Genomic DNA, 144,179 nt, shown 5'->3' with positions numbered 1-144,179 from the left:
CTGTTTTAAAGACTTTAAAAATGAATAATGATGATTGGAATAAGAGAGTCAGTGGATAGTGTTTGAACCTACTTCTTTTCTCATTTTTTTCAATATTTGGAGATTAAGTACATCGTTTCATACATATAGAAGGATACTTTTGGACACAGAAAAGTCATGTGAAGTGCATATTTTTAGGTTAAAATGTGTTTGTAAGACATTTCAAAAATGTAATGACTTTAGAATCTTTCCTATAAGCTGATTTGTATGACATGCTCAGGACTTGCCATTAAGCTACCAGGCTGGACCTAGAGTCCAACTGAATTTCAGTTTCGGTTATGGTGCTGAAACTGACCCCAAATCCTTTTTCTGCCCGGTTTTGGTTTCGGCCGAAAGGCTACAGCCATGGTTTTGGTCGAAACTGACTGTGTTTTTTGTTGGAAGACAAAAATTTGTGCTTTGTCTTGATTTTCTTCCTTCCTCCTCCTCCAGTCTGTGAACCTGTAGGTGCTCCTCTCAGACCTATCTTACAATCCCTGGTGGTCTAGGGCTGTAGTGCCAGCTCTGCTTTCAATGTAGCTGCCATAACCTCTAGGGGCAATCTCGTGAGAATGCTGCCAGAGGACAAAGCCAGCCATTTTGAGTGCAGAGCTGGCGTGGCCAGTCTTTGTATTCTTGTTTTTTTTTGTGTGTGTGTGTGTAATGCGCTTTTGCAAGTAATTTCCTGACGTTACTCCTAAGTCTACCACCCTGCAACCTCAGCTCATGTCCTCTAGTTTTACAGAACTGCCAAGCTACCCATTCCAGGAGGGAGACTTTTGGTCAGTCCTGGATTTCTACCTACCTCATCCTGGTGCATTATGGGACCTGCAGCACAGATGTCAATGGATAGAATCATGGACTACAAATACTACACTGCTTTGGGATGTAAGTTTAAACCAGGACCGGCCAAAATGTCTCCCTCCTGGAATGGGTAACTTGGCAGCTTTGAGTTTTATTATTACCCCTTCTCTGGAAGAGATTTGTTTCTATATTAATACCTTTCAAGTATGTAAAAGTCTTCCTGTAGTGGACTGTAACATGAATATTATGGTGGTTTACTTAATTTTGAGAACTGAATTGGTTCAGGATTTATTTGTATAGTGTACCTTTCTTTGCAAGTGATATGCTTGTTTAATTATTGTAATAATGAGAAATAAACAAAAAAAAAAGTATGTAAAACTAAAAGTCTGTTTCATATCTCCCCTGTCCCTTCCTTCCTCTAGGCTATACATATTCAGGTCTTCTAGTCTCTTCTCGTACGTATTATGACAGAAATTCCATTGTCCTACAGCAGCTTTAATTTTAAATGATCAAGCCTGATTCGCTCACACTGACTACTTACTTTGTAGCACTATAATTAAACCACTCTATAAATCATTTCTTTGTTATACAATCCAATGTACACAGATATCACTTATGACATCTTTAATTCAGGGCCCTTTCACACTTTAACAGCAAACATTAATGAGCAGTAAATGCAAAGGCTGTAGGGTAATTGTTAAGAGTGTCATGTCCATTGCAGTTACCGCACACGTTAAGGCTATTCACAATTAGCATGGATGCACTTGCCTCCTTTTAACGGAATAGCACATGGGAAGTCCAATGTGTTCTCTGCAGTGTTCAGTCCACACCCATTCTCTGCCCCTAACGCAGGCAGTTCCCATCCTCTAACACAACATGCAGGTAATAGTGGATTAGTGCGTGCTATCATGCCACTGTGGTGTTATCACACTCACATGGTAGCAGCATGGACTAATTTACATGCTAACTGCTTAACGTACTTTAGTACAGGGTTGTTAATAACTTAGCTTGTTCTCATACACAATACTTAACTCTTAGGTTTGCTCCTGGCCCCCCATACCCCTCCCTCATACAGAACTTCTAGAATAGCAATTAAGGGTGGGTACGCAACTACTAATTGGTGTCAGTTAACCCAATTTAAGCCACTAATTGGCTAATGCCAACTAACAGCCAGTTTTTAAATTGTGTGTGCAAATGATCTTATTCTACAAATTGCTTGTGCAAATTTGTGTGCTGGTCATAAATTTGAGCATGCAAGTTTATAGAATTATGGGGGCTGACTCCTATTTAGGAGGTGCTGAGGACTGCCACACGTTAAGCCAGCGTTATTCAGTTAGTTTGCGCTAAATGATGTTTTCCAAGCCCATTTTCCACCCCTGATATGCCCCTATATGGGGAACCTGGTTCAATTCCCACTGCTGCCTTAATGGTCAGTAGGTTGAGATCTTAGTGAACCGGGTTCAGTTCCCTCTGCAGCTCCCTGTGACCCTGGGCAAGTCACTTAGCCCTCCATTGTGAGCCCATTTTGGACAATTCCAGTACCTGTAAGAAATGTAAACCACTTAGATCTAGATGGTATATAATGACTAATAAATAATATTAGTCAATATTTCATAGTGTCTGCAATAAGACGCTGGCATTTCAGAGCAGCTTGAAACTTGCACTCTCGTACACATGAGTCTCCCAGCATTTTGTGCACAAGTGAAGCTCGGAGGAAATCCCAAGACATTTAGCAGGGGAATTCGGTATAGGTTGCCCAAAGTTAGGTGCTGGGATGGTCATTCCTTGTTCATAGCTCATCTGGTCTTTCCCATGTCAAGCCTTTGTTCTCAGGAGTTCCTTAAGGCATTATCTAATATATACTTTATCTCTTTATTTATTTACTTGTTACATTTGTATCCTACATGTTCCCACCTATTTGTAGGCTCAATGTGGCTTACATAGTACTGGAGAGGCGTTTGCAGACTCCGGTGTAAACAAATACAAAGTGATTCACTCTGCAGCTCCTCAGTACCTCTCCACTCTCATCTCTCCCTACATTTCTCCCCAGGAACTCTGTTCACTGGGTAAATCTCTCTTATCTGCACCCTTCTCCTCCACTGCTGATTCCAGACTCCGTTCCTTTTATCTTGCTGCACCATATGCCTGGAATAGACTTCCTGAGCCGGTACGTCAAGCTCCATCTCTGACCGTCTTCAAATCTAAGCTAAAAGCCCACCTTTTTGATGCTGCTTTTAACTCCTAACCCTTATTCACTTGTTCAGAACCCTTATTTTATCATCCTCACTTTAATATTCCCTTATCTCTTGTTTGTCCTGTTTGTCTGTCCTAATTAGATTGTAAGCTGTGTGGAGCAGGGACTGTCTCTTCATGTTCAAGTGTACAGCGTTGCGTACGTCTAGTAGCGCTATAGAAATTATAAGTAGTAGTAGTAGTGATGTTGTGGTAAGATAAAGTTCATGTGGCTCTTTAGCTGTTTTGGATCATTCCTTGGGGTTTAATTTTTTAATCTACACTGACAACATCCAAATTCTTGCTCCCTTGGATTCCGCTTGTTCCCATGTTATGGCTGACAATTTGACCAAATTAGATAAGCAGTGCTGACTGGCTTTTTGCAAATAAGTCTCATAAAATCCAGCGCTATAATATTTCCTTCTCTGTCCCCTGCTTCAGCGTTTTCTCCTCCCAGGATTTAGGGTATAGACATTCCACTCAGTGATTCTATTTAAATCCTGAGGGTTACGTTTGATTCCTCTTTATCTTTTTGCCCACAGATATCTACTGTTGTCAGTAGATGTGGTTTTACTTTACACAAAATTTGTTCTGTTCAATCAGTGGTTGAAATTTCCTCTTTTAGACTATTTATACTTGCTCTTGTTATTCCTCACATTGACTACTCTAACTGTACCATGGTGTCTTATTAGGAGTTTATAGCTGATTCAATACACAGCCCTTAAACTTCTGTTTAATAAAAGGAGACATGATGATGTAACCCCTTTTTTTTTCCGATTCTGAACACTGGGTTCCAGTCATATTCAAATTTCTTACAAGGATTTGATCAGTTTACAGCAGGGCACCATCTTTTTTTTTTTAAACTTCTCATCCCATATCAGCCGCAGTGTACTGTTCTAGCCAGCAACTCCTTACAACCCCTTTTCACTGTCACATTTGGCTCATTCCTGTTTTACTGCTGAAGCGCCTACGCTATGGAATAGTCTCCCATTTTCACTTAGATCTAAAACGTAGGTTTTCAGAGCACTTTTAAATTTCTGAAACAATCTTATCAAAGCATTTCTACAACCCTAATAATGCTCACTGTTGGCATTTTACTGTCTTTTTCAGTTATGTAATGCATTATCTCCTTTCCTTATTTTAACAGTACCATTGTAAATGCGTTCTTGATTTTTTTTTTGTTACATTTGTACCCCGCGCTTTCCCACTCATGGCAGGCTCAATGCGGCTTACATGGGGCAATGGAGGGTTAAGTGACTTGCCCAGAGTCACAAGGAGCTGCCTGTGCCTGAAGTGGGAATCAAACTCAGTTCCCCAGGACCAAAGTCCACCACCCTAACCACTAGGCCACTCCTCCACTTATTGTCTCTTATTTTTTTTTTTAGCTCCCCCCTATTTTTAACTATGTAAACTGCTTAGATATTACTTATGACTTTACAGTATATCAAAAATAAATTAACTATGATTACCCGTGCTATGCTAGTATTTTGTAATGTGCTGAAGGGAATGGCCTTTACGGAATACTAACTTAGGAGCCCTCTTACTAAGTTGTGGTAAAGGGGGAGCCCTGCTCTAGCGTCAGCGTGTGTTTATGATGCATGCTGGGGCCCCCTTTTACCGCAGCAGGTAAAAGGCTGGCCATTTTTTGGGGAAAAGAAAAGGTTGTGCGGTAATTGAACCACTTAACACATGGCCATTTCGGTTGGGAGCCCTTACCACTAGCCATTGAGATGACAGTAAGGACTCCAGCGGTAACCTGGAGGGTAACATTACTGCTGGTTAAGTTCCAGCGTTATAACAATCTAAAAATTACTGTACCACCGAAATGGTATTCGCTGGGGGGGGGGGGGGGGGGGTGTTGGGCCATTCCTTCAGAACTTTGTTGAAGAATAAACTTTGGTCACCCTGAACATTGTGGTTGACTTCCTTCACTTTTTTGGTTTGATTTGTGTGACTGTGGATTTTTATCAGTGCCTCTTAGAGTCTTGTCATATGCTAATGACAACATCAATGTATAAATCACTTGAATAAAGCTGAAATAATTGATCTCATTACAGGAGCAGAGAATATCATCATGATTTACAGACCGCTTCCCTGAAGAAGTTAGTGAAACCTGGCCGTCAGCAGTGGGTCTGTTTTTGAAGCTTAAAAGCTCAAATATACATAAAATATTTTTTTTCTGCAATGTAGAGTTGTTCTACACAGTATTGAGATTCATTTTACATCAAGTTTTATACAAAAGTGGACTGATTGAAGGCATTGGAAGGAGTAGTATAACTCCAAATGTGAGACATGCCGTTCTGATGGTGCTCCCCCAAAATATTTATAATTCTTATTTTTGTGTTATATGTGGTCAGCTGTCTAATAAGAAATTGTGATTCTACAGTTCTAAGTTTGCAGAGATACCATTATTGCTGGGAAATGATATAGTTTGAACCAGTGACGATCCTAGGTCGGCTGCCACCCGGGGCGGATTGCTGATGCGCAACCCCCCCCCCCCCCCGAGTGCATTCTTGGCTGCTGGGAGCAGCCGCGCGGCTCTCGGCTCCCTCTGCCCCGGAACAGGAAGTAACCTGTTCCGGGGCAGAGGGAGCAGGGAAACAGCGGAGCCGACAGGCGTGCGGCTGCTCTCTGCACCCGGCCAGCGGCGTGCACCCGGGGTGGACCGCCCCGCCGCTGGTTTGAACATCAATATAGAGCCATTAATACAAAAATTATCCATTTTACTGCTGTGCTAAAAATGGTCTTAGTCTGCGGGCAAGATCTGCGGTAAGGTCTAAGGTCACTTTTTTAGCACTGTTTTGTAAAAGGACCCTTCATGTTCAGTAACACCAAGCATAGCAAACTTTTCAAAGTCTTGTGATTTTATTGTTTGCTGGTAATTTATATATTTTTATAGAAATAAAAGTTAACAAGCAAAAACAAAAAAAACAGAGTACTATAGAAGGTGATATCTTTATTAAGTTTTTAACATTTCCACTCACATGTAAGCAGATGATAATAAAGAACTATCAATCCAAAAGTTAATAAAAATTCAAATTTAGCCCACAATATCCAGGGTTCAAGAGTAAGGATATAGGTTCTACCTTAAAACCCTTCTATTGGACCAACTTAATACATTCTTTGATTAACTTTTGTAGCTATAAAACCCCCTCAGTCTTTAAAAAAATCTATTGTTAGTCCAATAAAAGGTTTCACCTTATATTTTTTTCATTCATTTATTTTGCTTTTTAACCTTTGTTTCTGTACTTTCAAGTGGATTAATACAGCAACCATAGTAATTCAAACATTTAAAAAAATTATCACTATAGATCTAACTAAAATAAATTAAATATAAAACCAGTTCTTATATTATTACTTGTTCAAGTTGGGAAAAGCAAAAAAACACAATTTATAACCAATATAAAATAGTGATTAATAAATACAAAAATATAATTGATATTATAAAATATACTTTCTATTTTAATTTAAAAAATAACTTAGGTTGTCCTCTTTATAAAATATCAGGTGGACTCGTGGCTTGCTTGGAGGATCCTAGAACCTAATAAGATAAATGGAAACTAGTTAGTAAAGCAGCAGGCTTATATTCTAATTATCCTAAAGTTGGCTAATCTATTAAAAATCAAATTTGCTATAAATAAATTGGCAGCATAATAATAATAAAACTAAGGTATTTTTTATTAAATAAAAGTCTTCCCCAACCCTAAACAAGTGAATTGCCAGGTACCGCAGATCTGTAAACCTTGCATCAGTGTGAGTAGTTTAAAAATATCACCCTAAATCCTCCCCCCCCCCCCCCCCCCGTGAGCAGTCATGGTCCAGGGCCACAACCCAGTTGGGTTTTCATTATTTCCACAATAAATATGCCCGAGATTGGTTTGAAGTACTGCCTCCATTGTATGCAAACAGATCTCATGCATATTCATTGTGGACATTTTTTTGCTGTCCTAACTTTACCAGGGCAGTCACTCGGTTAGCAGCCTGAAAATTGCTGTTAACCAACCCAGGTTGTGCCGTCTGGATAGTGCCAAGGCTGTCTGTTTGGATTTTTGGTTGCATTATTCGGATAATGCTACTGAAAATCCAGGTATTAGCCGGGAAGAGCCATCCCTACCCGGATGGGCGCTGTTGAATACTGACCCATTCTTTATTTCCTGTACCCAGCATCAGCCCACATTTGCTCCTAAAGCCTTGGTCTTCATTCCCACTGCCAGAGGCTGCTGATGGGCCAGGTTTTCAGGATATCCCTAACGAATATGCCTCATAAACTAGGCTATACGGTCTTCACCTGTCCACACCATATATTTATCATAAACTACTACTTGTCGACTCTCACAGTTTCTATTTTGCAATCATTTTAGTACTTTGTTGGGGGGGGGGGGATATATATTACTTGGTTTGCTATTTGGATAAAACATGTAATAAATGATTGCAAGATAGAAACTGAAGAAGCAGTGGCGTAGGAATGGGGGGGGGGCGGTGGGGCGGTCCGCCCCGGGTGCACGCCGTTGAGGGGGTGTCGTCTCCATTGGTTCCTTGCTCCCTCTGCCCCTCCCGCCCGCCCCTCACTGCCAAAGTAAGGTACAAAGCGCTCCGGGGGGGGGGGGGGGGGGGGGGGGGGGAGGGTGCGCGCCAGAGGAGGGGGGCGCCGCGCTGCACCCGGGGGGGTGCGCGGCGGCAACCCGCCCCGGGTGCCAGCCACCCCCGCTACGGCACTGTGAAGAAGTAATTTATAATGAATATGCTTGAAAGAAATTTGCATTCTTACTACCTCTATTTATGCAACTCTCTCAGGCACATTCATTAGGGTTATTGGCAGCCCTCTGGGACTGGGAGTAAAGGCCACTGTCCTTAAGCATCATGATAGGTAAGAAAGAATCCAAGTTAAACTATCACCCGCTCCGCTGCCCACCGTTTCAGCAGTCAAGTGAGTATTGATAGGAAGTCTTTAGTTTTTACCTGTGTCTACAAATTACATTTCAGTTAAAATGTTGACTGCAGACATTAGCAGTAGCTTGGAAAGTAATTTTAAAATGGAAATACCTCTTTCAGGGCGATAGAGTGGGGGACTGCCGAAACACCTTTTGGAAGTAATGGTACAGACGCTTCAGGAAGTTCCCAAGCTCAATTTCCGTTGTGTTTTTTTCCAGTGGGCAATGTCTTTCCTATGGGAGAAGGTGAGATAGAGCCATGAAATATGGGATAGATCGTTGATGAAAAGTCAATTTGTCACTAACACAATAGCAAATACATTACAGCAATGAAAGGTCTTCAAATAGTTATATAGGAGGAAAAATCTCCACATTGCATCTGTTTTGATGCAGTGTAAAAAAAATGCATTGGGGTTCAATATCTGCTGGGATTTGACAACATATCTCAGGAATTCTACACAAGTAAGTGGTGGTGGTTGGGGGGGGGGGGGGGGGTCAAAGGACAAATATGGGGTGATTTCTGTAATTCCAAAGCTTTGGTTCGGATCCATTCTAAGATGATAGCCTAGTGCATTAGGCTGCTGCCCGGACGATTGTATCTCAACTTATAGATACCTTTCTGAATCTGTTGTCATGTACTATGCAGCAGGTTATTTTTGAAGCATCTTCATGTGAAAATAGAAGCATTTCTACATGTTGATCACACACATATGTAATTGGCAGTTTCATAAAGGTGCTATTTACGTGTGGAAATCTAGCCCATGCAGTGATTTCAAAGGGAGTATGGCTTGGACAGGCCAACTATCTGCAAGTGCTGTGCATCACCTATTTAACAATGCAGGGAAGTTTTCCCTGGTGGATTTTCCACCAGCTCAGAGGCATGCACAGATTTTTAGAAAGTGGTTGTTTGTCAGGGGATTACACAAGGGATTATGAGAGCAAGTCTCCTTTATCCCTTGTTCTTTATTTTTGACTCACAGCATACCCTGAAGAAAGCACTGCATGATGGCTGAAATGTCAGAGACCTGGACAACTGAAACAAAAAAAAAAAAATAAATAAATAAAAAAGCAGCCTCCTACAGTGGAGGAGTAGCCTGGCCCCTGCAGATTTTGCCCTGGACCCCCCTACCATCGACCCTCTCCACCTCCTCCTCCCTCCCGCACGCCCGCCACCAACCCGTCGCCGATCTTTGCTGGCAGGGGACCCCAAGCCCCCGCCAGCCGAAGTCCTCTCTTCCATGCAGGATGCAAGTTGCAACGCTTCCTGTTCTTCTGAGTCTGGCGTTGTACGTGCAGGACGTCAGACTCAGAAGAACAGGAAGCATTGCAACTTGCAGCCTGCATGGAAGAGAGGACTTCGGCTGGCGGGGGGTTGGGGTCCCCCGCCAGTAAAGATAAGTGACAGCAGCGGGGGAGGGTTGGCGGCGGCGGGAGGGGGTGGAGAGTGTCATGGGTGGCAAGGGGGGGGTCTGGCAGTGGTGGGGGGTCCGGAAATGAGGGGGGGGATCGGTGGCGCCGGGGGGGGGGGCTAAAATGTGCCCCCTCCCTCTGGCTCTGGCCCCCCCTACCGCCAGAGTCCAGATACGCCCCTGGTGGTTAGTGCAGTGGACTTTGATCCTGGGGAACTGAGTTCAATTCCCTCTGCAGCTCCTTGTGACTCTGGGTAAGTCACTTAACCCTCCATTGCCTCTGGTACAAAATAAGTACCTGAATATATGTAAACCGCTTTGAATGCAGTTGCAAAAACCTCAGAAAGGCGGTATATCAAGTCCCATTTCCCTATGTATTTGGTGGCACTTATATGTATAGGTTTGTAGTGGGATGGCTACACGTGGAAGCTGCCAGGGTTGTGCCACTAATTCTTTCCACGTATATACTTGTAAAATGACTGCTTCCACTGTGTGTGCTGCTAAAAACTCCTTCATGTCCTTATGTGTATTTTATATAAGGCCCCACATTCGATAGGGCCTTTAGTAAAATAGTGCTGGAACTGAACTGGGCATATCAGTTCTGATGTCAATGTTCTCTGTAAAATGGGCTTCAGAGGCTGAGAAGGGTGAAAACTTGACACTACCAATGTTTGAGATGAAGAGCTGATACAGAATTTGAGCAACTGTAAAATTCACTTATTTTGCCGTATCAGTCACTCTTTTTGGTATAAACCTTGTCATCTTTTGTGAAATCAGGTGCAAGAGAAAGTATTTTATTTTTCTTACAATGATAGGGGTGCAGCCTAATGGTTAGTGCAGTGGGCTGACAACCTGGGGAACTGGGTTAAATTCCCAAAATGTTCAGAGATATACCTAGATCAAAAAAATCCAAACCAAGAAGGTCTGAGAACCCAATAAGCTATTGCTATTGCTCTTGGGGAAAAGGACCTCGGTCAAACCAAGCAGACGTAAATTGCTCAATCTGCTTTCAAATGTGGTTTCCATATCTTTCACCGGTCCTAAAACCCCAATTTAATTGTCCTTGTATCATCTGTTCATCTCAAACTCTATTCACCACACCCTCAATGGGGCCTGTTTCATGATCATATTAGGCTTTTTCAGGCGTTTGACGTGGCTTAACAGAACAGTGGTGCTGTGCTTGCAGTGTGCTCAATATTAATACTTTTGTACGCACTGTGAGTCACTAGGGACAGAGAAAATACCTGTTTATAATAAACGTAAACAGCTTTGGTTGTACTACAGAAAGGTGATATATCAAATCCATGACCCTGACCCTTTACCTGCTACATAGTGGAGTGGCCTAAGCATTCGTGCAGCGGGCTTTGATCCTGGCGACCTGGCTTCGATTCTCACTGCAGCTCCTTGTGATCTTGGGTAAGTCACTTAACCCTCTAGTGCCCCAGGTACAAACACTTAAGAGCCCTGTGTACTAAGCTGTGTTAGCATTTTTAGCGTGCACTAAGCATTAGAGTATGCTAACCATGTAGATGCCTATAATATTCCTACGGGCGTCTACACAGTTAGCATGTGCTAATTTTTAGAATGCATTAAAAATGCTAGCGCAGCTTAGCAAACATGCATATACCCCTGGATTCTATATAATGCGCTTAGATTTAGGTGCCAAAATCAGTGCGGATTCTATAACACTGCGCATAACTTAATTGGCTTAACAAGCTAATGAGCGCTGATATCAGCACTTAACGAGCAATAATGAGCACTAATTGGCACTGATTAGAATTTAGGTGCACAACTCACTAAGCGTATTCTGTAATGATGTGCGCTGAACTTCTAATGCAGGCAAGGGAAGTGGGCTTTTTGTGGGTGTTCCAAAATTTAGGTGCCTAGTGGTAGAATATAGCCCAGTGCGCCTAAATCTATGCGCCAGGATTTACGCCATGTTTTAGCTGATGTAAGTGGATGTGCGCAGATTTAGGCACTGAAATATCAACTAAGCGTATTCAGGCGCCATATGTAGAATCTGATCCATAATGTGTACAGTGCTGTGTACTTCTAGTAGCGCTATAGAAATGATTAGTACCTTTACCACTTTGTTCTGGCAAATGCTTGTTGTATTAATAGGCAGAGATTGTCCTGTTCATTTGTATAGTCCTTGTAGCTTAACTTAAGTGTCATGTGCTTATCAGTGAGTCTCACAGCTCAGGAAGGGGAACAGTTGTTCTACTTGTTTTAAAAGACGATGATTCAGAGTAAATATGCAGATCTTTTGCAAATAAGCTGCTTTAGCTTATTTGAGTGGAGTGGAATGGGTAGATGTGAATCATTTTGTTTACTCTTTCAAAAAATACTAGGACTAGGGGGCATGTGATGAAGCTACAAAGTAGTAAATTTATTACGAATCGGAGAAAATATTTCTTCCCTTACATTGGAGCCGACTCTGTGGGTGCTGTGGGTGCTTGAGCACCCCCAATATTAAGAAAGTTCCTTGTATGTGTCCAGGGAGGGATTATTTTCATTGGGTTTAGCACCCCCAATAATTTTGAAAAGTTGGCTCCTATGTTCCCTTAACGTGTAATTAAACTCTGGAATTTGCTGCCAGAGAATGTGGTAAAGGTGGTTAGCTTAGCGGGGTTTAAAAAAGGTCTGGACTGCTTCCTAAAGGAAAAGTCCACAGACCATTATTGAATTGACTTGGGGAAACTCCACTGCTTATTTCTGGGATAAGCAGATTAAAATGTATTGAACTTTTTCGGGATCTTGCCAGGTAATCATGACCTGGATTGGCCATTGTTGGAAACAGGATGCTGGACTTGATGGACCTTTGGTCTGTCCTAGTGTGGCAATACTTATGTACTTATGAAACTGGACTCTATTTCGTGTGGTAGAGGTACTGACGGGTGTGGGCAGAAGAACTGAGAGTCACTGACAGAAGAAAAAGACCACAATGTGGAGTGGGGGAAGGGAGAATGAAAAGGAAGGGATGGGATGGAGGATGTCGGAGAGAGGGGAAAGGAGTTAAAAAAGAGAGTGGAGACAAGAGAGAAAAAAATGTATTGTGTTTGTGAGTCAGAGAGAGCAGACTGCACCTGCACTAGCACTGTGTACCATAACCAGAAACACCCTCAGTATTTATTAATTCAGACTAGACTCATGCCTATTTTAATTCTGTATTCTTACAAGTATTTACATTTGTCATATTTTAACTGGTCTTGTTTCCAAGCTGTACTTACAGTCTTGACATGTTTCTTCAATAAGAAATCATTGAATAAGTCCTTCAGTTTCTGCAGTTCATAGTCCTCAGTATCAGAAACATTCTTTAAAGCCTTCTGAGCTTTGCAGACGACTTGACTTAGAGATTGACCCTGCAAAAAGCACGAATAAAAGCAAAGTGTGAGAGCAGATTCGAGAGAGACTCCCCCAGACACAGTCTGCTCCTAGGAAGCAGTTTGATTTCTATAGTAAAGAGTTCCAAAGGAAACATTCCCAGAAGATCTAAATCCAACACCTATCCTACATCTGTCAATTTTCAGAACAGTATTTTATGAACCACATGCGTCTAGACTTTCTGCTTTGAAAAAAAAAAGATGGTGTTGGTTGTTGGTAGTGAAATTATGGGAGTCATCTTTAACCACAGTTATACAACAGTTGAGCAACACAGTTCGACTTCCTGCATGTAGGAATGGGATTGTCTTCCTTTACGGTTTATACTCCTTACTAATTTCTATTTAGGTTTACATTATTAAAATAGTAACTGCCAGCAGATAAAGACGTGTATGGTCAATCCAGTCTACCCAACAAGGTCTCCAGAGTTCGTATCTGGTATTCTGCGCAGGTTCCATTTCTTCATGAATAACCACTGGCATCAAAAATTGCACCTGACAGAATGTTATCTGGTTTTCTTGTTCTGTGCCATGTTTTAAAAGAAATAATATGGGAGAAAACCCTTGCTATGCCTATTAAATTTGCTTAAGGGGAAACTCTAATGCAATATTCAAATATTCCCCAATAAGCATAACACTCTGAGAGAGCAAATAATAAATAAATGAAAGTGGAAAGGCAGTTAGCTTAGCGGGGTTTAAAAAGGGTCTGGATGGCTTCCTAAAGGAAAAGTCCATAGACCATTATTAAATTGACTTGGAGAAAATCCATTGCTTATTTCTGGGATAAGCATCATAAAATGTATTGAGCTTTTCTGGGATCTTGCCAGGTATTTGTGACCTGGATTGGCCACTGTTGGAAACAGGATACTGGGCTTGATGGACCTTTGGTTTGTTCCAATGTGGCAATACTTATGTATTTATGAAGCCCTCAGTGTGTATGTTCACTCCAGTAAGGTAATAATAACATTGTACAGAGGCATTACTACAGCTGTTGAAACCAGGAAAACCCTGGTAAACCCCTGGTTTTCATGCCCAATCATCGGGACATCCAAATGTGCAGTAATGATGCGATAACCACAGTGAAATAATAAATGTGAAAAATCAATCTATAACTGCAATAATCAAGTTCAGAATATTCAAATTGCTACAATGACCATCCCATGCAAAAACTTAAATGGGGCTCTCTTGAACGAAAGGACTGCAGCTGAATTGTTTACCAGTTCAGACACCCTCATTTTGAGATAAGTGGCATCTTTTTGATTGTCTGATCCTTTGGGGTGTATTCACTGAACATTGATGAGTTCTTTCTTTAAGTTTTTGTAAGGGATGGACATTGGTTGTGTGAACTTTGAGACTGTAGCTATTTGAATACTCTGAACTTGATTATTGCAGTAATAGATTGATTTTTCACATTTATTATTTCAGTGTGGTTATCACACCATTACTGCACCTTTGGATGTCCCAATGATGGTGCATGAAAACCGGGGCTTTACTGGTTACAACAGTTGTTGTAATGCCTCTGTGCAGTGTTATTATCACCTTATCGGAGTGAACACATGCACTGAGTGCTTCCATTTTCATTTAATCATTATTTGCTCTCTCAGAAGGTATGCTTTTTCGGAATATTTGAGTATTGCATTAGTGTATATATATATATTTCCTATTTGAGTTCTTGCTAGTTTAAGGGGAAACTCTCTGACAAAACCTCTTTCTTATTTTACATACATTAGGCAATACCTAACACGGATCTGATTTTATCTTGGAAACTATTTGCAAGCTTGTGGTATGATAAGACCTGCTTTGATTGAGGGCCGGCAATTTTTAGGGGTCTTATCATGGTTGATGATCCATCCCATCCACAGGAAACCTCTGCATTATAAGCAGGGTTTGATTTATAATAATAATAATAATACATCTTTATTTATAACCCGCTATATCTTTAAAAGTCTAAGCGGGGAACAAATAACATACAAAATATTAAAAAAAAAACCCAAACAATAAAAAATATTTCTTTACACAACAAACTATACAAAAAAACCTCTATAATTCAAACATACAGCAGATTAAAATTGATATGGTATTAAAATAATTTATACATCAGAGGAACCAAAAGCCTGAAGAAATAAATGAGTTTTCAATGCTTTTTTTAAACTGGTCCATATCTCCTCTGGAATATGACTGTTATATCAGGCTCAAATACAGGAGTTCAAAAACTACAGCCCATGGGCCACCTCTGGCCCATGGAAAGTCTTTTATGGCCTGCCAAACTTTCCCACCCCAAACAGCAAGGTTTACTTTTTTGGCGGCCTGTGTGTGGAACGGCAACAATACTTCCGATTGTGCAGTGATAGTTTCTACAGCCATTGTCAGCAGAGGAAAACCATGAGGTGGGGGGTGGGGGGAGGAAAGGGAAGGAGAATGGAAAGGAAGAGAAGGGGGAAATCAGTGAGAGGAGAAGGGAGCAACTCCTCAGTACCTCTCCACTCTTATTTCTCCCTACACTCCTCCCCGGGAACTCCATTCATTACGTAAATCTCTCATATCTGTACCCTTCTCCTCCACTGCCAACTCCAGACTCCGTTCCTTTTCTCTTATGCACCATTTGTCTGGAATAGACTTCCTAAGCCAATACGTCAAGCTCCATCTCTGGCCATCTTCAAATCTAGGCTAAAAGCCCACCTTTTTGATGCTGCTTTTAACTCCTAACTCCTATTCAACTTGTTCAGTATCCATGTCTGTTTTATCATTCCCACCTTAGTAATTCCCTTATTTGTCCTGATTAAATTGTAAGCTCTGTCAAGCAGAGACTGTCTCTTCATGTTTAAGTGTACAATCTACTTCTTCTCCCTCCCCCCCCAAGGGTAGATGCCAGGGTGGGAGGCAAGTAGTAGGGTTTCTGCCAATGTGGCATGGTTTCTTTGTGCTATACCTCTGGGCACCTGGAACCTTGTCCCCTCCTCAGCACTTGAAAAATCAATGAAAGGGTCAAATTCCAACAAGGGACTCTTTTCTCTATTGGCCCTGTCAGTGATCTGAAATATCCTAAGTGGCCTGTTTTTTGAAAGATTTGGGGACCCCTGCACCCAGGTTCATCTCTTTTCTATGGCCATCTCACCCCATAGGCTACATAGGTGGAGGAGTAGCAAAACTGACAACAGAGTCTCATGGCATCTTTATAAACTAACCAACTCACTGAGGCAGGACATGCATCTGCTGAAGCTTGCATTTCGATTTACTGGTTACCTTAAGTAGAGAGGTATGGTAGCCGTGTTAGTCCAGTCTTAAGGTTATCAATAGAAATCAAACAAAATAAAACATGGAAAAGAAAATAAGATGATACCTTTTTTATTGGACATAATACATTTCTTGATTAGCTTTTGAAGGTTGCCCTTCTTCGTCAGATCGGAAATAAGCAAATGTGGTAGCAGATAGTATATATAAGTGAAACATCCAAGCATTACTTCCGATCTGACGAAGAAGGGCAACCTTCAAAAGCTAATCAAGAAATGTATTATGTCCAATAAAAAAGGTATCATCTTATTTTCTTTTCCATGTTTTATTTTGTTTGATTTCTATTGATAACCTTAAGACTGGACTAACACGGCTACCATACCTCTCTACTTAAGGTAACCAGTAAATCGAAATGCAAGCTTCAGCAGATGCATGTCCTGCCTCAGTAAGTTGGTTAGTTTATAAAGATGCCATGAGACTCTGTTGTCAGTTTTGCTACTCCTCCACCTCCCCAAAAACTCTCTTGGTTTTTGCTCTCTTGACTCATGATTTCAATTGTGGTGTTTTTCCTTTTTGTTAGATACAGTTTCATTCTGTTATTCTTTACCTGTTCATTGAAGATCTGTGGCACAAAATTGATGCTGCTGTGGTTTTCCTGAGGATAAAAAATGACTACATTAAGATTCTGATTTACAAATGAAACATGGAGATTGAATGTAGTGAATCCTGTAAACATTTACATGGGTAAGAGGCGAGCTGATGCTTATGGGGCATTACCAGTGACAGCATCAAAGAAAGATGCAACTCAGTCTGTAGCAAATGGCATGATTGCTGTTAGCACCTGGGCTCTCAACAATAAATTGAAATTGAATGCGCAAAAAACCAAGGTCCTGTGGTTCCAAAATCAGGGAGGCGAGGTCCCATCATCAATGTCTCTGTCCAATGGTCAAAGTTTTACAGTTGAGTCTGAAACCAGAGTACTAGGGGGTTTGCTTGATTCTTCACTCACCTTCTCTTCCCATATTAACCAACTATGGAAGGGGAAAGGGAAATGGGACTTGATATACCGCCTTTCTGAGGTTTTTGCAACTACATTCAAAGCAGTTTACATATATTCGGGTACTTATTTTGTACAAGGGGCAATGGAGGGTTAAGTGACGTGCCCAGCATCACAAGGAACTGCAGTGGGAATCGAACTCAGTTCCTCAGGATCAAAGTCCACTGCACTAACCACTAGGCTACTCCTCCACTCAAGAAAACACTATTCAAAATGAGACAGCTATGTCTAGTCAGATCATTCTTCGACCAAAAAGCCTTTGCACCACTAGTCCAAATGTTAGTTCTACCTCACTTGGATTACTGTAATGTTCTATTTCATGGCATTAAGTGTCAATATCAGAAAAAAACCTGCAAATTATACAGCTGCTAGACTTAATATACAGATTAAATACACATACTAGTTTTTCAACTCATCTTAACAAATTGCACTGACTTCCCATAGCAGAAAGACTCAAGTTCAAAGCTGCTTGTTTAGTTTTTCAAATCTTACAGGGTTTCACCTCTGAACTGCTAAGACCACTTCATTACGTTTGGTCCAGTCTAACAGACAAAGAACAACTGGTGCTAGCGTCACCATTTAAAAAGACAATTCAAAATTAGAAGATTTTCAGTTTTCTATTCCCTGTACTTGGAGTCAAAATATGGAACTCTCTACCTATTGCCATCAGAACAGAAAACAGCTACCTTAGCTTCAGGAAGAGGCTAAAAACCTTTCTCTTCCCAAAGACTGCTTCATAACAATCCATTGATTAATAGCTCCTAGTATCATCCATTATCCTTTCCTATGATGTTTTTGGTCTCATGCATTACACCAATGGTCTCTAATTGTTTTCATACCTCACAATAACATTATTGGTTTTTGTCTCACCTAGAATGTAAACTGCACTGAACCCTGGAAAGGGGATATTAGCAGTATAAAAGAATCGACTTGATTACTTATCAGGGTCTGTGTCTGCTTTCAGTTCCACCCTGCTAATTTTGAAACATTGTGGTAACTGCAGAAAACCTACAGAATAAACAATTTTTCTTGCTGTAAATTACTTTGTATATTTAAATTTCCAGTGACTACAAGTTATTATTATTAGGGATTTAGTTACCACCTTTTTGAAGAAATTTACTTGGACATAGGCAACAGACAGCTACAGTAGTAAAAATGTTCAAATAACAGTTCCCCTTAATTGTATAAAAGGTGTCACAAATTGTGTGCACAAGTTTGGGTGTGTGCAATGATTGGCACTAATTAGATTTAATTGGCATTTATGCACTTAAATTTGACGTGTCCCAAAAAGGCAGACTGCAAAGTTGTGTTATGTGCACTTACCTTGTAAATATATTTTTCAGTTAAATTGTTCAGCGTTTTTAGGACCTCTTCCAGCCATAACTCTTTCATAGTGTCCTTCAGCACAGCAGCATGCGAACACTGCAGGAAGCAGAAGATAACACACGTGATGCACAAAAGCTTCAGCATCCTTCTTTCTTTCTCTTTGTGACACTTGTTCAGGCCAAAGTGATAGAAGTGCCTTTCTCTCTTCCTTCATTTTATAGTAGTAGAACAGGAAGGCCAATTATGTACTGTCATGATACGTCAGACTTAGATTTCTGATAGGCAAAAATTATCTTGATCAAAAAATTTGACAGCCTTTAGGAAATGTCAGCAAGTAGTTACCATATTTGGAAGCACATAAATATTGCAGATGAGATGGTTTTTGTGTGTTGTTTATATAAGTATATACATAGTTGTTGTATTTTTTAATAAGAATATTTTAATGTGAAGAGTCTTTTGCTGACCCATGTTTGCTCCTGCTCTTTTGTATTTTTTTTTAAATTTTTTATTTACAACCATTTAAATTTTTACAAGCGATAAAACTTGCCGGAAATACAGAGAAAATAATATATAGGAATTATTTCAGTCAGGTAATTCTATTCTCTTCCTTAGACCACTAAATAGGGAAAGTGAAACTAGACAAGGAGATCAATTAAACAGTAAACAGAAAAAAAAACGTGGTATTAACCTGATTATCCCCAGATATTACTCGTCTAATTCATTATTCCACATTGATCATCTGGTTGGCTTCTTCAAGGCCAATACGGTGTATAGTCAAATCATTTCATTGAAAACATACTTATTGTCCAATATTAGTTAGAAATAATACATCTGATTACATTCTTTCTCTTTAAAAAACCAGAAGTTATTTAACAATATATATACTTAAGTCTCTAATTCAAATCCCACTGATTAAAGTAATCCCAGTTTTCACAGGCTTCACTCCTTTTAAAGTAATAATTGAGGAAATATTTCTGAGGAAAACTTTAGGAGTCATACCCGGAACTCTGGGAAAAAGCTCTTTTGTATTTTGAACTCAGTTGGAGCCAGGAGTTGGATCTGGTGCCACAAATCTCCATTTGCAGCTACCTGAGGAATGATTCCCCCTATTTTCTAAATCCCCTCCAACCTTTAGACCAGTCATTGCAGGAACAGTCCTCAGCTGAGTCACACAAGGGCTCCTTATGGCACTCTGCAATCATGGGCCCAAATCCAACCATTTATTTAATTTATTGTGACATACCCCACATTATACAATAATGAGTTGTTTCAATGTGGCTTACAATAGGGTTGTAGCGTTACGAGCAGGGGGTTAATAGGAACTGACAGTTTGGTTTATGGAGTATACGGTAGGAGCAATTACGATTAAATCCACATGGAGTGATATATAAAAATGACTTGTCTGAAATTATAGATAAAATTAATCTCAGCTTCCAAGTTATGAATTCATGGGCGGATGCATTCCAACTGAAACTCAACGCAGAAAAAACACAATGCCTTATATTATCATCGCAGTATAATAAAATCAACTATACCAATATAAATATACTAAACCACACTCTTCCTGTTGCGGACAACCTAAAACACTTAGGTGTAACAATCGATCATAACCTTAGTCTAGATAACCACGTGAAAAATGTTACAAAGAAAATGTTTTATGCAATGTGGAGGCTTAGAAGAATAAAACCTTTCTTCCCAAGAGAGACATTCCGCAAACTAATGCAATCACTGGTATTGAGCCATTTGGATTACTGAAATTCCTTATATGAGGGATGCAAAGCTCAAACCATTAAGAAACTCCAGACTGCCCAGAACACCGCAGCCAGACTGATATTCGGAAAGGCGAAATAATATAGTGCTAAACCCCTTCGAGAAAAATTACACTGGCTTCCACTAAAGGATCGAGTTACATTCAAAATATGCACCTTAGTTCATAAAATTATTTATGGAGATGCCCCATCTTACATGTCAGACCTTATAGATCTACCAGAGAGAAACAACAAAAGTTCATCACGTACTTTCTTAAACCTCCATTATCCCAATTACAGAGGACTTAAATACAAATCAATACATACATCTAGACACAATTTTATATTGAACTCTTTTATTTTGCCTATTTTATTTACACCCTAATTACTGATAATCATACCCTGTCCTGATATCATTATATTATGTTGTTATCCACTTACCCACTTAATCAACAATTTTCGTATGAACCTTAATAGCAATAACTCTGAAATTCTTCTCCGTTTATATGATTGCCATAATATTCCTATGCTTCTTATCTGTTATATATACTCTGATTCTCTATTCCATCAATGTGATTGTAGTTGTATTATATTGTAAGCCACATTGAGCCGGCAAATAGGTGGGAAAATGTGGGATATAAATGCAGCAAAATAAAATAAATATTCTAGGGAAGAGCGATATAGAGTAACTAGTAGTAGTGAGTGATTGCACTTTTGATCCCATGGAACACTGGTAGAGGTGGTCGGTTCAGTTTCTTGGTGAGGGGTCAGGGTTCATGGGTATGGCATCAGTTAATTTTGTTAGGAGTTGTGTGATACATGCTTTCTTCATGGAAGTGTTCTTTGAAGAAGGCCTTTAGATGTTTTCGGGACTTGGGGGTAATTGTGTCTGATGACCTTAAAGCTTCCAAACAGGTAGAAAAGGCGACAGTCAAAGCCAGAAGGATGCTTGGGTGCATAAAGAGAGGGATGACCAGCAGGAAAAAGGAGGTGATAGTGCCCTTGTATAAGTCTCTGGTGAGGCCCCATTTAGAGTACTGTATGTAGTTCTGGAGACCGCACCTACGGAAAGATATAAACAGGATGGAGTCTGTCCAGAGGACGGCTACAAAATTAGTAAGTGGTCTTGAACACAAAAAATATAGGGACAGACTTATGAACCTCAACATGTACATGCTGGGAGAAAGGAGACATGATAGAGACGTTTAAATACAGTGGGGGAAATAAGTATTTGATCCCTTGCTGATTTTGTAAGTTTGCCCACTGACAAAGACATGAGCAGCCCATAATTGAAGGGTAGGTTATTGGTAACAGTGAGAGATAGCACATCACAAATTAAATCCGGAAAATCACATTGTGGAAAGTATATGAATTTATTTGCATTCTGCAGAGGGAAATAAGTATTTAATCCCTCTGGCAAACAAGACCTAATACTTGGTGGCAAAACCCTTGTTGGCAAGCACAGCGGTCAGACGTCTTCTGTAGTTGATGATGAGGTTTGCACACATGTCAGGAGGAATTTTGGTCCACTCCTCTTTGCAGATCATCTCTAAATCATTAAGAGTTCTGGGCTGTCGCTTGGCAACTCGCAGCTTCAGCTCCCTCCATAAGTTTTCAATGGGATTAAGGTCTGGTGACTGGCTAGGCCACTCCATGACCCTAATGTGCTTCTTCCTGAGCCACTCCTTTGTTGCCTTGGCTGTATGTTTTGGGTCATTGTCGTGCTGGAAGACCCAGCCACGACCCATTTTTAAGGCCCTGGCGGAGGGAAGGAGGTTGTCACTCAGAATTGTACGGTACATGGCCCCATCCATTCTCCCATTGATGCGGTGAAGTAGTCCTGTGCCCTTAGCAGAGAAACACCCCCAAAACATAACATTTCCACCTCCATGCTTGACAGTGGGGACGGTGTTCTTTGGGTCATAGGCAGCATTTCTCTTCCTCCAAACACGGCGAGTTGAGTTCATGCCAAAGAGCTCAATTTTTGTCTCATCTGACCACAGCACCTTCTCCCAATCACTCTCGGCATCATCCAGGTGTTCACTGGCAAACTTCAGACGGGCCGTCACATGTGCCTTCCGGAGCAGGGGGACCTTGCGGGCACTGCAGGATTGCAATCCGTTATGTCGTAATGTGTTACCAATGGTTTTCGTGGTGACAGTGGTCCCAGCTGCCTTGAGATCATTGACAAGTTCCCCCCTTGTAGTTGTAGGCTGATTTCTAACCTTCCTCATGATCAAGGATACCCCACGAGGTGAGATTTTGCGTGGAGCCCCAGATCTTTGTCGATTGACAGTCATTTTGTACTTCTTCCATTTTCTTACTATGGCACCAACAGTTGTCTCCTTCTCGCCCAGCGTCTTACTGATGGTTTTGTAGCCCATTCCAGCCTTGTGCAGGTGTATGATCTTGTCCCTGACATCCTTAGACAGCTCCTTGCTCTTGGCCATTTTGTAGAGGTTAGAGTCTGACTGATTCACTGAGTCTGTGGACAGGTGTCTTTCATACAGGTGACCATTGCCGACAGCTGTCTGTCATGCAGGTAACGAGTTGATTTGGAGCATCTACCTGGTCTGTAGGGGCCAGATCTCTTACTGGTTGGTGGGGGATCAAATACTTATTTCCCTCTGCAGAATGCAAATAAATTCATATACTTTCCACAATGTGATTTTCCGGATTTAATTTGTGATGTGCTATCTCTCACTGTTACCAATAACCTACCCTTCAATTATGGGCTGCTCATGTCTTTGTCAGTGGGCAAACTTACAAAATCAGCAAGGGATCAAATACTTATTTCCCCCACTGTATCTCAAGGGCATTGATGTCAGGAAGTGAGCCTTTTTCAACTGAAGGACAGCTCTGGAATGAGGGGGCATAGGATGAAGGTAAGAGAGAACAGGCTTAGGAGGAATCTAAGAAAGTATTATTTCACAGAAAGGGTGGTGAAGGCATGGAATGGCCTCCCGGTGGAGGTTGTGGAGTTGAGAACTGTGTCAGAATTTAAAAAGGCATGGGATAAGCATGTGGGATCGCTTAGTAAAAGGAAGAGTCTTTTGCTGACCCATGTTTGCTCCTGCTCTTTTGTATTTTGAACTCAGATGGAGCCAGGAGTTGCATCTGGTGCCACAAATCTCCATTTGCAGCTACCTGAGGAATGGGGCAGACTAGATGGGCCATTTGGCCTTTATCTGCCGTCATATTTCTATGTTTCTAAGTGTAGATAGTTGGTTATGCTTCTTATGTCTTTTGCTAGTGAGTTCCAGAATTGTGTGTCCAAGTAGGTGAAGTTGCTGCGTGTATGACTGACTCCTATTCCCCTCCTCAATTAGATCAATTGTACGTTAGATGAAACCATGAAAAGAATATGAAGTAGGTAAAAAAAAAAAAAAAGCATCATGGTAGAAAAAATAAGTTGCCAAAATCTCAATTTATTAAAAAAGAAAAAAAGAAAGAGATTTGGCCTGATGGTTCAGGAACAGTGCTGAGGGGTCTGTATTCAGTCCCTGGACTGGGACCCTGATTAGAAAGCTGCTGAGATAGCTATCAGAGATCCCTGGGAGGAAGGAAGTCTTGGCATTATTTAGCAGGAGATGAGGAGTAGGTGCAAGAAACAAGGAAGCCGGGGATCAGACCCTACTTATCCCACTGATGTTCCATGAGACCATTTTGAGGCTGCTTATTTACCTGTTCAATACTCATGTTATTTTAATCATTCCCATGTTACCTAATGTTATTTGTCTATTTGTCCTGTTTGGCTATCTTGACTAGATTGTAAGCTCTGTCGAGCAGGACTGTCTTCTACAAGTGTTTGTGTACAGTGCTGCGTAAGTCTAGTAGCACTAGAGAAATAGGCGTTCCCAGAGGAGATGAACTACCTTTCTGGCAATTTGGGGTCCTTATTTGCAACACCTAAGTCCCAGAGCACGTAGCTTACTCCTTAATGACGGGTGAATTGTCCACCAGGATAATTATGGCTCCCTTTGGTTCCTGGGAAGGAGGGGAGGGGAGATAATGGGGGTAGGGAATGTTGGGGGGGGGGGGGGGGGGTTGGCCTGTTTAGGTAAGATCTTGGGGTTGAGTTAAATAGCCTATTGAACTGTTACTGAAGATAGTTTGTATTTGACAGTAAGGTGTTTTGTGGCAAATGCATATTTTGTTTGATTAGTTCTTTATAGAGAATATGTTGAAGTAACATGTGGGGGAGATAAAGGGGAGCTCGGGGATAGGGGAGAAATATTCAAAAGTTTGGGATGTTGTTCCGTAATGCGTGGGAGTTATGCAACTTGTTTTTGTCTGTGAAATTTGCTAAGTGGCACGTACTGTTATGGTTTAACATGCTGATTTCTCAATAAAATTGTTTAAACATAAACCCAGCCAGTTCTCAAGTTGAATAAAATAAGAGCATGTTTCAAAAATATTGAAGGGAAATTCAATCATACTTTATTAAATTCTTTATAGACTAATATGATAGACGTTCAAATATTTGAAAGGTATTAATCTGCAAACTAACCTTTTCTGTAGATGGGAAGGCGGTAGAACTAGAGGATATGAAATGAGATTGAAGGGAGGCAGACTCAAGTAAAATGTCAGGAAGTATTTTTTCACGGAGTGGTGGATACTTGGAATGCCCTCCCGCAGAGCCGGTGGTGGGAGGTGGGGCTAGTGGTTGGGAGGCAGGGCTAGTGCTGGGCAGACTTCTATGGTCTGTGCCCTGAAAATGGCAGATACAAATCAAGGTCAAGTATACACATAAAGTAGCACATATGAGTTTATCTTGTTGGGCAGACTGGATGGACCATGCAGGTCTTTCTCTGCCGTCATCTACTATGTTACTATATTTTACTAAGGGGACCAGAACCTTACATGGATTCCTGTGTTAAATTATACGTCAGACTTTTCCGCTTCCTTCCAATGGAAAACTTGTATTTAAAGTCTTGCAATAATGTTTGATATCTCATAAGTCTAGGCTGGTGCAAAAACCTCAACATTTATCCACATACCAGATCTTAGTAGAGATAGATGTATACTCATGAGTAAAGGAAGCAATCATATGTGATGACTGGAAATGCAAATACAGAAAGACCAAATGATAAAATTGTGTTCTTATCATAACCAGCATCGGACGCTTTCTAGTAAAGCAGACATTGGAGGTATTCAAATGAACGGCCAAAAAATTACGTTGTAAAACGGTAGCAAAAAGATTAAAAAAAAGAGAGGGGGAGGGTGGAAAGGCTTATGCACTAGGAAATAAAAAAAATTCTGACATCCCCAAGAAAACTGTTTGCCTCAAAATGAGGTAAACAGTTTTCTTGGGGATTGTCAGAATTTTTTTTCCTAGTGCATAAACAATCTCTAGGGACCGTACATCTAAGGTATATTGGGATATAAGAATGCATAAATAATTCTTGTATCCCAATATACCTTAGGTGTACGGTCCCTAGAGACTGCCAGTTGTAGCGGAGGAGCAGCCTAATGGTTAGTGCAGCGGACGTTGATCCTGGAAACCTGGGTTGTTCCCACTGCCAGCTTCTTGTGACCTTGGGCAAGTCACTTAACCCTCCATTGCCCCAGGTACAAAAACTTAAGGGGCATTTTACTAAGGTGTGAAAGTGTCCTATGTCGCTAACATTTAGCGCATGCTAAAAACATTAGCACGCCTTAGTAAAAGAGGCCCCTTAGATTGCAAGCCCTCTAGGGAGAGAAAAAGTACCTGCATATTTTTAATTTTGTATTTATTGGGATTTAACTGCCTTTATGAAGAGAGTCACTCAAGGCGGTGTACAGCAGATACAGTTTAGCATAAAACTTACAATTTTGTTAACAGCATAACAAAAGTAAAATAACCAAATATAAACATAAATGAGGTAAACTTGAAAACAGTAAATTGAAACCTAATAACAGAACTACAGTGAAACAGTATAAAAAATACACATTTAACAGCACTGGAATTCAAATACCAGAGATATAATACACTATTAGCATAATACTAATGATACACCTAATAAACATGCATTAGCACGTTCAACATAAATATGATGCTAATGATTTTCTACAATTCAGCTTACCATCTAGCTGAGGGACCAAGTACAGATATATGATGGCAACAAGATGCATGATGGTACAGTCAGTTGGGATAAAATTAGATGGCTAGCTAAACTCAAGGCAAGTGCTTTGTATATTTAAGCAAGAGATAAGGAACTGATCTAAGTTACAGTGTGTGTGGTAAGCAAGACTAGGTGCAGAATGAGTGTATAGTCAGTTACTCTATGTATTAAAGGCTTGGGAGAAGAGCCAGGCTTTCACCTGCTTTCTGAAGTAGAGGTAGTCTTGAGTTACATGTAGCCCCTCTCGGAGTAAATTCCAGAGCGTAGGGGCTATTCCTGAGAAGGCTTGCTGGTGGGAATCACATCATACAAATTCCTTTTATGAGATATAATGTATACAGGCTTCGTACGTCTAGTAGCGCTATAGAAATGATTAGTAGTTATGTTTTGAGAGAAAAAACACAGGAGCTAAAGCCTAACGTGGGCCTACCATGCAAAAGAGCACTACAACAGGATGCGCTGAAGCGTCCTGCGGCAGCGTTCCGCTTAGCGCGTGCTGCCATACTAGAAAATATTTTTTTCATTTTTCAGCGCGGGACACGTGCCTGTGCTAATCAGATCACGTGGGCTACCCGATTAGCGTGGGAGCCCTTCCCACCTCCTAAATAGGTGGCAGTAAGGGCTCCCGTGGAAATGGCCACGCACTAATGGAGAAATTAGCACATGGCTATTACAGAAAAATATGGCAAAACAGCCATTTCACCACTGTGTAAAAAGTGGCCACAGCATGTGGAAAACCCATGCACTGACAACAGTACCAGACACTTTTTATATTTAAACGATTTTTATTGATGACAAAACAATACAGTAACATTATATAACCATCTGGCAGTAGCAAAAATACATCCACAAAATACATCTGGAGTGCTCCTATAATTACATGATGTCATCAAATTATAATTCCCAACACTTTTATGAAGGAAGTAACAAAATATCACCAATTACCAACTATACCAAAATGGAAAATCAAATTTCCAGTTATTACAAAAATGAACCTTCCCATTCACAATGAACCTTTCCGCCCTTCTAGAACCCCACCGATCCCCCCACCCTCTTCCCTCCCCCCCATCCTAACCTTATCACCCCATCCTCCCAACAGCCCCTCCCTACTAATCCCCCTCCCCCCTCCCTCCCATCCAGAGACCTGAAAGATCTGATCCTGATCAACATTTAACTCACCCTGCATTAAGAAGTAAACTCCGACCTCTAGGGCTTAGGATGCGTAAGTAGGGACCCCAGAGGGACAGAAACGTAACTCTCTTTCTCTGCGAGGATCTAATCTCGCCAGCCTCCCAAGAAACCAGCTGATGCAACTGATTTCTCCAGTGCCAGTATGCGGGAGGGTCTTTAACCGTCCAATACTGTAAAATACACTTCCTAGCCAATAAGCACATCTTGCGAAGCATCAATACTGCAAAACGATTCTGACCTCTAAATGACCCCGGAAGATCTAAAATTAATTGTTCAACAGTTCCCACAATCTTATTTCCAAGTCTCCCTTCCCAAAAGCCTCGAACCTGAGTCCAAAATCTTTGCAATGCAGGACAGCTCCAAAACATATGTAGCAACGTACCTGGACTCTTTCCACACTTGAGACAATTTGGGCTACGATTCCCTCCCATGTGTGCTAATTGAGTCGTTGTCACATACCCCCTATGGATACATCGGTATGCACATTCTCTCAATCGAGCATCTGATACCAACAGTGGTATGCGCGCCACTGTCCTCGAAATATCCCAAGAAGTACCAGACACTTTTTAGCATGGCTTAGTAGAAGGATCCCAATTCCACAAAGTCTGGGTTTCTTTTTCACTGTTCGCCAAAGAAGATACTTTTGCCACTCTTCTTGTATTCATCCTATTTTGTTTGGCAATTAATCATTATATCAGAAGCAAAAGTGCCGGAGAAACATTGCACTTGAAATCTGGAAATTAAATTGGCTGGTTGACTTGGTGACAACTTGTGATATGGTGAATAGTTACACTGATCTCTCATGAGGGATTTTGTCAAATGCTTTCCGAAAATCTGGATACACTATATAAACTGGCTCCCCTTATCTACGTATTTATTCATTCTTTCAGAAAATTCTAAAACAGTGGTAAGGCATGACTTTCCTTTGCTAACGGTTAGAGCCGAGGACTGAAAAACAGGGGAGTCTGGTTCAAATCCCACTTCAGTTCCTTGTGATCTTGAGCAAGACACTTTACCCCCCTTCCCCCCATTGCCTTAGGTACAAACTGAGATTGTGAGCCCTACAGGGACAGGAAAATGCCTACTGTAACTGCATGTACACTACTTTGATAGCTTTCAGGCAAATCGATGTTGGCTCTTTCCCATTAAACCATGTCTCTCCGTATGTCCAGTAATTCTGTTCTAATTGCTTCTACAGTGTTGTCTGATACAGGTGTCAGGCTCTCACTGGTCCACAGTTTTCTGATCACCTCTGTGCTTTATTGAACAGGTTTCAAGCCTTGCACTAAATAATGCATGTTAATGGCATAGTATGCATGTTAGCTGTTACTAAAAAAAGCCCTTTTGTTGGATATACATATTTAGAACCTGCGTATCATTTCATATTAACTTCTGATCTCATAAATGACTTCCTATACCATTTTGGTTACTTCTAACCTATCTCTATCCTTTCTGAGAAACGGCCTCAAGAGCTGAACACAGGTCTCACCGGTGACCTTTACAATTCTACCATCACTTCCTTCTTTTCAACTTGCTATACTGTTCCCTATGCATCCCGATATCCCTCTGGCTCTTGCTGTTCACAACTCACAAGTACCCACACACACTACAATCTAGAGAAAGGGTTTTCAGTTTTATTATGTATGTTATGCTTTTTTGTAATGTATAATATTTTTGAGATAAACTTTGTTGGTTCTCTCTCTGGGGAAAAAAGACAGTCCACAAGTACAAAAAATATTAGCAAGCTGTATCAGGTTATTGTTACAGCATCAAAGTCAAGCAGCACAACCTACATCAGAAACAGAAAATCCAGACACCAATTGTCTAGGAAACTTTTTATTTTAAAGACACAGATAGAAAAACAAAGCTTTGTGTAAACTCTGGCAACAGACGCCCTCCTGTCTCTGGAGTTTGTCAGCGCTTCTGCACCTCCAGATCCCGGGGCATTAATGAACGTACGAGTCGAGAGAGCTAACACTACATTTTACAATCTCTGAGCACTGGTCAATATTCTTCCTGATCCTGTAGAAACTCTCCACGTACTCTGAACGGCCCAGCAACTCCACAAAGTCTTCATCGTGTGTTATGATAAGAAGCTGGAAGTTGCGTTGCTGTGAACGGCTCTTTATTATCCTGCGGAACAAAGGGCCCAGCGTTAAAACTCAGCATTTCATCTTCTGCTTTACACTCTAATTACAGTAGCTTGATTTTATCAAAAAAGGGTCTTGGTACAATTACAATTCAGCATTTTAGAAAACATGCACATTCCCACCCTCTAGGCTGAATAGCCAGTCAGTGCAATTAACACTAATGTGTGTGAAAGCTTCTAAAGAGAACAAAAGTTAAAGCGGTAAACTGATTAACTGTAGCAGAATGAGTGGAGGGGTTTGAACTCATATTTTTTTTTTTGTTACATTTGTACCCCGCGCTTTCCCACTCATGGCAGGCTCAATGCGGCTTACATGGGGCAATGGAGGGTTAAATGACTTGCCCAGTGTCACAAGGAGCTGCCTGTGCCTGAAGTGGGAATTGAACTCAGTTCCTCAGTTCCCCAGGACCAAAGTCCACCACCCTAACCACTAGGCCACTCCACATCAGAGGAGTTTTTCTAACTTTCAACTATTGTAGAACATTTTCTCTAGCTCACTGGGTGACTAATTCGTAACTCAAGTCCTCAAGAGCTGCAAACATGTTTGGTTTTCAGGCTATCCAAAATGAATATGAATGAGATATTTGCATACAGTGGAGGCAGGGAATATAAATCTCTTGCCTCCATATTTAAAACAGTAAACAGCCTATGACAATCCCCAAAACACAAACCAGCCTTGCCAATCACAACTAACCAGCAATAATTTTGCCACATACTTTGCCAACAAAATGAAAGGTCTCCATCAAGACTACCGATAGTCCCATCAAAGATCCCACCAGCTAATGAAGAGAACACTCCTTCTTCCTCACCATCTGGGACTCATTCAACCAGGTCACAGAGGAAGTTCTTGAAAAAAATCCTGAAAGGCCTATGGCCTACAACCTGCCCTCTTGATCTCTACCCAGCAAAGATAGTAAAATGAGCACGCAAAGGCCTCATTGAAAGAACCACAAAAACTGTTAACACCTCTCTTGAGGAAGGGCAGTTGCTAACAACACTAAAAAGAGTTGCGGTTGGCCCCTACTGAAAAAGCTCACTCAACCAGTACAAGCTTGAACACTACCGACCAGTCTCTAACATTCCTTTCCTAGCAAAACTTATAGAAAAGACCGTCTGCATTCAACTCAATGACTGGCAAATTGAAAGTAATTGGCTCAACCCATGTCAATCTGGCTTCAGGCCTGGGTATGATGTGACACCCGCCAGCGAGACTTCTCAAGAGTAGCCCCCATGCCCTGGAATTTACTCCCAGAGGGGCTATATATAACTCGAGACTATCTCTCCTACTATCACCTCCCCTATCTGTCATATCCTCAACCTCTCTCTTTCCACTGCAACTGTCCCGGACACCTTCAAGCATGCCGTAGTCACACCCCTCCTCAAAAAACCATCACTTGACCTTACCTGTCCCTCCAACTACCGCCCCATTTCCCTCCTACCTTTCCTCTCCAAGCCGTTGCCTCGATTTTCTCTCCTCTCATGCCATCCTCGATCCGTATCAATCAGGCTTTCGCCCCCCTGCACTCGACAGAAATGGCACTATCTAAAGTCTGCAATGACCTACTCCTCGCCAAATCCAAAGGTCACTACTCCATCCTCATCCTCCTCGACCTATCCGCCGCCTTTGACACTGTCAATCATAACTTACTTCTTGACACTCTGTCCTCCTTTGGATTCCAGGGCTCTGTCCTCTCCTGGTTCTCCTCTTATCTCTCCCATCGTACCTTCAGAGTACACTCTCATGGTTCGTCCTCCACCCCTATCCCGCTCTCTGTCGGAGTCCCCCAGGGATCTGTCCTTGGACCCCTCCTTTTTTCAATCTACACCTCTTCCCTGGGCTCCCTGATCTCATCTCATGGCTTCCACTACCATCTTTATGCTGACGACACCCAGCTTTATCTCTCCACACCAGACATCACTGCGGAAACCCAGGCCAAAGTATCGGCCTGCTTATCCGACATTGCTGCATGGATGTCCAATCGCCACCTGAAACTGAACATGGCCAAGACCGAACTTCTTGTCTTCCCACCCAAACCCACTTCTCCTCTCCCTCCACTCTCTATCTCAGTTGATAACACCCTCATCGTCCCCGTCTCATCTGCCCGGAACCTCGGTGTCATCTTCGACTCCTCCCTCTCCTTCTCTGCACATATCCAGCAGATAGCTAAGACCTGTCGCTTCTTCCTCTACAACATTAGCAAAATTCACCCTTTCCTCTCTGAGCACACCACCCAAACTCTCATCCACTCTCTCATTACCTCTCGCCTTGACTACTGCAACCTACTCCTCACTGGCCTCCCACTTAGCCATCTATCCCCCCTTCAGTCCATTCAGAACTCGGCTGCATGTCTTATCTTCCACCTGGACCGATATACTCATATCACCCCTCTCCTCAAGTCACTTCACTGGCTTCCGATCAGGTACCGCATTCAATTCAAGCTTCTGCTACTAACCTACAAATGTACTCGATCTGCTGCCCCTCCTTACCTCTCAACCCTCATCTCCCCTTACGTTCCTACCCGTAACCTCCGCTCTCAAGACAAATCCCTCCTTTCAGTACCCTTCTCCACCACCGCCAACTCCAGACTCCGCCCTTTCTGCCTCGCCTCACCTCATGCGTGGAACAAACTCCCTGAGCCCATACGCCAAGCCCCCTTCCTGCCCATCTTCAAATCACTGCTCAAAGCCCACCTCTTCAACGTCGCCTTCGGCACCTAACCACCAAACCTCTACTCAGAAATCTAGACTACACCAACTTGACATTTTGTCCTTTAGATTGTAAGCTCCTCTGAGCAGGGACCGTCCTTCTTTGTTAAATTGTACAGCGCTGCGTAACCCTAGTAGCGCTCTAGAAATGTTAAGTAGTAGTAGTAGTAGTAGTATCTCTACTTCAGGAAGCAGGTAAAAGCCTGGCTCATCTCCCAAGCCTTTAATACATAGGGTGACTGACTATACACCCATTCTGCACCTGGACTAGCTTCCTACATAAACTGTAACTTTTAGACTAGTTCCTTATCTCTTGCTTAACTATACAAAGAAATTGCCTTGATTTTAGCTAACCATCAAAGTATCCCAACTGACTCTGTACCATGCATTTTGTTCCCATCATATATCTGCTCTTGGTCCCTCAGCTATATGGTAAGCCGTATTGCAGAAAATCATTAGCATCATAGCAATGTTATCTGAATGTTCTAATTGTGTGCTTATTAGATATTTCATTACTATTATGCTTATATCGTATTATATCTCTGTTACTTGAATTTCAGAGCTGTTAAATATGTATATTTTTGATACTGTTTCATGATAGTTCGACTTTAGGTTTCAATTTGCTGTTTTTAAGTTAACTTCATGTATTGTATATTTATGTTTATATTTTTTCATTTTATTATTGATATGTTGTTAACAAAATTATAAGTTTGATGTTAAACTTTACCTACTGTACACTGCCTTTGGTAAATCTCTTCATAAAGGCGGTTAATAAATCCCAATAAATAAAATAAATATATTGTATATCCTGAAAACCTGACCACTTTTGCATTAAGGCATTACAAAGGATTGAATTACAATGGGTACCTGTGCACTAAGAGCCTAGCTTCTGGAACTCACTCCCACGAGAACTAAAGTCAATTTCAGCTATGTTGGCTTTTCATAAGAGTCTTAAACATATTTGTTCAAGCAGGCTTTTGATGAGTAAATTTGACATTTTTAAGATGGTACCAACATTTTAATGTTATGTTTGATTGTTTTATGTTACACTGTCGAGTAATGTATGTTTTATTATAGTTTCAGATACAGCAGAATATAAATTTATAAACAAGGAACTTAGGGTTATTTTACTAAGGTGCACCAACAGATTTAACGCGCGTTAATCGTTAGCACACGCTAAATGCTAAGAAGCCCATTTTATTCCCATGGGTGTCTTAGCATTTAGCATGAGCTAAATCTGTTAGTGCACCTCAGGAAAAGAAGCCCTTAGTGATGCTTTAAGCAAACCCTAGGAAGAGAGTATACGTGGAGGGGCATAATCCAATGGGGCATCCAAGTTTTCCTGAGGGCGTCCTTGCAAGATGTCCCAGCGAAGGGGCGGGGAAACCCGTATTATCGAAACAAGATGGGCGTCCATCTTTCGTTTCAATAATACGGTCGGGGACGCCCAAATCTCAACATTTAGGTCGACCTTAGAGATAGTCATCCCCGGTTTTCACCAATAATGGAAACCGAGGATGTCCATCTCAGAAACGACCAAATGCAAGCCATTTGGTCGTAGGAGGAGACAGCATTCGTAGTGCACTGGTCCCCCTGACATGCCAGGACACCAACCGCGTACCCTAGGGGGCACTGCAGTGGACTTCAGAAATTGCTCTCAGGTGCATAGCTGCCTTAACTTGGGTGCTGAGCCCCCCAAAACCCACTCCCCACAACTGTACACCACTACCATAGCCCTAAGGGGTGAAGGGGGGCACCTACATGTGGGTACAGTGGAATTGTGGTGGGTTTTAAAGGGCTCACATTTACCACCACAAGTGTAACAGATGGGGGGTGTATGGGCCTGGGTCCGCCTGCCTGAAGTGCACTGCACCCACTAAAACTACTCCAGGGACCTGCATACTGCTGTCAGGGAGCTGGGTATGACATTTGAGGCTGGCAAAAAATATTTTTAAAGTTTTTTTTTTAGGGTGGGAGGGGGTTAGTGACCACTGGGGGAGTAAGAGGAGGTCATCCATGATTCCTTCTGGTGGTCATCTGGTCAATTCGGGCACCTTTTTGAGTCTTGGTCACAAGAAAAAATGGACCAAGTAAAGTCGGCCAAGTGCTTGTCAGGGACGCCCTTCTTTTTTTCCATTATCGGTCGAGGACGCCCATGTGTTAGGCACGCCCCAGTCCCGCCTTCGCTATGCTTCCGACATGCCCCGGGAACTTTGGTTGTCCCTGCGATGGAAAGCAGTTGACGACGCCCAAAATCGGCTTTCGATTATGGCAATTTGGCCGACCCTGTGAGAAGGATGCCCATCTTGCGATTTGTGTCGAAAGATGGGCACCCTTCTCTTTTGAAAATAAGCCTGCTAATGAGCTAAAAACATGCCTCACTCTCATTAATCCCCCCCTTTTACAAAGCCAAGCGGTAATGCCGACACCGCCCATTCAATGGGCGATGTCAGCATTACCGCTTGACTTTGTAAAGGGGGGGGGGGGGAGTAAAATTGTTTTGCCACACAGACTGTTGTTTATCAAGTATTAGTTTAACCTCTGAATATAGAGAGTCGATTTTTTAAGGAATTCTCCTCTCACTGTAACCAATGGGACATTCTTTCCCTCTTTTATTCTAACTAATAAGCAGTTTATTTATTTATTTACATTGATTCTAGTACTTCCCAAGCAAACTACAGCCAACCATTCTGGGCAAAATTTTGTTACCATCTGATTATCAATAGAAATCAAACAAAATAAAACATGGAAAAGAAAATAAGATGATACCTTTTTTATTGGACCTAACTTAATACATTTCTTGATTAGCTTTCGAAGGTTGCCCTTCTTCGTCAGATCGGAAATAAGCAAATGTGTTAGCAGATAGTATATATATAAGAGAAACATCAAAGCATTACTTTGACAGTATGACAGAGTGGGAGGGTGGGGGTATGCATGGGGACTTGGTTACTATCTGAGAATGAATTGAGGACAGTTGCTTTAATATTTTCATCAAACTAAACAATCATCGCATACAAAACTCCTGAACCTTCAACTCAAGACAGCCCTTTAGGCTAACAAAAGAAGAAGTGGAATAGCCCAAATGTTACTTACTCAACTAAAGCATGTGCGAGTGATTCAATGTTTTCTCTGTCGAGGTTTGTGGTGGGTTCATCCAGGGCAAGGATACCACAGTTGAGACAGAAAGTCTCTGCAAGGGCGAGTCGGATAATCAGGGAGGCCAGCACCTACAAACAGAGTAGAATCAAGCAGCGGAAACACAAATAGGGGTGCTGAGAATGTAGAATTTCACCATTATAGTATTTCATTTCATGCATATAGGGCTAGATTCTATAGAGGGTGCCTGAAAATTCCACACGAAAAAAAAAAATACGACTAGGCAAATTCTGTAAAGTATACTTAAATTTAATAGACTAGGCTTAAATTTCCATGCGGTACATAGAATGCTGAGCGCCTCTCCACATTTAGTCACGGCCACTTACGCCATGTTTTACTTGGCATAAATCCCAATGCCTAAATTAGGCACAAAGCTGATGTATTCTGTACAAAGTGCATAGATTTTATAAACGCCCACACCTTCTTTTCAACTATGTGACTTAATAATTTAGGCGCACCATATTACAGAATATGGTTAGTGAGTTGTGTGCATAAATCTTAATCAATGCTAATTAGTGCTGATAATTGGTTAACATCCAATTAAAAGCGCTGATTAGCTAGCCAGCCAATTAAGTTACGTGCACTGTTATAGAATATGCTTCAATTTCCGTGCAGATAAAGCAACATGTATAGAATCCAGGAGATATCGTCTGTGTTAAACCTTTTGGCACTGAAGGCACAGGAACCTGTAAACTATCGTGTGTGTGTGTATGTGTGTCCTTCCAGAGATTGTAAAAGTCAAATTTCTCTCCAGGTATAGTAGTCTGAAAACCTAAGTTTCCAATAGTCTCTCAAATTAAGACAGCAGTAAAAAAAAAAAAAAAAGCACTTAAGTGTACATGGTTTCCTTCTTTTTACAAAATCTTCTTGTGGTCTCTATTTTTTTTTTAAATACCAAAGTGATAGTTTTGAAAAGCAAAGTCTCTACTCACAATACACATACTACAAGGCTAGCAGCAATGCAAAGCACTTCATGCTGTCCTACCAACATTTCCTAACCTGGCATTGGAGGAACCACCTCTAAAGATAAAAAGTGTTATGGTCCCAAATTCCTTTCAGTTCTTGTACTCTGTTTAGATAATTCACAAGACTACTAATTAGCGACAACTGTGATGGCGGTTTAAGTGACGTGACCTTGACTAAGAATTCACACAGGCCTCCTGAACAGCTTACAGTCCCCGAGAGGCTAACCAAATTCTTTCAGTTTGGCTTCAGTGCCGAAACTGCCCCGAAATCCGGATTTGCCCATTTTTTCAGTTTCGGCCAGAAATGTATTTATTTAAAAAATTAATATATCACCTAAAACCTAATAAAATTGAAACAGAACAGGACAAACATAATCATACAGATATCACAGCTATATGCAAGTGCATTTTTGGCTGAAACAGAAACTCCCCACCCCCAGCACCCACAACCACTCTGTGCCACCATAAGCCCGTCCCCCTAGCCCAACCTCCCCGCCCCCGGCAAAAACTTATTCTCCTGTGCTGCCCACCAATTCTGTCTGTAGGCTCTCCCCAGCCTTATTCTTTGAAAAGCCCTGGTTGTCTAGTGGCCTTTTTGGGGCAGGAGCGACCCCGAGTTACTCCTACCCCTGTTGGCTCTGCAGTCAAAATGGCTGCTGTGACTTCCCACAGTATTTATTTATTTATATTTTGCTCACACCTTTTTCAGTAGTAGCGCAAAGTGAGTTACATTCTGGTACGCTGGATATTTCTCCGTCCCAGGAGGGCTCACAATCTAAGTTTGTACCTGACGCAATGGAGGGTTAAGTGACTTGCCCAAGATTACAAGGAGCAGCAGTGGGATTTGAACCGGCCACCTCTGGATTGCAAGACTGGTGCTCTAACCACTAGGCCACTCCTTCACAGTAGCCTTGTGAGCCTGCAGTGGGAGGTCACAGCAGCCTTTTTGAGATTGGAACCGACATGGGCAGGAGTGACTAGTGATTGCTCTTTCCCATGCTGGTTCCAATCTCAAAATGGCCACTGTGGGGCTGTCGCAGGAAGTTGTGGCAGCCATTTTGACTAGGAAGCTGGCGGCAACAGGAGTGACTCGGGATTGCTCTTGCCCTAAAGAGGTCACTAGACAGACCACCAGAGCTTTTCGAAGGTAGGCTCAGGGGGAGGTGGGGATGTCTATGGTAGGGTGTGTGGAGATGGTGGGTGGCCTAGAGGAAGCAGGTTTTCAGCCGGGGAGGGAGGCTGGACCTGAGGGGAGGATGGGCTTGTGGAGGCTGTGGCAGTTTCAGCTCTGGCTAAAACTGAGCAGTGAATTTTGGCTGGAATCAAAAGCTCCAGTTTTAGTCGCCTTCTACAGTCCCCAATGATCTAACTGTATGTGACCTACAGAATAAATGTTCTATACAGTGAAGTGCAAAATTAAATGACTAATAACAAATTATGAAGCAGCATTTATTATTTGGTTTGACGCACTCAGAACAGATATTATTCATATTTAAGGAAGGATACTATGACTCTCGCTGAATGTAAATGAAATCTGAATTTTCCTGAGATAACACAACATGTAACCGTACTCTGTAGGTGTCAGATTAGAGCCTGTAAAAACTAGTGACCTACTTTAGCATCTAAGCTAGTTCTTTGCAGCCTCTACCTTTCTCTACACTTTTTGGGAGTTTCCTGATTAATCATATATGGAAGCATAGCTTCTATCTGTACTTCAAAGAGATTTGTTTTTCAAAGGTGCTGGGCTAACTTAGTGGTACTAGAAGGAAAGCAATTCTCACATGGGGAGAGGTGGGTTGTTCTGCTCTGCTCTGCTCATATCTGTGTGGGCAGAATATTTACGCTACCAAAAATGAAAGTTTCTGTTCCTTCTTTGGAATAGCTCAGGAGCATATTTCTTAGATCTGTTCTGCAAGATTATTACCCGTCTATGAGTACTGCGTGCATTTTAAGCTTTGTGTTTCATCAGAAAGGGAAATTTATCTTTTACAGGCTAAGCAATCATTGTGAAAGAATAACTAATTTTTTTACTATTGCTTCCGGGGGTAGAGGGAAGAAGCAAAACGGCACAGATGTAAGGGTTGGGAGAGGGGAGGCTCCGATTTTTTTCAGTGTTCAAATTGCATTCAAAAATCACACAAAAGGCTCTACAAACAACAGAGAAAAGAACAGTGAAGTGACTTCAAACACAGAATCAATTACCTTTTGTCCAGCGCTGCACCTCCCCCTCATGTCCAAGGCAGCACCGCCCTTTATCATTACCACCCGGTAGTTGTACGTCCTTCTCTTATCTGCGGCCGACACGTTCTCATCAGCATCAGAACGGATTTCTATATATTCAATATCTAATAAAAGGGTGGGGGGATCAGTAACTCGAAACATGCTGCCTCCATTGAAATACTTTTCTTTGAGAGCACCGTTAGTTCAAGAAGTGTGTGGAAGAATTGATATTTTCCGTTTTATGGGGCACCACCGTACAATAAAGCCAGATCCTGCTCAGAGGTTTAACAAATGCCAAAGTCAAAGGAAGGAGATATGACCGCATTTAGGGCCCCTTTTACTAAGCCGTGTAGGCCCCGAATGCATGCCAAATTGGAGTTACTGCCCAGTTACCGCGTGGCCCTTACGATAATTTCAATTTTGGCGCGTGTCCACTACGTGCGTCTGAAAAATATTTTTTACTTTCTGGCGTACGTAATGGCCAAGTGGCATTTGACGCACCTAGGTCATTACTGCCCAGATTCTTTACTGCTAGGCCTATGGCTGGTGGTAAGGTCTCAGACACAAAATGGACGTGCGGCAATTTTGATTTTGCCGCACATCCATTTTCGGCAAAAAAAAAAGGCCTTTTTTTTACAGGTGCGCTAAAAACTGCATCGGCACGTGCCCAAAACCCGCGCCTACACTACCACAAGCCATTTTTCAGCTTGCCTTTGTAAAAAGGGCTCCTGAGGTTTCTGTTCCCAAGAACACTAATGGAGGCTCCCATGAATAAAAAAATGTTAAATCAGCTGGAGGAATGATGGAAGAGAAGCTGTTTAGAACAGAACTCCCTCTTCCCTTAGAGGGGAGGGGGATTATTTTTATTAAAGCTTTCCTCCAGTGTAATCAGTGTTTCAGATTTATCACTTAAAATATTCAGGTATTTTCAATGAGAAAAGACCACTAGGGACAAACAGGAGCAACACAGTTACTTTTTAATTTTATTTTCATTACCATTTTAAGATTAATTAACGAGGGAGGGCAGTTAAAAAAAATCCCCAAACAGAATTTTAATTATCAAACACACATGATTACATATCAAGTACAGCCTCCAAGAACAAGCTTTACTTATAATTATTAAGGGATACAATGTCACAAAAATGGAAAGTGAGTGATGGAAAAGCAGCCTCCTGTACCTTGTCCTCTGTAAGTACTTCTCCAAAGATCACGGATAATTTTGTTGATCTCTTCCATTTTCATGCTATGAAATTTCATTATGGCTCTAAAAGGGGGGAAAAATAGTTATCTTATATTTAGACCAATATAATGATATTATATTAAAAATCAGCACTAGAAAATCACCGCTGAATGGGTAACTTCTCTTTCCCCAGACCGTCTTGATACTATCCAGTTGGTGCTGGAGCAGTTGGGAGTTACCTGGCTAGTGGTGATTTGCATTAAACTGGGTAACTACACACATAAATGTCAGGACAGCAAAAAGGCTGTCAACTTTTATTCGGGTAGTTATCCAGTACTGGTCTGAAGATCACTGATATTAGGCTAAGTACTGGTGGTTGCTCAATCCCCAAATATTTAGCGCGGGTATCCAGGGAAACCTGGTGCTGAAATAAAATGCCTATAGCAGCCAGTATCTAAAAAAACCCCATTGATCAGCACTGGCTAAATATCACTCTGTTATTTTACTTTTAATGTAATAACTACATGCACTAAAATGGACCTAGGAGTGGCCTAGTGGTTAGAGCACTGGTCTTGACATCCAGAGGTGGCTGGTTCAAATCTCACTGCTGCTCCTTATGGTCTTGGGCAAGTCAGTTAACCCTTCATTGCCTCAGGTACAAAATTAGATTGTGAGCCGCCCAGGGACAGAGGAATACCCAGTGTACCTGAATGTAACTCACCTTGAGCTACTACTGAAAAAGGTGTGAGCAAAATCCAAATAAATTTTAATTTTGGAGGCACTCTGATCCAAGATCCCCTAGGTTCGGTCACCCCCAAGCCAGGGAGACCCTTGGAGCACAGAGCCCCCCACCCCTCAATGGCCCAGGAACATTTACCTGGACCAGGGGAAGCATCCTCCAAGGCTCCTCTTCTGCTATATTGGAAAATGGAGGACCCTGGTAAGTATTCCTGGACCAATGGGAGAGGGGGAAAGTATCTGAGGCTCTCTGCTCCACAATTCTTCCTGTGTTGGGAGGCCCCAACTGTGGGACCTTTACTGATTGCAAAGCGCCATGAAGCGGTATATCAAATTATCAAAATAAATAAAGATTCAGTGCTAATACGGGAGTAAAAAACTGCAGTGACCTTTACTGCAGTTTGCAGCATCACAGTCATAGCTTACTGCAAATCCACATCCCACTCCCTAGCTAACAGGAGATTCTGTAGATGAAGCGGATCATAGAACACATACTTGTTCCCGTGAAAGGAAAACGTCTTCCAGCAAATGTTTACAAGGGAACGTCAAGAAAAAAGTTGTGCCTAATCGACCATGTTTTGTGTAAGTTGTAAAAAAGGGATTTCCACTTCTGCTCTGTGACCCTTGGCACAAACACACCCACAAAACAAGGAATTCCTATTCTTAAAGAAACATTTAAAAGACCAAGGTGGAGAATCTATAAATTGGTGCTGACATTTAGGCACTCTTATGCCATGCGCTTAGCGCCAAAATTCCGTTATAGAATACTAACGTAAGTTGGCATCGGTGCACCTAAAGTTAGGCGCCAACAGTTACACCAAGTCAACGGCAGTCATAACTGTTGGCACCTAACTGTGCCCTGAAGTGCGCCATGCATGTCTGAGACACGCCCATAACCTGCCCATACTCCGCCCATGTTTACACGGCTCTTGCAATTAAGCACTAAGCTATTTTTGTATGTATGTTATCAAATAGCACCTAGCACTTAGGCACGCAAAGTGCTATTCTAATGCATGATAATTAGGTGTACCATTAATATTATGATAACGTTATATTATCTCTCTGGTATTTGAATACCAGTACTGTTAAATGTGTTTATTTTAGATACTGTTTCACGGTAGTTCTATTATTAAATTTCAATTTATTGTTTTCAAGTTTACTTCATTTATTGTATTTATGTTTATTCTTGGTTATTTTACTATTGTTATATTGGTAACAAAATTGTAAGTTTTATGTAAACTGTACCTGCTGTATACCGCCTTGGGTGAATCTCTTCATAAAGGTGATTAATAAATCCCAATAAATATTAGTCTATAATTTAAGTGCACAATTGGTGCCTGTTTTTATGTATAGATTTATAGAATTGCCCTTCAAGCTTTTTCTGAGGAAGGTAATGGAATGGTTAGACAGCAAGAAAAGACAGCCAGAGGTGCACAAATAGGAAGGGAGGGGCATTGGAGGTGGGGTGGAGAAGAGACTTGAAAGGGTAGGGCCAAATAACATCCCATGAATTTTGTTGCATCATGTTGCAGGTATACTTGAAATAGAATGGACAAAAAGTGCATATTAAAAATATCATTGGCATCTCACTACATGCAACAACTGTGAATAGGAAAGAGTAAGATTTAAGAATACAGTGGCCCTTTTACTAAGCCGCATAAGCGTCTACATACGCCCAACACGCGTCAAAATGGAGTTACCGCATGGCTGTTGCAGTAATTTCATTTTTGGCGAGCATCTGATATGCACAGCTGAAAAATAATTTTTATTTTCTGCCGTGCGTATCGGACGTGCGCTAAGTGGCATTTGGCATGCTTTAAGTCATTACCGCATGAGACTTTACCACTAGGTCAATGGCTGGTGGTAAGGTCTCAAAATGGACGTGCGGCAATTTTGATTTTGCTGCAAGTCCATTCAGGCGCGCTGAAAAATGGATTGCCAAGTGCCCAAAACCTGCGCCTACACTACTGCAAGTCATTTTTCAGCGCACCTTAGTAAAAGGACCTCATAATGATGCATTCTCGGTCCTTGTTGCAAGCTAAATATGTGAAACTATTACTTGAAAAAAGCTACATGCAAGTCCAACAATATTATAGTAAATGAAGCACTCAACAGATGCAAAGTGAAAAATCAGAAATTTAAAAAAAGAAAAAAGAAAAAATGTTACAAAGGTAAACACAATTTAAATGCAATTTACATGTTTCTTATCTGACGGCTTTTTTTAAACCTCAAAAAGCTGGGACTTTACTTCACACCAAGGACTTCCTGCTGAAGACATGCTGGTTGACCAGCAAGAGAGAGAGAGAGAGATGAGTCAGACAGTAAACCCATTTCTATTAATTGACAGATTAATGGATAACAGCAGATACTATCAGTGCAATTTTTACATCATTTTTACCATAACGTTTAAGCACTGTAGTAGGAGGAAGCTGGTAACGGGTCTGCAAAAGTTTTCCTAACACGTATTATCAAACTGGCTAACAAATACATTAGGCTGAAGAATTAATTATTTGATCTGCCTTTTCAGCAACATGAACAAAGTTTTCTTTTGTTGCCTTTTCTCACACCAGTGTAAACCAGCAGTTGGAACTGAGATGTAAAGGTCGGTGCATCTCAATTTTCACCTGTATTTTAGAACAATGCGCCGGGTGCATGCAGCATAAACATCCATTTTAGAATAAATTGTACAGAATATAGATGTTTAGAAAGCTGGCATGTATTCAGTTATGCTTCCAACATTGCAAAGATAAAAGGTTATGTTCCTCACACTGTCACAGTGACCTGTTAACCTTGGTGATTTGGCATTTGGGAGCCAAAAACCACTAAGGGATTAAGGGGGCAACCCCCCCCCCCCTTGATCCTCCCAGTGAAGTGCTGCCCAATAACATATGAACTGAACTATTTAGAAGGAATGGTTCCACGGAATCTTAGCGGAGATTGGGTGGTGACGCTGGTAATTGGGAAACAAAATGGGTGCTGGGCAGACTTCTATGGTCTATGTCCTGATTGTGACTGAATAGATAGGGATGGGCTGGAGTGTAAATTTTAAGGGGCTTCAACGTTAGCTCCAGAACGTTTAGTACAAGAAGAGTGCTGGATAGACTTCTACAGTCTGTGCCCTGAGAAAGGCAGGGACAAATCAAACTCGGGTTTCCATATAAAGCATCACATACCATGTAAAATGAGTTTATCTTGTTGGGCAGACTGGATGGACCGTATAGGTCTTTATCTGCTGTCATTTACTATGTTATTCTTTGGGGTTCTACATGGAATGTTGCCACTAATTGGGATTCCAGAATCTTGTGACTCTTTAGGATTCCAGAATCTTCAGAACTTTTAGTACAAGAACAGTGTTGGGCAGACTTCTACGGTCTGTGCCCTGAGAATGGCAAGGACAAATCAAACTCGGGCATACATATAAAGTATTGCATACCATGTAAAATGAGTTTATCTTGTTGGGCAGACTGGATGGACCATACAGGTCTTTATCTGCTGTCATTTACTATATTACTATGTGGTCACAAAGGGGCCCTTTTACAAAGGCACGCTGAAAAATGGCCTGCGGTAGTGTAGATGTGTGTTTTGGGTGCGAGCAGAATACATTTTCAGTGCACTTGTAAAAAATGCCTTTAAAAATTTTTTTTTGCTGAAAATGGATGTGCAGCAAAATTAAAATTGCCATGCGTCCCTTTTGGGTCTGAGACCTTACCGACATCTATTGACCTAGTAGTAAGGTCTCACGCAGTATCTGGGCGGTAATGTAGGCCCATAAAATGCCGATTACCACCCACGCACCAGAAAATAAAAATATTTTCCAGCGCGGGTCAAAAATGAAATTACTACAAGGGCCAGGCTGTAACTCAAAATTGATGCACGCACGTGCATAGGTGCCTACGTGGCTTAGTAAAAGGGCCCCTCAAAGATGACCTTCCAGATCTACCAAATAGGAAGAAATAGCAACTGTCGTGCCTGATCGAACTCCGCAGAGAACACTTGCTGTCCAATGCGCCTAGGTACACAGGCAGACCAAAAGTAAGTCTAAATACGTGGTTATTAAATACGCCCCATCTATATAATAATTGGTAACTCTGCTTCCCTGGATGGCTGGCTGGGTTCATAACAGCATGCTGATGTCAGCTCGCCTCCAGCGTTCCCTTCCCTCTCAGTGTCCCACCCTCGCGGAAAAACAAAATGACATCAGAGGAGGGCGGGACACTGAGAAGAAAGGCAAGGGAAGGCTGGAGGAGACGCGAGCCCATCCTGCCACTGCTGCAACCTGAGGTAAGATGAACGGCTTAAAGGAAGGGCAGCAGGAAGGACAGAGTCACTGGCCATGGGGAGGGGAGAATCACTGGACATGGATGGGATGGGAGGGCAGGGCAGAGGCGAATCACTGGATATGGATGGGATGGAGAATTGCGGGACACGGATGGTAGGGGAGGGCAGAGGAGAATCGCTGGACATGGAGGGGAGGCCAGAATTGCGAGACACGGAGGGGAGGGAAGGGAGGGCTGGGCAGAGGAGAATCGCTGGACATGGATGGGATGGGAGAGGAGGGAAGAATCGCTGGAAATGAAGGGGAGGACAGGAGAACTAGCTTAGACGAGAGCCTTCCTAGGGCCCGTTTCATTTTTCACGATACAGGCTTTGTTGCTCGTCAACAATAATGGGGTTTGTTATTTAATGTGGGTTAAATCAAATTAACATTAGGTAATGTGCATTAATGCAGCTTAGTAAACAGAGCCCTTCATTTGGCACTTATATATCATCTTTTTCCCCTAGAAGGGAAAACTTAAAAGCACAGCCACTGACCATATAGTATAGATTCGAGGGTTCCTGTACAGTTAACACGGTACCTTTCATAAGCAAATATATGTCACCAAGGAACTAGTCAATTTACATAAAAATGCTTCCATTAAACTGCCTCTTTGCTCATTAAAACTGTGATGTTATTTTTTTCCAGATTACTGATAAGTGATGCTAATCTGCTTCTCCTGAAATTACAAGATGGCAGTTTCCTATGCTTTAAAGAGAGAGATAAGTTACCACAAAGACGGGGGCTAGTGCTTTGGAAAACATTGCAAAGGTTCCTCATACTCAGCACTGCTATTTAGGAAACGTGCTAAATCATATGTCCAGTCATCACAAATAAAAAACATCTCAAATGACAACATGGAAAATTTATGCCTATGAAGGTTATTCTTGGGGTCAGTGGTTTCTGGTGTTTCAGTGATAAGTGCCGCAAAATTAAGTCCTCCTTGTACAATTGCGAGAAACCAGAGGCAGGCAATATGAGAGAAAGAGGGAATCTGTACCGCAAGTTTGGGTGGGGTGGGGGGGAGCTGTCTGAGAGGGAGGGATTTCTGCCAAGGTATTATCTGTGAGACAGAAATAAAGGTTAACAAATAAAAACATATATAAGATGATACCATTTTATTGGACTAACATTTCTTGACTCGCTTTCAGGAGCTAACACCCCCCCCTTCTCAATTAAGTACAGGGAGAGAAGGGATCCACTCCTCCCTTGGTTCTCTTGTTTCTCTATCACAGATCCACCCCTGGTCATAGATCCTTTTTCCCCCATCCCTGACCCTCCTCTCCCTTCTTCCTTCTCCTCTCCAATCTTTCCTCCTCCTTGAGATCCCACTCTCATGCTGATCCTCTTTTCTCCTTTTTCTACACTGACCAATAAGATCCCTTTCCCTCACCCAAATAAAATAAAATAACCCCCCTCCACAAAAAAGTATTCAGACACATAAAAAATGACTTGTTAAATTTATTTCCCTCAGGTTCCACTACACCTGTCCAGACCTATGGATTATGTCCCCCTTACCAACAGATGGAGACAGAGACTTAAAGATTCCAATGACATCATCAGTTAACAGGTGGTACAGCCAGGAACATTCCATCTGTTGGTAAGGGAACATAACCCATAGTTCTGGACTGGTCTAGCAGGATGATATAGAAACAGTAATTTACTAGTGCTCCATAATAGCAGTGGTAAGAAGAGCCTGATACCATTAAATCAAAGTAATTTAATGAGTATGCAGTAATGTCTACACTTGCAGCAAAGTGGGTATAAAGTTCCCAATTACAGGATACTAAGCTGTACCATGACAATTCACTTATTCACTGTGGTGGTGTTATGTGCACGTTAAGATGTGACTTCACAGACATCTGAAAATGGTAAATAGCAGAATGTATAAGACCTGAATGGGCTCTCATTATTGGCTCCCGCCACCTCTGAACCAATGATGAGAGCCATAAATAAAACGTCATCTAAAAAAAATCCAAACAGACCCAACTTCTCTACAGAATTTTCATCTGATTTCTTATCTTCCTTATCTCACGAAGCTGCTAAAAAAAGTTCTTAAACATCAGATGGTTTGACACTGGTCCCTCCACAAATAACTTCCATCCGAGACAATAAGGCCTTCAGGAATGACATAGTAGATAAACTGCCTTGATTACCATGTTACTTGACGTAGTCTGTAACTTGGAAGCCAGAAAAGACATTATGCTTGATCTCCATTCAGCCTTTGAAACGGTTGATCATTCTCTCCTGCTACACTGGGACAAGATCTTTTCCCTTGGTGTTTTATTTTCGGCTTCCTTACATTTGGCCCACGCTTTTCTTAGGGCCCTGTTTTCTATGCCGCGCTATATTCTTATGAGCGACTTAGTATTTAGTGCGTGCTAACCATTGGCATGCTCTAAAAATGCTAATGCACCCTTAGTGCTGATTAGTAAACAGGGCCCTTAGGTTTTATAAAAATCCTTCTGTGCTCTACGGAAAATTCCATATTTGGACACTCTGAAGGTCCTTCTATATGCTCTAGAATTAAGTCACCTTGACTACTGCAATTCTTTATTTGTTGGGCTTCCTTTACACACCATCAAGCGTTGTTCAAAATACTTTTGCAAAAATGATTTTAACGCTAAAAGTGTAGAAATGTACAAAAGACTTTTTGTATGTACTACTTATGAATTGTAATTGGCAAAGCAGCAATTAGATGTCTTTTTTCTTGTAATAAATAAGCTTCTATGATAAATTTATGATTGGCTAATGGTGTATCTCTTCCTGTGTTCTTTCAGCCAAATTATTTTATCCAGGGATTAAATGTCTGAAAGTTTAGCCTTGCATCTTGCAGCCTGTCTGATAAGGAGTCACAACAGGAGTGTTTCTCCAAGCAAGGAGAACTTCTCTAAGGCTGAAGTGTATTCCCCTACGAAGGGGCAGGGGTCGGGATTACAAAAGGTCCGACCATGTTTTTCCTCTGTTGGCTTAACAACTTTGGCTTTCGCTATGCAGCAGAATACAATGTAAGTACATATAAGTACATAAGTATTGCTATACCGGGAAGGACCAAAGGTCCGTCAAGCCCAGAATCTTGTTTCCAACAGTGGCCAATCCAGGTCACAAATACCTGGCAAGATCCCAAAAAAGTACAAAACATTCTATACTGCTAATCCCAGAAATACTGGATTTTCCCCAAGTCCATTTAATAATGGTCTATGGACTTTTCCTTTAGGAAGCCATCCAACCCTTTTTTAAACTCCGCTAAGCTAACTGCCTTTACCACATTCTCTGGCAATGAATTCCAGAGTTTAGTTACACATTGAATGAAGATTACACATTGTGCCTTTTATATGAATCTTCCTGCTTATTTGGCCTCTTGTCTTATTTCATATGTTCCTTATTGGTCTCTTGGATCTTTTAGTGCCAATTTACTTGTTTTGCTGCCCATCACTAGACTCAGATTAGACTATTTATTTATTACATTTGTACCCCGCGCTTTCCTGCTCATCACAGGCTCAATGCGGCTTACATAGTAACAAGAGAATACAATCTGTAGTATCATCTGTGTGCAAAGCCTTTTGTTGCATGGCACCTTCTTCATGGAATGCATTACTTACTTGCTAGCTGTGTTGAGATGTCATTTAAGAAATTTAGGTAGATTTTCTTTTTGTTTTTTAGCTGTCATAGTTGGGCCTTAGTTTTCAGATTGGCTGGTCTTCCACCTGAAGGTTCCCCTTCCTTCCTTGTGTGACCTGCACATTGTGTTTCAAATTTTTATGAGAATTTACTGTTGTACTATTCAGCCTTGACTTAATGTGTCTTTTCCTTTGTTTGTTGTATCATTTATGATTCATCTGTGTTGTATTATTTCATGTTTTTGTTTGTCCTGCTTTTTAACTGGAATATTGCACATTGCCATAATGTCCTTGGTAAATGGTGATCAAATGTTATAAATAAAAAAATAAATTTCAAGCAAGGTACACCACAGTTCAATCTCTTGTAAAACTTTCTAAATCTACCAGGTAAAATTCTACTTCAGGCTGATTTTAGATTTCATGGAGTAGCTGTTGTATTAAAAAGGACACGTGGGTAGAGTTGGCACTGTAGTACTTACTGGTCTAGTGTCTTGTAATAAATGTCAAGATCCTTGTTTACTAGTTCCGTTGTTCTCATAACTATCATCATTTCTCTGTATTTCTCCTCTGCATCTTTGTACTGGGGCTCTCGGAGTTCCCTCTTGAATCGAAGAATTTCTTCCTCAAATCCTTTCTGCCGTCCAAGTGCCAAACTGTGGTTTCGCTTCAGATCTTCAATTTTTGTCTCTAGATGCTGGTGCTCCCTGTCATGAAGGGAATAAAATATTCAGTCATCATGCCGACATGCAGAACTTTGAGGACAGAATTACATCCCTAGGTCTTGATGACTTCCTCTAGAAAATAAGAAAACAAACTGATTTTCTGCAAGCTGTTGGTGGTAGAGGCTGTACATAGAGTTTTGAGGATGCAGTCCCTGATTTAACAAAATATTTTAAAAATCAAATGTGCTTTACGTTTATCGTCTGTGAAAACTGAGGGGCAATTTTCAAACTGTCTGCTTTGTGCAAAATCTGTAGGCACCTATTACCCACAGACTCTGCACAAATGTTGAAGTGAAGGCACATGCGTAATTTTCCCTTTGCAAACTGCTATGAATGCTGCGGCAAAACAGTGAATTTTCCAGCATATGAACTGTAAGAATATTTCATGAAGTGTATTTCTCTAGTTTGGCCAGTAGGTGGTGCATATTTTATATTTAAAGCTGCTACAGAGAAATGACTGTCCCTTCTTTAGTTTAACACAGAGAGGAAGTAACCTGCAGTGATGTGGCCAGCTACTTTTAAAAAATGTTGTTCTGGGCTCTGATTGGCCCAGGAGGTCAAATCCAGTCTGGAAATACTGGATTTTTCTCCAGTCTCAGATTGGAAGTAGAGAGAGAATTTTCTGTAACCTGTGAGCAGCAGTATTTCCTTTACTTCCCAGGCACTATCCAGGTAGTGATAAAATGTTTAGATAGTTTTATAAGTGATCCTTATTCAAGTTACTTATTATTTGCCTGTTATTTCCATCTTTTTTTTTTACAGTTCACTGTTCAATATTTTTAATGACAATAAACCTTTTTTAGTTTATTGATTCTGCTTGTCTGGACTGACTAGGAATCCTAGTGGTTTGTGTGTTGGGTCTGTGAGTGCTTTCCAGGGAGTGTGGTCCCAGTAACCTAGAAATCACTGAGGATAACTTGAGAGTGGGAGACTCACCCAGAGGCGGTTCGAATCCAGTAGGTGGGAGGAGGGTGCTAGTGTAGAGTGCATGCCTAGGTGCAGGTGGACCTGAGCTGTGCTGAGGATAGACCCTCTAAGTGGCCACAGGGTTAGCTCAGGCGAGTGGCTAGGCATTTCATGACACATGCAAAGTATCCATACACTTTTGCCTTTGATTTTTAAATGGGTAGAGATTTTATGGGAAATAAAGTACACAGACTTGAAATTACAATTCATGTGCATTATTTTCTGATCCCTTCCAAAACATCCTGATCACTTCCAAAACGTCACCAGAACACCTTCTCCAAACAAGGCTAGAAGTACATGTGTTTTGAAACTCTGCATACATTTGTTTTAGCCAGAATCAAGGGTGGCAATGTTAAGAGAGTTTGGAGCTCATATTCAAAAGAGGAAAAACATCTCAAAAACTGCATAAAGTGGCATTTGGATGTTTTTCTCTAAAAAAAACATCCAAATCTCGATTTTTGAAACTTGAATTTGAGACATTTTTCTCTGTAGTGCGTGAAAATCACAAGGGGGAATGTTGGGGGGCGAGATTTGGGTGTTCCCAAAACTTGGACATTTTTCTGCTATAATGGAACAAAGCAAAAACATTCAGGGCTAAAAGTCAGATGTTATGGTCTTGACCTGTTTAAATCATGCCTACGTCATAAAAAGATGCCTTAAATGACCACTGGAGGGATAAAGGGAAGGGGAAATGGGACTTGATATACTGCCTTTCTGAGGTTTTTGCAACTACATTCAAAGCGGTTTACATATATTCAGGTACTTAATTTTGCACCAGGGGCAATGGAGGGTTAAGTGACTTGCCTAGAGTCACAAGGAGCTGCAGGGGGAATCAAACTCAGTTCCTCAGGATCAAAGTCCACTGTGCTAATCACTAGGTTACTCCTCCACATGAAGTGGTCACTGACCCCCCTCCCAAAGATGTGAAAGAAACAGTACAAACCAGCCTCTACGACAGCCTAAGATGTTATAGTCAGCCCTATTAGAGCAGCAGGAAGGTCCCTGGAGTGACACCTGCAGGAATAAGGGCTATTGTAGTGGTGTACAGTAGGGTTTTGGATGGCTCCCTATATAATATAAAGGAGTGATGGTGAGATGTGTACCTGGGACCTTTTATGTGACGTTCACTGCAGTGCCCCCTAGGGTGCCCCACTGCTCTGCTGGGATGTCTGTCTACTAAGAATGCTGCCCCCTAATATGGCTTGATTTTGTGCATTTCCCCCTTGGATTGTTTTTTTCCCCCCCAAAAAAATGGTCCTAAAAGATAAATGCACTGAGCACTAAAACATATAGCAAAAATGGCCATTTTTGAAACAAAAAGCTGGACGTTTTTCTGGTTTGAAAATGGCCATGTTTGCTACTGGGATTTTTGGACATTTTTCCCAAAACATCCTAAATCAGATTTAGACGTCATATTGAAAATGCACCTTGTTATCTACTCAGGTGCTATTTATTTGCATAAACAGCTTTGAAAATTGCTCTTAACTAGCTTTAATTTAAATTTAGAAATGATCTTTATTTCTTTGCAAAAGAAGGATATACAAAACACTCAAAGTTCATAGTAGAGATGTCCAGCCCACTTGCCTTCTCATCTCCATGACTTTCATTTCACCCATGTTCTTCATAGTTTTGTTCATTTCTGCCTCAACCCCTTTTAGCTCTTCTTTTCTTTTCCTTAATGTTAGGTTGTCCTGCAGCCACCTCTCCTGAACCTAGGGGGAGAGATGCAGCAGAAGCTATCAGCACAGTACATCCAAATATCACTCTAGAAGGCAGGACCACCGAAGGGGGGGGGGGGGGGGGAAGATTCCCCAGGGCCCAGCCTCCAAGGGGGCCCGGTGCTGGGGTCTGTCTTTCTCCCGCTCCTGACAGGACCCGGGTGATCGTGTCCCGAAAGGAGGAGAGAGAAAACTCCAGCGCCGGGCCCCCCCTTAGAGGCTGGGGAGGAGCAGACACAGGGCTTCGGGGCTTCTTGTTTGGTTGGCGGGGGTCCCTAAGCCCTGCCAGCAGAAGCCTTCCTCCAGCGCTGTTCTCCACCGCATTGCCTGCCCTGCTTTTCACCTTACATCGCACAGATGGGGAGGGAGGTGGGGCAAAATGTGCCCCCCCCCCCCCACTTTGGGCTTCAGCCCTCCCAATTTTTGTGGTCTGGCTACGCGGCAGTCCTGGGGGTGGGGGCCTGGCAGAAGTGGTCTGGGGGGGGGGGGCAGCAGTGGTCCTGCTGGGGAGGCCCAGCAGCAGCGGTCCTGGGGGAGGGGCCCGGCAGCAGCAGTCCTGGGGGAGGGGCCCGGCAGCAGCGGTCCTGGTGGAGGAGGGGGCCCTGGCAGTGGCGGCCCTGCCCCAGTACTGGTTCAGTCTCTCGGCGATCCTGCTAGGTGGTTTTCCAAGAATGAGGAAATCTAAACAATTATAATTAGACACCACTGTCTTAGATTACATGGAAGAGTTTATAGTCAATGATGTCATTTTGGCTTTTTTTTTTGTTTTGTTTTAAACATACACGGTGTAGTCACAAACACCAAGGATCTACCTTCTGGGTGTCGATGTCTTGTCTGATTGTGATCATCTCTTTGTTAATCTTCTCTTTTTGTCTTTCACAATCATTCAGCTGAGCAGTTAGTTCATGCAGCTCGTTCTCTTTTTTCTACAGAAAAAGCAGCTTTGTGAGCTCATGGTGCAATGACATTACTTTCATGCAGTCTGACTTATTTGACTTGGGGTTTCTTACCTCTTTATAGTCTTCTCTTCCATCCTGAATATATTTCTCAATTTCTTTCATGAAGGACGTGATGTTTTTAATCTTTTCTCGCACATCATTTAGCTAAGATAGGAACATATGCGTTAGTGCACTGAAAAACCTAGCCAACACCGTATGCTTCATTAAAAGAGCCCAGCTCGTATTTCAAAATGGGATGGCTGTACGCAGTGTTGCATGGTTGAAGTGATGTTCCACTGAGTTTTGTATAATTATTTTGAGAATGTTATGTTTAGGTGGATTGGTACTTTTGGAGATGTCATCAATAGAAACGGTCGAAAATGACAAGTAGAAGGGAAAGAGGGAGGGTTAGGGGGGGATGGGAGAAACTGTCAAAAAATATTGATGCTGGACTTTATCATTGTATTTCTATTTTGAAAGTTTGCTAGTGGCATTAACGTTTATGCCAGATATTGGATGTAGTTATCTTTGTCATCAATAAAAATGTTGAAATGTAAAAGAGCCCAGCTCTCTCACCGTAAGGAGACTTGTTGATTGTGTAATTAATGTCACTTGTGACATCATAGCCAATACAAACCAAACAGATCTAGTGGGCACAGAACCTGATAGAAGCCAATTTTAAAAAACATAGGTGCGACTTTCCTTTACAGAATATCAGCCTAACCCAATATATAAGAGCTTAAAGTTAGGTATGAGCATTTACGCCAGCCACAGATACACACATAACTTACGTCTGTAAGTTACGTGCATAAGGGTGAGTCCCATTCAAACTCTGCCTATGTGCATACCACCATTGCAAATACCCGCTACATATTTACCGATAGAGCTTAGGCATAGTTACCTGTGTATGTCACTCCTGCTGGAATTCTGCGCACAAAATTTGCAAATTCTGCGCATAAAATTTGCAATTTTTTTGCAGCACCCTCCCTCCCACAGCATCCTCCTTTCTTCTGCAGTCCCCTTCCACCCACAGAATTCCTTTTTTATAGCCCCCTCCCATCTACAGAATCCCCCCCTTTTTTTAACAGCCACCCATAGCATACTCCTCCATTTTTTAAATGTTTTAAAACTTTTTACAGCTGCTCCTTCCATTCCGATACCCCCGCACTCACTGAGACTTAAAGTGATAGTCTCACGAGATTACCACTTGAAGTCTTGGGAAGCCATTTTGAGAAAGCACAGCACCAGCAAGAGAGCGGTGACACCGGGGCAGGAAAGAGTGAGGTTCTTTCCTGCCCTCAAAGAGGCCTCTAGACCCACCAGGGAGTGCACAGGTAGGCTGGGTGGCAGCAGGTGAACAGTCGGGCGAGCGGGTGGAGAGTTGGGTGAGAAGGCAGGGGGTGAGCTGAGCCGGCGGAGAGTTGGGCGACAACGCGGGGGGGGGGGGGGGGGGGGGGGGGTCAGTTGAGCGGGTGGAGATTCGGGATTCTTTGCAGAAATGTTAAATTCTGCGCAATTCTGTGCTTTGCAGTTGCGCAGAATTCTGGCAGGAGTAGTATGGCCATTATTCTAAACATTTATGACCCCGATATTCAAAAAAAGCTGAGGAGCCGATATACAGCCCATGGGAGGCAGGCTGGCTAAGTGCCGCCATCGGTGCTGAGCCCAGATATTCAATTTTGGGTCATTTCCTGTGGCAAGCACTGAATATCTGGGGGTTTTTTTTGGCCAGCTTAAACTTTACCTACCAAGTTAATATTCAGTGCTGGCTGGTTAAGTTTATAGCAGTCAAGGATAGGACTGCTATTTATGCTGTCCGATTTGGCTGCTAAACTTATCTGGTAAAGCACTGAATATTTACGGCTAGCCGGCTTTATCTTGTGATATAGCTTGTTAGCCACTATCACCGGGATTCTATATATCGCACTGAGATTTCCACACGAAAACCGAAGCGTATTCCATAACAACGTGCATAAGCTAACTGGTTAACAAGCTAATCAAGTGTTGATAACTGGATGTTTGCAACCAATTATCAGCACTAACTGGCATTAACTAGAATTCACATGCACTACTTTCCTATAATTTACGCGCTCTATTATAGAATATGCCCATTCCGTGCGTAATTTAGGTGTCAGCATTTACACCAGATTTTCACTGGTATAAATGGCTGTAACTATAGTCGCAGAAAACGGGTGTTGGGCGTATTCTATAAACTATGCCTAGATTTAAATTTAGGCGCAGTTTATAGAATACTCCTAGGTGTATTTTTTTCAGAGCTGATTTTTTTTAGGTGTGATATATAGAATCTAGCCCTATATGCGTAACTGGCACATATGCCATAGAATTACCCCCAATGTAACTTGTGAAAGGAAATCACAAGTTGGAACACAGGAATTGCTAAATGGATGATAAATATTTCAGAAACAGGGGGACATATGCTCTTTATAACCAAAACAGCTGAGACCTGTGTGAAGCTAACATGAAGCTTCCAAGGAGGCCCTGTGGTCAGTTGCATGGAGTATCTGTGGTTAAAATCCAAACAAATGAGAATAGGGAAGCTGGAGGTTTTGGACAATGTAACAGTGTTTAGGCATTTCTGAAATCTGTGTTGCTAAACTGAATAATGGCAGACAAGATGCAAAACAACTGTTCCTCTCACCTTTTCCTGTGCTGCTTTACAGTTTCTGTTCTTCATATCCATTAGTTCTTGTTTCTCCTGTTGAAGCTTTTCCAACGTGGATTCCAAAGGTAAAATTTGGTCCCTAGCATCCTGAAATGAAAAAGGTCATAACAGTACAGCAGCAGATGTTCTCTAGCTCTCCCACTAATCCCATTGTTGCACACATTAGATCATTTGGGGGGGGGGGGGGGGGGAGGCAATATTCAAGGGAAATTCCATGGGTAAATCAACAAAAAGAGAAATGATGTCTTACCCCTATAATTTATTTTTCATTTAGTCTTAACTAGACCAGTCCAGAAGTTGATGGACATAACCCACAGGTTCTGGACTGGTCTGGTACGGATGCTAAGGAAGAGACCTTTGAAAATTGGCTGCCTCTGTGTGGGTAAAAGAGTACACCCTGCTGTGGACTTGCTACTGTACAAGATCTGGAACCCAGCACATCTGAGCAAGCCTCTTGTGTGGGGACAGGAATGTTCAAATGTACATCACTGCGTACATCTAGTAGCGCTATAGAAATGATAAGTAGTAGTAGTAGTAGTAAAATGCCACTGAACCCCAATGACTGGCCCTGGTGAGTGGCACTTTTTTTTAGATAGCTCGTACTGCTACCCAGTAAAGTACTTTTGAATATCGGGCCAACTGTGTCCATCAAGTTTGGCTATTCAGCAAAATATCACAGAACTAAAGGGATTAATGACCCTATTTATAGCATTTCTCACCTTGATCTCCCTGTGCAGAGATTTGACCTCTGTGGTCAGCTCCACAGCCTGTTCCTCCAGCTGCTGGCGACGCTGTAGGTTGCTGGAGATCTGAAGTTTCTCTGATTTTATTTCATTAATGGTACTCTTCAGCTGCTGGATCTGCTCCTGTTGATCCTGTATAAGTTTACGTTTCAACTCAATCGTACTAGAAACTACAAGATAAATGAAGATTGAAACAGAGGATAAATTTTAGGCATTTTCGACTGAGGCTTAATTAATAATCTCTAACTCATCCCGACTACTCCTATTTTGTGGAATAATAAATGTATCTTCAAAATAGATTTGGAAGAATCAGGTGAAACAGAAATAAATGAATTAACAGATGTTCTTGCGTTTCCCCAATTCCAAACTGTGCTTTTTTTTCAGTTTATTTTATTGAATTTTTTAATATTATAGAAACAGCAACACTTATTAGCTCACTAGTAAAAAAGGCCCGTTTCTGTTTTAAAGGAAATGGGCGCTAGCAAGGTTTTCCTCGGAGTGTGTATGTTTGAGAGAGTGTGTGTGAGTGACTGAGAGAGAGTGAGACTGGGGGTGCGAGTGTGTTTGTGAGAATGAAAGTATGTGCCAGGGTCCCCCCCCCTCTCCCAGTTCCAGGGTCGTCATCCCTCCCCTGGTCTGTCTCCCATTTGCAGGGGTGTCCCCCCTCCCTTCCTTCCTCCCAGTTGCAGGGTCCCCCTCCCTCCCTTTTTCCCAGTTGCAGGCCCCCCCTCCCCCTCAGTTGCAGGGTCTGTGTGTCTTCCTCCTCCTTTTGTCCTCCACGTTTTAAGGCACTGTCTATCCAGTGGAAACAGCTTTAAAAACGACAACGAGAAGCAACAGCTCCTAGGTTTCCTTTTTTTTGAGTGTATACGAATGACAGCTGCATAGGGGAGTGGAATCAGAGATTAACCAATGGGCTTCCTTGCTTACCATAGACTTGCTTTGTTCACTTCCACTCCTGTCTATTGAACGTCCTGCAGCATGTCATAGGTTTGCTTGCTTTGTTTTGAGTGAACGGGGATTGCGGCCACGCTGGAATCGGACCCGCTGCTCTTTCCCTCCCCCCTCCTCCGACTAGCCACTACTGGACCCCGACTCCCGCCCTGAGCCCTCACCCGCCTCCTCCACATTGGACAGTCGCCGGAGGCACTTGCTCGCCATCTCACCCCCCTCCCTCTTTGTCCTCTCCGACAGTCCGAATCCGGACTTTGAGAGGAGAGGGAGGGTGGCGGCGGTTTGTTGAGGGCGGTTATGGCGCGCGGTTGTTTCGGGAGTGTCATCCTCTCCGACAGTCCAAATCTGGACTTGGAGAGGAGAGGGAGGGCGGCGGCGGTTTTTTGAGGGCGGTTACTGTGCGCAGGTGGTTCCGGAGGTTGGTATCCAGTCTCCAGCGATTCCTAGGCAGGGGGAGGTGTTTGCTACTGTGTGGGTCGCAGTTTGTTGCTGGGCGTCAGGCTGGTGACTTCACCCGAGGTGCAGCCAATCAGTGGCACTTCATTGGATTCATGACGTCAGTGATCTACTCCAGGTAGCAGACCACCTCCAGCGGAAGCCACGGTTCCAGGCAGCCTCAGAACGTTGGAGGTGAGAATTATTATATAGGACTAGTAAGAAATGCCCATTTCTGAGACTAATGAAACGGGCGCTAGCAAGGTTTTCACCCTTGCCACTGGCATAATGAAGCTGACTCCCTCCCTCCCTTGCACCCACATTCAGGCTGGCTGGTTAGTTGCTTTGCTTCGCTCCCTCCCTCCCTCAGACGTTGAGGCTGCCTGCCTGGCTGCTTGCCTCCCTCCCTCTCACCTTTAGGTTCTGTCTGTTTTTTTTTTTTTGCAGCAGCAGCGGCAGCAGCGGGACAGCGAGGGAAGGAGGGAGTTGATGTTGCTGGGGGGGGGGGGGGGGGGGCGCACGTGCACAGCGTTTTGGAGCGTGGAAGGAGCATGTCTATGTGTCGTCGTTCCGTGGGTGGCAGGCTGGATGGACGGCGTGGGGCAGGCATGGCAGAGCGCTTGTAGTTTGTTTTTTCATGACCCGCCGTCGAGGTCATGATGTCGGAACGCGAGGGCGGGGCTGGTGTGTGATGCGATTCGTCGATTGTGGTAGCTCCGCCCTCCATGTCACAACGTCGTGACGCGAGGGTGGGGCAGACAGTCCTGTGTGGAAAAGACAAATTTCGATCTACACCACCATGCAAAGAGGAAGTTGCAGCTTCACTTAGAACGTTGGGGTTGCGAATTATGTCCGGAAGGGGCGTGGCTGTGGGTGGGTCTCTGACTGAGAGTGAGTGGTGCTGACAGCCTAGCCTACCAACACTGCAGGGCTTCAGTGTGTCCCTGGCACAGAGCGAGCTTCAGAATGTTCAAGTTGAGAATTATTTATATAGATGTGCCTCAATAACCTAGGGCCTGATATTCAAAGCATTTATGCTTCAAACTGTGAGAAGTATGCTCATAAATTGGATTCTTTGAAAATGTACTAGGGTTGAATGTATACATTTTTTACTTAAACTTTCACTAAACATTTCAGTTTAGGAGCATAAAAAGTGGGTGGAAACGGGGTGGATTTATTATTATTATTAGCATTTGTATAGTGCTACCAGACGCACGCAGCGCTGAACACATGATACAAAGAGACAGTCCCTGCTCAAAAGAGCTTACAATCTAAGGCGGGGAAAAGAAGTTAGGAGCATAGCACTAATTTTCAGCACTAGGTTCATAAATCTAGACAAATTATAAGCATATCTTCTAAGCTCCTAAATTAAGATGAATTTTTAGCAGAAAAGTTATGCTCATAAATTTGATTGAAAATAGGGCACAAACTTAAGAGGCCAAGGGCCTCTTTTACTAAACTGTGCTAGTAATTCCTGGCATGACAAATGAAAGGAAGCCCATTCAATTTACACGCAGTTTTATATAAGAAGGCAGATCTGTGCCTAATTTAAGTGAGGATTTACACCAGGTTTCAGTTGGTGCAAATCTTTGGGCGCAGATTACCGACACTATACACTATTCTAATAACGATGTAATAATAATAATAATAATAGCTGTCTAATAATTCTAATAATAATTCTAATAATAATAGCTGTCTGTTCGTCTGTCCAATTTAGATTGTAAGCTCTGTTGAGCAGGCACTGTCTTTTCATGTTAATTTGTACAGCGCTGCGTAAGTCTAGTAGCGCTATAGAAATGTTTAATAGTAGTAGTAGTAGATGTCCACTCGAAGTGCGTTGAGGGAGGCTACAACACACAGTTTTGCATTTTCAAAAAGTACCCAGAAAAAAAATAAGTATCTGTAGGGGAAAAAGCAGATCTCTATGTAGTTTTCAAATGAAAAGTAAATGCACACTTTTCTTTGACCACTGGTGCAGTGTCTGAGTAAAACTCGGGCACATTACAACTACTTGCATAGTCTACAAACATTGCACCAACAGTTTTACACCTAGGTCAGCACCAAAAGTAGCAAAAATACACTTACCTATAAAATACCCAGCTTTGCCTGATGCTATCTAGTACATTTATCTCAAAAAATAGACTTTGGAAGTTCAGACATAGAATGGAGGAAACCTCCTTGTGCAGCTGTCTAAATTCCCACATTCTGCTAGACTCGACTTTACCTGTATCCAGTCTGAGCTGTTTCTCTTGTTTCTCCTGGTTCACCTGTTGCACTGTGCGAGTCAGGTCAACTCCTTGCAGCTTGGTAGCCTGCTGTGCTATCCTCCTGTCTACATCCCGCAGCTCTGTCTAAAATGTAAAATAACACATAAGCAAACTGAAAAAGATGCATTCCCAACCTGCAGTTTTTCTCTCACTTCAAACATCCATCTCCACAGAGGAGCTGCTTGGACACATTTAGATTTCATTGTTGACCAAAGGTAGGAGAGTTAAGTCTCTTTCAAAACTAGAGTCCTTGATATTGCTTTTCTGCCAGCAGAGTACACTGCAGTGCAGGGATTCTTAACCTTTTTTGGTTCCTGCACCCCTTTAACTGATCAGTGAAACCTTCACATCCCCTTCCTAAACTGTTGATAAATTACAGTAATATTTCTGCTACCTATAATTGTCTCTTACCTATCTATATGTTTCATCTTTGCTTATACCCTATGCTGTCTATGAACATGTTTTATTACATATTGTGTTGACATTGTATACTATGCCATACTTTGCATTGTTATTTAAATATTTTTACTGCTGTAATTGTCTATTGCTTATGTTTGACTTATTCTTACTGCCTTCCCTATGTCTAGAAAGTTTCAATACATTTCCTTAGAGTTCAAGAGTAAGACCCTTCTCTGCACCCCCATTTGACCTCTTCCTGCACCTCTTGGGGGTACAGCAACCACTGGTTAAGGACCCCTACTGTAGCATCGCCAGCCACCTCCCTCCCACTTGGGATTTGACAGCACCACTTTTGCAACATGCCTGAACCAGGCCAGCCCCAGACAGACTGGTTGCAAGTCTTGTATCACAGTACTACAGCCAAATCATCTGGATTTAGCTCATACCTTTTCTCAGTAGTTCAAACTGAGTTATGTTCAGGCACGGTGGGTATTTTCCTGTCCTGGGACAGCTTACAATCTAACTTCATACCTCAGCAATAGAGAGCTAAGTGACTTGAGTAAGATCACAAGGAGCAGCAGTGGGATTTGTACCTGGCTTCTCTGGTTCTAACACTGCTGTTCTAACCATTAGGCCTACTCCTCCACAGGAAACAGATTACGTATAAATCAGCTTTAACACTTACCTATTGAGTTCTTAAAAATGGTAGTACTCGGGTCGATATTCAAAGCGATTTAACTGGTTGCTTAGTGCTGTTGAAAATGTCTGCTTACTGCCTATGTCAAAACCGGTTATTTTGGGGTCAGTACTTAATCGGCCAAGGTAAGTGCATAAACAGGACCGCACAAAAGTCAGTCCTATCTTTAGGCAGTGCCCACCCCCCTCCATAGCCAGTTAAGGGCCCCTTTTACAAAGGTGTGCTAGCGTTTTTAGCATGCATTAAACATTAGAGATGCCCATATATTCCTATGGGTGTCTCTAGCATTTAGGACATGCTAAAAACATTAGCGCACCTTTGTAAAAGACCCCCTAAGTGCTGAATATCGCACTTAACCGGCTACACTTTTGCTGGCTTTGCAAACCTGAAAATTCAATGCCGAAGCCCAGACATGGCCCAGAATTGACATTCTGGGAATAAAGCCTATGGTGGTCAGCAAAGTGCTGAGCGCCACTGATCGAATATTGCCCTTAATAGTTTCATATCACCAAAAGTCATAAACAGAAGCATTACCTCATCCCAACTGAATGACTCGATCTACTGAAAGTCATTACCCCCCCCCCCCCCCCCAAAAAAAAAAACATTCTGTCCTCACCATCAACCAGTAATCTTGTGTCACCCAGTGATGCACCTGAAATGCAGATAACAGTGAAGCAAGTGAATGTTTGCACAGAACTTTGCAGACCTTACCTGGTACCGGTCCATCAGTGCAATGTCCTGCAGACAAACCTTAGCACTTTCTTCTTCCGAGATAAAGGTAGCCAACAGCGTGTCTTCTTCTTCTATTTCAGCCTTTAAACGCTGAATCTCTCTGTTTATGGTGGTCAGCTTGTTTCTCAGCTCTGGTATATCCCTCTCGACCAAATCTGCCAAGGTTTGCCTGAGCAGCAAATGGAACATCTTTGTGTTAGGATGAAAAATAAAATCATCAAGAGAACTGAATATAAGCTTTTTGCCCTAAAGAACACACTGACGTTCAAACCTTAAAATGCCACTTCCTAAAAAAGATTTCTTGGTTCTAATGTGGTCTTTGCACATTCACCTCCAGATTTTATCATTTTAACGCCTAAAGTTAGGTGCCAATCGCACATGCAAGTTATAGAATTACTAGCCCTTAGGCGCAATTCTTACAGTTATCTGCGCAATCTCACCAACCGTGGCCAGAGTTTCGCTATTACAGCTGCCTCAAGGCGTGACAATCAGTTTTATTTCAGCACAGATCTCTCCATGTTACTTCAGATCCTGGCCACGGTCGGAGAGATTGACTGAAGTGTATCGTCTTTTAAGCTGTGTTTGATTTTTCCATTTAAGTTTTGTCACAAGATTGAGGGGATTCATCGAAATTGAACTCTATGTGGAGCTTTAACAAAACTTTATGTGTACGGGTTTTTTTATGCTGATGAAGACAACTGACCCCGATTTGAAGTTCCTTCTGCCCAATAAATTTGTCTTGGCGGGGGTGCTGAGGCTTTTTCCCTTTTACACATATTTTGTACTCCACAAGGGATGATACAGTAATCCTAAAAAGTACTTCATATCTCATTTGAGAGAGGTTTTTTATTGTTATTGTTTGATAACCATGCAGTCACCTGATACAGTGAGAAAAGCACCATGACATCCTTTAGAACATGGTTGTCCAACCTTGGTCCTCGAGGGCCGCAATCTAGTCTGGCTTTCAGGATTTACAAAATGAATATGAATGAGATCTGTCTGCATCTACTGCCTCCATTTTACGCAAATAGATCTCATGCATTTTCATTGTGGAAGCCCTGATAACCCGACCTGGCGACAGATGAGGTCGGACACCTCTGCTTTGGAATAAACAAGACAGATATTTAAGGCCCCTGTTCTTAAATAGAACGATACACTTACATATGTCAGCGACACAGTGACCTGGCTGTACCTACTACCAGATGGTCTGTCAGTCTGAGGACAATCTGCTTGCTTTTACAATTCCTTCTTCCACACACATTTCCTGACACTTCATGATCATGTTATAGAACTTAACAGGATGCAGATAATGCTATTTCCTGCACCTCCTTTTATGGCTTGCTCTTGAACTTGCCTCACAAAAATTTAACAGAAAAAAGGGGTACAAATAACTCATATCACCTACACTCTTCACTAACGTGCCACAATGCTTCATTAATGTCATGAATGTCTACCTCTCTATAGTACAGAAAGTAGAAAAACAACAACAAAACAGTTACACAAGACAAGAAAAATATGTGTAAAATTTATAAGTCATCATTAAATGGTCACAAACAAGTCTTTTAACTACTTTTAAGGTGTCTACAGAGAAAGGCCATCTCGTTTTCTCTTCTTCCTGAACTAATCAAAGCCAGGAAACTCTGCACAGTTGAACATAACCTGGTGTGATCCATTTAAACCAATAAAGAGGGTTAACATGCTTAGATTGTAGAGAAACTTAATTAGCCCACTACCTTGACAACCCCAACAAATCTTCTTTTTAGGATTGTCATGATGCATGTTCAAGATACATTGGTACATATTTGGTCAACATACTAGATTCATTTTGCCTTTTCTTCATCACTCCTGAAAACAGACTTGCTGCAGCAGATGGGAGAGGAGCTTCTAAGCAACAAGATTTGGACATCAACCATCCTTCCAGAAACCAGGCGCTAGCTGGACTGCCATTACCTTATTGGTTTCAGCCCCATCATCTCATCTCGTCTTTTCTCTCGTCTCTTCAGCTCAGTCTCTGTTGACTTCAGTTTATCCGGCACCAGGCGCAGTTTGGACTGCATATCATTTATCACGTCTTGCAATTCAGCCTCCGAAGGAAAGATCCGCTGGCAAACAGGGCAGCACGGCTGGTTGTCTTCCGTCAACTGAGTAATAAACTGTGTATAAACAGCAGTTGCCCCAGCAAGCATTGCTAGAGCGGTCAAGAAGGAAAGCAAAACAGGTCAGAATTCTATGAGTGCAGAGCCTAGATTTACCTATTTATGACCGAACAATCGGAGAAATCATGATATACTGGATCCGATTTAGTTTGTTTAGGCTTTCTCTATGTGGTTGCTGTTGAAAGCAGTCCAACAAATTATATAAAGAAAGAGATGTTATATTTGGAGAGCATCCTAGAGATCAGCAGAGTTGGGCACTGATCACATTAATTTCATGTAACATAGTAAGTGATGGCAGATAAAAACCTGTACGGTCCATCCAGTCTGCCCAACAAGATAAACTCATTTTACTTGATATGCGATACTCTATGTATTACACTTAGCAGTCGTTACCACGGGCCAGCTTACCATAAGTTACAAAAACAGGTTAATCGATAACAGGGGCGTATCTGGAATCCGGCGGTAGGGGGGGGCCAGAGCCAGAGAGGGGGGGCCGAACTGGATTCAACCAATCAGCACTGTAGCGTTACTTCCTTGAAGCACATGGCCACGGAGGAAGACGAAATATGGAGATTGCGGGTCGGACCTCGGCTGGCGGGGGTTGGGGCCCCCCGTCAGCACAAGTAAGCAGCGGGGGAGGGTTGATGGCGGGGAGGGGGGCCAGGGCGAAATCTGCGGGGGCCCAGGCCCCTGTGGCCCCACGCAGATACGCCCCTGATCGATAATACCTTATCAAATCTATTAGTGTAGAGCAGACCTTACCAAACTTTTTCTGGCTGCAACAGAACTAAATCTGAGGGAATGGGATAATATAAAAATGAGAGTCCCTATTCTACAGACATTTCCTATTAGAAATTAAATACTAAAGCTATATAGAAAACAAACTTACATAAAGAAAAAGTGAGTTCATAGATGATGCATAATCAACCTTGAAAGTGGTTTTAACACTGATTAAGGGTGACACCTAATGGCTGGATTTAGAATTCATGACTCTCTCACTATCTGTGTTTTATATATTGCAAACTGCGCTGAATATATAATTTTGTCTGTTTTTTGCAGTATATAAGAATTTTAAAATGAAATGACTGCAGGGCTCTGAACAATGTACTAGTTCACAGCCTCTGTTGATGCAATAACCAGATTAAGCATAGAGAGGAGGTGGAAGGACGAGATATAAAATACAGAAAAATATCCAAGTAGTTGCAAATGATGCCAGATACCAGCTCTGGTCAAACTGAGCTGGAAATACAAAGGAGTAGAAAAAACTGTTAGGTTGAAAAAGAAAAAAAAATTTAGTTCCCAAAATTGATGACATGTGGTAAAGGCGGTTAGCTTAGTGAGGTTTAAAAAAAAGTTTGGACGGCTTCCTAAAGGAAAAGTCTACAGATCATTATTAAAATGGACTTGGGGAAAATCCACTGCTTATTTCTGGGATAAGCAGCATAAAATGTTTTGCAGATTTTGCCAGGTATTTGTGACCTGAATTGGCCACTGCTGGAAACAGGATGCTGGGCTTGATGGACCTTTGGTCTGTCCCAGTATGGCAATACTTATGTACTTATGACATAAACTAGAGGCACTGGAGTAGCACTGACACTCTGATGGAAAAACAGGCCTGAGGAGAACGGAAGAAATGTGCTCATGAACAGGGAGTAGAACATCCAGAACCGCCACCTTGTCAAGCCCTCTGCCGAGGTATCAGCTGTATGAAATCTGATCATTTACTCTTAAGATTTACTGGTGGTAGGAAGAACAGAGAGGCTACTCCAGTGCTACAGAAGCTTCATTGGCTTCCAATTTAAAAAAGGATTATTTTTAAAATTTTGCTTTTGTTTTTTTAAAGTTCTGAATAATTTGGTGTTGCCTCTGTTTGGTTCTACCTTGCATATTTATCAACCAGTCAGAATTTGAGATCCTCTGATGCTAATTTGTTGGAAGTCCCTTCCTTTAGAGTTATCCGATTAGACAAATATTGGTCCCAGACTTTGGAATGACTTACCACTGAGTCTGTGGACAATGAAAAACGTTGATCCGTTTAAATGGGGGTTAAAGACCTTATTATTTCAGCAGGCTTCTGGCATTTAGTTTAGTCTGATGTTTTACTCTTGGGCTTTACAGATCTTTACTAAATAGTAACTGTATGATATTCTGTGTTTTAGTTTGGATTTTGTCTGTATGTTTTAATGTTTTTTTAAAATATATATATTTTTATTATTTAGAAACAACCAGCACACTTACAACGTAAAGCCAAGTACTGGTGTCATGTCCAGCCAAATGGTGAAATCAACATATATAATGAACACTGGATAGTTTTCATAAACCGTTTTCTTTTATTCTCCTTCCCCCCCAACATTGCCCACGCAATGCAGATCACTCTTCAAGGTGACCCCAAAAAGACTAACACACAGAGTACCAATACCTCCCATCCCTATCCTCCATCTATCCAATCCCAAATGCAATCCAACCTCCCTTTCCCTCCTCATCCCCCCCCCCCCCCCCCCAGTTTGGAAGCTCCAGAAAAAAACACATTATAGATTCAACAAATAGCTAAGGGCTTTAGCAGAAAGACTGTCCCAAATGGGGAGCCAGGTTTGCCGGAAAGTTCTGTAAGCCTTAGGTGTAACCCAGTGGTGTGCTAGAGACGGTTGTTAAAATTTTTACCATCATGCGAGACGGTTGTTCTTCAGGGCGAGCCGGCTCTCCTCCCTCCCCCGAGCTACAAGGTCCCAGGGTACATACCTGAAGAAGGCAACCACCCTGGTTGTCCAGCGGATTCTTCGGGGCAGGCAGGAAAGATCCCCAGTCTTGCCTGCCTGCTGCCGGCACTGACCCTCCCCCGCTGTCGGATCGCTCTTTAAAAATGGCTGCCAAGACTTCCAGCGGCGGCCTCACGAGACTTCTGCTGAAGTCTTGGAGGCTGCCCTTGTAAGTCTCAGCGGCCATTTTGAAGAGCGATGCAGTAGCACCGTGGGACAGTCAGCACCAGCAGTGGGCAGGAAAGACTGGGGATCTTTCCTGCCTGCCCCGAAGAATCCACTGGACAACCTGGGTGGCTGGAGGGGGGGCAGGGGAGAGAAGAGTTGCTGGACATGGGTGGATGGAGGGGAGGGCAGGGGAGTGAGGAGAATCGCTGGGTATGGGTGGCTGGAGGGGGGGCTGGGGAGAGAAGAGAATCACTGGGTATGGGTGGCTGGAGGGGGGGCAGGGGAGCGAGGAAAATCGCTGGGTATGGGTGGCTGGAGGGGGGCAGGGTAGAGAGGAGAATCGGTGGGTATGGGTGGATGGAGGGGAGGGTAGAGGAGAGTTGCTGGACATGGGTGGATGGAGGGCAGGGGGTAGAGGAGGGTTGCTGGACATTGATGGATGGAGGGGAGGGCGGGGGGAGAGGAGGGTTGCTGGACATGGGTAGAGGAGAGGGAAGGGAGAGAGAAGAAATGCTGGACATGGATAGAGGGAAGGGAAGAGTGAGGATGGAGGGGAGATGAGGGAAAAGGAAGAGAGGAGAAAAACTGCACATGGATGAAGAAAATAGGCAAAAGCTGGATCCACTGGACAGTCAAGTCCGCGGAGGACCCAGCTTTTACTTACGGATGTAGGGCAAGAAATGAAGAAGAAAGGCGGAAAGTAAAGAAATAAATGGAAAGGAAGCCCTGGAAATGGAGTTAAGAGCACAGATAGCAGCAGAATCGGATACTGGGCCAGCATGATCAGAAAAACAAGGTCACCAGACAACAAAGTTAGAAAAAAATCATTTTATTTTCATTATAGTGTTTGGAATATGTCCACTTTGAGAATCAGGTGTTCAACATTAAAAGTTTATATTTATTTACTTATTTATGGCATTTTATCCCACATTAAACATGAATTAGATTGGAACCTGGGATCATTTAATTTTTTTTTCCTGGAGTAATGCATTGCCCCCCCCCCCCAGGCTCTCTCCCCGGCTATAGCCAGCTCTGCAATTTGGGGGGGGGGGGGCAGAGGTGGACGGGGGGCACAGAGGTGGACAGGGAGAGAGCCTGTTGTTATTTACCAGCACATCACTGGGTGTACCTTGCTTCACATCCAATCGCTCCATTTTCAAGAGATGATACAGTTCATTTCTCCATTCAGTCAAAGGAGGAGGTTGGGCTACCTCCAATTCCTCAAAATACACTTATGAGCTAAAGCACAAGCTTTCTTCTCCTTTCCGCAATCCCAAATTTATCAAGTTAGAAAACAGTTGTATGTCAGCCCTTAGTGTGCTACACCGATGCAGCACAGAATACAAATAGTCCATAACCTCAGTCAACTAACAATAAATAAAACAATCAAGTACATATAAAACATCATATGGAGTGGAGGAGTGGCCTAGTGGTTAGAGCACCCGTCTTGACATCCAGAGGTGGCAGGTTCAAATCCCACTGGTGCAGGGCCACCGAGAGACTGGGTCGGGCCTGGGGCAAGGCCGCCCCAGGGGCCCCGCCCCTGCCGCCCTCACCGCCATGCTCTCCCGAGATCGCCGCGGCCACTGCTCCCTCCCCGAGGTCGCCGCCGCCGCTTCCCCCTCCACCCCTCCCCGAGGTTGCCGCCATTCCCCCCCTCCGTCTGCCACCGGGCCGGGCCCCCTGCATTGAAATTGCAGTCTCACCTCTGTGAAAGCAGCAGAGCGCCTCCCTTCGGCCCTCCTTCCCTCCTTTTGTCCTGCCCTCGCGGAAGTTACGTCAGACAAGGGCAGGACACAGGGAGGGAAGGAGAGCCGAAGGGAGGTGTTCTGCTGCCTCCAGCGCTGCTGTCACGGATGTGAGACTGCAATTTCAATGCAGGGGGCAGACGGTCGACGACGGAGGGCAGGTGGGACCTTGGAGGCCCGGGGAATTTTGTCCCCCCCTGCCCCCCCCCCCACCTCCCCGGTGGCTATGCACTGCTGCTCCTTGTGATCTTGGGCAAAGTCACTTAACCCTCTGTTACCTCAGGTACAAACTTAGATTGTGAGCTCTCCAGGGACAGAGAAATACCCAGTGTACCTTGAGCTACAACAGAAAAGGTATGAGCAAAATCTAAATAAATAAATAATCCCAGAAGTATATTTCCTATTTTTTGCCCTTTATGTGAACAGTATTCTCATATAGTTTAATGGACCAAGTTGAACTGTCTTTAATTAGCAGCAGTAATAACTATGTTCCATTAGCCACTGCCACAGTGAAAACTTAAAAGAGAGAGCCTTTCTTTTAAAAGTAAGAGGCTCAGTTATGGTCCTTAACATCTGCAAAAATGGTTCATGGTTAAATAACGCCCAACTCACCCCGCTGCTTTGAAGACTTTTCTATTTCATCCTGAAGCCGGCTGAGGTCACTCTCAAAGTCTTGGCTTCCACAGACCTCAAAAAGTTTCTCTTCATAACTGGCCAACTGTTCTTCCTTCTGCTTTAACTCAGTACTCATGTGGTTCTTATTCTGCTCTGCAGAGGCCAGAGTTTTGCTGAAAGGATGAGAAGTTGTCTAGTAGTAAGTGAACATTTTTAAACAAAGCACTTTTTAATGCATACAAGTCCCACATTTCCAACGAAAATATTCAAAACACCACATGTAGAACTTTCGAATGTGAACCACTAAAGTAGAAATACTGTCCAGCATCTGAAGCCGTATCTTCAGGAACTGGCCAAATCCTCTGATCCAAACTCTCCTCTGGGGTTCTCTTTCACTCAGACCCAGCACTCGGAAAGGCAGTTTGCATTCTAAGTGAAATGCCAAGTTTCCAAGTTTATTTGGGGCTTCTACCCTGTCCATGAAACATGTTATCTAGGTAGCTTACATAATGCAGTTAACAAGAAACATCGAAGAGAGTCTAATTGAGGGTCATTAGTTGGACAGAGAGGAGAAGGGGGTTGAAATACAATTGTTGATAATAAAGTGGGGAGGGGTAAGTTACATGAGGATGGGGGATGTGCAGTTCAGCAAGGCAGTTATTGGTCGTACTCTTCAGGTAAAGGAAAGGTCTTGAGTGCAGAGGCAAATTCCTGGAGGGAGGAGCATTATCTGAGATGATGGGGCAGTCTGTTCCAAAGTTCAGGACCTTGCACAGAAAAGATGGCATGCCTAATGGTAGCATGAGAGAGTGCATGAATGGAGGGAGTTTGAAGTGGACACTGTTGTAAGGATCTGGAAGGCCTGCCCCTTTTGAAAGTGTACTGGGATAACTTCAGATACTGCCACAGCCAGCAACCAAACCACAGCAACTGTATATAATAAGTGAAAACTGTTTTATACCACAGAAAGGCAGTAAATCAAATCCATGCGTGCACATACTTTCCCTGGGGTAATTTTTTTTTTGTCTTAATGATTTTCTTTTATTAAAAATTTCAATAATTACAAGAACTTAAATGAATTGGTTTTCAAAGAACTCCAACAAATAACATCGGTAACAAAACAGAAGTACTCTCAGCCTGTCCAGTCCTAACACCACCAGTGAGCTATCTGCTCCTGCTTCGTCCAGGGCTTGCCTAGTGGTAACCTGGAAAACTGCCTTTTTTTGGTATGCTCCAATTTTGTGGAAGGTGGAAGAGTCCTATAAAAAATTGAAAGTTGTTAAAAACTTATTATTTCAAAAAGCATTTGGGACTGAAGCTCTGGTTCTGGCCTAGCTGCATGTGACTTCTGAAGAGATACTTGTCTGCCTGTGTTATTAGTGTGGTTTGCTATCCTATAATTATTGGAGTTCCTTTCAATTCTTTCATAGTGTATTGTAAACCACTTAGACCTCTTGAATGAAGCAATATATCAAATTGTAATAAACTATACCCCCCCCCCCCCCTTATCAGTTAGTAATCCTCCCAAACTTCCACTACCCTCATTCTCCCCCTCCAAATGATGTCCCTAGTGGTCCATTGGTTCCTTCAGACCACCAGCTTTTCTCCATTCTTCCACCCCCCCCCCCCCCCGGCTCCAGAATCATCAAACGATACACATCAGAGCCTGGACTTATAACTTCAGCATCATTTGAAGTCACTGCCACTCTTCTCAATCCAGTGTATAACAGGTCATCTCCAAGGCCCTGAAGATCCCCCCCCCCCCACACAGGGTCACTTTATAAAAAGGTATATATGTAGCTTTTTTAAATTTTTATTTATAAGATTTGCCAATTTCTTACAAGCATATCACTTGTTACAGAAAAACAGCATAATACAAACGTTAAAGAAATAATAAGAAAAATTATAAATACTTCCTTAGACCTCAAATTGAGGGGGGTGTTACAGTTTAGTGGAGTTTTATACAGGCATAGTAACATAAATAAGTAGAAAATGCGGTTTATGTGTGTAATTCGTCATTTAACTAATTCTAGATTAAGCTGTTTCATGTCCAGAAAGGATTTTAGCTGTTCTGAGTCATAGAATACATACTTTATCCCACTAAACCTGACCAAGCATTTGCAAGGGTAAACTAACAAAAAAGAACCACCCAATTTAAGAACATCCTGTTTCAATGCCAAAAATAATTTTCTACGTTCTTGCGTTACTTTAGTAACATCTGGAAATATCCATACTTTTGTTCCATAAAAAGGAACCTTTGAGAATTTAAAGTATAATTTCAATATTGCATTGAGATCTTGTTCGAATACCAACGAAACCAAAAGAGTGGCTCTTTGTGGAACTATTTCAATGGATTGTTCTAGAATTTCAGACAGATTGTTAAAGTCTATAACATCCAAACCTTCTTTCTTTTCTTCTTTTCCACTTAATCTTGTTGGAAGATAATAAATCTTATTTATAGGAGGAATAAGTTCTTGAGGCATTTTCAAATTTTCTTGCAGGTATTTTTTAAATAACTCAATAGGTGTCTTGTCAGGAATTTTAGGAAAATTCAATACTCGAAGGTTCAATCTTTTATTAAAATTCTCAATCTGTTCAATTTTTCTATGCATTGTCAAATTATCTTTTATTACCGTCACTTTAAATTCTTGCAATTGATCCATATCTTTTTTTAATATATGTAGCTTTTTATTATAGAATAGGTGAAAATGATGCATTCACAGCTTAGGTACTCGGTTGTAAAAACAATCCTCACACTTTATAGACTGGCCAACATGAGTTAGAATTAGATGCCTTGAAAGTATAGTACCCAGGGGTTCTCTCCTTAATATTCATTTGGGGTCCTTTGGTGACATGTTTGGGATACAGACATGCAAAAGTCCTCAACCTTTTCGTATTATTCATGAACAGGGGATGAAAGAATCAAGTCAGTAAAAAAGAAAAACAGAAAACCCAAAGTTTCTCCATTCAGTGGTCAAGATGAACCAAATCCTATTTTTAGTTTGAAATGGAAACAAAAACAAAAATAAGAAAGCACCCAACGCAACTGCTAACCCCCCCCCCCCCCCCCAAAGTCCTGCTTCCACTAGCATTTTAGACCAGGAAGCAAAACTTCACAATCTAAGAACCTGCAGCTAAATTAGTTCAGAGTTTCTAAGAAGACTGATGATGTTTCACTGCAAGATAAAAATCTCAATGTGGGAAGGAATGACCAAACAGAAACTATATATTGCTGCAGAGGCAAACCAGAACATTAATAATTGCCAAATGAAAAGTTCCCCCAAGAGGTGCAGTTAAGGGCTGATCGAACAGGTTTCAGAATGATTTATCTGGGCAAACAGGTGTTTACCTAGGTAGACTGTCCTAGCTGCAAATTGCCCTTCTTACAGCAGCTAAGCATGTCCTGGCTTCCACAATGTGTACGTGTTTTACTGGCTTAAAAAGGCTTAGATGTGGGGGGGGGGGGGGGGGGGGGGGGGTGAGGGCACAGACTTAAATTTGAAAGGTGACAAGAAGCTAAACAGGGGACTTTCACACTTGTGATTTGTAATGTTGCCTCATGACACATTTTCCCTTTCATGATATTTTCCCTGTTTGGCCAGCAGGTGGTGTCTGTCCTCTGCACTACAGCTGTAGCAGAGGTCTGTTTTTCTTTTAGCTTATCTTCCCCAAAGAATTCTTGTTATTTTACCTGTTACTGTTTACAACTTTTACTGTTCTATTTTTTTGTGATAATAAACCTATTAGTTTGTTAGCTCAGTTGTCCTGAATGGACTAAGAATCCTGGCAGTTTGTGTTCTCGGTCTGTGAGTGGTTTTCTGGGAACTGTGGGGCCCCTAGGATTGTGGCCCCAATGTCCCTAGAAACCACCGGGAAAATAACTTGAAGGTGGGAGACTCGCCAAGAGGGACCCAGAAGGCGGGAGGAGGGTATGCTAGTGTAGGTGCAGGTGCAAGCAGGCCTCAGCAGTGCTGGGTAGGACCCTCCAGGTGCCCAAAGGGTTAACCTCAGGTGGGTGCTAGAGGCAGTGCTCAGGCATCACATGACAATCTCAATGCCTTAAGTTGTGGCTTTTTTTCCTACCATGTTCAGTTAACTGACATAAAAGACTGAGCAACACTGTTTTCACACTGCATAGGTATAAGTATCACTTACAAGGAGGGTGAGGATACAAAGCTGGAAAACGGTAAACTCAGGATCTAGCTTCATTTAATCACTCCCATCTACAACCTGCCTGGTTTATTTCTACCCAAATCTTGTCCTTGCTGTAAAAGGCTCTCAAGTGTCTGTCCTATTTGGTAGATTGTGAGCTCCACTGGTGCAGGAACCACCTCTCATGTGTGTCTATAAATCACTGCACACAGCTGGTAGTGCAATACAATTGATTCATTACTACCACCAGGAAGTATTTCTTAATAACATAGTAGATGACGGCAGAAAAAGACCTGCACGGTCCATCCAGTCTGACCAAGATAACTCATATGTGCTACTTTTTGTGTATACCCTACTTTGATTTGTACCTATGCTCTTCAGGGCACAGACCGTATGTCTGCCCAGCACTATCCCCACCTCTCAACCACCGGCTCTGGCACAGACCGTATAAGTCTGCCAGCACTATCCCCGCCTCCCAACCACCAGCCCCGCCTCCCACCACCGGCTCTGGCACAGACCGTATAAGTCTGCCCAACACTATCCCCGCCTCCCAACCACCAGTCCCGCTTCCCACCACCGGCTCTGGCACAGACCGTATAAGTCTGCCCAGCACTATCCCCGCCTCCCAACCACCAGCCCCACCTCCCGATCTTGACTAAGCTCCTGAGGATCCATTCCTTCTGCACAGGATTCCTTTATGCTTATCCCACGCATGTTTGAATTCCGTTACCGTTTTCATTTCCACCACCTCCCGCGGGAGGGCATTCCAAACATCCACTACTCTCTCCGTGAAAAAATACTTCCTAACATTTTTCTTGAGTCTGCCCCCCTTCAATCTCATTTCATGTCCTCTCGTTCTACCACCTACCCATCTCCAGAAAAGGTTCGTTTGCGGATTAATACCTTTCAAATATTTGAACGTTTGTATCATATCACCCGTTTCTCCTTTCCTCCAGAGTATACATGTTTAGTTCAGCAAGTCTCTCCTCATACGTCTTTTAACGCAAATCCCATACCATTCTCATAGCTTTTCTTTGCACCGCTTCAATTCTTTTTATATCCTTAACAAGATACGGCCTCCAAAACTGAACACAATACTCGGCAGAGGGTGCATGAACAGGTGGTGGTGATGAGATGCAGAGTGAATGCACTTATAGGTCAATAAGAGGAGTTTGAACTGTATGCGGAAATGGATAGGAAGCCAGTGAAGTGACTTGAGGAGAGGGCTAATATGAGCATAACGACACTGGGGGAATATATAGTCGTGCAGCAGAATTATGAACAGATTGAAGAGGAGAGAGACGGCTAAGTGGGAGACCTGTGAGAAGCAAGTTGCAATAGTCTAAGCGAGAGGTGATAAGTTAGCCGGTCGGCAGCCGGTCGGCAGCCGCTCCCAGCCAGTTAACTTGCTCTGAATACTGGCCGGTACGTTTCTAGTACTACATATTCATCAACACACAGTAGTAAATATACTTTGGTTAAGCATGTTTAAAGTGCTACTTTAATTGCTCCTCAAGCAGTGACTATCTTAACATCTTTGTTTCAAAAGACTATAAGCATTATAGACAGACAGACTTGAGATGTACTAACAGCTCACACTGCCAAATCAAGCAGGTTAAATCTAAGAAAACAGAATAAATGGCTTATCAATGTTTACCATACTTTTTAGGTTACATATATAGAGACAGGAGGCCTCTGCCCGGTTAAACTGTCTTGACTTTAGAACCACATTCTACAAGAGGTCAGGCTTCTATGACTGGTAGCTGAGAATGGTTGTGCAGACTGGATGAGCCATTTGGTCTTTATTTGCTGCCATCTACTATGCCAGTGTAGAAAAGGATTCATGCACAGGACTTACTTAAGTTTAGTAATCTTATCCCGAGACTGATTAATATCCTTAACTTTCGAGTAAATCCAATCTTCCAGCTGTTTTTTGTTTGGAAAATATCCAAGCAAGGAGGTCAATTCATCATTGTGTCTGGATCTTATTTTCCTGATTTGTTCATCCTTGTCAGCCTATGGGATAAAGAAATCATATTTGTACAGTTATGTGATTACAAATTACTCCTCCATTAAGCAAGCAACACCTTTTACATTTATTGAGTTCATCACGTACCAAATGCACAGGTAAGCTGATGCCGTCATTATAATGACCAGCATGTTCTCATAAATGTTGCAAAGAGAAAAAAAGAGAAATTATGTCTTACCTGATAATTTTCTTTCCTTTAGTCCTACCAGGCCAGTCTAGACAAAAAGGTAGCTGTGCCTGCCCACCAGCAGATGGAGACAGAAATAGAAAGTTCTGTGTGATTCACCCTTTTAGGACCTTGCACAGCTGTAGAATGTTCAGTATAACATCTACTCAAAGCATGGTGCTCACATCCACACTATTGGTTAATAAAAAAAAATTGTGAACTCATTCTCGGCCAGGATATGAATGAACAAGGTAGGCAAATCCTCCACCGACATACAGATATTTCACTGAGTCAGGAGGGGGACACTCAGTCAGTATGTAACTGAAGAAAGTAGGTAAATCCTCTACTGACAGGCAGATATTGCACTGAGCCAGGAGGTACACAGTCCGCCCATATTGGGCTGAAAGGTATGTCCTCCTCTGACAGGCAGATATCCCATTCATTTAGAATGCACTCAGGCAAGGTGTCTGAAAAAGTACATACCACAATTTCACTGAGACATGAGGCATGTGAAACAGAGCATGAAAATGAAGACTTCTAAGAAGGAAAATGTCTGAAAAATAAAGAGAACAAACAGTGAAAGTTTCTGGACTGGTCTGGTAGGACTAAAGGAAAGAAATTTATCAGGTAAGACATAATTTTTCCTTCTTTGTTGTCCTTACCAGACCAGACCAGTCCAGATGAATGAGATATGGCAAAGCAGTTCCCTAAATAGGGTGGGACTACTTTCTATAGATAACGACTGGAAGAAAAAGAAAAAAGAAACTAGAGAAGGTCTCCCAAACATACTAGCCATAAACACAAAAAATGTGGAAGGCAACATCTGGCTTAGAATAAAATGGAATGAGACATGCAGTCAGGAAAGACAGAATACATTCAATAAGAAGGAAATGTCCCAGGAAGGCTCTCACAGGCTATCACCTATGGCCAAGGAGCGGAACACAGGGAGAGGGACACGTGGAGGGGCATAATCAAATGGCGGCGGCCATCTATATGGCCAGCGCCGCAAACAGCGGTCCCGAACCGTATTATCAAAAAAGATGGCTGGCCATCTTTTGTTTAGATAATACGGTTGGGGCTGGCCAAATGTCAGAGATGGCTGGGTTTGAGATGGCCGGCATCAGTTTTTGCCGATAATGGAAACTAATGCCGGCGATCTCAAACTCGGCCAAATCCAAGGCATTTGGTCGTGGGAGGAGCCAGCATTTGTAGTGCACTGGTCCCCCTGACATGCCAGGACACCAACCGGGCACCCTAGGGGGCACTGCAGTGGACTTCAAAAATAGCTCCAAGGTGCACAGCTCCCTTACCTTGGGTGCTGAGCCCCCCAAATCCCCCCAAAACCCACTCCCCACAACTGTACACCACTACCATAGCCCTTAGGGATGAAGGGGGGCACCTGCATGTGGGTACAGTGGGTTTTGGGGGGGCTTAATATTTACCACCACAAGTGTAACAGGTGGGGGGGGGGGGGTTCGGCCTGGGTCCACCTGCCTGAAGTGCACTGCACCCACTAAATACTGCTCCAGGGACCTGTATACTGCTGTCAGGGAGCTGGGTATGACATTTCAGGCCGGCATAGAGGTTGTCAAAAAAATATATATATATTTTTTTGGTAGGAGGGGGTTGGTGACCATTGGGGGAGTAAAGGGAGGTCATCCCCGATTCCCTCCGGTGGTCATTTGGGGCACCTTTTTGAAGCTTGGTCCTGAAAAAAAAAGGGACCAAGTGAAGCCAGCGAAATGCTCGTCAAGGCTGGCTTTCTATTTTCCATTATTGGGCGAAGCTGGCCATCTCGTGACCACGCTCCGTCCTCGCAACTCTACCGACACGCCCCCTTGAAGTTGGGCCGGCTCCGCGACGGAAAGCAGTTGGCGCCGGCCAAAATCGGCTTTTGATTATACCGATCTGGCCGGGTTCAGCAGATCGCCGGCCATCTCCCGATTTGTATCGGAAGATGGCCGGTGATCTCCTTCGAAAATAAGCAGGATAGTTAAACCAAGAAGAATGAAACCCTCCTCAGAACTCCTGTAGAGATTTAAAAAACAAAACAAAACACTGGAGAGACTTAACTGGGAACAAACCCCCAAAGAGGAAGAAACCACTAGACCAGATTTCAAAGGACTGTCTATTCCACACAACTGCTTAATAGTAGATTTATTCCAAGGAATAGGATGGACTTGAAATGCCCCTAGAGACACTGGTAGGATGGTAGGAAAACAGTCTGGAAAGAAGCTTCTGACTATGCTACCAGGGTAAGAAACCCAGAAATGAACAAGCTGGAAACCAAGAAGTCATCAGATTGCTGCTACAATCAAAACAAATGGTCTCCCACAGAACACCTTTGGCTGGGAACCTGCAATCTAGCTTGACTGAGATACTACTAGAGGGGTTGAACAGAGCTGGGCGAGTACTTAAAGCAAAAGTTGAATGAAGTAGCCTAACCATAGAGCTAAGTTGCAGATACATTCCATGAGTGTCAAATAGAGGAGTACCACATCCATCTGCGACACCTGTGCAACATCTGACATAGAATAAATCTATACCTCAGATCATTGCAACTTGTCCTACAACAAGTGCTGGGGGTGCACTACAGAGAAAACAGAATGAATTGCGCAACCCCGAAGAGTATAGCCAACTCAACAGCTACGCCATACATGAAACGCCCCAGTTAAGCCAAGAGCTGAACTACTGCCAAGAAAATGAGTGCCTATTTAGATTTTTTTTAAGTTTCAACATTTTTATTGATGACAATCAAAATTAGACATATTCCATATCTGGCCTTAATAACATAGCCACAACATAACATACATAACAAAAAGCTAGTGTAGAAATCTGTCATCAATTTTTGCTTTTTCCCCCCTTTTCATCCCCCCCCCCCCACTTCCTCCCCCCTCCCCCTACCCCTCCCTCTCGTGCCCCAGGGCTTGGACTCTGATAGTCCTAGGGCAACCCCCCCCTTCCCCCCTAGTGGAGCCATATATATCGTTTGGACGCTCTCTGGGACTCCTTATAGTATCCTCTTACCCCTTATTCAAAAGCAAGCTTCGCCCCTTAGGACTCAATGTCTGTAAATAGGGACCCCAAATCTGTGTGAACCGCGCTAAACTCTTCGGGGACCCCTTAGCCCCCCTAGCTTCCCAGGTAACCAGCAGATGTACTTGATTTCTCCAGTGCCAGTAGGCTGGCACCTCCGGTACAGTCCAGTATTGTAAGATGCTTTTCTGGGCCACCAAGCACAATTTACGGCTCAGGAGACGAGCTGTCTTAGAGCACCTACCAAATGCCCCTTGCGTATTCAGCACAAAGTGGTCCCAGGATCCTGTCACAGGGGTCCCCAACAGTTGAGTTAAGAATTTAGTAATCTCCCCCCAGAAAGCCTTCACTCCGGGGCATGCCCAGAAGGCATGATATAATGTGTATGGGTAATGGCCGCACTTAACACATGTGGCCCCTTGCAGGAAATCTACATGAGCCAATTGTTGCCCCGACATATAGGCCCGTAAAATAACTCTATACCCACTTTCCCGGAGCCTCTCGTCCTGGCTAATGGCTGGAATTCCCTGCAATGTGAGCCCCACATTCCAACCCGTTAATGATGTCCCCGATTCCTGTTCCCATTTTTGCTTGATTTCTGCAAAGTTTTTAGGGGGCTTACGCCTAATCAAAGCTCTATGGAGTGCTGACACTGACATTCCCGTGACTTCCAGTTCCCTGAAAAAATCTTGTAGTTTGCTTCCCAATCGTTGCCGTAGCAAGTCTGGATCTAATGCTGAAATGTAATGTTTAACTTGGGCATACGCAAACCTAGCCCCCCAAGCCACCCCGATCCGAGACTGTAATTCCTCGTACCCTATTAAATTCCCCTCTTCACTTAATAGGTGTTCAATCTTGGTTATTCCCATCCGCTCCCACTCCAAAAACGTTGGGTTATCTAGGCCTGGCATGAAAGCTGGATTCCCCCTGAGGGTCAACTGATCTGATGTCGAGGGACTCCCCCCCACTGCCTGTATTAGTCCCTTCCATGCCTCTCGAATGGACTGTAGCATCACACTATTCCTCAGGCAAAGTGGGAGTTGCTTACGTGTAAGATGTAACAACGAAAAAAGTTCATAAGGAGCAAAGAGTTCCCTTTCCATTTTTATGGGAGTGTAAGTGCAAGTTTGTGTGAACCAGTCCCCCAAGTGCCGGGTCAGGCAAGCCTGATTATATAAGGACAAGTCCGGTAACCCCAGACCACCCTGTCTCCAACCTCCTATCATGTATTTATATCGCAATTTAGGTTTCTTCCCCGCCCAGCAGAATTTACTGAAAGACTTATGTATACTTTTCAAGTCTTTGCGTGTCAATCGGATTGGTAATGTCTGTAACAGATACAGCCATTGTGGGAAGAGGATCATCTGTATCAAATTCACCCTTCCCCTCAGCGATAGGGGAAGAGGGCCCCACTTTTCCAGCTGCTTCTTAGTAACCCCCATAAAAGCCGTATAATTTATAACATGTAACTTCCTCAAGTCCAGGGTCAGCCTAATTCCCAAATATTTAAATGCGTCCTCCGCCCAACTCAGGGGAAAGTCTCTACCCATCTTACGCTTCACTCCTGCGGATGATGCCAATGCCTCTGATTTAGTTAGGTTTAACCGTAGGCCTGCAAAATCACCATATTCCTTTATAATTTCCATTAAAGCCGCAAAAGAGGCCTGCGGATCTGTTAACAGTACCAGTAGGTCATCCGCAAAAGCCGCAATTTTAAATTGAGACGACCCTACCTCTATTCCCTTTACCGATGGGGTATCTATAATATCCCGAATCAATGGGTCTAGAGACAGTACAAATAAAAGGGGGGACAGCGGGCATCCTTGTCTCGTTCCCCTGAATATCGGAAAGGTTCTTGATTCCATCCCGTTTACCAAAATCCTGGCCTGAGGGGAGTGGTATAGGGCCCGTACCGCTGACATAAACCGTCCGGTAAAGCCATATGCCTTCAGTGTGGCGAACAGGAAATCCCAATGGACCCTATCGAACGCCTTTTCAGCGTCGAAGCTTATAAGTAAGGACGGTGTCCCTTTCCTACCCCTTGTCTCCAATGCTGTTAAGATTTTTCTTAGGTTTTTTGCTACTGTTCGCCCCTCCACGAAACCCACCTGCGTCTCATGCACCAGCTCCGGCAACACCCTTGCCATACGATTGGCCATGAGCTTAGCCAGTATTTTCGCCTCTACATTTAGCAGAGAGATAGGCCGGTATGATTCTGGTTGCTCTGGGTCTTTACCTGGCTTTGGCAGCACTACAATCTGCGCCAACGCCAAATGAGGCGGCAATTCCTCCCTGTCGATTATTCTGTTAAAATATCGAGTCAGGGTTGGTATTATGTCTTCCCCCAGCATCTTATAAAATTCTATACGTAATCCATCCGGGCCGGGCGCTTTGAGTAATTGGCTCCTCTCTATTACCACCGCTACCTCTTCTTCCTGCACAGGGCGATTTAATTCCTGCACCTCTTGCTGTCTCAGGGAGGGCAAGTTAAGATTGTTCAGATAATTAATCCCTTGGAGCCCCTGGTCCAAAGGTTGTTCATACAATTGACTGTAAAACTTAAGGAAAACCTCACAAATAGCCCCATCGGCCCGCACTTTCCCTCCTTGACCATCCTTTAACTGAAGCACCCTACCTCCCCCCCCTTTTGGGCGCGCCAATCTGGCCAATAAGCGACCTGTCTTATTTCCATGCTTGTACAGCTGGTATTTATAATAGGTTAAGGATTTGGCAGCTCTTTGGTGTAACAGCTCATTAAGCGCCACTTGTAATTCCATTAAACGCGCTCTATGCTCCCCCTTATGCGTTCGACCAAACAGTTGCCTGGCCCTGCACACTTGGGCACTTAATCTCAGTATTTCCCTGTTCCGTGCTGAGCGTGTGAAATGTGTGTAGCTAATTACTTCCCCGCGAAGCACCGCTTTCGCGGCATCCCAGAACAATACCGGATTGTCCCTATGTTCCCTATTTGATGACTCATATGCTCGCCAGCACTCCCTAAGCTTCTCTCTCAACCCCACGTCTCTATACATCTCCACTGGGAATCTCCACGAACCCTGTCTATGAGCCCTGGGTCCCATCTCCCAGTCCATGCTAACCCAGGCATGATCCGAGATTGTATAAGGTCCAATTTCCGTCTTAGTTATTTTGCTAAATAAATCCTGTGAAGTTAGGATGTAATCAATTCGTGCCTGGGTGTCATGTGCACGGGAGAGGTGTGTGTAGTCCTGTTCCATGGGGTGCAAAGTGCGCCAGATATCAATCAAATCTAATAGGTTCCCCAATCTTTTTAAGCCTTTATTTGATGCCCCCAAGTCGCTGCGAGCTCCTTGAGAACAGTCAAGTTGGGGGTCCCACACCGTATTAAAGTCTCCGCCCACTACTACCGGTACTCCTGGGTGATCCACTAGGTGTCCCACCACCTCTTGATAAAACTTCTTATCATATTGGTTGGGGGCATAAATATTACCAAGTAAGATTTTTTGACCCTTGCTCTCCATTTCCACCACTACATATCTCCCCCCCTGGTCCACATATATGGGTTTGATCGCTGCTGCTACCCCCTTACGAAATAACACCGCCACCCCCCTTTTTTTCCCTTGGGCTGCCGCTGCCACACACTCCCCCACCCACCACGTTTTTAATTTAGCATGTTCCGCCTGACTGAGATGGGTTTCTTGCAATAGGGCAATATCAACCTTATGTCTCTGTAGGTGCTGTAAAATTTTTGTTCTTTTTATTGGGGAGTTAATGCCTCCAACATTCCATGTTACCAACTTTACCATATTTGTGGTGCTGTGAGACACTCAATGATAGCATCCCTATAACGAGACTCGAGCAGGCGTCCCAGCCTCCGCCCCCCCAAGTCCACGCTCGTCCTCCCAAATTTATTCCACTTGTCTCTTAGCTTTCTGCAGATTTGTTTGCCCCTTAAGCGTCCGTCTCCATATCGTATTAATTCTTGATAAGCTCCACTATTCCCCCAACTCCCCATCCCCCTCCCTCCCCCCCTCTCCCCACCCCCTTTCTGTACCCTACCCCCCAGTTCCCTTGCTCCCTGCCTGGGAACCATCACGTGTAGACACCCCCTCCCCCCCTCCCATTTTCTCAGATTCCCCTCCGATTTTACATCCCTATTCCTCATCATATCCCCCAACAGTAATCAGATTTTGTCCCTCTTATACAACAAAACATTTTCAACTGTTCAACACTTAAACATTAATACTTCCAAACCCAACCTTAACTCAATTTCCGCATTTTTTCGTAGCTTACACTACCCAAACCTATGCATTCAGGTCGCTGTCCTCCATTTTGATTATGGCTCCTGCCAGCTCGTGTTCCACCCTCCGTTCAGGTCGCCGCGCCTTCTTCTGCTTTGTCCGCAAGCTCTGTTTCCAGTTGGGTTACAAAGTCCTTCGCTTCCTCAGCTGACTCAAATGACCTTGTTGTCCCCTTGTATGTTACCCTCAGTGTAGCCGGATACGTTAAAGTAAACCGCACCTTCATGGCATACAGTTTAGCACACAGGCCTGAGAACGCTCTCCTCCTCCCTGAGACTCCAGCTGAATAGTCTTGAAAACACAGGACTCTTTTATTTTCATATGTTAGAGCACCCTCCGATCTTGAGGCCTAAAGAATATATTGTTTGTGTGCAAAGTTCAGCACTTTCATTATAATCACTCGCGGTCTGGAGCCCTCTGCCTGGCGGGGACCTATGCGATGTGCTCTCTCTATTCTGAGGGGGCCCATACTGGCAGGGAAGTCAATCTTGTCTGTCAGCCATCGTTCCATCGTATTTGCCAGATCTTTTCCCCCCAGGGCCTCTGGGATCCCCACCAAGCGCAAGTTGTTTCTCCTGGATCGATTCTCCAGGTCTTCTACTTTTTGCTCCAAGTCCAACAGCCGTTTCTTGAGGCTTTTCTGCTCTCCTTCCACTTCCGTTACTCTGTCCTCCACCTGGCTGGTTCTGGTCTGAAACGCCACACATTCTTGGGTCAGGTCATCCATGCGCTCCTGCAGTCTCTCCAGTTTTGTGTCTAGCGGTGTCAACCGCCTCTCCAGCATCTCCTCTAGCACCGCGGTCATCTCCGAGGTTATCTCCGCGACCCATGCAGAGGCGACAGAAGAACCGGCGCTCTGCATCGGAGACGCCATCTTGGCTTCCGCCGGTTTGTTTCTGAGCTTCTCTTTTTGCGCCGCTTTCGATGCCATTTCGGGACTCCCGATTCTCCCGCTTGACTGCACGGCGTTCCGCCCGTTGTCAAATTTTTTATTTTGGGTTTTTTATGTTCGGTTCAATGCGCAGGGGGAGAGTTCAGGGGCCGGAGAGCTCTTCACATGCGACCTCTCTCCGGCATGGCGTCACGTGATCTCCGCCTATTTAGATTTTTAAAGGGAAAGCTTGCAGATCTAACCCCAACTGCATTGGTCAGCACAGCAACACAGCAGATACTCTGAAAAGAAGGAGCTCTGGCTACAAGTGTGCCAGAGAGGACAAATCTGGAACTCCATAAACCTGGAAGATATAATGGGGCAATCTGACAAATTGAAGAGATGCAAATCACCTGGACTGGATGGTATACATCCCAGAGTACTGATAGAATTGAAAAACGAACTTGCAGAGCTATTGTTAGCAATATGTAATTTATCTTTAAAATCAAGCATGGTACCGGAAGATCGGAGGGTGGCCAATGTAAGAGCTGATCTGGAAAATTATAGATTGATGAGCCTGACATTGTTGCCGGGTAAAATGGTAGATACTGTTATAAAGAACAAAATTACAGAGCATATACATAAACATAGACTAATGAGACAAAGCCAACATGGATTTAGTCAAGGGATATCTTGCCAAACCAATCTATTACATTTCTTTGAAGGGGTGAATAAACGTGGATAAAGGTGAGCCAGATGATATTGTGTATCTGGATTTTCAAAAGGCATTTGACAAAGTACCTCATGAAAGACTCCTGAGGAAATTAGAAAGTCACGGGATAGGAGGTAATGTCCTGTTGTGGATTAAAATCTAGTTAAAAAGATAGAAAACAGAGAGTAGGGTCAAATGGTTAGTATTCTCAGTGGAAAAGGGTAGTTAGTGGGGTTCCCCAGGGGTCTGTGCTGGGAATAACCAGTGAGGTAATTAAATTTGCTGATGACAAAGTTATTCAAAGTTGTTAAATCGCAAGAGGATTGTGAAAAATTGCAAGAGTACCTTACAAGACTGGGAGACTGGGCATATAAAAAGGCAGATGATGTTTAATGTGAGCAAGTGCAAAGTGATGCAAAGTTCCACATCAGGAATCACCGCCCAGGAAAAGGATCTATCGTGGATGATATGTTGATACCCTCTGCTAAGTATGCAGTGGCAGCTAAGAAAGCAAATAGAATGTTAGGAATTATTAGGAAAGGAATGAAAAGTAAAAATGAGAATGTTATAATACTTTTGTATTGCTCCATGGTGCGACCACACTGCGAATACTGTGTGCAATTCTGGTCACTGCATCTCAAAAAAGATAAAGTGGAATTAGAAAAGGTACAGAGAAGGGCGACAAAAATGATAAAGGGATTGGGACGTCTTCCCTATGAGGAAAGGCTAAAGCAGCTAGGGCTCTTCATCTTGGAGAAGAGACTGCTGAGGTGGTTCCCGAACTTGGTGCTGGAGGCACCTCAGCCAGTCAGGTTTTCAGGATACCCACAATGAATATTCATGAGAGAGATTTGCATGCAGTGGAGGTAGTGAATGCAAATCTCTCTTAAGAATATTCATGGAGGATATCCTGAAAATCTGACTGGCTGGGATGCCTCCAGGACTAGGTTTGGGAACCACTGCCATAAGCCATTATTAAGATGGGAAAATCTACTGCTTATTTATAGGGTAAGCAGCATAAAACCTATTTTACTGTTCTGGGATCTTGCCAGGTACTTGTTACCATTGATTGGCCACTGTTGGAAACAGGATACTGGGCTTGATGAACCTTGGGTCTGTCCCAGTATGGCAATGTTAGGTTCTTAACAGCCAACTGCCAAGAACGAACCAAAGAAGCAGACCCAGATCTAGTAGCCTGGGCGACAAAGGAAGGAAACTTACCTCAATTTTTTCCCCAGAAAGAAACAGGGGCATTTGGTCCCTCCAAATATCATCCAGTTTCCAGTACAGTCATATCTTCACATTCTGAAAGATTAAATGAAGGAAGGAAAGCAGGACAGGGACCTGACACCACCAGGTTTCACCCCAGCTCCAAGAATGCTCAGCATATCGTAAGGGAGCTTCTTCCTGTTGGTAGGATTTTCTGTTCAACCGACGCTTAGGAATCCCCTAGGTCAGGAGCTAACTGAGAAGCACCAGATGGGAGCTGCACATATCATCCACCATCTGCTGGAGACAGAATATACTGAACATTCTACAGCTACACAAGGCCCTAAAAGGACGAATCACACAAAACTACTTTCTATTTCTGTCTCCATCCGCTGGTGGACAGGCACAACTACCTATTTGTCTAGACTGGTCTGGTAAGGGCAACAAGGAAATGTTTTTTTAATGGAAGTGATCTTACAGAAGCATAATACTCTCACATAAGTACAAAAGCATTGCAAAACTGGGATAGACCAAAGGTCCATCAAGCCCAGTATCCTGTTTCCAACAGTGGCCAATCCAGGTCACAATCACCTGGCAAGATCCCAAAAGAGTAAAACAGATTTTATGCTGCTTATCCCAGACATAAGCAGTGGATTTTTCCAAGTCCACCTTAATAATGGTTTGTGAACTTTCTTTTAGGAGCTTGTCCAAACCTTTTTAAACCCTGCTAAGCTAACTGTTTTTAACACATTTTTTGGCAACGAATTCCAGAGTTTAATTTCATGTTGAGTGAAGAAATATTGCTCTGGTTTGTTTTAAATTTATTACTTAAGTAGCTTCACTGCATGTCCCATAGTCTTTGCATTTTGGAAAGAGTAAACAAGCGATTCACATCTACCTGTTCCACTCCATTCAGTAATGCAGTAGTACTCGCTGTGAGACAGTCCCCAAGAGATCTGTTTATGATTACAGTGTGAGCAACTGGCCCTTCTGCCAAGTTCTGACAGGCATTAGAGCAGGGATCTTCAAATCCAGCCCTCAAGGTCTACAACCCAGTCTGGTTTTCAGGATTTCCACAGTGAATGTCTGAGATCTATTTGCATTCACTGCTTCCGTTGTATGCAAATAGATCCCATACATATTCATTGTGGAAATCCTGTAAAGCAGGATGGGTTGTGGACCAATCAGGACCCCTGCACTAGAGTATCATCACCTCCATGCAGAGCTGAAGAAACTTTCAGAAAAACTCAGTACAGGGCTTGCCTGCTGGTGAATGTGTTCACAGACTACACCTCCCATAGATTCCATGGTAACAGAAAGATCATGCCAGAGAAGGGGAGGGACCAAGACAAGGCCTGGCTTAAAGGCCTCATTCAGACACTTGCAGAAGTTGCTGCTATGGCATAGCTAAACATAAAGCAGCCATGCACATCTCTTCCTGGAATGGCCTCCTAGTGTGAAGAAAATGGGAAAAAAAGTCTGATTCATTAATCCAGAACTGAATGGTGGAATACACAGAAGGCTTCAGTCACAGATGACACTATGGTAAAGTGAATGCTACATACCTGTAGAAGGTATTCTCCGAGGACAGCAGGCTGATTGTTCTCACTGATGGGTTGACGTCCTCGGCAGCCCCCTCCATCGGAAAGTTTACTAGCAAAGGCCTTTGCTAGTCCTCGCGCGCCCATGCGCACCGCGCATGCGCGGCCGTCTTCCCGCCCGAAACCGGCTCGAGCCGGCCAGTCCAGTATGTAGCAAGACAATACACTTCAAAGGAAGACTCAACTCCAAAGGGGAGGCGGGCGGGTTTGTGAGAACAATCAGCCTGCTGTCCTCGGAGAATACCTTCTACAGGTATGTAGCATTCGCTTTCTCCGAGGACAAGCAGGCTGCTTGTTCTCACTGATGGGGTATCCCTAGCCCCCAGGCTCACTCAAAACAACAACCATGGTCAATTGGGCCTCGCAACGGCGAGGACATTAATGAGATTGACCTAAAAAATTTACCAACTAACTGAGAGTGCAGCCTGGAACAGAACAAACAGGGCCCTCGGGGGGTGGAGTTGGATCCTAAAGCCCAAACAGGTTCTGAAGAACTGACTGCCCGAACCGACTGTCGCGTCGGGTATCCTGCTGCAGGCAGTAATGAGATGTGAATGTGTGGACAGATGACCACGTCGCAGCTTTGCAAATTTCTTCAATAGAGGCTGACTTCAAGTGGGCTACCGATGCAGCCATGGCTCTAACATTATGAGCCGTGACATGACCCTCAAGAGTCAGCCCCGCCTGGGCGTAAGTGAAGGAAATGCAATCTGCTAGCCAATTGGATATGGTGCGTTTCCCTACAGCCACTCCCCTCCTATTGGGGTCAAAAGAAACAAACAATTGGGCGGACTGTCTGTGGGGCTGTGTCCGCTCCAGATAGAAGGCCAATGCTCTCTTGCAGTCCAATGTGTGCAGCTGACGTTCAGCAGGGCAGGAATGAGGACGGGGAAAGAAGGTTGGCAAGACAATTGACTGGTTTAGATGGAACTCCGACACGACCTTTGGCAAGAACTTAGGGTGAGTGCGGAGGACTACTCTGTTATGATGAAATTTGGTGTAAGGGGCCTGGGCTACCAGGGCCTGAAGCTCACTGACTCTACGAGCTGAAGTAACTGCCACCAAGAAAAAGACCTTCCAAGTCAAGTACTTCAGATGGCAGGAATTCAGTGGCTCGAAAGGAGGTTTCATCAGCTGGGTGAGAACGACATTGAGATCCCATGACACTGTAGGAGGCTTGACAGGGGGCTTTGACAACAGCAAGCCTCTCATGAAGCGAACAACTAAAGGCTGTCCTGAGATCGGCTTACCTTCCACATGGTAATGGTAAGCACTGATTGCACTAAGGTGAACCCTTACAGAGTTGGTCTTGAGACCAGACTCAGACAAGTGCAGAAGGTATTCAAGCAGGGTCTGTGTAGGACAAGAGCGAGGATCTAGGGCCTTGCTGTCACACCAGACGGCAAACCTCCTCCAATGGAAGAAGTAACTTCTCTTAGTGGAATCTTTCCTGGAAGCAAGCAAGATGCGGGAGACACCCTCTGACAGACCCAAAGAGGCAAAGTCTACGCCCTCAACATCCAGGCCGTAAGAGCCAGCGACTGGAGGCTGGGATGCAGAAGTGCCCCTTCGTCCTGTGTGATGAGGGTCGGAAAACACTCCAATCTCCACGGTTCTTCGGAGGACAACTCCAGAAGAAGAGGGAACCAGATCTGACGCGGCCAAAAAGGAGCAATCAGAATCATGGTGCCTCGGTCTTGCTTGAGTTTCAACAAAGTCTTCCCCACCAGAGGTATGGGAGGATAAGCATACAGCAGACCCTCCCCCCAGTCCAGGAGGAAGGCATCCGATGCCAGTCTGCCGGGGGCCTGAAGCCTGGAACAGAACTGAGGGACTTTGTGGTTCACTCGAGATGCGAAGAGATCTACCAAGGGGGTGCCCCACACCTGGAAGATCTGTCGTACCACACGGGAATTGAGCGACCACTCGTGAGGTTGCATAATCCTGCTCAACCTGTCGGCCAGACTGTTGTTTACGCCTGCCAGATATGTGGCTTGGAGCCCCATGCCGTGACGGCGAGCCCAGAGCCACATGCTGACGGCTTCCTGACACAGGGGGCGAGATCCGGTGCCCCCCTGCTTGTTGACATAGTACATGGCAACCTGGTTGTCTGTCTGAATTTGGATAATTTGGTGGGACAGCCGATCTCTGAAAGCCTTCAGAGCGTTCCAGATCGCTCGTAACTCCAGAAGATTGATCTGCAGATCGCGTTCCTGGAGGGACCAGCTTCCTTGGGTGTGAAGCCCATCGACATGAGCTCCCCATCCCAGGAGGGACGCATCCGTGGTCAGCACCTTTTGTGGCTGAGGAATTTGGAAGGGACGTCCCAGAGTCAAATTGGAGCAAATCGTCCACCAATATAGGGATTTGAGAAAACTCGTGGACAGGTGGATCACGTCCTCTAGACCCCCGGCGGCCTGATACCACTGGGAGGCTAGGGTCCATTGAGTAGATCTCATGTGAAGGCGGGCCATGGGAGTCACATGAACTGTGGAGGCCATGTGGCCCAGCAATCTCAACATCTGCCGAGCTGTGATCTGCTGGGACGCTCGCACCCGCGAGACGAGGGACAACAAGTTGTTGGCTCTCGTCTCTGGGAGATAGGCGCGAGCCGTCCGAGAATCCAGCAGAGCTCCTATGAATTCGAGTTTCTGCACTGGGAGAAGATGGGACTTTGGATAATTTATCACAAACCCCAGTAGCTCCAGGAGGCGAATAGTCATCTGCATGGACTGCAGGGCTCCTGCCTCGGATGTGTTCTTCACCAGCCAATCGTCGAGATATGGGAACACGTGCACCCCCAGCCTGCGAAGTGCCGCTGCTACTACAGCCAAGCACTTTGTGAACACCCTGGGCGCAGAGGCGAGCCCAAAGGGTAGCACACAGTACTGGAAGTGGCGTGTGCCCAGCTGAAATTGCAGATACTGTCTGTGAGCTGGCAGTATCGGGATGTGAGTGTAGGCATCCTTCAAGTCCAGAGAGCATAGCCAATCGTTTTGCTGAATCATGGGGAGGAGGGTGCCCAGGGAAAGCATCCTGAACTTTTCTTTTACGAGATATTTGTTCAGGGCCCTTAGGTCTAGGATGGGACGCATCCCCCCTGTCTTCTTTTCCACAAGGAAGTACCTGGAATAGAATCCCAGCCCTTCCTGCCCGGATGGCACGGGCTCGACCGCATTGGCGCTGAGAAGGGCGGAGAGTTCCTCTGCAAGTACCTGCTTGTGCTGGAAGCTGTAAGACTGAGCTCCCGGTGGACAATTTGGAGGTTTTGAGGCCAAATTGAGGGTGTATCCTTGCCGGACTATCTGCAGAACCCACTGATCGGAGGTTATGAGAGGCCACCTTTGGTGAAAAGCTATCAACCTCCCCCCGACCGGCAGGTCGCCCGGCACTGACACTGGGATGTCGGCTATGCCCTGCTGGAGCCAGTCAAAAGCTCGCCCCTTGCTTTTGCTGGGGAGCCGCGGGGCCTTGCTGAGGCGCACGCTGCTGACGAGAGCGAGCGCGCTGGGGCTTAGCCTGGGCCGCAGGCTGTCGGGAAGGAGGATTGTACCTACGCTTACCAGAAGCATAGGGACCAGTCTTCCTTCCCCCGAAAAATCTTCTACCTGTAGAGGTAGATGCTGAAGGCTGCCGGCGGGAGAACTTGTCGAATGCGGTGTCCCGCTGGTGGAGAGACTCTACCACCTGCTCGACTTTTTCCCCAAAAATGTTGTCCGCACGGCAAGGCGAGTCCGCAATCCGCTGCTGGAGTCTATTCTCCAGGTCGGCGGCACGCAGCCATGAGAGCCTGCGCATCACCACACCTTGAGCAGCGGCCCTGGACGCAACATCAAAAGTGTCATAAACTCCTCTGGCCAGGAATTTTCTGCACGCCTTCAGCTGCCTGACCACCTCCTGAAAAGGCTTGGCTTGCTCAGGGGGAAGAGCATCAACCAAGCCCGCCAACTGCCGCACATTGTTCCGCATGTGTATGCTCGTGTAGAGCTGGTAAGACTGGATCTTGGCCACGAGCATAGAAGAATGGTAGGCCTTCCTCCCAAAGGAGTCTAAGGTTCTAGGGTCTTTGCCCGGGGGCGCCGAAGCATGCTCCCTAGAACTCTTAGCCTTCTTTAGGGCCAAATCCACAACTCCAGAGTCATGAGGCAACTGAGTGCGCATCAGCTCTGGGTCCCCATGGATCCGGTACTGGGACTCGATCTTCTTGGGAATGTGGGGATTACTTAATGGCTTGGTCCAGTTCGCAAGCAATGTCTTTTTCAGGACATGATGCAAGGGAACAGTGGACGCTTCCTTAGGTGGAGAAGGATAGTCCAGGAGCTCAAACATTTCAGCCCTGGCCTCGTCCTCCACAACCACCGGGAAGGGGATGGCCGTAGACATCTCCCGGACAAAGGAAGCGAAAGACAGACTCTCAGGAGGAGAAAGCTGCCTTTCAGGAGAGGGAGTGGGATCAGAAGGAAGACCCTCAGACTCCTCGTCAGAGAAATATCTGGGGTCTTCTTCGTCCTCCCACGAGGCCTCACCCTCGGTGTCAGACACAAGTTCACGGACCTGTGTCTGCAACCTCGCCCGGCTCGACTCCGTGGAGCCACGTCCACGATGGGGGCGTCGAGAGGTAGACTCCCTCGCCCGCATCGGCGAAGCTCCCTCCGCCGACGTAGTCGGGAAGCCTTCCTGGGAGGTGGCCGCGGTCGGCACCGCACGCGGTACCGACGTCGGGGACCTCAACCTGGGCGATGGAACAGCCGGCGCCACGCTCGACGGTACCGGAGGCGCAAGCACCGCCGGTACCGGAGGGGTAGGGCGCAACAGCTCTCCCAGAATCTCTGGGAGAACGGCCCGGAGGCTCTCGTTCAGAGTGGCTGCAGAAAAAGGCTGAGAGGTCGATGCAGGCGTCGACGTCAGAACCTGTTCCGGGCGAGGAGGCTGCTCCGGGCTGTCCTGAGTGGAGCGCATCGACACCTCCTGAACAGAGGGTGAGCGGTCCTCTCGGTGCCGATGCCTGCTGGGTGCCGAATCCCTCGGCGACCCAGAGCTCTCGGTGCCGACACGGGGAGGAGACCGGTGTCGATGCTTCTTCGACTTCTTCCGAAGCATGTCACCGGAGCTCCCCGGCACCGACGAGGAGGACGTAGAATCCATCCGTCGCTTCCTCGGGGCCGAGACCGAAGAGGGTCGATCCCGGGGGGGCTGTACCGCAGGAGCCCTCAGTGTAGGAGGAGACCCACCCGAAGGCTCACCGCCACCAGCAGGGGAATGGACAGCCATCACCTGCACTCCTGACGATGCACCTCCGTCCGACGACATCAGCAGACGAAGTCTCGGTACCACCGACGTCGATGCAGTCGCCCGATGCCTCGGCGCCGATGCAGAGGTCCGATGCCTCGATGCAGTCGATGGAGCGGCAGCCAAGGAAGATGGTCCGGACGCTGACGACGTCGATGCACTCGATGCCTCCGGTGCCGATGTCGACGAAGAGCCCGAGAACAAAACGTTCCACTGGGCTAATCTCGCTACCTGAGTCCGCCTTTGTAACAGGGAACACAGACTGCAGTTCTGAGGGCGGTGCTGGGCCCCCAGACACTGAAGACACGCAGAGTGCCTATCAGTGAGCGAGATTACCCGGGCGCACTGGGTGCACTTCTTGAAGCCGCTGGAAGGCTTCGATGTCATGGGCGGAAAAATCACGCCGACGAAATCAAAGGCCGAAATGGCGAAAATTGAAGCACCAAAATTTAAAGGGAGAAAAATCTCGACCGAGGCCAAACTAGGCCTACCCCGACAACGAAAGAAAACTTACGGGGCAAAAGCTGTGAAAATTACGGGAAGGGCAGAAAACCCGAAAAGGTCTTCCGGAACACTTCCGGAGCGCTTCCCGAACTTTTTAAAAGAAAAACAAGGAAAAAAACACGTCGAAAAGGACGCGCGAGGTCGACTCTCTGGGGCACGAACGGCGTAACACGACCGTACCGAGCGCGGACGAAAGAAGACTGGCCGGCTCGAGCCGGTTTCGGGCGGGAAGACGGCCGCGCATGCGCGGTGCGCATGGGCGCGCGAGGACTAGCAAAGGCCTTTGCTAGTAAACTTTCCGATGGAGGGGGCTGCCGAGGACGTCAACCCATCAGTGAGAACAAGCAGCCTGCTTGTCCTCGGAGAACTATGGTTCTTAGGTACAGAATCCATGCCATTAAGACAGGAAGTGGTATAAAATTACCTTGTCCTTCTTCAGCATGTCCAATTGTGTTCTGGTCATCGTGTGCATGTTCAGCTGCTCCATCTCTTGGTCCAGTTTACGCAGGGTCCTGTCCAGCTCTCCTTTTTCTCTCTGCAACTCTGTAATTTCAGCTTTTGAGTCTTCTATGCTGCTGGCTCTCTCAGCGTTAACCAGATCAACTGTCTAATAACATAAGACAAATAAAGATTTTAAAATAAATAAAACAAAACATTCTTCAGTTTTTGCAGTGTGACTATGGGCACAGATCAGCAGGCACAACTCTGGTTGTCTTGTGGGCAGATTGGATGGACAATACAGGTCTTCATTTGCTGTCATTTACTAGGTTACCATGAAATGTTTGCACAAGGGGAAAATGAGAATAGTGTGCCTTTCTCTTCCATCTTCCATGCAGTCTTCTCTCACTCCTACCACATTAGGAAAGCAGAAACATGATACTCTAAACATACAGGTCAATATTTAAAAGCTCTTTTCTGGATAAAAGCAGTTGCTATCCAGATAAATGCTGTTGACCAGGATATTGCACTATCCAGACAGGGCCTCTGAAAAGCCTCAGACTGCTTCTGTACTATGTGGATAGTGCCAGTGCGGAACTAGGGTAGCCCCAGACCTTATCCAGAAAGTGGCATCATTCAGCCTGCTCTCCGGATAAGTTAGGACAGAGTGAATACTGACACTAGCTGGATAAAATCCACCTTACTTGGATAGTGGCACTGAATATCCAGATATTTTCTGATCGCTGCAGACAGGGTTTAAAAGATGCTGACTGCAGGTGACTGAATATTGACCTGACAGTGTCAAACTCTACCCATTAGGGGTCAGAGCTACACTCCCAGAGCTGCAATAAATGGACAACTGAAAACCAAACTAAACAAACCACCCTGATTTCAGCTAGGGGTGCTTAAGTTCTGTTTGCTTTGGAACGTACAATACATATTTTAAAAAATATATTTTTTCAGTGTTTTAATATCTTCCTCTCTATGCAGACCTGCATTGGTTTGCCTGAAGCTTTGAGATCTGATACTCCAGCTGATGGAAGTACATAAACTGGTACTACCAATTTCTCTTGTTGTGACCAGGACGCACCTGATCAATCTGAGCACTTCATCTGGTGAACAGTAAGCACCAAAAAACATGGGCTTCTGTCAAACAGATGCTTCCACCTGAACAGGACGGCTTAAGCTAGAATTCTGTAAATGTTCCTCCTCACTAAAAGTGGCAGATTCTTACAGCCTTGGCAAGTTCCTGGTCCAGTTCTTGAATCCTGTCCACAGAACCTTCCAGCTGCTGAAGTTCAGACTTCACGTTTTTCAGCTCCAGCTGCTTCTTGTTTTGAATGTCTGATTTCAAGTCAATGGTTCTTTGCAGTCCAGTTTTCTTGTCTCTCATTTCATCGATCTGCCTCTGCTTTGTGGCTTCTTTCCCAGAAAATTCTCTCTAGGCACAAAATAAGTCCCCAGTGGTGTTAATTCATTAGATCATCAAAAATAAATCTTCCGCTTTCACTAGAATTCAAACGGCATTTAAAGGACACATAAGAAGGATGTCTACTACAGGGAATGCTCTCTCACAGAGACAACTCTCCCAGAATTACACGGCATGCTTTCTTTCTCTTAAGAATGCAAGTAAGATCATCACAGGCACACAAAACAAGAAACAAAAGTCCTTGTCATTGTCAGGACAACAAGTGTTGGCCTGATGTACTACAAAAAAAAAAAAAAAGAGAGAAATGCCTGAGAAACACCGTGAAGACATAATACAGCAGACAGAAAGCACCAAAAATTAAACAAACCAAAAGACAAAGAGCATCTTTTACTAAGCCATGCTAGTGATTCCTGGTGCAGCAATGCTGTCAAAGGCAATTCACTTTGAATGGGCTTCGTTAGCACTGCTGCGCGGTTTGGTAAAAGAGGCCCTAAAGCAGCACTGGAAAATGACATTTTATTTATTTATTTTTTTACTGTGCTTATGACACTGGATAAAAACACAGGATGAAACAAATACATTCACAACAGACATCAATGTATGTATAAGAGTTAATCTGAAAAAAAAGCAGACTTGGCTTCAATGCATTATCAAATCATTTCACTGCACATCAGCCCCCAGAGTGAATGCTGTGCCTTCTCCAAGGAGGCTGAAAAGAAGAACAATGGAGAGAACTGAAGTGGATCTACACTAAGGGAAAAGATTTGCCTCTCTGTGCTTGAGCGCTGTAAGAGGAGCCCGGAGACTCCATTACGTTTGCATCATGGATGCGAGCACTGATGGAGAAACGTGCACTAGCTCCAAACATCTGCTGGGTAATTTTTCATGAGTATGCGCTGTTATGGCAGACAGAGGATTACTCCTGGCACTTATGATATCAGCATGACATGCTAAGCACTGTGGGACCAGTCAATTGAAGAGGGAGGGTCTTTATGTTAAATCTCTTTATTGCTTGAAAATAAAGAAATATTAAAGAGTCCAAATATTTATTTGGATTCACAATTACTAGCATCATACAAAATTTGAGATAATAAACAGGGTTGTGTTTCAATTAAGAATTTTAATCATGATTAATCGTGTGACTAAAGGCGAGGCATAGCCAGCAGTGTATTGGGGGAGGGGGCACAGAGATGGACTAGGAAGGCATGCATTTCCTCTCCCCCCCCCCCCCCCAACATCAGATATCATACCTTTGCTGGTGGAGATGATGAAGACCCACCAGTCGAAGAAATCCAGTGCCAAAGCAGCCCCCTTCCTCCTTGTGCTGCCTCAGGAGCGAGGAAGACAGCAGGGTGCCTCAAGCCGCTGATGCCGGCATTCTCCAAACATGCTCAGTTCATTCATAAACTGAGCATTCTTGGGGAGTGCAAGCGCTGGTGGCTGGAGACACCCTGCTGACTTCCTTGCTCCTGAGGCACTACAAGGAGGAAGGGACTGACTCAGGCAGCGGATTTCTTCGGCTGGCAGGGCTTGAGCTACCCTACCAGCAATTGAACAGGTACTGCAGCTTTGGAGGAGGCCTGAGTCCAAAGAAGGGGGCCCAGGTCTTCAAAGCCCCTCTCCTCCCCTCTATGCCACTGATTAAAGGCCCAACATCTTCCTTTCTCCTGCCTCCAGGTCCAACTCTCTCTTCCTCTCCTCTTAGGTCCATTATCTCTCTCTCTCTCTTCCTTCTCTCCCAACCCCCCCACTCCCCAGTCCAACACCTCTCTCTTTTTCTTCCTTCCCTCCACTCCAGGTCCATTATCTCTCTCTCCCTCTCTCTAAACTCAACATCTCTCCCTCTCTCTGAACTCAACATCTCTCCCTCTCTCTTCACTTTCCTCTCTCCTTCAATTTTCCCCTTTCCCCGCCCCCCTCCTGTTCACAGTCCAGCATCTCTCTCTCCCCCTGGCCATCTGAGGTTCTCTCTCCTACCCTCCTCCCCAGCCACCCAAGGTTCTCCCTCCCTCCCTCTGAGCCCAACGTCTCTCACTCTTTCTTCTCCCTCCATTTCCCTCTCGCCATTCTCTCCCTCAATTTGGCTTCTCTTCCTATTTCTCCCTCCCCCCGTGCACAGTCTAGTTTCTCGCCCTCCTCTTTTAGCCCTACCCACGGTCCCCCCCCCCCCCCCCCGAGGTTCTCTCTCCCTCCCCATGACCATCGGAGGCTCTGTCACAATTCTCTCCTCCTGCGGTTCTCTCTTAATTCCATCCCTCCCCCCCCACCATTGCTGCCCATCCAAAGTTATCCCTCCCCCCCCAGTCTGCTGGTGGATCTAGCTCCCACCCCCTTCCCACCCGGTTTACCTTTTAGTTGTCTCTAAGTCTTTGGGCCTGGAGCCGCGGCAGCTGTACTGAAAAGCTGCCTGCGGCCTGCATTGGGCCTTTCTTCTGTCCCGCCCTGACCCTTCTGAAGCAGTGGTATAAACCTATACACATATTCTTTAAAAAGTATAGCAGGCTTTTGAAATATTTTCTCTACATTTTATACATATATTTCATGAAATCTGTTGCCTGATAAGTAAATTTCAGTTCACGCCTGAAGATTCTACTGTATTACATCCACTTGCAGTTAAGCGATGAACAACATACTTCTAAAGGAGGGAGGTCATTTTTCTAAGAAAAGGAGATCACCAAAATGTTAAGATAAGAGCTGCTTACTGCCTGCTGATTTGCAGCCTCCTCTTCTTTCGCCTGCCCTTCCTTTACCAGCTCGTGAAAACTCTGCACTTGTCTGTCATTGAAGGGGGCTCGCTCGTAGCCATCGAGCTCCAACTGTACTGCCAGTGCCTGGATCAAGGAATCACGTTTCCTGATGTTCTGCTGGTGGCGATCTGCCTGTAGCTGAAGACGCCCTGAATGTGGGGGGGGGGGGGGGGGAGGGGAGGGAACCCCAGAAAAAAATCATCAACTTATGATTCCAATTTTCAAATTTAAATAGTATAGTACAGTTGAGTCCAAGAATCTGCTGTCTTATGAAAATGTGTCATGAATAGGATGATAATGTTTCCTTTAAGATGGGTGAAGAATCACGGTATCCATTTCTCTTCATACGGAGTGTAAAATTAATCTTTATCCAGGTAAACAGCTGTAGCCTTGACAGCCAACCAGCAAGCACAAAGGGTTGCATGTCAGCAAAATGTTATAAATACCCTGTTCCACCAGGAGATCAGATTTCTCCCGGTTGAGTCTCTGGCAGTCCCGGTTGGATGAGTCCAGTTCCCGCTGGTGCTCCGTTAATCTCCTTTCCTTCTCTCTCACTGTCCGCTGGTGGTTTTGGTACATCTCACCGAGCTGCTCATCTGTCCCCTGAAACACCTGGGCAATAGAAACATGAAAAGTGGCATTAACAAACTTGTCTTTAATTCAGGTTATTTCTTTGTTTTGTGCGTTCCATGTGGCCCATCCAGGGCTAGGAACAAAAGCTTGCAATCAGCTTGAACTCACCCCTACATTTCTCCATTCAGTACAAACCATTCCTCCCCATATTCATGCAAGAGGAAGAAAGGTGAAATGATTAACCGAGAATATATCATTCACATAAGTAATACAGAGTTCTAGCAGAAGTATCAATGCTGGAAAAAATACTAATTTCTGACTAGCAAGGGGAGAGGCTTTCCAGACTGCAACAGGCTTTCTTCTTCAGAAATGCCATGTGTGACTTCCACAAAATAACTGCACTTGGAAAAAGGATCCCTAATATTGGAAGCTCATGCATGCCATCACCTGTGGACAACATTTATCTTACCCAAATAAAAAAGGAATAGTGCCCTGCAAAAATAATTTTCTCCAGGATCAAAGCAGCCGCTAGGATCCTGAATTACCATAGGGTCACTATGGGGTGAACACAACTTTAAAAAAATCAGAGGCTATTTTAGGAAAACAGTCTCTTTTCCTCCATGAGGACAGTTACTTTTTAAATACCATATTAGCATTCTCCTCAAAATAAGAGTCATTTCTTGACTTGAATTTTCCTTATGTTTTTTATTTACTAGAGCTTTCCTCCAAACTGTTAAAAATAACTTTGTGGAAAAGAAAAGTACCTCTAATTTGAAATTTATCCCCTTTCTGAAACTGTTCTTCAATAAAAATAGCACAGGTCAATGTGCTCCATACAGCGTTATGGTGCATTTCAGGTCATGAATAGTGCAAGTTCAATCAGCTTATGATGACCATATGTCATGGAAGAAAGGGTTTTCAAAAGAGAAAGAACCTGGAAATGTAATGGAAAAACTCCATCTTCGTTTTTCCCCACTGCATGGGACATCTGTAAAAAATCTTCACTAGACCAAGGCTTTCAGGAATTTCTCTTCCAAGGTACACCCTCAGAGGTACTTGTTGGCCAGCAGGGACTGCCATGGAGCATCAATCATCTTCCATCCCTTCTTGGGACTCAATGTACCATCTATGCTGTACAACAAGGACTACCAGCCTTGATGGATCGGGGACAGAGGCACAGCCTGCCTCTCTCATGTCTATTCTAAGACCTAGTTGACAAACCTTTTCCATTTTTTCTTCCAGATCATGGTTATCTTTCTCCATCAGCTTCTTCCTGCTTTCTAAGGCTTTTATTTCATTGTCCAACCTCATGACTTTGCAAAGATTCTGGTCAATGTCTGCCAGACGAGCCTGTAAAATGAATCAACATGTCACTGAAAGGGATTCTAGCCATAGGCCATGGGTTATCACAGCTGATGTCTGAACATTTAGTTGTTGGATCAGGGCCCAAAGCCCTCATTTTATCTGTTATCCAAACAGATTGCTGAACAGCTGACCCTCAACTACCCATGAAGGGCAACATATTGAAATTGCATCCACAACAGTACAGAATTAAATCCCAGCCCTTCAACTACAATATCAGTAATGCATGTTGCCATGAATTAATTTAATGCAAGATATCAACAATGAATATGCATGAGATACATTTGCATGCACTGCCTCCATTGGAAGCATATCTCTCTCATACACATTCATTGCAGGTATCCTGAAAACCTGACTGGCTGGTTGTGTCCCAAGGACTGGGTTGGAAACCCCCTGCATTACAGCAGCAGTGGAGCAGAGAAACAGGATTCTACTTTGGCCTGGAAGAATTAGTACAATCGGGTACTGAGCTGCTTAGGAGACAGAGGAGCAAAAAGCAAAGTGAAGATTTAGAAGGTTAAAGACATGGCTGTTGAACAAAGAACAACAAAAACAAAAAAAGAAAATCAAAAAGCCTGGTTTAATAGTGAGAGAGAACAAATCATAATGTGGCACATTGGGATGTATTTTCCAACTTTCACTTATGCACTCTGTTATTAAATGACCTCCTTTCATAGTCAGCAGCACATTTCCTCCCTATACCCTATTTCAACAATATTTTCAAATTCTCCCTAATTTTTCTGCTCTCCATACTATTTTCAGTACAGTTTCTGTTAGTCTGATCGAAAAAAAAAAAAGAAAAGAATCACACTGCCTTACTACATCTATGGCATCAGTGAATGCTACAGTATATTTTAATCAATAAACTATTAAAACATTATTTCTTGCAGAATTACTTAAATCTTTGGCTTCCTGGCATACACAAAACTCTTTGTTGTACTGAAATTCACCTTGTTCAATTCTGATTGTAAATTGTTCAGAAATAACTTGTAAGGCAAATCTAGAATTAATTGAATTCTGCCTTTGATTCCTGTACCACTGAAAGGCCTGCTGGTTTATTTTTTCCCTGCATGATGGTGTTCTCTCTCATCTTCTCTATTTCACTCCTTTAACTTTCCTCCCTTGAACACTAGCTGCTCTCTTTCTGTCCTACAAGCCTTCTTCCCTTGTACGTCAGTCTCTACTTTCCTGTCCCAATGGAATTCTTTTCACTTTAACTATTATACTACTAGTAAAAAAAGGCCCGTTTCGGTGAGCAATGAAACGGGCGCTAGCAAGGTATTTGATTTCTGCAATAATTGTGTTGAAAGTGGTTTATTTTATAATTGTGTTGTGTTGGTAATGAATATTTTACATTTTTGTGTTATGTGCCATTTCATTTGTTATTTTTTGTTTTGTTGTACTATTGGTTGTTTTGTTATTGTGTTTGTAGGATGTAGTGTAATGAAGTTACAAAGCTTTTTTTCCCCCCAAATTTTATTAGTTTATTAGATTTGTAATATTTGTTTATACACAATGTTTTTTTGTGTACTATGGATAGTGTTATTTCTTTCCCCTTTTTTGTAGTCTGTGAGGAGACAAAGTTTGGCAGTTACATGAAGTGAGTGTGTTAGGAGACATTAAATTTGGCAGTTACATGAAGTGAGTTTGATTGTGTGTGAGTGTGTTGCATGGGAAGGAGTATGTGTGAATGAGAGTGGTTAGGGGGTCTGTGTGGTGTTGGGTTACGTGTCATCAGTGTGTGTGTGTCACAGAGTGTGTGGCTGTGTGTCACACTGATAGTTTTTGTTGTTCTGAAAGTGAGAGGGTTGTGTTGAGTGGTAGATTGTTTGTGAGTTTCTGTGTTTGTGTGATCTTGTGTTTTTGTCTCAGCCTGTCGTTTGGGAGGGTGGGAAAAGAGTGGGTGGTGGTGGAAAAATGTGAGTGTGTGGTGGGAGAGAGAGTGAGTGTCCATCTGTTCATATTGTGCATCTGTTTTGTGTATGTTTTTTATTAAGGGTTTGGGTGGGGGGGGGGGGGGTTGTGTGGGGCGGTATTGTTGTTATTTAGAGATAGAGATGTTTCTGATAGTTTTTTTTTTTTTGGGAAGTGGAAGAGGTTGGGTCAAAATTGGAGTGCGAGGGCGTGTATGCTGTAGTAATGTTGTGGGTGAGTTGCCATCTGGATGTGTTTTTTGTTTGTTTTACAGTTGCAGTTCTGTTGTGTTTTTTTGTTGGCCTGGGGGTTGGGGGAATATGTTGTGGATGGGGCTTGTGTTGTGATATTTGATTCTGCTTCTGTGTGTTTGTGACACAGAGTGTGTGTCTGTGTATGTTTTACAGAGAGCGTTTGTGTGTGTGTGAAAGTAAGAGAGGGTGGAGTAGACTGGTAGTGTTGTTTTTTTTTGTTTTTTTGTTATGTTGTGTGTGCATCTCAGAATGGAAAGGGTGGGTGGGTTGTTGAGCTGACAGTGTTTTGGTGTAAGAGGGGGAGAAGGGTGGTTATATATTTGGGTTGAGAGTGAGTGTGTGTGTGTTTTTTGAGTTTTTCTTTTTTTGTTTTGCGTGTGTGTTAAGGGCAGTGCCTGCATTGTTTTTTTTCTTCTTTACTGCTTCATTGGGAGGGTGCTGTGATTTTGAAGATGTAGGACGACTTTTGAACTGATGTTTGGAAGGGTGGGGGTCTGTAGGCGCACAGGCGTTTGCTGACGGGAGGGTGGTGATAATGTGTTTTCTTAATGGGGTAGGTCGACTTCTGAACTGATGTGTTAATGGGTGGGTGTTGTTTATCCACTGACCTGTTAAACAGAGCATAACTCCCAAATGCTTGTCAAAGATATTAGCCCGATAAAAAGTCTCGCTGCAGCTTGCTTGTTAACCCTTACTTTCCACAGATCCATGTGTGCTAATACAGCAGCTAGAATTCTCTCTCTGATCTGAAAACTAACGCAACCGCCCTTGTATGCCTGTGGGTTTCTTTTCTACTGCTTGAACAGGGTCTTGGAGTAGCAGGTGCATCTGAAATGGTTCGCGTAACTGAACAGATTTTCATGTTTAAAGACCTGCTGCTTGGATTTACTGTGTCTGTAGTCTGGAGGGTGGAGATAATCTGTTTTCTTAATGGGGACTCGGGAGGTAGTCGTTCGGGAAGGAGGTGGAGTGCGGTGTGTGGAGATAATCTGTTTTCTTAAGGACTCTGGAGGTAGTCATTCGGGGAGGAGGTGGAGTGCGGTGTGTGGATATAGGGTATGATACATACCTGTAGCAGTTGTTCTCCGAGGACAGCAGGCTGATTGTTCTCACGACTGGGTGACGTCCGCGGCAGCCCCCACCAACCGGAAATAAGCTTCGCGGGACGGTCAGCACGCAGGGCACGCCCACCGCGCATGCGCGGCCGTCTTCCCGCCCTTGCGCGACCGCTCCCGCCAGTTGAATGACTAGCAAAAAATATGAAACACACAACTCCAAAGGGGAGGAGGGAGGGAAGGTGAGAACAATCAGCCTGCTGTCCTCGGAGAACAACTGCTACAGGTATGTATCATACCCTTTCTCCGAGGACAAGCAGGCTGCTTGTTCTCACGACTGGGGTATCCCTAGCTCTCAGGCTCACTCAAAACAAGAACCCAGGTCAATTGAACCTCGCAACGGCGAGGGTATAACAGAAATTGACCTACGAAGAACAACTAACTGAGAGTGCAGCCTGACCAGAATAAATTCGGGTCCTGGAGGGTGGAGTTGGATTTACACCCCAAACAGATTCTGCAGCACCGACTGCCCGAACCGACTGTCGCGTCGGGTATCCTGCTGGAGGCAGTAATGAGATGTGAATGTGTGGACAGATGACCACGTCGCAGCCTTGCAGATCTCTTCAATAGTGGCTGACTTCAAGTGGGCCACTGACGCTGCCATGGCTCTGACACTATGAGCCGTGACATGACCCTCAAGAGTCAGCCCAGCCTGGGCGTAAGTGAAGGAAATGCAATCTGCTAGCCAATTAGAGATGGTGCGTTTCCCGACAGCGACCCCTAGCCTGTTAGGGTCGAAAGAAACAAACAATTGGGCGGACTGTCTGTTGGGCTGTGTCCGCTCCAAGTAGAAGGCCAATGCTCTCTTGCAGTCCAATGTGTGCAACTGACGTTCAGCAGGGCGGGTATGCGGCCTGGGGAAGAATGTTGGCAAGACAATTGACTGGTTAAGATGGAACTCCGACACCACCTTCGGCAGGAACTTTGGGTGGGTGCGGAGCACTACTCTGTTGTGATGAAATTTGGTATATGGAGCATGAGCTACTAGGGCTTGAAGCTCACTGACCCTACGAGCTGAAGTAACTGCCACCAAGAAAATGACCTTCCAGGTCAAGTACTTCAGATGGCAGGTATTCAGTGGCTCAAAAGGAGGTTTCATCAGCTGGGTGAGGACGACGTTGAGATCCCATGACACAACAGGAGGCTTGATAGGGGGCTTTGACAAAAGCAAGCCTCTCATGAATCGAACGACTAAAGGCTCTCCAGAGATGGCTTTTCCTTCCACACGATAATGGTAAGCACTAATCGCACTAAGGTGATTCCTTACTGAGTTGGTCTTGAGGCCAGACTCTGATAAGTGCAGAAGGTATTCAAGCAGGTTCTGTGCAGGGCAAGAACGAGGTTCTAGGGCCATGCTCTCACACCACACGACAAACCTCCTCCACTTGAAAAAGTAACTCTTTTTAGTGGAATCCTTCCTAGAGGCAAGCAAGACCCGGGAGACACCCTCAGACAGACCCAACGCAGTGAAGTCTACGCCCTCAACATCCAGGCCGTGAGAGCCAGAGACTGAAGGTTGGGGTGCAGCAACGCTCCGTCGTTCTGCGAAATGAGAGTCGGAAAACACTCCAATCTCCACGGTTCTTCGGAGGACAACTCCAGAAGAAGAGGGAACCAGATCTGACGGGGCCAAAAGGGCGCGATCAGAATCATGGTGCCGCGGTCTTGCTTGAGCTTCAGTAAGGTCTTCCCCACCAAAGGTATGGGAGGATACGCATACAGGAGGCCGGTCCCCCAATGGAGGAGAAAGGCATCCGACGCTAGCCTGCCGTGTGCCTGAAGTCTGGAACAGAACAGAGGCAGCTTGTGGTTGGTCTGAGAGGCGAAAAGGTCCACCGAGGGGGAGCCCCACGCTCGGAAGATCTTGCGTACCACTCTGGCATGGAGCGACCACTCGTGCGGTTGCATGACTCTGCTCAGTCTGTCGGCCAGACTGTTGTTTACGCCTGCCAGGTACGTGGCTTGGAGGAGCATGCCGAACCGACACGCCCAACGCCACATCCCGACGGCCTCCTGGCACAGGGGGCGAGATCCGGTGCCCCCCTGCTTGTTGATGTAATACATTGCAACCTGATTGTCTGTCCGAATTTGGATAATTTGACAGGACAGCCGATCTCTGAAAGCCTTCAGTGCGTTCCAGATCGCTCGGAGCTCCAGGAGGTTGATCTGCAGATCCTTTTCCTGGAGGGACCACAGACCCTGAGTGTGGAGCCCATCGACATGGGCTCCCCACCCCAGGCGAGATGCATCCGTCGTCAGCACTTTCGTGGGCTGCGGAATTTGGAATGGGCGTCCCAGGATCAAATTGGTCCGGATGGTCCACCAGAGCAGTGAAGTGCGGCAACTGGTGGAGAGGCGGATGACATCTTCTAGATTCCCGGTGGCCTGGAACCACTGGGAAGCTAGGGTCCATTGAGCAGATCTCATGTGAAGACGAGCCATGGGAGTCACATGAACTGTGGAGGCCATATGACCCAGAAGTCTCAACATCTGCCGAGCTGTGATCTGCTGAGACGCTCTGGTCTGCGAAGCCAGGGTCAAGAGATTGGTGGCCCTCGCTTCGGGAAGGTAGGCCTGAGCTGTCTGGGAATTCAGCAGCGCTCCTATGAATTCCAGAGACTGAGTTGGCTGGAGATGGGACTTTGGGTAATTTATCACAAACCCCAGCAGCTCCAGAAGTTGGATAGTGCACTGCATGGACCGGAGGGCTCCTGCCTCCGAGGTGTTCTTGACCAGCCAATCGTCGAGATATGGGAACACGTGCACTCCCAGCTTGCGTAGATAGGCCGCTACCACCACGAGGCACTTGGTAAACACTCGTGGGGCAGAGGCGAGCCCAAAGGGCAGCACACAATACTGAAAGTGCCGTGCGCCCAGTCGGAATCTGAGATACTGCCTGTGAGCTGGCAGTATCGGGATGTGAGTGTATGCGTCCTTTAAATCCAGGGAACATAGCCAATCGTTTTTCTGAATCATTGGCAGAAGGGTGCCCAAGGAAAGCATCCTGAACTTTTCTTTGACCAGGAATTTGTTCAGGCCTCTCAGGTCTAGGATGGGACGCATCCCCCCTGTTTTCTTTTCCACAAGGAAGTACCTGGAATAGAATCCCTGCCCTTCCTGCCCGGGTGGTACGGGCTCGACCGCATTGGCGCTGAGAAGGGCGGAGAGTTCCTCTGCAAGTACCTGCTTGTGATGGGAGCTGAAAGACTGAGCTCTCGGAGGACAATTTGGAGGCAGGGATGCCAAATTCAGGGCGTATCCGCACCGCACTATTTGGAGAACCCACTGGTCGGAGGTTATGAGAGGCCACCTTTGGTGAAAAAATTTTAACCTCCCTCCGACCGGCAGATCGTCCGGTACGGACACTTGTAGGGCGGCTATGTTCCCGTGGATCCAGTCAAAAGCCCGTCCCCGGCTTTTGCTGTGGAGGCGCAGGGGGCTGCTTAGGCGCACGCTGTTGACGAGAACGAGCGCGCTGGGGCTGTCCCTGTGCCTGACGAGGCCTTCGGGCCGGCTGGTTGTACCTACGCTTTGCAAAAGAATAGGGTGCAGCCTGCCGTGCCCGGGAAAAACGCCCACCCGTGGGGGCGGGTGCTGAAGGCGCCCGGTGGGAGAGCTTGTCGAGAGCGGTTTCCCGCTGATGCAGTTGGTCCACCATCTGCTCGACCTTCTCACCGAAAATGTTATCCCCCCGGCAAGGGACGTCAGCCAGTCTCTGCTGGGTGCGGTTGTCCAGGTCAGAGGCACGCAGCCATGAGAGCCTGCGCATCACTATACCTTGGGCCGCAGCACGAGATGCCACGTCACAGGTGTCAAGAATCCCCCTGGACAGGAACTTTCTGCACGCCTTCAGCTGCCTGACCACCTCCTGATAAGGCCTGGACTGCTCCGGCGGGAGCTTATCGACCAGGTCCGCCAGCTGTTGCACATTGGTCCGCATGTGGATGCTCATATAGAGCAGGTAAGATTGGATGCGGGTCACGAGCATGGAGGATTGGTAGGCCTTCCTCCCAAATGAGTCCAGAGTGCGAGACTCCCGCCCCGGGGGCGCCGAGGCGGTATCCCTCGAACTCCGTGCCCTCTTGAGAGCAGAATCCACGACCGCTGAGTCATGGGGCAACTGGGGCCGCATGAGCTCTGGGTCAGAGTGGATCCTGTACTGGGACTCTGCTTTCTTGGGAATGGTGGGATTAGTTAGTGGTCGCACCCAGTTCCGGAGCAGCGTCTCCTTCAGGACATTGTGCAGCGGTACCGTGGAGGACTCTCTAGGTGGTGATGGATAGTCGAGGACCTCGAGCATCTCGGCCCTCGGCTCTTCCACAGAGACCACGGGAAAGGGAATGCTTATAGACATATCCCGCACAAAGGAGGCAAAGGAGAGACTCTCAGGAGGTGAGAGCTTCCTCTCCGGTGACGGCGTGGGGTCCGAGGGAAGGCCTGTAGACTCCTCGGAGGAGAAATATCTCGGGTCCTCCTCTTCCCCCCACGAGTCCTCGTCCTCGGTATCGGACATTAGCTCATGTAGCTGAGTCCGGTACCGGGCCCGGCTCGACGTCGAGGCACCGAGGTCTCGGTGTCGTCGAGCGGCGGACTCCCGCGCCGGCGGGGACGGAGCTCCCTCCATCGACGTCGACGGGGACTCCACCTGCGTGGCTGTCGAGACCGGCACCGCAAGCGGCGGCGGTGTCGACTGCCCCGGCGCCGGGCTAGAGCTCGCCGGCGCCACAGTCATCGGCGCCGAGGGCGCAAGCACCCCCGGCGCCGGCACAGCCTGGCGCATCAGCCCTTCCAGGATCCCCGGAAGGATGGCTCTGAGGCACTCGTCCAGGCCCGCTGCCGGGAAAGGCGGTGGGGCCGGTAAGGGTGTCGGTGCCGGAAGCTGCTGGGGGCCAGGAGACGGCACCGAGGTGCCGGAACCCCGACGCGTCGGTACCTCCACCACCGACGGAGATCTCTCCTCTCTGCGATGACGCTTCGGCGTCGACTCCTCTTCAGGGTGCACCGAGGGCTCCCGGTGACGGCGCTTCTTGTCTTTTTTCCGGTGCACGTCACCGGTGCCGGAGGGCATGGAGGAGGAGGAGGTCGATCCCCCTCGGTCTCGGGGTACCGGGTCCGACAGGGTTCGGTCCCGTGGCTCACGAGTTGAGGGAGTGACCGGGGCCGACTGCCCACGCGGTCTCTCTACCCCACTCTCGCCGGCGGACCGGCGGGCCGACGGGACCTGTTCTCCTGGGGTCGCTGCCATCGGTGCCGATGTCTCGGGCATCGATACCGGTACCGAAGACCCGGCCTTCGATACCGATGCCGTCGAGGTCGACGTCGAGGGGCCGGCGCAAGTTCCAAAAAGACGGTCCCGCAGAACTTGCCTCGCAACCTGAGTCCGTTTCCGGAGACCGAGACACAAAACGCACGACTTGAGATTGTGCTCCGGCCCGAGGCACCAAGCGTGGGTGTCGGTCTGCGAGATCGGCCGGCCGCAGCGACCACACTTTTTAAATCCACTCGGGACCTTCGAGGACATCGACGGAAAAATCGCGTCGGCGAAGTCAAAGTCGGCAATGGTGGCTAAAATCACACCACGAAAATTGTAACCGACCGAGCGGCCACTAGGCCGCAACGAGGCGTCCCCGCTAGAAAGCGAGGGAAAAGAAGGAGCGCGTGCTCCACACGCGCAAAATTCTTTTTTTTTTTTTTTTTTTATAAAAGAAAAAGAAGAAGAAGAAGAGGCCGAACAGGCCAAAAGCGACGATCCGCGTAAACGCGGTCGAAAAATCCGGCGGCTGAAACGAGAGAGAGGGGAAAACACAACTCTCTCAGTCGCGGAAAAAAAGTAACTGGCGGGAGCGGTCGCGCACGGGCGGGAAGACGGCCGCGCATGCGCGGTGGGCGTGCCCTGCGTGCTGACCGTCCCGCGAAGCTTATTTCCGGTTGGTGGGGGCTGCCGCGGACGTCACCCAGTCGTGAGAACAAGCAGCCTGCTTGTCCTCGGAGAAAATCTGTTTTCTTATTGGGTACTCGGGAAGTAGTTGTTCGGGGAGGAGGTGGAGTACGGTGTTCCGAAGTCATAGAAGAGAGGGAGGGAGGATTTGGAGGGCGGTGTTTGTAGTAGAGAGGGAGTTATGCGGGTGCGTTTTGGGGAGGAGGGTGTGTGAGGGGGGGCTGTGGCCGGTTGATGTGGTCTTCTGTTCAGTTTTGATGGGCGTTGGTTTTTATTCCGTGGTTGTGGGGAAGTGGTTTGGGGGGGGGGGGGGGGTTGTTGCATGTGTGTGGGTGTGGGGATTAACCTGTTGTCTCCGAAAGTGCTGATGCCCTTTTTCTTTCTTCCTGTGAAGTTTTTTTTGCGCCGTTTGCGTTAAAAAAAAAAATGTTGTAGGTGACGTTGGCTCGCACTGCTGTGCTGTGATTGGGCACTGTTGTTGGTGATGCAACCATAGGTGTGATACGTTATCATGTCAGCAGATTGATACAGGAGCACGAATGCTTCAAGGTTTTTGTCCACGCTGCCAGCTTCAGAACGTTGGAGGTGTGTTTTATTATATAGAATGTTTTGTAAACCTGCTTTGATGGTGCTCCAGTAAACAGTGTATCAAACTCTTGAATAAACTTGGAAAACATTTTCTCATTCAAAATGTTCTAAATTCAGATGTAGAGGAAAAGGTGTGTGTAGAAGGGAGGGGAGGCAAACAAATGCCCTTTCCCTTGGATTTCCATTGCATTCCAGGGGTTATGAAATATAGAAGGACATTTTCAATATGATGTCTAAATCCGATTCTGGATGTTTTGCTAAAAAAAGTCCAAAAATTAAGAGGTGAACATAGAGATTTTCAAACCAGAAAAATGTCCAAATCCCACCCCCGACATGCCCCCTTGTGATTTGGACACACTGCATAGAAAAACATCTTTAAAAAATGGGTTTCAAAAATAACATTTTAGACAAAAAAAATGTCCATTTTCTGCTTTGTGCCGCTTTTTTCTTTTTCGAAAATGATGATAGTGAAGCATCATGAGTCACACCCAATGATCACCGAGAAAGAGAGAGTTACATTTTACATGTTATAAAAACCCCACTGTACCATTCTTCCACCAGGTCCCTCCAGCTGCAAAACCATATAATCTCACCCTATTGCAAATGCAGTCACCTCTAAAAACAGGACAAGCAGTGGAAACAGGGACAAAAGCTGGGCCTCTATTTTTGTGGGGTTGAAAGCCAGACCTACAGTTTATAGTTTATTTAAATTTGATATACTGCTTATCCACAAAAGTGATCACAGAATAGATGTTGCCTATTATTTACTTATACTATTCACACAAGAATGACTCTGAGCTGTGCATCACCTTGAGTGGTCATTTGACTGGAAGGACGATGCAGACATTTTTTTAAAAGGATCTGTAGAACAGAATCTCTAACTAAAAATACATTTAAAGGCAAATTACGAAGAAATACAGAACCTTGAGAGGATCCAGCTGATTTTCAATAGACTTGACATGCTCTTTGGATGCAGCCAATTGAACTTCCTTGTCATGGAGCTGGTCCTGGATTTCCTGTGCTTTGGCTCGGTTCTGTTTCAGATATTTCAGCTCTGTCTGACACTCTCTGACCTTTTGGCCTTGCTTCTGACGTACTTGACGTAGGGTTTCCAAAGCTTTAATGTACCTTGTGAAGAAAAGAAAGCTTTCTCAATTTAGTCAGGATCAAGAAAGGTCAATTGTGGCTGTCACCACTAGGGGGCCTCAATTTTCTTTAGAAAGAAGAGCTCCACAGCATGCTGATATAAAAAAAAAAAAAAAAAATCAAAAAACAGCTTGTGATTTAGATGATCCAAAGTGGTGGTTCCCAACTCAGCCCTCATAAGCCACCCAATCTGGTTTTCAGGATATCCACAATGAATATGCATGACAGATTTGCATACAATATAGGCAGTAAATACAATTCTAAGTCATGGATATTCTGAAAACTAGACTGGCTGGGTGTACCCTACTGGGCTTAGAATCCTTGATCTGTAGTCATGTGGCATTATGGGATAAACTACTTGGTAACACAACAGAACTGGGTCCAATAGGTTTTCCAAGATTCTCCTCTATGGCAGCATTACAAAATGCCTTCAAAAGAACACAGATTTCAGGGCTGCGTCAAATGGCTCAGTAACAGTGTTGTGCACTGCCATGCAAGAGATGTGTGTTCAACTGCTCAGTCCAGCTTTCACTCGTAGAAATCAGCCAGGACAGGGGATATTGTATAGGTAGGATTCACAGATCCTGATGCTGCTGCTTGGGTGCCAGACTCACTCAGGAATAAGATCCATGTGTACTGAGGTCTGGAGGGAGCTATGGTCTCTGGCCCCTAACCGATGACAGAGGAGGGTTAAAAATCTCCAGGCAGTTGTCAGTGAAGACTTATGGTGCTGTCTCTCTGTTCCTGAGAAATGGCCAGTTCAGAATGAACCTCTCCTTCCCTCCCTCCACCAAACACTCAAAATTCAAATAAAAGTGTGCAGAAAACATTTTTAAAATATGGACACAGTAATTCTGGGAAGAAATGAGATAAATGACAAAAATGGGTATGCAACACCCAAGGGTTTGGAGATTGCCTTTGTGAAGGAGTAGCTTAGTGGTTAGTGTAGCAGCCTGAGAACCAGAGGAACTGGGTTCAATTCCTACTGCAGCTCCTTGAGACTCTGGGAAGTCATTTAACCCTTCCATTGCCTCCGGTACAATTTAGTATTCTGTGGTACTCTGTAACCATAGAAAGGCAGTATAACAAATCCCATCCCCTTTCCCTTTGAGGCCATCCATTCCCCTCCCTTACTTTTCCTGATGCACTTACTTGCAGAACTAACTGCAAAAAGAAGGACAACAAATGTCTTAGGATGCTGGGAGTTCAAAATCCAGAACAGGTCAAAAATCTCCCATTTCTACAAAGGATGCCAGGCATGACAACATCAGGAGTTTTCCCAGCCTACCCTTCTAAAATAAGTGTTGGTTTCAGGGACTGGTTACAAACCTTGTAGCTGAAAAGATTTCATCAAACTTTAACTTCAGCTGCCTTCCCTCACTTAAGGGCCAGTTAGAATCTTCTTGATGACAGAAAATGACATTATTAAGCACGGATGTGGAGACACCAAGGGAGCTGATCATTTCTCGATCTAATTCTGCACATTTGGTGCTTAGGCTTACTTTCTCTCCATGTCTACAGAGAAGAAAAAGAAAGAAAGGAGAACACAAGAGGTAGACTTAGTGGATTATCAATTTAAAACTTCTTTTCACAGATATTTATGAAATGCATTTTCAGCCAAGTTCCAATGTTAAAATGCAGATTACAGCTGTATGATGAGAAGGTAATTTGGCAAAGCAGCATTGCTACACATGACTTCCTTATGGGGTCAGAGGGACCAGGAGACCAAGATTCAGATCCTTCTGCCACGTCACACTGGGCCTGGTAATTTCCCCCAATTCTATCATCCTGCATGCTCAGTTATGTGCCTAAGGGCCTTTTTTATCAAGCTGCGCTAGCGGTTTCCACATGGCAATGCCAACGGAGTCCATTCAAAGTGAATGGGCTTTGTTGGCATTGCCTCACCAGGAACCACTAGCACAGCCTGAGAAAAGAAGTCCTGTTAATTGACAAATTAGCTGCTAATTGGCACTAACAACCAAGTATCTGTGATAATTGGTACTAATTTGCAGTTACATGCTTAACTACACTTAGCTGGTATTCTGTACTCTTAGCTGAAAATTTTACAGTGACAATTGAGTTGTATAGTGCCATCCCTGCGGTTCCAACACTCATATCACTCAGGAAGACATCAGCAAAAAGATATAGATGTGATGGCAAGAGCATCTAATAATCGCATTTCCCTGGTGTTCTCTCCTCCACTGAGGCCCCAATGATCAAAGGTAAATGCAAGCACTAGAAGCCACTAGTGCTGGATTAGCAATTGTATTTACCAGTGCTCAATGATCAGAGGGGTCTGGGACGGCAAACAACGCCTGCGCCAGGGAATACCCATATGATCAGAGCATAGAAGACTCCTTTATATGGTAGGAAAGCCCCGCCCAGCGCATCCCAGGATGCACTGGGCAGGGCACCACCATTTTGGAGGCAGAGCTGAAAGGAGGAGAGTGCTACTTCTCCTCCCTTTGAAGGTACAAGGGGGTTTGGCAGGTGGGGGTAGAGTTGCTGACTGGGTTACCATGGACATTTTTAGGGTGGGAGGGTGGGTGGGGGTACAGTTGTGTTGGGGGGGTTAGGGGGCAGGAGGTCCACCAGACTCCAGCCCCCCACCCCATGCTCCTTGAGTTGGGGAGGGGAAGGGCCACTGGGCCACGAGGGAAACTTGTCCGGGAGGGGGGGTTAGGTGAACCTCCAGCCCCTTGCATGCAGGGGGACCTCCTGTTTGACAGGCCCTGGCTTTTTTTTTTTTTTTTGACAGCCCACACCTGTCAAACAATTTCTGCAGGAGGACTGTGCCCTGGGCGCATACCCAGGCACAATCCTCCTGCAGAAGTCCCCCGATGATCAAAACTAATAGAATGCATAAATCTGCATGCTATTAGTTTTGATCACGAGGGCTTTAACCCCCCATGCTGTTCTGGCACTAACTTTCCAGCGTTGTTTGGAACAGCACACAGGATTTGATCATCGGGGTTTTAGTAAGGAAAGAAAAATTAAGGAAAAAGGAAGTTCAGTAATTTTGCTTCATTTAACCACTGCCTGAAACATGAACTTGAAAGGAAGAAAAGCAGCAAATTTTGGATTTATCAAGATCACAACACTATTGCCTACATGATGGGTTTTTATTTTTGTAGTTTTCCCATTCACTTTCTTTTGTTTCGCACTAAATGGAGAAATGCATAACTGAGGATAATTTTATAAGTGACTTGCCCATGATGAAGCTTACTTTAATCTGGTGATCACTCCTTCCAGTGTTTTAAATTCAGTTTTCTTGCCTTTCTGGGTACAGACCATGGATCTCTGCACAGCCACAACCTCACCATTGACATTTCGGAACTGCAGGCGGATCTGGGCTCTAACATCTGTCTCGTGGGCAACCTGGATCAACAACAACAACATACCTTAACTAAAAAACTTCTAAACAGGAGCTTGCTTGGTATATTTTATTCTGAACATAACTTTTACCCAGGACATATGGTTTCCCGTGAAGCCCAAAATGTGGTGTACAAAATTCGACCTTATTGAAAACACTAAGGGCTCTGTTTACTAAGGTGTGCTAGCATTTTTTGCACGCTAACGCTAGAGACACCCATATATTCCTATGGGTGTCTCTAGCGTTAGCATGCATTAAAAATGATAGCAAGCCTATAGCATGGCTTAGTAAACAGGGCCCTTAGAATTATATTTCCCCAGTAGCTATAAATTCAACCTTCTGCTTGTCTACAGAAAATGAGCCTTACAGGCTTATTTTCAAAAGAGAAGGGCGCCCATCTTTCGACACAAATCGGGAGATGGGCATCCTTCTCCCAGGGTCACCCAAGTCGGCATAATCGAAAGCTGACTTTGGGTGTCCTCAACTGCTTTCCGTCGCGGGGACGACCAAAGTACACAGGGGCGTGTCGGAAGCATAGCGAAGGTGGGACTGGGGTGTGCTTAACACATGGGTGTCCTCGGCTAATAATGGAAAAAAGAAGAGCATCCCTGATGAGCACTTGGCTGACTTTAATTGGCCTATTTTTTCTTGCGTCCAAGCCTCAAAAAGGTGCCCGAACTGACCAGATGACCACCGGAGGGAATCGGGGATGACCTCCCCTTACTCCCTCAGTGGTCACTAACCCCCTCCCATCCTAAAAAAAAAAAAAAAATTTAAATATTTTTTACCAGCCTCTATGCCAGCCTCAAATGTCATACCCAGCACCCCGACAGCAGTATGCAGGTCCCTGGAGCAGTTTTAGTGGGTGCAGTGCACTTCAGGCAGGCGGATCCAGGCCCATACACCCCCCCACCTGTTACACTTGTGGTGGTAAATGTGAGCCCTTCAAAACCCACCACAAACCCACTGTACCCATATGTAGGTGCCCCCCTTCACCCCTTAGGGCTATGGTAGTGGTGTACAGTTGTGGAGAGTGGGTTTTGGGGGGCTCAGAACACAAGGTAAGGGAGCTATGCACCTGGAGCAATTTATGAAGTCCACTGCAGTGCCCCCTAGGGTGCCCGGTTGGTGTCCTGGCATGTGAGGGGGACCAGTGCACTACGAATGCTGGCCTCTCCCATGACCAAATGGCTTGGATTTGGTCGTTTCTGAGATGGGCGTCCTCAGTTTCCATTATGGCAGAAAATTGGGGACGACCATCTATAAGGTCGACCTAAATTTTGCGATTTGGGTGTCCCCGACCATATTATCGAAACGAAAGATGGACACCCATCTTGTTTCGATAATATGGGTTACCCCACCCCTTCGCCGGGACGTCCTCAGGAAAACTTGGGCGCCCCTTTCGATTATGCCCCTCTTAGTGACCTAATACTGCACAGCTCCGTATATAGAAACATCACTGACATCCCCAAGATATGACCCAGTTTTCATCATTTATCCTCAAGGCTAGTTTTTTTGGCAGCTATTACTCAAGGGTGCTGTCTTTGTCCACCTCGGAGCCGCGGATGTGGGGGGCTGGACTCAGGAGACAGAGACCTCCAGGTATGAACCCGTAAGGCGCAAGAGCTCAACTGGGAGCCACCCAACTGGACAAAGAGCTTACAATTCAGAACCTGGAGCTGCGAGCTATGATCATCCACCCACTGGAGACAGAAAATACTGAAAAGCTGTGGAGCCTCATACAGCTTATATCGACACCTTGATTCAGTGTTTTCTATCTCTACTTGCTGGTTGGTGTTCATAACTAACCACAGGTTCTGGAATAGTGGGAAAGACACTATGGATACATGATTGATCTAAGCGGTTTACGTAAAAAACACTCATTAAGATCCATTTGCTATATATATATATATATATATATATATATATATATATATATATATATATATATATGTAAATATTGTACTCATGGCCGCCAATTGAACACCACGCGGACAGTTAGCTCCGGCAGACTTGTCTGAATCGGGCTGAAACCCGGACAAATTTTGGCCGGAGACCTCAGTGAATAGTGTGAGAAATCGATCTAAAACAATCTAAAACCTGTTGACGATAATTGGTCCTCACAAGACCGACTCATCCAGGAGTGGACTGGAGTGAACACTGTTGACCACACTATACTCCTGGATACACTGTCCTCGCTTGGATTCCAGGGCCCTGTTCTTTCCTGGTTCTCCTCTTACCTCTCACTCTGGTGGATCCTCTTCAACTTCCATCCCGCTTTCAGTTGGTGTGCCTCAGGGTTCTGTCCTTTGACCCCTCCTTTTCTCCATATATACCTCTTCCCTTGGTACCCTGATTTCATCCCATGGCTTTCAATACTATCTTTACGCTGATGACTCTCAGATCTACATCTCCACCTCTGAAATCTCAACCTCAATCCAGGACAAATTTTCAGCCTGCTTGTCCGACATTGCTGCTTGGATGTCTCAACGCCATCTAAAGCTAAACAAGACCAAAACTGAACTTCTCATTTTTCCCCCTAAACTCACCTCCCCTCTTCCCCCTTTCTCTATCTCTGTTAATGGCTCTCACATCCTCCCTGTCTCCTCGGCTCGTAATCTTTGATTCCTCTCTCTCCTTCTCTGCACATATCCAACAGATCGCCAAAACCTGTCGTTTCTTTATCTACAACATTAGCAAAATTCGCCCCTTCCTTTCTGAATATGCTACTTCTCACTGGTCTTCCGCTCAGTCATCTGTCTCCTCTTCAATCTATCCAAAATTCTGCGGCACGACTTATTTTCCACCAGAATCATTATACCCACACTAGCCCACTCCTCAAGTCACTTCACTGGCTCCCTGTCCGCTTCCGCATACAGTTTAAACTTCTTGTACTGACCTTTAAATGCATCCACTCTGCAGCCCCCCATTACCTCTCCACTCTCATCTCTCCCTACATTCCTCCCCGTGAACTCCGCTAACTGGACAAATCTCTCTTGTCGTCCCCCTTCTCCTTCACTGCTAACTCCAGGCTTCGTTCCTTTTCTCTTGCGGCACCTTATGCCTGGAATAGACTTCCTGGACCTATGCGTCTAGCTCCATCTCTACCTGTTTTCAAATCTATGCTAAAAACCCACCTTTTCACTGCTGCTTTTAGCTCCTAGCCACTGCTGAAAACTCACCTTTTTCACTGCTGCTTTTAGCTCCTAACCACTACTCAATTACTTTCTCCTTGTCCCTTCCTTCCTTCTCACCCATTACTTCCCTCCTTCTCACCCATTACTTCCCTCACCAGTAACTGTCTTGTCTGTCTGTATTATTTAGATTGTAAACTCTTTTGTGCAGGGACTGTCTCTTTGTGTCAGGTGTTCAGCGCTGCATGCATCTGGTAGCGCTATACAAATGCTAATAATAATTATATATATATATATATATATATATATATATATATATATATATATATATATATATATATATATATATATAAAATATCAACATATGTTTCTCAATTGTACAATTAGACCCATGATTACACTACCAGCCTCCCCCTCCCTTCAAAAAAAAAAAAGTCACCATGCAGCTGGCAGTCCCTGACCCTCTCCCAAACCATAAATAAACTATGTCCCTACCCACTTCTAAGTTTGGCAGCTATAGGGCCAAAAACACATCAAAACAAAAGCTACTAACTCACCCTCCTCAGCTGAATGCAGCACAGAACAATCATCATTTCAATATTTTTCAAAATAATAGGTAGGCTTTTAATTAGCCTAAGCAAGGACACTATTCCAAAGTTTTGGCACAATGTAAACAAACCTTCTTCACCAGATTCATGCACATCTGGAGCCCACAGCAACTCCATTTAACCACAACAGTGAGGAAGAGTACAACATTATGTATGACAGAGAGCCATCCTGAAAAATAGCAGAGCTGAATGCTTCACATAGTAGCAAAGTTATAGCCATGGCTATTTTCTCTTAATATACCACCTTTCCTGCGAACATTGCAAGGCAGTTAACAAGGATCCTCCAGCACATATTTCAGATGTATCTTTCATGGTAGATATTCCTCATTTCTGTCTCTCTGAATACACCCAAATTAGGCACTTTGTAAAACATATATGATGAGCTTAGGGAATGTCATTTTATCTGTACCATTTCTACTAAAAATAATTACAATACCTTTGGATCATGAACAAATGTGTTTCCTTTGGTGCCTGGTGGGAAATCTCCAGTGGTGACATATTTCAAGCACTCAATAATGGTCTGGGTAAAAAGAATGAAATGAAATAGGTGTTAATATGAAGCAATATGCTGCCCGATGCAGAACCTGTGATCTACATTCATATATCAATCCAATATGCCGACAGGTCAGCTGCCTTCGACCTAGCTGAACATAATCTTTTGATAAAGATATACTTACTAAAGTCAGGGCCAGTCCTGAGCGGAGACAGCAGCAGGCTGTTAGGTTGCTCAGGGACATCAGTTCTGCCTCACCTCCCACACAGAAACCATGTACCAGTTGCCCTGGGCATCTTTACAGCTTACTGCTGGTATCATCACCACAGAGCGTTGCCAGAAAGTATAAGGCCAGGGGACACCAGGAGAGGAGGGGTGTTTGGGGACATTAAGAGAAAAGGCATATGTGCCCTAATTTGGTAATTGTGAAAAACAAAGACAGAAATACTCTCTCTGAGAAAGACTTACTGTTTTCCCGGCACCATTCGGCCCCACTAAAATTGTCAGGGGAGTAAAGAATGTAATAATTTGCTTGTGTTTGTCTTCTATTCCAAAACTCCGCACTCCAAGGATGCTCATTTTATCTATTTTAGACATTTTTGGCGAATATTTTTCTTCACTTCCAATCTAACAACAATCATTCAAATTTAATTTGCCCTAAAATACAAATACATAGATAGATATTCTAGTCAAGCTTTATATAAAGAATTGTTTTACCCTCGTAACAGTGAAAATCATTGCAAAATTCTTTTACTTTAAAAGCTTTAAAAAAATCCATTCTGCTTCCCTAACTTCAGAAATAACAGCACCCCATTTCCCATTTATAGTTATCTTCTATGGAACGTGACATTAGGGGATTATTTTCAAACAAATCAGTATGTGTAAGTGCCGATAAGGCATGTTATTTACCTTAGGCTTAGTATATAAAAGGGCTCATTTTCAAAGTACTTAGACTTACAAAGTTCCATAGGTACTATGTAACTTTGTAAGTCTATGTGCTTTGAAAATAAGCATCAAACATATAAACGGCAAGTGACCGACTCACCTGCAAATGCGCAGTAGAGACTTCCCTCTCTGTTCCGCCCTTGCATCAAGACGTGATGATGTCAGAGGGCAGAACAGAGAGGGAAACGGAGTCGGAGTCACTGTCGGACGCTGCCGCCTTGAAATGAACATCGTGCGCACCAACCTCCACCCTCCCCCTCCATCCCCGCCGCCGCTCCCGCCCTCCTCCGTATCGGGCCACCTGCACTGACCTGACAGCACCTCTCACCTCCATGTGGAAGCGCTGCAGGCAGCAGCAGAGCGATCTGCTGCTGCCTGCAGCGCTTTCACACGGAGGTGAGAGGCGCTGTCAGGTCAGTGCAGGGGGACCGGCACGGAGGGGGGAGGGAGCGGCGGCGAGGAGGGTAGCTGGAAATCTCGCCCGTTTTAACGGGCTTAACGGCTACTCATTTAATATGGGCCTTATGGTAAACAACATGTCTGAATAGCATACGCATGTGCTCTTGATAAATGACTCCCCAAATATACTAATCCAGTGGTTCCTAAACTTGTATGTCTGTACAGCTGTTCATGATCTAGTGCTAGATTTGCATGAGGTGGAGGCAGTGCATGCAAATCTGTCTCATGAATATTCATTGTGGATATCCTGAAAATCTGACTGGCTGGGGTGCCTCCAGGACCAGGTCTGGGAACCAGTGTACAAATCTAACCAGATTTCTGCTACAAACAAGATTTGTAAACATGAAACGCTACTTAGTTCCCTTCTCTGCCCACTTTCATCATGTGAAATTCTGAGCAACAAGCACATTACTAAACATTAAATTACTCTTTCCATATAGAAAATTAGCAAGAAAAGAAACTGGCTGATGATCACAGGATGTAATGGCAATAACATGTAAGAGAGGCATAAAACCACCAGAGTATATCACAGCCAAAAGAAGCAGTGGCAATGAAAAATGGCAGGGTGGCTTCTTTTACAAAGTCACGCTGGTGATTCCCTAGTGGCAAATGAGTGGAAGCCCATAGGAATTAAATGAGCTTCCTCTCATTTGCCAATCAAATCAGTAGCGGAGCTTTGTAAAAGAGGCCCACAGAGCAATGTCGAACGGGCACATTTTAAATAGTTTGTGTACCACAAAAATACACATGGAAGTGACAATGTCTATTTAGGGCATGATTTTAAAACCAACATACAGGGACACATGTCTACAGGCCACAGAATGGTGAAAATCACATGTGCAAATACCCATACAACTGAAGGGACAAATACATGTGGAAAGTGTGGAAAAATAAAGAAATATATGTGTAACCATCCCAACTGCGAGGTACAAGTAGAGTATGAAATTCCATGTAAGACACTGGGAAACTGTTCATGTTGCATCGGCATAGTAGAAAACTACTGTATTTCCATCCTACAAAGCTAAAAAGTCTTGGATTATCACGCACAATCCTTCAAAAAAATGAAAATAGTGCTGTCCTTAACAAATACAAGGTCAAACAGATTGATCCGTTCAGAATCTTAAACTGACAAAATAGATTGTAAATAGCAATAAAACTTCCTCTCCCCACTTTGAATAGATAATTGTTACTCAAAAATGCTGCTTAAAACACTATAAAAACGTTAAAAAAATTGTGTGTTCCAATGATGATGATGACATCATTGGAATGGGAGAGGGCTGTAAAACCATGCCAATGTATTTCAAAAACTCAAAATTGAATATGGAGAGATTATTATCAAAAATAAACTGCAGATTTAAGGTAAAGTTCTGTTAAAAAAGCAAAATACTAAATAATTACATCAAATAAATAATTAATATATTGAACAAATAAACAAACACCTATCATAATGATATCAAACAAAGCGTACAACACATATGCCCCTGGATTCTATACAGTGCGACTTAAGATGTGCACATAAATTTGGTCATATTCTGGATTTGTGCGTGCAGCTTAGTTAACAAGACAATCAGTGCCAGTGATTGCCAATTAACAAGCAATTGACACTAATTGCCATTAATTAGCATTCACATGTACAACAGTAAGCATATTCTGTAACGTGATGTGCATAAATTCTAAGTTGCATAGTTGAAAAGGAGGCATGAAATGGGAGGGTCATGGGCGTTTCTAAAATCTACAGGCCTCTTTTATAAAGCTGCGCTACTGATTCCTATGGGCTTCCTTTCACTTGGCGTGCAGGAATCGATAGCACGGCTTTGTAAAGGAAGCCCTATGTGTGTTGTTATGGAATACACCTGGTTCGCACATAATTTAGGCATCGGGATTTACACCAAGTTTTATTTGGTTTAACTGCCCATTACTAAATTTAGTCGCAAGAAGCAGTGCTTGGCGTATTCTATATACTGTGCTGAAATGTAGGCTTATTCTATAAATTAAGGTGTACTTTATAGAATACACTTAGGAAAGGGTCAGTATTGGAACCCTTATCAACTTTTATAGATGTATTCCTGAGACCATTAGTCCCACAGATTCCACACGTTATCAATATTCTGGAAGATATTGAAGTAAGAGAGGGTACAGACCTTGCCACAATGAACATTGTGTAGCTTTACACTAATATCCTCCAAACTGAAGCTTTGAATATCATAAGAGAATTGCTGCAACACAGATCACTACACTTGAGCATACCGATAGAAATCATTTTGGAATTAGCTACTCTGGCCCTGAGAGAAAACTATTTTTATTTTGAGGGACAATTTTTCAAACAGATAAAAAAGGTACAGCAATGGGGGCCACTATGGCCCCATGTTGCCAACTTTGAAGATAAATTCTTAATAGATAACCCATGCAAAGATCACATTAAATTATGGAGAAGGTATATAGATGATGTTCTAATCTCGGAAGGAAGTAAAGATGCATTATCATCATTTCATAATTGGCTAATACTAAAGATGCTAACTTAAATTTGAGCTCAATTACAGTGAGGAGGAGGTTCCTTTCCTGGATATAATTATACACATATTAACGGCAAATTGATGACAGATTTATATCATAAACCTACAGACACCAATAAAATGTTACACTTTGATAGCCAAGACAACAATTTTGCTTATTTTATCAGCTGAGAGGACATCATGCTCAATTGAACATATACATCTTAAACAAAATTAAACCTCAAATGCCCAGGGGAGGATCATAAACTTTCACCACATCCCTCCAATAGTGCTACTATCACTGGTTTCAGCTTAAACCGGGAAAAAAGGGGTAGTAGAAAATAACTCCACAACAAACAGGAGAAAAAAACTACTACTAAAAGAAAAAAACACACACACACACACACAAAAAACCAAACAAACGGTATCTATACCAATGAACAGTCTATAGCACAATCTGCCCTCAGTCCAAAAAAGTACACTTTGATAGCAGCCATAGCAAGCCTCTAGAACCCCCCCCCCCCCCACACACACACACATTACCCTACAGCCAATTTTTAAGAGTCAAAAGGATTGGCTCATAGCAGGAAGACTTCAAGCGACAAACCATGATAATAAGTAAAAGATTCAGGGATAGGGGATACCTCAATAGACATATTAGAGAATGACAAGATAGATCAAAATAGAGTAGTGTGCACCATACTGTCTGATCGTTTATTTCAATGAGATTATTAAAATATTAGGAAAACATTGGCACATGATACAAGCAATACCAGAATTTGCGGATAGAGATTTATTAGTGGTTTTTAAGAGATACAGAAATCTTAAAGATATCTTGGCACTATCAGCACTACCTATATAATCCTATATAATAAATCGCACCTCCAACGTTCTGAAGCTGACAGCATGGACAAAAACCTTGAAGCATTCATGCTCCTGTTTCCATCTCCTGACATGATGATGTCTCGCACCTACAGCAGCGTCACCAACTACTGTGCCCAATCACAGCACAGCAGCGCGAGTCAACGTCACCTACAACGTATTTGAAAAAAAGAAACTGCCAACGGCACAAAAAAAACCTTCAGAAGAAGAAAGAAAAAGGGCATCAGCACTTTCGGAGACAACGACCCTCCTCTCCCCCTGCAGCCACCCATGTCCAGCGACCCTCCCCTCCCCTCCTGCCCCCCCCTGAGCGCATCACCCAAGCCCCTCCGCCCCGGCGCATCACCCAAGCCCCTACCCCCCCCTCGGCGCATCACCCAAGCAGAGACGACAGCCAATGCCAGATGGCTGTCTACGGAGCCATGTTTCAGGTTTAAAATCTTTTTTTTTTTGCTTTTTTCTTTTTGTACTGACCGCTGCTGCTCAACAGGAGAAGCAGCAGCAGCGGCCGGACAGCATTAGTATTGGCAGCTGTGGGTGGCGAGGGGTTGATGTGCCGGGGGGGGGGGGGGGGGTAGGGGCTTGGGTGATGCGCCGGGGCGGAGGGGCTTGGGTGATGCGCCCAGGGGGGGCAGGATGGGAGGGGAGGGTTGCTGGACATGGGTGGCTGCAGGGGGAGAGGAGGGTCGCTGGACATGGATGGCTGCAGGGGGGGGGCAGGGAAGAGAGAGGTGGGGAGGGGGTCCTGAGACCAGATGGGTGGCTGCAGGGGGGGGCAGGAGAGACAGAAAGGATGCTGCAGGGGGGGCAGGGGAGAGGAGGGTCACTGGACATGGGTGGCTGCAGGGGGGGCAGGGGAGAGAAGTGGGTCGCTGGACATGGGTGGCTACAGGGGAGGCAAGAGGAAAGGAGAGGAGGGTCGTTGGACATGGGTGGCTGCAGGGGAGCAGGGGAGAGGAGGGTCGCTGGACATGGGTGGCTGCAGGGGGGGGCAGGGGAGAGAGGAGGGCCGCTGCACATGCGTGGCTGCAGGGGGAGAGGAGGGTTGGTGGGGAGGGGGTCCTGAGATCAGATGGGTGGCTGCAGGGGGGCAGGGGAGACAGGAGGGACGCTGCAGGGGGAGAGGAGGGTTGATGGACAAGGGTGGCTGCAGGGGGAGAGGAGGGTTGGTGGACATGGGTAGCTGTAGGGGGGGCAGTGGAGAGGAGGGTTGCTGGACATGGGTGGCTGCAGGGGGGGCAGGGGAGCGAGGAGGGATGCTGCACATACGTGGCTGCAGGGGGAGAAGAGGGTCGCTGGACATGGGTGGCTGCAGGGGGGACAGGAGGATTGCTGCACATGGGTGGGTGCAGGGGGGCAGGGGAGAGGGAGGGGGGTCCTCAGACCAGTCACTCACTCTGTCTCTCACATACACTCTCTCTGACACACTCTCTATCACACTCTCTCTGTCACACACACACACACACACAGTCTTTATCTCTTTGTCCCTCTCTCTCACACACATTCTCTCAAACACACACACTCCAAGGAAAACCTTGCTAGCGCCCGTTTCATTTGGGTCCGAAACGGGCCTTTTTTACTAGTATCTGAATAAAAAGAAAACTGGGCTAGGATACCACCCATGAAACAATTGTTCAGTTAATCTTAAGACTAGGGGCCCTGTTTACTAAGACGTACTTGCAAGTGCGCTAGCATTTTTAGCGCATGCTAAAAATTAGCGTTCGCTAACACTACAGGCACCCATATATTCCTATGAGTGTCTCTAGCATTAGCGTACACTAAAAACGCTAGCGCACCTTAGTAAACAGAGCCCTGAGACCCCCTTTTACTAAGGCGTGCTCATGTTTTTAGCGCACACTAAAATTGGGTGCGTGCTAAAGGTTAGAGCCACAAATGCATTCCTATGGGTGTCTCTAACGTTTAGCGCGTGCCCAATTTTAGCACACACATATGATTGTAAAGCAACACAGATTTGAGGAACTAATGCTTAATGCAATCCATAAATTAAGACAGCATTGGAGGGGGGATGATATAAATTGTTTACTCATACAGAGAGAACAAAGGTTCATTTTTAAATATTATACAGTGGGGCTCATTTTCAAAGCACTTACTCTTACGAAGTTCAATAGGTTCCTATGTAACTTTGTAAGTCTAAGTGCTTTGAAAATACACCTCTGTGTCAAACGGTCTTAATATGGAATACGACCTGTCAATTTTTTTATGATTGAATTGTGATAAAAGGGATACATACATTTTGAGGTAAAAGATGGGCAAACATGCATCTAACTCTTTAAGGGGTCCATTTACCAAGCCGTGCTAAAAAGGGGCTGGCGCTGGTGTCAGTGCGTGGGTTTTCTGCACGCTGTGGCCACTTTTAGCATGATGGTAAAATGGCTGCCTTGCCATATTTTTTTGTAATAGCCACATGCTTATTTCCCCATTAGAGTGGCCCATTACTGCAGGAGCATTTACTACCCATGTGCAATGCCTCCCGCTCTGGAAAATAAAAAATATTTTCCAGCTTGTTTAGGGGGTCTTTTACAAAGGCGCGCTGGCATTTTTAGTGCACAATGATTAGCACGCACTAAACGCTTGAGATGTTCATACTTCACTAGCATTTAGGACACGCTAAAAATGCTAGGCCTACCGCGCCTTAGTAAAAGGGCTCCTTAATGATATCATATTATAAATTATGTGTGTTGTATCTTTTTGTTGGATAACACTATGATAGGTGTTTATTTGATGCAATTATTTATTATTTTATTTGTTCATTGGAGGCTTTTATTATCTATGTGTGCTGATTTTACATGCATGTCCATTTTTACATAAGTATTGCCACACTGGGCCAGACCAAAGGTCCATCAAGCCCAACATCCTGTTTCCAACAGTGGCCAATCCAGGTCACAAATACCTGGCAAGATCGCAAAAAAGTTCAATACATTTTATGCTGCCCATCCCAGAAACAAGCAGTGGATTTTCCCTAACTCATTTTAATAATGGTCTATGGACATTTCCTTTAGAAAGCCGTCCAAAATTTTTAAAACCCCACTAAGCCAACCGCCCTTACCACATTGTCTGACAACAAATTCCAGAGTTTAATTACACGTTGAGTGAAGAAAAATTTTCTCTGATTTGTTTTAAATTTACTACTTTGTAGCTTCATCGCATGCATCTAGCAATCTAGTCCTAGTATTTTTGGAAAGAGTAAACAAACGATTCATGTCTACCCATTTCACTCCACTCATTATTTTATAGACCTCTATCATCTTTCCTTAGCCGTATTTTCTCCAAGTTGAAGAGCCCTAGATGCTTCAGCATTTCCTCATTGGGAATTCGTCCCATCCCCTTTATCATTTTCATCGCCTTTCTCTGTACCTTTTCTAATTCCACTATATCTTTTTTGAGATGCAGTGACCAGAATTGAACACAATATTCAAAGTGCGGTTGCACCATAGACAGTTACAAAGGCATTATAACGTCCTTGTGTTTGTTTTCCATGCATTTCTTAATAATACCTAACATTCTATTTGCTTTCTTAGCCGCCGCAGCACACTGAGCAGAGGGTTTCAACGTATCATCAATGCCGCCGCCGAGATTCCTTTCTTGGTCGGTGACTCCTAATGTGGAACCTTGCATTAAATAGCTATAATTTGGGTTCCTCTTTCCCACATGCAACACTTTGCACTTGCTCACAATAAACGTCATCTGCCATTTAGAAGCCCAGTCTCGTAAGGTCCTCTTGCAATTTTTCACAATCCTATTGAGAATGCCCATTAAGTTTTTAATGCAAATTTACCTTAAATCAGCAGTTTATTTTTGATAGTAGAATCCCCCTATTCAATTTTGAGTCTTTCAAATACACTAGCATGGTTTTAGAGCCTTTTCCCATTCCAATGACATCATCATCACCATCATTAGAATGCATACAAAATAGATGCCTGGAACACATAGGGCCTTGTTTACTATGGTGTGCAAGCGGTTTTTGCACATATAAAAATGAGCATGCGCTGTTTAAGCACCCATAGAAATATTATGGGCATTTACACTGTGTGCGAGGAAAACGCTAATGCACCTCTAGCATGGCTTAGTGAACAGGGCCCATAATTTTTCAACTTTCTTTTTGTGGTTTTTAGTGCTTTAAGCAGTGTTTTTGAATAAATATTAGCAATTCAAGGTGGAGCGAAGATGTTTTATTAATATTTACAATCAGTTTTGTCAGTTTCAATCCATTTGAATCTTTTAAGAACAGCACTATTGTCATTCTTTGAAGGATTATGCTTGATAATCCAAGACTTTTTAGCTTTATTAGTAAGTCTGAATAACAATTGGATTGATATATTTTTTGCAGTTTAAAAAGTGCTCTTTATATGAATAATCTTTGATCTCTGGCTGGCAGCATATTTATGTATTTGTTCATGCTTCTATCCCAATTATCCAAAAACAAGTTTCGGTTCAATGTGGCTTACATTTAACAATTATTGGAAATTACATTGATGCTTTACAGTTACAAAGGTGTGTGGCACAGTGTTAATGAGTTAAAGCCAGCAGTGCCAGACAATAGGTAGAATAAGAAATGTTAATTTAAAATTAAGATCGGCCATAAGGTCTCCCTCCCGAAACAGGATAACTTGTGATGCAGAACTTATCAGCTCTAAGTCCAGCATAATGATATAAACGTTTTCATCCCTTTGACAGGACAGGATGATTTATAGCACTGGTACAGGATAGAGATGAGCTAGTTCTGCACCTAGGAACCAAATGATGGAACCCTTATCACCCAAAATAAGAAATATACAGGAATATAATAGATTCTGCAAAATCCTGAACTCGTTCCTATTCAAACAAACCCTCACAAAGAATGACCATGTCTCAAACAACTAATTATTATCTGAATTGGTTATTACTCTGTTTATCATTAACTTTCTCTTTGCTTCATGTACAATTTTTCATTCATAACAGATTTTCTAAATGTTAAACATCCATAATTATCCCAGTATGTCTGATATTGTATTGTAAAATTGGATTCTTACAATACATTACTTTCTTATGCATTATTCTTTGTTAGTATCCTATACTGTTTATTTTAAGCCACATTGAACTCAAACTTGTTTGGGATAATGTGGGATATAAAAACAAATAAATAAACCACTCTAGTTATTATTCTGAAAGTATTGGCCGTTTCAGCCATTGTTATTTGTATTTGAAAATTCATTTAACAATTTTTGAAATGAAAAAAAAAATACAACATAAGATCTTATAATCTGTATACTTTATCATTTTTGCTACTGGGAACATAACTTCTAATTGGAAAATTAGAGCTCATCTGAAATGCAATAGCAAATGTATGAGGCCAGACCAACTTTTTCTGGGGCGGGCAACCCCCCAGCGATGGGTAGGGCAGGGCTGGAGATCCGGTGGGTTTCCAGCCCCCCCCTCAGCAGGTCCCAGGAGGGTGACCTCCCCACAGCGACGGGAAGCCTGGAGGTCCACTGAGCCTCCGGTCCCCCCCGACGACCTCCCCACCCCTGCCTTGTGGGTGAAGGAGGGAGGGTAACCTACCTCCCTACTCTTCCTGTGACGCCACGCCGCAATATGGCGGCGCCCAGCTTTGCCCAGTGTATCCTGGGATGCGCTGGGCGGGGCTGGTGTATAGCGCCGCCCAGAGCATCCCAGGATACACTGAGCAAGGCTGGGCGCCGCCATTGCAGTTTAGCGTTGCTTGCAGCACAGAATGAGGAAGGAGGCAGGCCACCCTCCCTCCTTCAACCCACAAGACGGGGGGGATCGTCATGGGGGACCGGCCGCCCACCCACGACGTTGATGGATGGACGGTCGCACACTTCGCTGGGGTGGGGGATATGGATGGTCGCCCACTACGCTGGGGGGGGGGGGGGGAGGGAATGAATGGTTGTCCACTACCCTGGGGGGGGGGGATGGATGGTCGCCCACTACACTGGGGGGGATGGATGGTCGCCCACTTCACTGGGGTGGTGGGGGGGATGGATGGTCACCCACCACGCTGGGGGGGGGGGGGGGGATGGATGGTCGCCCACCACCACCACCACGCTGGGGAAGGGGAATGGATGGTCATCCACCATGCTGGGTGGTGGGGATGGTTGGTCGCCCACCACCACGCTGGGGGGGGGGGAATTGGTGGTCACCCACCACGCTGGGGGGTGAGGGAGAGGAATAGAATGGATGGTCGCTCACCACGCTTGGGGGGGGATGGATGGATGGTCACCCACTATGCTGGGGGGGGGGGGGAATGGATGGATGGTCACCCACCACGCTGGGGGGGGAGGGAAAGGATGGTTGGTCGCCCACTAGGCCACCAGGGACTTGTTGAGGGGAGTTAGGGTGAGCTGGAGACCCACCAGATCTCCAGCCCTCCCTGAACCTTTGGGGGGGGGGGGGGGGGTGGCTGGTTGGTCGGTCACCCACTAGGCCACCAGGGACTTTGTTGAGGGGACTTAGGGGTCTGGAGACCCGACCGGATCTCCAGCCCCCCCTGAACCTGGGGGGGCGGACCGGAGGTCCGCTGGACCTCCAGCCCCCCCCCCCCCTTTGCTATCAGGTTTGCTGTTGGGGGGGAGTGGGGCCCTGTCAGCATGCAAATGTGTGCTGGACAGGGCTTACCATTCCTCAATGATCTGCAAACCCTAATGCCAGCTCGGAGCTGGCGTAGGGTTGTACCGCAGCCAGCGACCTGATCTTTGGCACGCTGGCCACTGATCATTGGGGATGAATATGTTTAGCATGCATTTGCATGCTAGTTGCGTTCAGAGCCCTCAAGCACGTTGTTTCACGCGCTCAAGGGTTCTGATCATGGGGCGGTAGCAAACACCAGCGCTAGTATGGCGCTAACAGCCTCTAGCGCCAATGTTTGCTTCTGATCATCCCCCTGTTGGTGATTTTAAAGACGTTTGAAGGTAGGAGGGAAGTGGGGGATGGACAGATGTCAGACCGGGAGTGGAGGTTTGGATTAGAGAGAGATACTGCGGTCACGTGTCGGCTGTTGAGCGTCTGTTCCTCCGTTTTTCCTCTCACTGCACTGAGAGATGGCAAATACTACTACTTAACATTTCTAGAGCGCTACTAGGGTTACGCAGCGTTGTACAAAATAAACAAAAAAGGACGGTCCCTGCTCAAATGAGCTTACAATCTAAAGAACGAAATGTCAAGTTGGGCAGTCTAGATTTCCTGGGTAGAGGTGTAGAGGTTAGGTGCCGAAGGCGACATTGAAGAGGTGGGCTTTAAGCAGAGGTTTGAAAATGGGGAGGGAGGGGGGCTGACGTATGGGCTCGGGGAGTTTGTTCCACGCGTGGGGTGAGGCGAGGCAGAAAGGGCGGAGTCTGGAGTTGGCGGTGGTGGAGAAGGGTACTGAAAGGAGGGATTTGTCTTGAGAGCGGAGGTTACGGGTAGGAACGTAAGGGGAGATGAGGGTTGAGAGGTAAGGAGGGGCAGCAGATCGAGTACATTTGTAGGTTAGTAGCAGAAGCTTGAATTGAATGCGGTACCTGATCGGAAGCCAATGAAGTGACTTGAGGAGAGGGGTGATGTGAGTGTATCGGTTCAGGCGGAAGATAAGACGTGCAGCAGAGTTCTGAATGGACTGAAGGGGGGATAGGTGGCTAAGTGGGAGACCAGTGAGGAGTAGGTTGCAGTAGTCAAGGCGAGAGGTAACGAGAGAGTGGATGAGAGTTCGGGTGGTGTGCTCAGAGAGGAAAGGGCGGATTTTGCTAATGTTATAGAGGAAGAAGCGACAGGTCTTGGCTATCTGCTGGATGTGCGTAGAGGAGAGGGAGGAGTCAAAGATGACACCAAGGTTGCGGGCAGATGAGACGGGGACGATGAGGGTGTTATCAACTGAGATAGAGAGTGGAGGTAGAGGAGAAGTGGGTTTGGGTGGGAAGACAAGAAGTTCGGTCTTGGCCATGTTTAGTTTCAGGTGGCGGTTGGAATCCAGGCAGCAATGTCGGATAAGCAGGCCGATACTTGGCTTGGGTTTCCGCAGTGATGTCAGGTGTGGAGAGATAAAGCTGGGTGTCGTCAGCATAAAGATGATACTGGAAGCCATGAGACGAGATCAGGGAGCCCAGGGAAGAGGTGTAGATAGAGAAAAGAAGGGGTCCGGTTTCGACCTTGGTTTGGAGGGAGGGCGCAGGACCCGTCCTTGAAAAATCCTAAGGCAATGATTCCCAAACCAAATCCTAAGGCAATGATTCCCAAACCTGGTCCTGGAGGCACCCCAGCCAGTCATGTTTTCAGGATATCCACAATGACAATCCTTGAGAGATATTTGCATGCACTCTGTCCATTGCATGCAAATCCCACTAATGAAAATTAATTGTGGATATGCTGAAAACCTGACTGGCTGGGGTGCCTCTAGGACCCGCTAGGTCCAGAGCTGCAGTTTGGTAAAGGTGTAAAGGGTAGTGTGAGCCTGCGAGGCATCTCCTGCTTTCCTGCATTGTACTCAAGTATGCATGGACTTGCACCTACATTGTACCTTCCCACACTTAGAAGTCCTTTTACTAAGGCACGCTGATGATTGTAACTACTATGCAGCCATGTAGCATTTGCAGCCTGCTAATTCCCTTAGGACCCCTTTTACGAAGCTGTGGCAAAAGCGTCGGCACGTGTTTTTGATGCGCACTGAGGCCCTCTTTTACGGCAGCGGTTAAAAGGCAGGTCTTTGGTTTTTATCAGGAAATGACCATGCAGTTTCTGAACGACCATTTCGGAGGGAGCACCTAACCCCAGGTGGCGGTATGGGCTCCCGTGTTTAACTGGCAGTAACTGGGCAGCACACAGCACTGCCTGATTACCGCCAGGTACACTCTGGCGCTACAAAATTAAATGAATTTTTGTAGCGCCGGAAATGATGGCGCACTAGTAAGAGGAGCCTTCTGTTATTATGTAAGCCAGGTCGAACCAAACATGCTTTGGATAATGCAGGATATAAAAACAAATAAATGAAATGAAAGTGGTTTACATAGAAAGATATAACAAAATCAAGGGGAGAAAAGAACAGTTTCCTTCCTTGACTTTTTCACTCACAAGTGTAATCGGGTCAGTCAGAACTTAAGACATCATGTAAATGCTGACACATAAGCTGATTCAAAATAAAAAGTTTTCAAATCAGCTTTAAATTTTGTAAAAGATAATTCAGATATGATGTATGCGGGTAAGGCATTCCAAAATTTTGGAGCCAGAAAGTAAAACTGTACTTTTAAGGTGTCTGTATGTAGGTGTTCTTGAGGTCTGCATTTCCTATATAATAATTCTCACCACCAAAGTTCTGATGTGGGACTGCCTGTGTCTGTGGTTCCTGGAGTTCCTGAGCTAGGCTCTGTAGCCAGGATGACGTCACTAACAGCGCGTGTTTCTCTACTCCTCCCCCTGCCTGGGAATCAGCTGTCAGTGCGCCGCTCCCTGCCACTTTGGAGCAAGTGGCAGGGAGCAGCGCATCAAAAAACTACACGGCACCACAGAACCCCCCCCCCCCCCCCCCGGCACATCAAACACCCCCCTCCCCCCACCCGAAGCACATCAACACCCCTCCCCCCCAGCGCATCAAACTCTATCGCCACCCGCTGCTGTCCGGCCGCTGCTACTTCTCCTGTTGAGCAGCAGCGGCCGCTACAAAAAGAAAAGAAGCCATAAATGTTTTTAAACCCAGCCCAAATCATTCGCAAATGCCTGAGTCTTACAACGCAGTCTCTGCAGCACCACCTCCTCTCGCCTCCACGTCACTGCTCCTGGAGTAAGACCCCGGAGGAGCGCAGTGATGTGACAGGTGAGAGGAGGAGCGGCTGCAGAGACTGCGTTGTAAGACTCGGGCATTTGCGAATGATTTGGGCTGGGTTTAAAAACATTTATTGCTTCTTTTCTTTTTGTAGCGGCCGCTGCTGCTCAACAGGGGAAGCAGCAGCGGCCAGACAGCGTTACCACTGGCAGTTGCGGGTGGTGAGGGGGTTTGATGCGCCGGGGGGGGGGGGGAAGGGGAGGGTTGCTGGACATGGATGGCTGGAGGCGGAGGTGGGGAGGGGGGGCCCTGCGAGAGGGGGGTGGGGGTCTTACACTCACTGTCTCTCACACTCTCTCTGACACACTCCCTGTCTATCACACTCTACAGTGGGGGAAATAAGTATTTGATCCCTTGCTGATTTTGTAAGTTTGCCCACTGACAAAGACATGAGCAGCCCATAATTGAAGGGTAGGTTATTGGTAACAGTGAGAGATAGCACATCACAAATTAAATCCGGAAAATCACATTTTGGAAAGTATATGAATTTATTTGCATTCTGCAGAGGGAAATAAGTATTTGATCCCTCTGGCAAACAAGACCTAATACTTGGTGGCAAAACCCTTGTTGGCAAGCACAGCGGTCAGACGTCTTCTGTAGTTGATGATGAGGTTTGCACACATGTCAGGAGGAATTTTGGTCCACTCCTCTTTGCAGATCATCTCTAAATCATTAAGAGTTCTGGGCTGTCGCTTGGCAACTCGCAGCTTCAGCTCCCTCCATAAGTTTTCAATGGGATTAAGGTCTGGTGACTGGCTAGGCCACTCCATGACCCTAATGTGCTTCTTCCTGAGCCACTCCTTTGTTGCCTTGGCTGTATGTTTTGGGTCATTGTCGTGCTGGAAGACCCAGCCACGACCCATTTTTAAGGCCCTGGCGGAGGGAAGGAGGTTGTCACTCAGAATTGTACGGTACATGGCCCCATCCATTCTCCCATTGATGCGGTGAAGTAGTCCTGTGCCCTTAGCAGAGAAACACCCCCAAAACATAACATTTCCACCTCCATGCTTGACAGTGGGGACGGTGTTCTTTGGGTCATAGGCAGCATTTCTCTTCCTCCAAACACGGCGAGTTGAGTTCATGCCAAAGAGCTCAATTTTTGTCTCATCTGACCACAGCACCTTCTCCCAATCACTCTCGGCATCATCCAGGTGTTCACTGGCAAACTTCAGACGGGCCGTCACATGTGCCTTCCGGAGCAGGGGGACCTTGCGGGCACTGCAGGATTGCAATCCGTTATGTCGTAATGTGTTACCAATGGTTTTCGTGGTGACAGTGGTCCCAGCTGCCTTGAGATCATTGACAAGTTCCCCCCTTGTAGTTGTAGGCTGATTTCTAACCTTCCTCATGATCAAGGATACCCCACGAGGTGAGATTTTGCGTGGAGCCCCAGATCTTTGTCGATTGACAGTCATTTTGTACTTCTTCCATTTTCTTACTATGGCACCAACAGTTGTCTCCTTCTCGCCCAGCGTCTTACTGATGGTTTTGTAGCCCATTCCAGCCTTGTGCAGGTGTATGATCTTGTCCCTGACATCCTTAGACAGCTCCTTGCTCTTGGCCATTTTGTAGAGGTTAGAGTCTGACTGATTCACTGAGTCTGTGGACAGGTGTCTTTCATACAGGTGACCATTGCCGACAGCTGTCTGTCATGCAGGTAACGAGTTGATTTGGAGCATCTACCTGGTCTGTAGGGGCCAGATCTCTTACTGGTTGGTGGGGGATCAAATACTTATTTCCCTCTGCAGAATGCAAATAAATTCATATACTTTCCACAATGTGATTTTCCGGATTTAATTTGTGATGTGCTATCTCTCACTGTTACCAATAACCTACCCTTCAATTATGGGCTGCTCATGTCTTTGTCAGTGGGCAAACTTACAAAATCAGCAAGGGATCAAATACTTATTTCCCCCACTGTATCTCTCGCACACATACACAGTCTCACACACACAGACACTGTCTCTCACACAAACACCCCCCCCCCCCCCCCGCTGTCTCTGTCTCTCATTCTCTCTATGACACACACACTCCATCTCTCGCACACACTCTCTCTGAAACATACACACTCCGAGGAAAACCTTGCTAGCGCCCATTTCATTTGTGTCAGAAACGGGCCTTTTTTTTACTAGTATTTAATGAAACTAGACAAAATGTTTCTCAGCGTTAAATAACTGAACCCAGAAATGGAGATAAAAACTTTTCTATTGACATCACCCTTATAAGGGCTGGTGCTTTCTGTAGCAGAAATGCTTTTCAACTTTTATATAGATAAACTATAATGGCCCACTTAAATTAATAAGCCAGACATTTAGAAGGAAGTTGAATTTGGCATATAATAAGTACATAAGTAATGCCATACTGGGAAAAGACCAAGGGTCCATCGAGCCCAGCATCCTGTCCACGACAGCGGCCAATCCAGGCCAAGGGCACCTGGCAAGCTTCCCAAACGTACAAACATTCTATACATGTTATTCCTGGAATTTTGGATTTTTCCAAGTCCGTTTAGTAGCGGTTTATGGACTTGTCCTTTAGGAAACCGTCCAACCCCTTTTTAAACTCTGCTAAGCTAACCGCCTTCACCACTTTCTCCAGCAACGAATTCCAGAGTTTAATTACACGTTGGGTGAAGAAAAATTTTCTCCGATTTGTTTTAAATTTACTACACCGTAGTTTCATCGCATGCCCCCTAGTCCTAGTATTTTTGGAAAGCGTGAACAGACGCTTCACATCCACCTGTTCCACTCCACTCATTATTTTATATACCTCTATCATGTCTCCCCTCAGCCGTCTCTTCTCCAAGCTGTATAGCCCTAGCCTCCTTAGTCTTTCTTCATAGGGAAGTCGTCCCATCCCCGCTATCATTTTAGTCGCCCTTCGCTGCACCTTTTCCAATTCTACTATATCTTTCTTGAGATGCGGCGACCAGAATTGAACACAATACTCAAGGTGCGGTCGCACCATGGAGCGATACAACGGTATTATAACATCCTCACACCTGTTTTCCATACCTTTCCTAATAATACCCAACATTCTATTCGCTTTCTTAGCCGCAGCAGCACACTGAGCAGAAGGTTTCAGTGTGTTATCGACGACGACACCCAGATCCCTTTCTTGGTCCGTAACTCCTAACGTGGAACCTTGCATGACGTAGCTATAATTCGGGTTCTTTTTTCCCACATGCATCACCTTGCACTTGCTCACATTAAACATCATCTGCCATTTAGCACCCCCATTCTCCCAGTCTCGTAAGGTCCTCTTGTAATTTTTCACAATCCTGTCGCGATTTAACGACTTTGAATAACTTTGTGTCATCAGCAAATTTAATTACCTCGCTAGTTACTCCCATCTCTAAATCATTTATAAATATATTAAAAAGCAGCGGTCCTAGCACGGACCCCTGAGGAACCCCACTAACTACCCTTCTCCATTGTGAATACTGCCCATTTAACCCCACTCTCTGTTTCCTATCCTTCAACCAATTTTTAATCCACAATAGGACATTTCCTCCTATCCCATGACCCTCCAATTTCCTCTGTAGCCTTTCATGAAGTACCTTGTCATTTGTATAGTTAACTAGAAATCCAGCAGTGTTTATACTAGACCTTTTTTCTATTGTATTTTTGCTGTCTGAATTTAATATTCATTTCTCTTTGTTTTCTAGGATGCCCTGCAGAATACTGGAACTGATGAACTAGGACAGCACAAATTGTCCAAGAAAAAAAAAAGAAATCCATCTCGCTGCTGTTTTCGAACAGGGAAAATGTCAGAATTTCCTGTTTAAAATACATGAAAGGGACATCTTTGCGCTGAAATCGTCAAAAATGAACAGCCGTTTTCCAAAGTGAAACATCCAAATTAAGAGCAGCAAAAAAACCAGGGACAAGAATGTCTGCCTAGCAACATTTGTACAAAAATGGCCACACAGACATCCCTGCAGAGCAGAGGGGTAGCCTAGTGGTCAGTGCAGTGGACTTTTAACAACAGCACCCAGGTACAAATCCCACTATAATTCCTTTATATTGTATTGAGCCCTCCAGGAACAGAAGAAAGCCTACTGTACCTAACTGAACACCTCTATAACACTACAATTCCAGGCCTGCAGAGATCATATATATATTTTGTTGTTGTTGGAGGGCTCACATTCCTACCCAAAGATAAATAGAGTGTGATTTTGGATTTTGACCTGGGTCCCCTTGTTTATAGTCTGCTGCACTGACCACTAGGCTGCTCCTGGGACCTGATTGCTGCTTTGTTGGGTATCCTCATATTACCTGAAGCTGTCAAAGGGCCTGGTATCCCTTTTCACTTTTTAGAGGGGTGGGTGGGGGACAGCAACCCCTGGGGGATTAATGGGGGGGTCATGCATTAATCCCTCCAAGTGGTCTGCTGCTCAATCAGAGCGCCTTTTGGTAAGTTGGATGTGAGTGAAACAGCTCTAGATAAAAATCACCCTTCTTTATCCCCTTGGTCGTTTCTTCCTGTTCCATTATCGTTGTTGGACATTCTAATTTCGGGCCTGCCCAAAACACGCTACAGAAATGTCCCTTTGCTAGTTGGGCACACCGCAATGTAAAATGTCGTAATTCTGCCTGTCTGAAATTGCTGTTTAGATGTTTGTGGCAGATGAATTTTTGTTTTTTGGCCCTTTTGAGGCATCCATCTGCTTTGAAATTAAGTGCCTTAGTCTTCTTGGCCTTTGTTCTTCTACATTTCAAGTGAATGGACCAGAACTATGGAACTCACTGCCTTTGGATCTGTGCAAAATTGACACACTCATGTTATTCAAAAAAACCAGCTTAACACAGGTTGTTTGAATTATATCTGTGAACTTTATTCTCATTTGGTACATGAGGGTCTTAACATTGTTTTGGCTAAGAGACCAGATAAAGTTCTCATTATTTTGGTTTGTTTTATGTTATTTATTTTTTGTGTATTAATTGTGTATTATTTTCAAAGCACTTAGGGACCCTTTTACAAAGGCATGGTAGGGCTACTGCACGCCAAATCGGCCCTACTGCAAGGCTAGCACATGAGCCCTTACCGCCAAGTAAATAGGACATGGTAAGGGGTCATGTGGTAAATGGCCAGGTGCTAATTTTGTGGTAAGAGGTGACCTCAGCGCACAGGGAAATTACTTGCCAAAAGTACTAGTGCGTCTTTGTAAAAAGACCCCTTAGAGTTACAAAGTTCCATAGGTTGGTATGTAACTGCTTTGAAAATAATGCTTCTATGTATGTTTTATTGTAATTTGTCTTGAACTGTGGAATAAACAAAATATAATTTTTTTAAATAAAATAAAAGAGACACCATCTGTACTGCGATTCCAAATTTTAGAATTTTAAGGCATTAGAGATTCATATAGTTGAAAAAGGTCAAAAAACTCAAAGGACATCTTTTTGAGTATGTCCCAGACGCACAGCATTTTTAAAATCACTTTCCATACCCTCTGTACTCCCCTTCCACATATCCATGCCATCTACAATATTTGCCCACCCGGGGGCCCTTTTACAATGCTGTGGTCGAGCTACCATGGCGTTGTCGCATGGGCCCACCTCAGAAGCTACTGGGAGTGGGTCTTCCTTGGATTCCACCACATATCAGGAGCTGCTGGGGTGTAATTTATGCCATTGGGACCAGCAATAGGTATAACAACTTCCAAGGCATTCACAATTATTATTATTAGCATTTGTATACACAGCATGCATAGAATTAACACATTTCCAACACTATGCTTAAAAACTGAATTCAGTACTGAATGTCTCTCAAGAGTGGAAATGTTAATGTATTTGTAATAGATCAAAAGATTAAGAGGGAGCAGAAATAAGTGAGAATAATGCACAATGATGATTTTGGCTCATGTTTCCTATTTTAGGAATTAAAGAGCCCTTTTACTAAGCCATATTAAGCACTAATCAATGCATTTATTTATTTATTTTAGATTTTGCTCACACCTTTTTCAGTAGTAGCTCAAGGTGAGTTACATTCAGGCACACTAGATATTTCTGTGTCCCAGGAGGGCTCACGTAAGTTTGTACCTGAGGCAATGGAGGGTTAAGTGACTTGCCTAAGATCACAAGGCACAGCAGTAGGATTTGAACTGGCCACCTCTGGATTGCAAGACCAGTGCTCTAACCACTAGGCCACTCCTCCACTCCGCTGCTTAATAACTGCAAAAATGGGCTAATGCAAGATGTAGTAAATCTGCGTTAGTTTTGCTATTCGCATGGAGTAATCATAGGCTAATGTATGCGTACAAATTGGGCTTACCGCCAGGCTACTGCAGAAGCCCGGCGGTAGTCCCAGCTTCGGCCGTGCCCCTACTCTGGTGTTAGAAAATACATTTTTATTTTTTAGCGTTGGGGGCTTACCCAGTGGTTATCGCTTGGGTAGCATGGGCACTCTTGCTGCCTCCTCAATTTGTGACAGCAAGGGCTCCCCCTGGAAATGGTCACACAGCAAGTGGTTCACTTACCACAGGGCCATTTCCCTTTTTAGTTTAAAACAATTTTTATTGAACAAACAGTAAATCATTAAAACCATAAATCTGTGTGAATTATTCATTCTCCTCCCCCCCTTTTTCCCCCCTATAACTCCTCCCTCCCCCTCAATACCTCTGGCCTTATCCTTCTTTATTACAGCCTCATTTCTTCTTGTATATTAACAATTCCAATGTAGCTCCTTTTCGCAATAAAATTTACATAACAACTTTATGATTAAAGAAGGTCTTACATATAGAACTAATCCCTCTTTATGTTAATTATATACATCTATGTACTTACTCTCCCTTCCCCTCCCCCCCTCAGAAAAAAGGGTCAAGAGTTCTTTATACTGAAAATGACTGTCACCAGCTTGTAGCAGATATCACTCCCTCTTTCATTAAAGGCTTCCTAATCGATTTAGAATAAAACTAAGTGCTCTTGGAGCCAATGTTTGTATGTATGGTTTCCAAATTAAGTAAAACTCTTTCTGTCTTTTTAATTTCCAGTGCACTTCTCGGAGTTCCATTAATAGTAACGCATGCAGTCTATTACACCATTGCCAATATGTAGCAGCCTCTTGTTGGATCCAATTGGCTAAGATGCATTTTTTCCCTATTAAAAATGTTCTATATAGCAAGAGATTATGATGGGCAGCACTAGTACCCCCCACCGTCTCCCCTCCCAACAATATCTGCTCTGGGCCCACTGATATATGTTGATTCATTATATGTGCCATGAAATTACATATCTTTTCCCAAAATCCTTTTATCACCGGACAATCCCACATGGCATGAAAATATGTACATTGCGACCCTCCGCACTTTCCACATTGTGGTGAGTCCACTCCTCCCATTTTATACAATCTAAATTTGGAGGTATATGCTCGAAACAGCACTCTGCCCTGACATTCTCTTAAATCTGCATTACTTATTTTCTGTGGGATTTGTCGCATGCTGCATAACAACCTTTGTGCTGTAATGTTTTTTTGTAAATCCGCTGTCCATTTTTCCAGCAGGTGTGGTAGTGTTCTATGTAAAGTTCTGTACATAAGCCATTTATGTATTAAGGAGATAGATATGGGTTCCTCAGTAGGCACATCAAACAGTGTTTCTATCATGTTAGGTACATCAATAACAGATTGGCGTGGGAAGCTGGCAACATAATGGGATATCTGCTGGTATGCAAATTTATCCATCCACATCATAACTCCAATTCCCAAAGACTCCAATTTTTTGACGCTACCATCTGATTCAATAATATCGTGTAGGAGAATAAGCCCTTTTGCTGCCATCTTTTAAATCTCTGACCCTCTATACCCGGGAGAAATCCTCCATTCCCTACTATTGGCAATAGTGTGCTGTGGGCCGAATCACTATGTTCCTCCGTAGGTGTGTTGGTAGTTCAGTTAATTTTGCCTCCAGCACGTAATGGAGTTTCAAGGGGTGTACCAGGGGTGTGCTGGTAAATTTTTAACAACGAGCTCTCTCTCCGGGCACAGCCGGCCCTGAAATTTGGGGGGAGGGGGGAATACATGCCTCTCTCTCCCCTCCCTTGTGCGGGCACGCTAGGCATACCTTTGCCGAGCCCCACCAGCCAATAAATGGACTGCCACCATTCTCTGCTGCTTGTTTCTGGCTCTGAGCAGCATGATGGAACCTTCTTGCGCTTGCATGAAAAGTCCCAGCCTGATGCTCAGAGTCAGAAACAAGGAGCAGGGAGCGGGAGCAGTCTATTTACTTGACTGGTGGGGCCAGCATCACTGCCAGCAAAGTAAAAGAGAATTCAGGAGGGGGCCCAAGCCCACATTTTGGGAGTCAGTTGTTAAAGTAGCCATGGGGAGGCCTACTTTAACAACCGGCTCCCAAAATTCTTAAAAACTTAACAAACGGCTCTCGCGAGCCCGTGAGAGCCCGCTCCAGCACACCACTGGGGTGTACCCACTCTTCCTCCATCATCCTCGGTGTATAGTGTGTGGTTCCCAAGAGCCAGTCCCCTACATGTCTAAGCAAACATGCCTTGTTATAGCGTTGTAGGTCTAGGACCCCAAATCCCCCTCTCTTCCATGGGTCCAGCAGGTTTTGCCATTTAATTTGTGGACGTCTTTTATTCCAAAAGAATTTGGAAAGCAGGCCCATCAACTTTTTCCAATCTCTTTTAATCATATAAATTGGCAATATCTGAAAGCAATAAAGCCACCTTGGAAATAATATCATATTGAACAGTGAAATTCTCCCTGACAGTGATATTGGTAGGTTAGCCCATCTCCCTAACATCTGTCTTGTTTGCTCAAATAGCTGAGTTATATTTAATTGGTATAATTGTGCTGGGTCTCCTGGCAGCTGTATGCCAAGGTACCTAAAAGAGCCATCTGTTCTCTTACAGGTACAACGGAGCCGCACCCATTCCTCTTCAGACATCCATAAGGGCTGGACCTCAGATTTATCTAAATTCAAGCAGAATCCAGAAAATTCCTCATATTCCTTAAATATCTCCAAAAGAACTGATAGAGATTCTCTCGGATTCTGAAGTACAACTAGTAGGTCATCCGCAAAGGCAGAAACCTTGAATTGTTCAGTTCCTAAACCCACTCCCTGTACTGTCACTAGGCCCATAATATCTCTAATTAAGGGGTCTAACACCATTACAAACAGAAGAGGCGAGAGTGGACACCCCTGTCTTGTCCCCCGGGCTATCGAAAATGGCTGAGAGATCACTCCATTCACCGATACCTCTGCCATCGGGTTCTTATATAAAGTTTGTATGGCCTTTGTAAAGAAACCTTCCACTCCATATGCCTCCAAAACTCCAAACATGAAGTCCCACCTCACTCTATCAAATGCCTTGTGTGCATCAAAACTAATAAGGAGTGAGGGGGCTTTCACATGTTTGACGTGTTCCAATGCTAGTAGTATCTTCCTTAGATTCTTTGCCACGGAGCGTTCCCGTACAAATCCCACCTGCTGATCTAATATCAATTGTGGTAGATACCTAGCCAGCCTATTGGCCAAAATCTTTGCAAGTAATTTAGCTTCAAAAGATATCAGGGAGATGGGCCTATAAGATTCCGCCCGATTTGGATCCTTCCCTGGTTTTAATAATACAATTATCTGTGCTGTTTTCAACGAGTTTGGTAACTCTCCTCTCAAAACATGCGAGTTAAATACCTTAGCTATACAAGGCGCAATGTCTTCCACTAAAATTTTATACCACTCCGCTGTAAATCCATCTACCCCTGGTGTTTTATGTAGGGGACTGGCTCTTATATTCCAACTGATTTCATCTTCCGTAATTTCCACTTCCAGGACGTCTTGTTGCCCGGAGGGGCATATAACTGGGCATAAAAAGTTTCAAAGACTTTATTAATCTCCTTGTTCGTATGATAATTCGTGCCCTGTGTGTCTTGAATCCGTGTTACCCATCTTTTGCCCCCCTCTTGGTGTACTAATCTCGCTAATAATTTTCCTTGCTTGTTAGCATGTTTGTACATTTGGTATTTGTAATATACCTGAGATTGTTGTGTCCGGGTATGAATCAAATGGTTTAACTCTATTTGGAGTGTGTTTGTCCATATAATTGTCTAAGGTTCCGCACTTTTGTTTCCAGTCTTAACATTTCAGCTTCCTTTACTTTCTTTTTATGGGCAGAATAGGAGATAATGTGTCCTCTCAACACAGCCTTGGCGGCCTCCCAAAAGAGTATTGGGTCTGAGCCAAAGCTGTCTTTATTTAATTCAGCATAATCTTTCCATTTATCTTTTATGAAGGAGTGGAATGTTGTGTCATTATACAGTGCTCTCGGAAACCTCCAATAAAATGGTCTTTCTGACTCACTGCTCCATTCTAATGTAATCCAGATCAATGCATGATCTGACACTTGTGTTGGGCCTATCTCTGCCTGAGTAAGAAACGTTGTACTATTCTGTGATGTTAATAAGTAATCTATCCGGGATTGCGTTCCATGGGCTCTAGAGAGGTGGGTATAATCCCTCTCTCCCGGATGTAACAACCTCCAAGAATCCACCAAATCTAAGTTCGAGCATATCCATGGTATTCCTCTGTTATAATTCACTGGTCTGACTCGTGAGGGGCCTGTGCTGTCCAACAATGGGTCGAAAACCATATTGAAATCTCCTCTCATGATTATTGGGAGCTGTCCAAAACTCTTCACTTGTTTAATCAGGGTTCGGATAAACTTTGTATCATATTGATTTGGGGCATACACATTTACCAGCATTTTGTAGAGTGATGTGCTGTATTATATATCGGCCTTGTGAGTCAACAATCCTATTATTCAATACACATTGTAGTCCTTTACGGATCAGTATGACCACACCTGCTTTTTTATTCAGTGCTGGACTATCTACCATCTCACCAACCCACCATCAACGTAATTTACTATGCTCCAGTGTATTTAGATGTGTTTCCTGAAGTAAGGCTATTTGCGCTTTATGTCTATTCAATGTTTGCATAATCTTAGAGCGCTTAATTGGAGAGTTTATACCCCCCACATTCCATGAAACAATCTTTACCATTGTTCTACCTTTAGTCTTTCAGCTATCAATAGCTCATTTTGATTGTATTTTTTTGCAAGAGAGAGGTATCCCAGGGGCCATTTCCCTTTTTAAAAAGCCTTTCACCCACTACGATAAAAGGCCTCAACGTGTGGCAAATCCACGTATCAATGCTACTACAGGGCCTTTTTTACTGCAGCATATTAAAAGGGTCCCTAAACCAGTTATCATACTGACATTTCTTCATACTAACTAGTTTATGCGTGTTTAACATAGGAACCCTTACCACTTCCTAAATACAAAGTGGCATGTGTACCCACAATTTTTTCAGTTCTGCACACTAGCACTCACGTTAGCACATGACCTGAAAAGAAAAATAATAGGAAAATGGCAATTTTATGGGCTTACAGAAAAGTCCCTCGTTACTATCCGCTAAGCCCATTTTCTTCCGCAGCTTTGTAAA

The 144,179-nt window shown here is 44.5% G+C and overlaps 1 protein-coding gene across 1 annotated transcript; it reads right to left on the bottom strand.

Annotated features, from left to right (window-relative positions):
* Positions 1-28,540: 28,540 nt before the first annotated feature.
* Positions 28,541-128,504, bottom strand: RAD50 (RAD50 double strand break repair protein). The gene is made up of 26 exons (XM_030212157.1): positions 128,476-128,504; positions 118,607-118,795; positions 118,082-118,165; positions 113,757-113,908; positions 111,860-112,045; positions 110,308-110,512; positions 99,435-99,563; positions 98,087-98,252; positions 97,596-97,789; positions 94,699-94,905; positions 93,451-93,633; positions 75,188-75,345; positions 69,175-69,350; positions 63,685-63,922; positions 61,714-61,903; positions 59,864-59,990; positions 56,227-56,420; positions 55,484-55,594; positions 52,897-52,989; positions 52,699-52,812; positions 51,753-51,880; positions 48,960-49,184; positions 39,806-39,891; positions 38,610-38,752; positions 35,380-35,513; positions 28,541-29,564 (listed from the first exon to the last, which is right to left on the bottom strand). Exons 2-26 carry the CDS (start codon positions 118,733-118,735, stop codon positions 29,378-29,380), a joined length of 3,939 nt encoding a protein of 1,312 aa, XP_030068017.1. The 5' UTR covers positions 118,736-118,795; positions 128,476-128,504; the 3' UTR covers positions 28,541-29,377.
* Positions 128,505-144,179: the final 15,675 nt, after the last annotated feature.

The sequence above is a fragment of the Microcaecilia unicolor genome, chromosome 8, assembly GCF_901765095.1.
Source record: "Microcaecilia unicolor chromosome 8, aMicUni1.1, whole genome shotgun sequence".
Classification (NCBI taxonomy): domain Eukaryota; kingdom Metazoa; phylum Chordata; class Amphibia; order Gymnophiona; family Siphonopidae; genus Microcaecilia; species Microcaecilia unicolor.
This window is presented reverse-complemented; position numbering and strand designations above follow the sequence as displayed.

What these genes read in the sequence shown, in the direction of transcription:
- RAD50 (XM_030212157.1), bottom strand. Translation starts at nt 118,735, where the DNA reads ATGTCTAAAATAGATAAAATGAGCATCCTTGGAGTGCGGAGTTTTGGA. An exon ending in ACCAGGAACTTGCCAAGGCT is followed by an intron (nt 93,634 to 94,698) that starts GTAAGAATCTGC and finishes TTATGTTATTAG; the next exon opens with ACAGTTGATCTGGTTAACGC. An exon ending in AAAGTCTTCAAAGCAGCGGG is followed by an intron (nt 63,923 to 69,174) that starts GTGAGTTGGGCG and finishes TGACCGCTCTAG; the next exon opens with CAATGCTTGCTGGGGCAACT.